The sequence below is a fragment of the Cupressus sempervirens genome, chromosome 9, assembly GCF_028749045.1.
Source record: "Cupressus sempervirens isolate cs-2001-9-10 chromosome 9, ASM2874904v1, whole genome shotgun sequence".
NCBI classification, from domain to species: domain Eukaryota; kingdom Viridiplantae; phylum Streptophyta; class Pinopsida; order Cupressales; family Cupressaceae; genus Cupressus; species Cupressus sempervirens.
This window is the reverse complement of record NC_143126.1, coordinates 416828529-416972707: the sequence shown is the minus strand read 5'-3', so window position 1 is coordinate 416972707 and position 144179 is coordinate 416828529. Positions and strand designations below refer to the sequence as shown.

The 144179-nt window shown below is 34.0% G+C and overlaps 1 pseudogene; it reads left to right on the top strand.

Annotated features, from left to right (window-relative positions):
- Positions 1 to 43441: 43441 nt before the first annotated feature.
- Positions 43442 to 118824, top strand: LOC149539066 (putative auxin efflux carrier component 1d; annotated as a pseudogene).
- The last annotated feature ends 25355 nt before the right edge of the window (positions 118825 to 144179 follow it).

Sequence of the window (144179 nt, the reverse complement as noted above, 5' to 3'; positions counted from 1 at the left end):
TCTCTTGGAGACTAACTCTGTGTTGCTATTTTGATTTTGTTTCATTTGCATTCATAGTTTAGATATTTATTCTTTGCACTAGTTTTCTGGGTTATTAATCTTTTTAGATTCTCACATCATCTTTTATATGTTTTTCTTTATGACAATGAGAACATGTAATACATTCCTTATTTTGAACTAATTTGTTTAAACCTACAACACTAGCAACATTAGATGTCTCTCTTACAAAAACCTAGGGCTTCAGATTGTGTCCACCAAATAGGTTGGATGGCCTCTTTAATATCTTTCCCATATTATCCTTATCCACTTCCTTTAAATCTGATTTTTTGCATAATATTAAAATTAATATTATTTTAAAATCATGGTAAACTCCATCAACACCTGATAATGTTTTCTTGCCTTCATTTGTGCACTCTTTCACTGATTAAGTTAACATAGATCACTTTTATCACATGCAACATCACAACCTAATTTTATTTATTTTTATTTTATTTTCCTTTTTCTAAAATTTTTGCCTTCTCTTATGAATCTTTACTAGTCTTCTCAATTCTCTCTAATTCTTCCTAGAGATTATCATTTTCACAAACATTTTGATAAATATTCTTTCTCAACTCCCTAATAGTTTCTAATTGTTTTTAATTAATATTTTTTCAAATTCATCTTTCAAACAATATTTCTCAAAGACAAAATTTTTATTTTCCTTCTTTTCTTTTTGCCTATCTTTGCCATTAAGATAAATACAATTCTAATGCAAAATTTTTTTACCTCGGTTGGTAGGCAATGCAAAAAAAAAAAAAAAAAAAACTCTTTTAATAACTATTAATTATCAATCTTCCTTAACAAAAAAAATTGCTAATATTCAATCTTCATGTTTTCCAATACTACTCATGATCTTTACTCTTACAAAAATATTACTCTTCCCTAAATCATTTTCAACAACTATTAATTTTCAATCTCCCTTTGACAAATAAAAATTACTAATCTTCAATCTTCCTTTTTTCCAATACTACTCATGATCTTTATTCATACAAAAATATTACTCTTCCCTAAATGATTTTCAATAACTATTAATTTTCAATCTTTCTTTGACAAATAAAAGTTACCAATCTTCAATCTTTCTTGTTTCCAATACTACTCATAGTCTTTACTCTTACAAAAATATTACTCTTCCCCAAATCATTTTCAACGACTATTAATTTTTGATCTTCCTTTGACAAATAAAAATTACTAATCTTCAATCTTCCTATTTTCTAATACTACTCATGATCCTTACTCTTACAAAAATATCACTCTTCCCTAAATCATTTCCAACACACTTCAACCCACATAACCTCTATCATGTCCCTTCTTATGACTTTCCTTGTCCTTTCTTATGTGGCAACCTTGTCGATATCAACTTGGTCAAACCTTGGTTTGAACTTGGATTAAATTAATGGTTAAGTTAACTACTACATTAGGATGTGTTAATTAGTGTGATTAAATAGATAATTAATGCATTGGAAAGTCTTGGTTACATCATTTTTATGTTATTATAAAGTTATTTTATGATTAATGGATTTCATTTTAAGATGATGATGTAATGCATTAAGTTACATAATGATGATGTATTTGTGGATATTGATGAATGTGTTATTACATTGATGTTATGATGTTCATGATGTTGATTTACTTATTAATTTGATGGATACTAACTTATATTTGGTTTCGAGTGTATGAGTGATGCAGGAGTTGACAAAGATGAGGGTGTGGTTGAGGTAGAGAGGGTTAGCCTCATGCAAGGGGATGGGTAGATATCCTATGTAGCCCCCCCACACCACTTAAATATTATATGAATTATTTGATGATTATTCTTTTTACACTAACCCAATCCTTGTGTGTTATATGAAAATGAGATGAATTTCATGATATATTGGAACTAAGTTAAAATGGAAGTTATTAGTATGTTAATTATTTATCAAATTGTATGAGTTGCTCATAAAAGTTAAATGTAGAAAATAACTTAAAATGTTTGCATATCAAAATTCTTAACCTGTAACATTAGCAAGTATATAATTGATTGGAAAAAGATGTTTATAGGAGGTAATGGTTACCAAATATATAATTGATGATTTTATTTTATATATAATATTTTTATTGTAAAGAAAATTGTAGGAAAACTCATTTTTTTAGGTCAATTATGGGAAAATATGATATAAAATATATATAGTGGCAAAAAGGAAGAGAAGGTAGTGGAAAGGAGAGCATCAAAAACTAGGGATTTGGGAAGACATCACTGGAGTCATTGGAGGAGGATAGGAACCAAGCAATATATCTAGATTCCTTTGTTACATTTCAATTGTATTTTGAAATAATGTTCATGGAGTTAAGCATAGGTATGGTAGACTATGCAAATTAAGTGTCAAATGGTAAAGCTAACATGTTGTTGTTATCTATTTAACAACTCAATTATTGGGGATTAATGTATGTGCTTCCTTATACTATAGAACAATTTCTTTAAAAAATTTGGGAAAAAGAAAAGTTTTATGTTATTGTGGAATGAGAATTACGCATCTTTTTAATTGTTTGAGACCAAACCCTACATGAATTCCATTGGGAAATTATCACTTGGTTACAATGTTTTAAAATTGCAAAAGAAAGGTGAACTATTGTAAGTGTCGTGTCATGGTTGGATGAATTATGATTAAAATTTTCTCCAAAAAAGAGGTGTATTACATTGAATCCATAACCTTCTAGGAAACAATGCCACATGAAAAAATATTTGTTGAAATAAGATTATTTTGTAGTGAAGAACCTATAATGGAACAATCATAATTTTGTTAATGATTTCAAACTTGCTACCTGCTAGTGAGACAATTTCTTTTTGTTCTGAAAGCTATCATTTAGCTCACTGATGAAGAGGATTTGAAAAGAGGAGATAACAATAAAACCTAGAGAAATATTGAGTTGTTTCATATGAAAAAGAAGCACTAAGACCAAGTCAGACATTGATACTATAGTGAATTGTTTATCTACTTAAAGTCTAAAATGAAAGATTACTCAAGTTAAGACTCAAAGAAGATCAAGGATGAGAAGTGTCTACCAAGCCTTGTCAAGTAGTTAGTGCAAGCCAAGCATAAATTAGTGGAAGCCAAGTGATTATTATTATATATGATGAGTAAAGTTTAGTTGATGTCAAGCATAGATGTAAACTTTAGCATTCACTGAGTGAACTAGTGTTGGCCGAGTGAAAGAATAGTATAGAAGTTGAGTGATAGTATATTCATGTCAAGTGCCAGTATTTATGTTAAATCAACTATTTTACAAATATGAGCTAACTATTTTTTTTTCTTGAATTGTGTGAAGCATGTGGAAGATGACTATGATGACTTTGTGGTACAGAATTCAAGGTAAACCATATTGGGGTAAAGTCAAGAAAGATTGAAGAAGTTTCTAGAGAAACCAAATAGAAAAGTGGGTAGAATCCTACCTAATCCTACTTAACCCTAAAATGGATGATTATGGTTAAGTAAAAAAGGATCTTAATTCTCTATTTATAGAGATAGTTGGTTAGAAGCAAAGTTTGTCATGTGCAAGAAGCTAAGGAAGACAAGAAGTCTAGGGTATTGCTTCATTCAGTGGCTGAACATAAGAGACTACAATTGGCATGTAAAGAAAGAAGACTTAAGAGTATACATTATTTAAGGGTGAACAAGCTATTAGAGCTGAAGTGTGTGAAAGCCAAGTAGAATGGAGGACTAAAACAAAGATCTATAATCTACAAGTGAGTTGTAGTTTTTTATTAGATCAAACCTTACTATTACTTTCTAATCATTGTATTAGTATAAGGTAAATCATTTGGATTAAGCTTGATCTAATAGTAATTTGTAAATCCCTTAACCTGATCACATTCTAATGGAATGGTCTAAAGTCCTCTAATAAGGCTCACTTTTGATAGGGTGATTGAAATTGTTTAACCACGTCACATTTAATAGTGTGTATTGTAACCTTTAACACGGTTGGCCTTTCATAGTGCATCACATCAAAAGAGTGAGAATTAGTAGCATGTTAATGGTGGTTTTTCAAAAATTGGGTTTCCATGTAGAATCGTTATATCAAATGTGTTATTGAATATGTTATGTTTCATATTTACATTTCTACAAAGCTGTTTTGACCTAAGAAAACAACATACAAAGTTTAAGTATTATATGATCTAATGGATGCATGCATGACAAGGTTTTAGGGATATGGGTCTACTAAGAATTGAAAAGTTTTATTTTTACATTTGGACCTTGGATAGCTCATTCACCCTCCCTCATAATTATTCTAAAGAATTCCAATAATTGGTATCAGAGCCATAGTGCTTAAGAAGACTAGGACGAAGGTACTAGAAGCAACAGATCAAGATGCTGAAAAGGGAGGTACCCAAGCTCAAAAAGGAGAAATTCCTTGAATGGAAAAGTCTAATTAATCTACACCTAGGAGGTCTTGGAGACCATGCACAATCAACCATCACCACTGACCATGTTAACCCTACTAGAGCTTTAACTATTGATGATTTGAAAAAGAAGAGAGAACATAATTAGGCAATGTTGGAGATTGCCTATGTCCTAAGTTATTCTGAGTTCAATGACATCAAGGTTTGTGATATTGCAAAGAAGATGTGGGATTCTCTTCACATTATTTATGGAGGAGACACAAAGGTTTTGAGAGCCAAATATGAAAGTTTTAGAGGAAAGTTTGATGATATGAGGATGCAATAAGGTGAAAACATTGCTCAATATTACTCTAGAATAAAAGATGTTGTTAATTCAATAAGAGGAGGTAATGGCAAGATGGATGATGGAATTGTGTTGAGAAAAGTATTGAGAACACTACTTCCCATCTATGCTATTATATTTTCTTTCATACAAAATTTAAGATGTATACCAGGATCTAATCTGACTCTTGAAGTTTTGGTAGGTAGGCTCACTACCTTTAAACTCTCTAATTTTGATAATTTCGAATCTAAGAATGTTGAATCTACTTTCAAAGCTAAACTATCATTAAAAGAACCTAAAGAGAAGAACACAAAGGTCAAATATGTTTCTAGTGATAATGATATAGATGTGAAGATGTAGAACATCTTAAAGCATTGAAAACAAGGAGATTTCATAGAAGAAAAGGAAAATTCAAAGGTAAGTTACCTATCATGTGTTTTAATTGCAATGAGGTTGGTCACATTGCTACTAGATGTCCAAAGAAGAAGAACAATAGAAGTGGAGACAAATATAGAAGTAAAAGAGAATAGGACAAAAAGATTACAAAGACAAAGGGAAGAAGTCTTACTGCATTGCAAAAGAGGAAACCAAAGATGGATCTGATGACCATGATGATGAAGTCATGTATGTTGCAATGAAGGATGATTCTAATGAGGACGAGGTAACAGTACTAGTATCTTATGTGAACAAGAATGATAGATGGATCATTAATATTTGGTGTTCACATCACATGACGTGAGATAAAAGTAAGTTCATTACACTGAATTATTATGATGGAGATAGTGTAAGGTTTGGTAATGATGCACCCTATTTGATAAAAATAAAAGGATCTATCAAACTTATAGAAAATATTATGTGTGAAAATGCTTATTATGTTGAAGGACTTAACTATAATTTTTTGAGTGTGTCACAATTGAATAGCTTAGGTTGCAAAGTTGAGTTTGAGAACAAGATAGCAAAGATCTATGACACTAATGGGAAACAAATTGGGAAAGGTGATTAGACTATAGGTAATATATTTTATCTATATAAAAATGATGCTACTTATCTTGTTGTAGAATTTGATGATGTGTGGTTATGGTACAAGAGGTTATGTCATGTTAACTTTGATAGCTTGGTCAGTATCAGTAACATGAAAAGAGTCAAAGGTTTGTCTAAATTGAAGAAATCTGACAATATAATTTGCAAACAATGTTAGTTAGGCAAGATGACAAAATCTAGTTTTTAAAGTAAGACTCACACCTCTAAAGAAATTCTCAAGATTGTTCATACTAATATATGTGGACCAATTGATGTGGAAAGCTACAAAGGTGACAAGTACATTATCCTATTTATTGATGATTATTATAGGATGATGACTCTTATGTTTCTAAAATAGAAATATGATGATTTTCAAATGTTTAAGTGGTACTTAGCTAGATTTCAAAATGAGACAGTCAAACAATTAAAATGTCTAAGATTTGACAGAGGTGGAGAATTTAAATTAAATGAGTTTGAGGTGTTATGTAATGATAGGGGAATAAAAAGATAGACATCTACACCTGGGACACCTTCACAAAATGGGATTACTGAAAGGAGGAACAAATTTATAATGGAATATGCTAGGACACTCATGATGGAGAAGAATGTTTCTTTGAAATACTAGAGAGAGGCTATAAGTACAACTATCTATACCTTGAACCATATGCAAGTCAAGAAAGTTACTCATTCAACACTTTTTGAATTATGGTATGCATACTCACCTAATGTAAAATATTTTAAGGTATTTGGAAGTAAGTGCTACATTCTTAAGGATTTAAGGAATGGTAAATTAGATGCTAAAAGTAAAGAAAGTATATTCCTTGCTTATTCCCCAAGAAGTAAAGCTTATAAGTGTTTAAATACTAACACTAACAAAGTTGTGGAAAGTGCAAATGTGAAGTTTGATGAATATAAAGAGGTACATGAAGTTGAACCTATGAAGGAACTTGAGGAGTAGAAATGATTTGTATACATCCATGTTGATGAAGATTCTATAAATCAAGTTACAAATCAACAAGTTTTAGTGACTGTCGAGTCACATACAATGGATGTTGAGCTGCATTCAAGAATTGAGTTACAGTTACGAACTGAGTTGCAGACAGAAGCTGAGACTCATTCTGATTCTGAGATAAATGTACATGAAAGAGATGTTGAATTATTACATAGAGACATGCATAGAGATTCAAAAGTTGATAGACCTAATGAGGAAAGAAGACCAGAACCAAGACTGTCAAAGTATGTCAAAAGACATCATCCTATTGTACAAATTATTGGAGATGGGGATGCTAGACTAATGACAAGAAATAGGCTAAGAAGTGATACATTCTTTTTCAGAATGCATGACCCTAAGATAGTGAAAGATTCTTTAAAAAATGAGGACTAGAGTAAAGCCATGAAAGAAGACATTGAGCAGATTGAGAAGAACAAGACATGGACTCAAGTTCCCATACTAGAGGAGAAGAATGTGATTGAAACGAAGTGGGTGTATAGAAATAAGCTAGATGAAAATGGTGAACTCACAAGGAATAAGGAAAGATTAGTTTGCAAAGGGTATGCACAAGAAGAAGGAATAGACTATGGAGAAATTTTTTCCCTTGTTGCTAGATTGGAAGGAGTAAGAATTTTTCTTGGTTACTCTACATACAAAGGTTTCAAAGTTTATCAAGTGGATGTGAAGTCAGCATTTTTGAATGACATATTAAATGAAGAGGTTTATAAAGAACAACTAGAAGGATTTGTTGATGCTAACAACAATAACATGGTATGTAGATTGCACAAAGCTTTATATGGTTTAAAGAAAGCCCCAAGAGCATGATATGCAAGGCTTCACAATTATCTCGTGAAGATTGGTTTTGAAAGGACTGATGATAACAACAATCTATACTTGAAGACAAAAGGAGGTAAAGGTATTTTACTAGCTGAAATATTTGTTAATGATGTCATATTTGGAAGTCATGATACTTTTTGTAAGTCATTTCCAAATCAAATGAAGGGTATGAGCAAGATCATGGCATACCAAACTATGGCCTTAAGTGGCAGAGAAAAATCAACAAATCAGAGTTATGTCAACTTGACACATAATTTTAAAGTGGTTATGGAATTTCTATCAAAAAGTTGTAAGAAAATAATTTGTAGGAAATCGAATGTAGTTTTTAAAATACTAGGTCTTATTAGGAGAAAAAAAAAATTGATTGGTCAAAAGATTGTATTTTAATGCAGTACTATGAAAATTTTAGGGCAAAAATAAAAAGTAGGTGTATGTCAGACCACCTTAATCAAAATCAAATGATAATATTTTTTTAATATAATTATAGATATAAAAAGTAGACTCATGCCCGGATGAGATGCATATTTTTCGGTATTTTTATTCCAAATAAATAATTAAATATGAATTTTCTACCAAAACTTTTTTAGAAAAAAAAAACTCCCATGTCTGACCACCTTAACTAATAGAAAATTTTACCAAATTTAATTTTTAAAATATTTTCTTATATTAGGCGAAGCATAGAATGTGATGCAACTTTTAGATTTAAAAAATGTTATACCGTTTGAGAGTCATAGCTATTTTTCAATCAGTATGTCAATTAGCACTTTACAATAATCTTCATTGATAATTAACTAATAAATACTTATTGAACTCAGAATTTGATAGCAATTATATTCGAGAGCGATATTAAAAAGACCTTTTCATTTCATTCAATTTCGATCAAAATAACATTGTCAGATGGCTACCCGAAGTCTGAGTGTCACTAAAACCCTCCTCAAACACGTTTTTTGGGTTAACCGGGCAGGCTTGGTAAATACCATGCCTAATCAGATATCCAATCCCAAATCGGATATCCGATATGGCTCAATGAGCCTCCATCCGCTTTTGGAGGGAAATTTCAAATCCCAAGACATTTTAGAGAGAAAACCAAGTTTGTGATTTATAGTTTATATCTTATCAATTATTTGAGTTATATTACTATGTAAAAATATATTATAATATATTATATATATAATAATGTAACGTAAAGATATAACATATAATCTATTAATATATAATAATATATTATATTATTTTTATTATAACCTATAAATATAATATATATTATTATATTATATTATTATTATTTTTCCTATATTTTTATTAAATATAATAACATAATATATTATATATATATATTTATGTAATTAATATATATTATTATTATTATGAGCTATGTTATTAATATATAACAATATATTATCTTATTAGTATTATAATCTATAAATATTATATATAATTATATATATATATGTCCCTAGGGGTCCTAAGACCCCTAAGGACATATTAGAATCATTCTTATGGGTCGAAGGGGGTCATAAGGAGACCTATGACCCTCTTCGACCTAGTACATGATGACATATGTCCCTAGGACCCCTAGAGACATATTAGAATCGTTTAGAATCATTCTTATAGGTCGAAGGGGGTCATAGGTTGACCTATGACCCCCTTCGACTCATTACATGATGACATATGTCCCTTAGGGTCCTAAGACCCCTAGGGACATACTAGAATCATTCTTATGGGTCGAAGGGGGTCATAGGGTGACCTATGACCTCCTTCAACCCATTAAATGATGACATTTGTCCCTAGGGTTCCTAGGACCCCTAAGGACATATAAGAATCATTCTTATGGGTCAAAGGGGGTCATAGGTTGACCTATGACTCCCTTCGACCCATTACATGATGACATTTATCCCTAGGGGTCCTAAGACCCCTAGGGACATATTAGAATGCTTCATATGGGTTGAAGGGGGTCGTAGGTCCCTTCAACCCATTAAATGACGACATATGTCCCTAGGGGTCCTAGGACTCCTAGGGACATATTAGAATCATTCTTATGGGTCAAAGGGGGTCATAGGTTGACCTATAACCCCCTTCGACCCATTACATGATGACATGTGTACCTAAGGGTCCTAGGAACATATTAGAATTTTCATATGTGTCAAAGGGGGGCATAGGTTGGTCTATGACTCCATTTGATCCATTACATGACAACATATGTCCCTATGGGTCCTAGGACCCCTAGGGACATATTAGAATCGTTCTTATGGGTCAAAGGGGGTCATAGGGTGACCTATGACCCCCTTCGACCTATTATATGATGACATATGTTCCTAGGGGTCCTAGGACCCATAGGGACATATTAGAAAGCTTCATATGGGTCCAAGGGGGTCATAGGTTGACCTATGACCCCCTTTGACCCATTAAATGATGACATATGTCCCTAAGGGTCCTAGGACCTCAAGGGACATATTAAAATGCTTCATATGGGTCCAAGGGGGTCGTAGGTTGACCTATGACCCCCTTCGACCCATTACATGACGACATATGTCCCTAGGGGTCCGAGGACCCTTAAGGGCATATTAGAATCATTCTTATGAGTCAAAGGGGGTCATAGGTCACCCATTACATGATGACATATGTCCTTAGGGGTCCTAGGATCCCTAGGGACATATTAAAATGTTTTATCTGGGTCAAAAGGGGTCATAGGTTGACCTATGACCCCCTTTGACCCATTACATGACAACATATGTCCCTAAGGGTCCTAGGACCCCTAGGGACATATTAGAATCGTTCATATGTGTCAAAGGGGGTCATAGGTTGACCTATAACCCCCTTCAACCCATTACATGATGACATATGTCCCTAGGGGTCCTAAGACCCCTAGGGACATATTAAAATATTTCTTATGGGTCAAAGGGGGTCATAGGGTGACCTATGACCCCTTTCGACCCATTACATGATGACATATGTCCCTAGGGGTCCTAGGTCCCCTAGGGACATATTAGAATGCGTCATATGGATCAAAGGGGGTCATAGATTGACCTATGACCCGCTTCGACACATTACATCATGACATATGTCCCTAGGGGTCCTAGGACCCCTAGGGACATATTAGAATGCTTCATATGGGTAAAAAGGGTCATAAGTTGACCTATGACCCCCTTCAACCCATTAAATGATGACATATGTCCCTAGGAGTCCTAGGAACCCTAGGGACATATTATAATGCTTCATATGGGTCAATGGGGGTCATAGGTTGACCTATGACACCCTTCGACCCATTACATAGTGACATATGTATTAGAATCATTCTTATGGGTCGAAGGGGGTCATAGGTTGACCTATGACCCCCTTTGACCCATTAAATGATGACATATGTCCCTAGGGGTCTTAGGACCCATAGGGACATATTAGAATTGTTTTTATGGGTTGAAGGGGGTTATAGGGTGACCTATGACCCCCTTCGACCCATTACATGACAACATATGTCCCTAGGGGTCCTAGGACCCCTAGGGACATATTATAATCATTCATATGTGTCAAAGGGGGTCATAGGTTGATCTATGACCTCCTTTGACCTATTACATGATGACATATGTCCCTAGGGGTCCTAGGACCCGTAGGGACATATTAGAATCATTTTTAAGGGTCTAAGGAGGTCATATGGTGACTTATGAGCCCCTTCGACCCATTACATGATGACATATGTCTCTAGGGGTCTTAGGACCCCTAGGGACATATTAGAATGCTTCATATGGGTCAAAGGGTGTCATAGGTTGACCTATGACCCCCTTCGACCCATTAAATGATGACATATGTCCCTAGGGGTCCTAGGACCCCTAGGGACATATTAGAAATGTTTATATGGGTCAAAGGGGTTCATAGGTTGACCTATGACCCCCTTCAACCCATCAAATGACAACATATGTCCGTAGGGCTCTTAGGACCCCTAGGGACATGATAGCATTGTTTTTATGGGTCAAAGGGGGTCATAGGTTGACCTATGTCCCCCTTTGACCCATTACATGACAACATATGTCCCTAGGGGTCCCAGGACCCCTAGGGACATATTAGAATCATTCATATGGGTCAAAGTGGGTCATAGGTTGACCTATGACCCCTTTCAACCAATTAAATGATGACATATGTTCCTAGGGGTCCTAGGACCCCTAGGGACATAATAGAATCGTTCTTATAGGTCAAAGGGGGTCATAGGTTAACCTATGACCCCCTTCAACCCATTACATGATGACATATGTCCCTAGGGGTCCCAGGACCCCTAGGGACATATTAGAATCGTTCATATGGGTCTCGACCCATTAAATAATGACATATGTTTCTCAGGGTCCGAGGACCCTTAGGGACATAATAGAATTGTTCTTATGGGTCAAAGAGGGGCATAGGTTGACCTATAACCCCCTTCGACCCATTACATGAGGACATATGTCCCTAGGGGTCCTAGGACCCTTAGGGACATATTAGAATCATTCAAATGAGTCAAAGGGGGTAATAGGTTGACCTTGGACCCCCTTCGACCCATTACATGATGACATATGTCCCTAGGGGTCCTAGGACCCCTAGGGACATATTAGAATGCTTCATATGGGTCAAAGGGGGTCATAGGCTGACCTATGACCCCCTCCGACCCATTAAATGATAACATATGTCCCTAGGGGTCCTAGGACCCGTAGGGACACATTAGAATGCGTCATATGGGTCAAAGGGGGTCATAGGTTGAGCTATGACCCCCTTTGACACATTAAATGATGACATATGTCCCTAGGGGTCCTAGGACCCCTAGGGACATTTTAGAATGCTTTATATGGGTCAAAGGGGTTCATAGGTTGACTTATGACCCACTTCGACCCATTAAATGATGAAATATTTCCCTAGGGGTCCTAGGACCCCTAGGGACACATTAGAATACTTCATATGAGTCAAAGGGAGTCATAGGTTGACCTATGACCCCCTTCGACCCATTACATGATGACATATGTTAGGGACATATTAGAATCGTTCTGTAGTGCCTGCCCCTAGATCGCATTTCTGTTATCATTGTCAAATTTCTTAGGCTGATTTTATTCATTGATTAGTTTTAGAGATACTGGATTTACAATATTATGATATTATTTCATGTTTTAGATTACATATATACTTGTTGATTTCATTTCATTCATGTGTCGTTAATGATGTCTTAATGATTCCTAATTAGTAAATGTGGTTTCTTTTGTAACAATGTTAACGTGATATCTTTAATGATGATTATATTGTATTGATAGAGATGCATTATTACATGTGCGCATTTGATATTAAACTTGTGATTTTTACGATACTTACCCCATACTTGCATGTGTATGGTGCGCGTGTTTATTTTATCTTTCTTTCTGAAGTGTTTGATGTGGTTAAGGGAGGGAGTCGTAGTCACCTGCTAGTCAGGATCTACACGATGAACCACTCCCCGCCATTGTCTGTTTAGTTTAGATATATTATATACATGTACATGCTCGTCTTTTATGTAGGATGCAGGTACCGGGCATCGACTTCCCTGAATTGCCAGGATGAGCGTGCCCTATTACAAATACTCAAATGGTGAGAATGGGAAGATAATGATCAGGTCCAATCCTAGCCATAAGCCTATAATACTTGTCCTGCAAGGAGGACTCGTAACAGACTGTCTACCCTTTTTAAACTCGCGAGTATTTTGTGCGTACGTTGTTTTTGTGAGTGTTTGATGTATTTTTCTGTTAATTAAGCCTAATTAAAAGATTAAATTAATGATTTAATTTAATGGAGAATTATTATGATATTATGAATATTTAATTATATTTAATTAATTGAGAAATTAATTAAATAAGAGAGAGTTAAATATTGGAGATAAAAGTTAAAGTTTAAATTTAGAACGTGATTGATTATATTTATTTAATTTAATAATAATATATTTATAGTGCATTTTTAAATAAATGCTAAATATTATTGTTATTTAAGTTAATAAATATTTTATCAATTAAGTTTCTAAAAATGAAATTAAAAGTGAAAAGATATTTAATTATCATAAAGATTATAGTTCGCATGATTTATGCATGAGTTGAAAATAAAAAAAATTAATTAAAAAGATTAAACATGTGAAATTAATAAAGATAATTTAATAATGTGCACATGAGATTAAAGTTAATAAATTAATTTAAAGTAAAGTAAAGTGGAAAGTTAAATAAAGTAATTTAACAATTCACTTAAAGTGCATGAAGGAATAATAAAAGAATATTTTAATTTAAAAAGAAAATTAATTGTGCATGAATGAATTAATTAAATAAAGTAATTATTATTTTAGAGTTGTGGAGATAGAAACCCTAAAGGGTAATTAGATTCTTTATTAGAGGGTTTTCGGGTCATTATTGGGGACAAGTTTTTCACACACAGGTTTTAGAGAACACACACAGGTTTGGAGAGCAATTCAGAGGGTTTGGAAAAGAAGGAATTGTTCGTAGCTTGAGGGACTTTGCTTGTAGTAGAAATTTTCATCCAGTTGTTAGAGTTTTAGCATCAGTACGAGGTAGGTTTTGAAATCTCGTGAATGCAATTTTAATTGGAAATATCTGTTTGCTTCATGATTGTTGGGTGATTGAAATTTTGTTTATCATCTTGATTGTCTTCAAGATCTGATTGGTTAAAATGAGTCTCTCATTATTCATAAAGAAGAATCATTGAGGAAATTAATTAAATCATGTAGGGTTTGAAGGAAAAGAAGATTTAAAATTAGAAATTCAAATGATTTGTTGTGTCTTCTCTACCAGACTATATTTGCTGATGATATTTAAAAATAAAAAAAAATTCGATTAGTTGCTCGAATTTTCTCTATCAGATTAACATTGAAAATAATTTTAAAAAAAATTAAAAAAAATTATATATATATATATATATATATATATATATATATATATTAAAGAAAGATTGTTTTATAAATTTTATATGTTTATAAAATTTATTAAAATAAAATTATTGAGAAAAAGTCTTTTGTTAAAATTAATAAATTAAATTTTTTTTTAATTAAAAATAAAATATATATATAAAATGAAATTGGGAAGTGGGGGCCACGACCTCCCCCAACTTCCCCCTGGCGTACAAATCACCGGCAGACTTGCTGACGCAGGTACTGCGCAGGCGAGCTGCCGCAGGCCCTGCGTCAGCAGGCCTGCCGCGACAGAGCCTTTATTAAGGCTTCGGCTTGCAATAGAAGCAAGCATTTATTTTAATATATGTGATTGTTAAAACTTTTCATTTAAATTTTTTATTAAGTTTTAAAAATTAAATTAAATTAATAATTTTAATCATTTATAATTTATTTTATTAATTATTAATAGTTTTATATTATTACTTATTAAATCTATTATTAAAATAATAATTATATAAATTATTAATAATTGAAATATGGTTAAGTAAAATTAATAATTGACTTAATTAAATTTGGATTTAATTAAGAATTATTAATAGATGAATAATAAGGATTAATGTATATTGTAGTAATTTAACTAATTTAATTGGATTAAGCAATATTGGAAGTTATGGATTTAAATGCTGAACTTATTATTAAGTAATGATATTAAGTTTTAATTAAATTTCAATTAAATTTATTTAAAAATCAATAATTATTATTTTAGTGTTTTAAATCAGATATTATCCTTATATCATTTGGATTATGGATTTAAAGTCTTATGAGGGTAATTAAGTAATCATTCAAATATAGTAATGGGTTAATTATGAAGGTTAATTGGAAAACTTACTTACTTAAAAACATGTATTAAACTGGAGATTTAAACCTTAATTCAAACAAATATACGGGTGTATTGTATGAGTAATGCTGAGAATCGTATACACTTGAACATACATTGAACACCAAACTGAAACTTTACTTTTGACTTAATTGGGTATTCTCAAACCAAATCCAGACTGAGAAACTGTGTTGTTTTGCTTGTATGGCTTATGCTTGTGGATTCTCGAGTTGTATAGATGTTGACCAGTCTAGGATGTACACCAGAGGTTTGTGAGATTTCTGTTATACCATTTATGTGACTGGATGTCATGATATGTCTTGTGATTCAGTTTGAAAATTATATTTATGAGGTTCACTTTATGAAGCATTTATGTGTACTTGGATGGGAGAACCATCTTGTTATCAGGTTGCTTGTTAAGGAACCGAGTTTGATCTTAATGGGTCTTGTGGTATGGGACACAACTGTATTTTTATGTGCTTAGGAGAGGTTGTCTAGGTATGTGACTTGGGAGTGGCTTGCATAGGGGTCCAGGACCCAAAGTGGTCAGTACCAGGGTAACCTAATGCAAGTTATGTAATAAGTGATAATCTAGTAATTAAAATTTATGGGGGGAAACACGCTAAAAAGATAAGTTAAGAGATTTTTGATCCACCCATGCCTTTAGTGCTTGTATAGACTAAGGATGGGAATGAGATGAGTGCCTCATCTTCTTGAGAGGGCTTTCTAGTTTTCCATATGTGTGATGTTGAGGGTCCGAGGTTCAGAGTAACCAGTCCTGGGTAACTCAACGCTTGAGGGTCCGAGGTCTATTAAGAGGTCAGTCCAGGGTAACTCAAGTAGCCATGTGATGACACTCCCTAGTATGTAGCCTGAGTCTCCTCTGTAGATCTTTGTGGATTTTTTGTACCGCTGGTGCTGTACTTATTGTTGGATGTGGTGTACTTATTATTGTCAGATGTGTTTATTATGGATATTTACTTTCATTGAGGATGATTGGTGATTCATGGATGTTTTACTTTTGACATGTGGCTTTTGACTTGAGGAGGATTATCTTTTGTTGACTTTATCTTGTGATCTTGGTATTTGGTTTATACTTGGTTCGTGTATGATGTTTGGTTATGTGGTGTCAGTATTGGATTGAGTGTTCTTACTTTTGGATTATTTTATCTTCTTGAGTAGTATGTGTTACCTTTGAGGTAGTGTTGGCTATTAGGGGTACCTTGCCTAGGAATGTTTTATGTTTGATAGTCGTATGTGGATCGTTCATTATCTACCCTGCACGGTGGGAGTGGAAGCCTGACTAGGTAACACCGCGGTCAAGAGGTAGTGTCTTCTTACCATTTGGGTCCCCCTTCACATTGCCAGCTGTTGGAGGTTCATTGCAGGAGATGTACCTTTATCATTCTTATTTCTTATCTCAGAGACTTCTTTTCAGCTGATGTATATATGTTATCATGTATTATGATGTATTGTATCTATTCTCACATACCCTGCGACATGTGTAGTGGATGTTATTAATTGGATGTACTTTCATTGTATTGTTTATACTTATGTATTTGCTTATGCGATTATGTATCTATTATTCCTTTATGATCTTGAGACATTGTACTTGGAACTTAAACTAATTAATTTAAAAATATTAAATGTGACTCAACATAAAGGAATGCTTGAGGAATTGAAACTATATCTGTAATTGCAAATGTGTATTTGTTGTGTATGTTCATATTGCTTCCACATTAATGTTATCTTGATGTTGTTTAAAATTCAAAAAAAAAGAAAAAAGTTCAGTAAACATTGTAACATGTTAGGTTTAATTCTCTTGGGTTCCCAAGCGGGGCGTTACACGTTCTTATGGGTAAAAAGGGGTCATAGGTCCCCTTCGACCCATTACATGATGACATATGTCCCTAGTGGTCCTAGGACCTTTAGGGACATATTAAAATCATTCTTATGGGTCATTACATGATGACATATGTTTCTAGGGGTCCTAGGGACATATTAGAATGCTTCATATGGGTCCAAGGGGGTCATAGGTTGACCTATAACCCCCTTTGATCCATTAAATGATGACATATGTCCTTAGGTATCCTAGGACCACTAGGGACATTTTAGAATGCTTCATATGGGTCAAAGGGGGTCATAGGTTGACCTATGACCCCCTTCGACCCATTACATGATGACATATGTCCCTAGGGGTCCTAGGACCCCTAGGGACATATTAGAATCATTCATATGGGTCAAAGGGGGTCATAGGTTGACCTATGACTCCCTTCAACTCATTAGATGATGACATATGTCCCTACGGGTCCTAGGATCCCTAGGGACACAATAGAATTGTTCTTATAGGTCAAAGGAGGTCATAGGTCCCTTCGACCAATTACATGATGACATATGTCCCTAGGGGTCCTAGGACCTCATAGGGACATATTATAATGCTTCATATGGGTCAAAGGGTGTCATAAGTTGACCTATGAGCCCCCAACCTATGACCCCCTTCGACCCATTAAATGATGAAATATGTCCGTAGGGGTCCTAGGACCCCTAGGGACATATTAGAATGCTTCATATGGGTCAACGGGGGTAATAGGTTAAACTATGACCCCCTTCGACCCATTACATGATGACATATGTCCCTAGGGGTCCTAGGACCCCTAGGGACATATTAGAATCATTCTTATGGGTCGAAGGGGGTCATAGGTTGACCTATGACTCCCTTCGACCCATTAAATGATGACATATGTCCCTAGGGGTCCTAGGACCCCTAGGGACATATTAGAATTGTTCGTATGTGTCACGACCCATTACATGATGACATATGTCCCTAGGGGTCCTAGGACCCCTAGGGACATATTAGAATCATTCTTATGGGTCAAAGCGGGTCATAGGGTGACCTATGACCCCCTTCGACCCATTACATGATGACATATGTCCCTAGGGGTCCTAGGATCCCGAGGGACATATATATTAATATATATATTATATTTATAGATTATAATACTAATAAGATAATATATTATCATATATTAATATCATAGCTCATAATAATAATAATATATTATAGATTATAATAATAATATATATTAATAACATACATATACATATACATATACATATATATATATATAATATATATATTACGTTATTATATGTAATAAAAAAATAGGAAAATAATAATAATATAAATTATATTTATAGATTATAATAAGAATAACATAATATATTATTCTATATTAATAGATTATATGTTATATATATATATATATATATATATAATACATCTTTACATAGTAATATAACTGAAATAATTTATAAATCATAAACTATAACTTTGAAACTCAGTTTTTCCTCCAAAAGTCTTTATGGGGCATATTAGATATCTGATAGTACTGGCATCAATTTCCAACATATTCCCTATCCCTGTAGACCTGACAACCTCACTTTTTGAGTTTTTTTTTTCACGGGTTTTACAAAAAGTCACATTTTGGGACCCAACCAATCAAAAAAACTTTGAAAATATAACATTAGATGTTCGATAGTGTCATCTGAATGGGGAGCAGCATTTATCCAAAGGCTAAACACAAAAGGAAGATATCCAATGAAGACATTGCGGCATATAGGGAAAGGGAAAAAATGGAACACCGAAAAAAAAAAGGTATGTTAAATATCAGACAAGTTGACAATGAATTAGTCGAAGGTGAAATCATAGAGTCAGATAATGAATATGTACAATTGGGGAATGAAAATGTACCTATTGAAAATGATAATGCCGAAATTGAAAATTTAGAGAATGAAAATTTTGAAGACGAAATGCTAACAAGTCATAATCCAAATTGCATAATTGACCATGTCGAACATGACAATGCACAAGAACCTTACATATCTCCTAATTATAATCGACATGAAGGTTCTAAAACACCAAAATGGATAATTGAAATTGATGAAATGATTATTACTAGTTTGGAAGGGAAAAAATTAGAAAGAATAATTCGGTTATGGGCTTGAAGTCTATATCAGATGTTTTTTGGCAACAAGATAGTGGTAGAGCAATGTCATCTTTTCATGCACTTATTAAAGATGCAAAAGATGAGACCTATGATTTCCAAATTGAAGATTCGTGTCAATAAAAAGTTGGAAAGAAATGCCATTATTGCGAAAAATCTTTTCAGTGCTCTCAATAGCATTGGAAAAAATAGCAGGGAGAAGGATAACAGAGCTGCTCGAAGGGTTATTACAACCTCTTTGGTAAGTCATCATTTGAGAAAGGGTAGATATATGAGACAAACTTGTATTGATTTGAATCTAAATCATACTACTTTGAGAAAAGCACTTAGTCGATGAGAGAAAATTGATGATCCTCTTCAAAATGAAACATGGGCATTTGGTAGGAGACTTCCACGTTTTGATAAGAAGCTATCCAATGATGTGAAGGAAGAAATTACACAATTTTGGCACTCTAACTCATGAGTATCACCCAATGCTAAAGATGTGTTAAAGTTGAGAATTGGCATCAGAGACCACACGCCACATGCTAAACACTATTTGGAGGTAAGTCAAACTATGTTGTTCAAACAATTTAGAGAGAGTCATCCAAGTCTTCATATATCACAAAGGGATTTTGAATCTTAGAAGTCATTTTATTGTATGCCACTCAAAATTCAAAATATATGTTGTTGCATATATCATGTTGAGTTTTCTATGCACCATGAACTACTACGCTCCATCCGTTCTACTTTTCATAGTAAAGAAATGTTGGAGGATTGTGGGGCTAGTGGGCTTCCAAAATCATCAAGAGACTTGCTAGATCAACTTTTATGTCATAGAGTTGATGGTTGTTTCTTTTATAGAAATGCTTGCTTAAATGAGAAGTGTTTAGAATGTGGTGGCTTATCTAAGTTTGACACATGTTTCCATGAGAGGTGCAAACAAGATCTTGGAAAGACAATAGTGAAAAAAAAGGTATATGAAATGGTGAAATACACATTGAAGAGTGGGGGTGAGAGCTCTAGATGTGAATTGGTTGGAAAAGATATCAGTGTGGCTAGTTTTATTTTATATTTCAAAGAAAATATTTTTTACAAGTATGCAAGACATAGTCATAGGTCTCAGTGGTTGGATCAACAATTTAGAATGTGCAAGGAGACTTTTCCCAGTGGCATTATTATATTAGTTGTTGATTTTGCTGAGAACTACACATTGCCACCTCAAAATGAGACACAATCTCAGTATTACAACTCCATTCAGATTGCTATTTTTGTTCACATAACATATAGACATGCCCCTGATAGTGCGGAAGATAATCAAAAGATTATTAGAGAGTATCACTTTTATATGAGTGATGATAGATCTCACTCTCACAAGTTTGTGCAACATTGTTTCGAGAATTATTTTGATTTCTTACATGAGCATGTAATTGCTCTGGATAGACATATCATTTGGTAAGATAACTATACAAGTCAATTCAAGAATGCTCGCATGTTTTATTGGTTGTGTAGGATGCACATAAAGAGAGGGGTGCCTCATATTTGGAGTTTTTGGAGTCCAGCCATGAAAAAGGAGAACATGATGGAGTAGGGGCATGTGTGAAGAGAGCTCTAGTTAAGGAGCAATTGAAGATTTCAGCAATAGAGCTTCTTGATGCTCGTAGCATTATTGCTTGGTGTAGTTTAGCAATATCACAGGGGGGGACTCTTGATTCAGTGGTATGCAAGTTATTTTGGTTGGTTGAGGAAGGGTCCATAGCTAATAGATTAGATTTTGCTACAGTGAGAGACTCATAAAAAATGCATTCATTCCGGAAGCCTAATTCTAGTACATGGACCATTTGGACACGACAACTAGCTTTCTTTTGTCCTAGTTATTTTTAGTGTGATTAGGATAATTGTGAGTCAAGTGAGTGGGTGGACACATGGGCTCTACATTATCTTACTCCATTGTCTATCATACCCTCTATCATAAATAATGACATGGAAAGTTCACTTGAGCATAACCATCTATCAGATCTACTTCAGCTAGGACATGTCTTTGCATTGGTTGCACCATAGGGGAATGATGAGAAATCCAATTATTGGTTAGCACGTTGTGTAAGAGGTAAACAAAAACTTGCACAATCGATCACAGATGATGATGGATTCACATATCCTACTGGTTCAATGGTTGTTGCTAAAACATGGCTGCGGACATACATGCTTAGAAGGAACAAAATTCCTGCATTCGAAGACTATCAGAAGCACAAAATAATTCTCATATATTTGCATCTTATTATAGCAACAAATGTAAAGTTGTTGAAGCATCAAGGAAGACCAAAAGTAAAAGAACTTTTTACTATTGCTAATGCTGATCATGAAGCCCTGTTGGAGACCCTAAAATAGAGAGAGAACACTATTGGAACACTCGACTAGGTATATTTAATTCTTATATTATTTTCTTCAGAATGATTCAATGAATTGATGATTATCTTGTTTAATACAATAAGCTACTAATTTTTTTATGATATTGGAATGTAGGTACATCATGAACAGTTGGAGGGGGGTGGTATTGGGGAGAATTCCTAAGATTTATGATGTAAAATGTGAACTTTTTTTGTATATGGTTTTTGTAATAATGACAAAGATAGGTTAAATTAGTTGCACATTCTAATTTGTATTTTGGTAGGTTCTTTGTAAGGAATTATAAGAGGAAGATATTGAACAAGTTCTTGCAAATCATATTTGCATGTGATACAAGGCTATAAGGACAATTTTAAGAGCATTTATAACGATATGAAAGATAATTGCTTGCGGATATCTTATTACAAGTTTGGCTTTTTCCTTATTTGACATAAAGCTGACATTATGATTATTAAAACTATTTTTATCAAACTAATCAAATAAGAAAAATCTAGAAAGTACGGATGAACAATTAGAATACTTGATTTCTTCCATTTTGCAACCAATCATGGCATTTGAAAGCATAAAGAGTCATAATATTGTATAATGTTTTGAAAGACTTTCATATTGAAAAGTTGTAAAGGACCATGAGATTTGAATTTTAGTAATGGCTAGGTTTGCATAGGGTAAGTGAGTCATTAGATAGGTCCTAATAAGGTCTCATAATAATCTCAAGTCAATTCATAAGTTGAAACATTCAATAAGTCACTTAAAATTTAGCTTATTGCTTTAGAAAATTCAAATCTTGAATGTAACGGCTACATGAGCATTTTGGAGGGAAACTCCATAATTTAAATTTTATGAAGGAATAGGAAGTGAAACTGATTGAAGGTGGTTGAGGGGGTTATTAACCATCCCCTGAAACTTATAAATAGTGTTTGTACGGACTGTAAGGGGAGTATGTATGGACTGATTCAGAATTTTGAATAAAAAAGCTTGGATTTTAATAGCAATTTGAAGGTTCTTTGGAGTTTTTGAGTTATTTATGATATTCTAATGCATTGAGGCATCTTCTAAGATCTGTAAGGAAGTTTAGGACCAAGTTTTGATTTTTTTTTTGAAGGGTTATTCATCTAACTTGCTGATTGTTACCATGCATTATTACAACCATGCCAACTCTTCCTCAATTGGTTACCATGCTTAGAATCATTGGGAAAATTGCATATACTCCAAATGTTTAGTAGCAAGGTTCTCACAAAAAACTTTTACAATACTATAAAAATAATCTTCTAAGCTTTGGTTAGCTACCATCTCCAAATGAGCTATTCATTAATATGGTGATTTAATATCATTCTAATATGTTGAGCTCTTAGGCCCACCCCTTGAAACAAGAGTAAAATCGATAAGAATTTCTTTGCATGTAGTCTCAAACCTCCCCAAATGAACTAGTCACTACCAAGGTGGTTCAACATCACCCATTAGTGTTGAACCCTTAGGCCCACCCTTCCAACTTAGAGGAAAACTAGTTCTTAGTCCAATAACATTAATGAAATATAGGGAACACTAGTGCAAAGCACCTAACTGTTTTTCTTGTCTTGATGTAATAAGGTCTAGGGATAGATCTAATGATCTCCCTATGACCATCCATATTTGTAATGGACACAAGACCCCATGGTGCAACTATAAGACTTGGCCATCAATTGGTCCAATAAAGTGGATTTTTGGTCACCCCGTTCACGACCACCCTGTACCGAGGAGTCTCCAAGGTTCTCTAAGTGCATTTTGAGGTCGATCTTTTGAGGGTCATAATTCAGAGCTCATGAGGGCTGTCAATGAACTGTCAAATGCTATAGGATGGTGATGTTGAGGCCTAAAATAACCTATCTTATTTTTGAGAGATCACATTCTATTTGGATTCGGCACAGTGATCTTGCTCGATGCCAAAATTTGTAGTGTGCCTCAGTTCATAGGTGCACCACAGTGTAACTTTGAAACCACTGATCTTGGCATTGAATCATCAACTCCATTAGCTTTGGGTGGGTAGGTGAACCCTAGTGACACCATTTTTCTAGCCACGGAGACCATCTATCATCCGTAGCCACCCTGTACCGAGGAGTCCCCAAGGTTCTCTAAGTGCATTTCGAGGTCGATCTTCCGAGGGTCATAACTCAGAGCTTGTGAGGGCTATTGATGAACTGTCAAATGCTAAAGGACAGTGATGCCGAGGCCTAAAATAACCTATCTCATTTTCAAGAGATCACATTCTGTTTGGATTTGATATAATGATCTGGAACACTAAAGGAGGCATACTAAATCGACAAATATGAGCTATCTGCTTTGGCAGATGTAAAGAAATCTTCCCGATTCCATCTGAATATCAGTAGTTGATACCATCTATACAAATGTAACTATTAAGAATAAGGGAAACTTCATGACCTCAAACATTTAATATTTACCTCGTAGAGTTAGATGGTTGTCCCATTTTCATGGCATGTATGGCTGAATCATTTTTATAGTGGAAATCTCCCATCCATTTTCTGATGGACTCGGTAGTAACTTTGTCATTTGAAGCAAACATCCAAACTGAATTTTCCCTCAATTGACTATCCAAGAAGCCAAGGAATTTAAATCTTTTGTTGCCTATTGTAATGCCTTCCTTCAAAATTGACAATATTCTATCATATACTTGTGATCTTTGTGATCTTGCATGAAAACCATATTCAGTTTTTACAGTTAAAGCAATTGAATGAAGCTTATTAAAGTCATCCACAAAAGAGACTTTGAGGAAATCATCAACATACTTTGAAAAATGCCTTGTCACTCAACTTGAAATATTCAAGTCGGGGCCCAAAAAGTAGACCCTAGTCGGAGTAACTAGGGCTCAATGGAATTTCAATGTGCCATTATGTCCAAAAATTGTTAGAGACTTCAACTAATTTTGACTAGTTTGCAACTTCTTTACTTGATTTTGAAGCCATGTTTCTGGGTCGAAACATTTCAACTTCAATTTATGTAGTTCTATTAAGGCCAGACATATGTGCAAAGCTGATTTCTTCTCATTATTTAGCAAATCAAAAAAATGACAATTCAGTGTGGGCCACTAAGTATCCCACGATGAATAAGAGAGTTGATTTGAAACAATATCTCATAAGGTAGATTAACACCCTCTGGAACATTAACAGTTGGAACCATACATGGAAAGGGAGAAAATGAATTGCCATTTTCTAGAATAAGTTGCTTTGTCATTTCTCTATGCAGAGGCAAGCTTTCAATGATTTTAGTAAGCTTGATACCATAAGGAAGTTTCAAACAAAATGCATTTGACTATCCAATTCTAGAGAATGTTGAGAAATCTAATGTCCTACACCAGATAATCTCAATGTCCTCTTTGCAAAATTTGTAAGGATCTTAGTCAACTATCAAACATGATCTCTACATTGCAACCTTCTTAAAAATTCTTGGACCAAACTGCGATAGCAACAAAAACAAATAACATCACATGTTAACTTTATTAGCATTCTACTCCAAGTCTGTAAGCACCATAATATTTGTAATAAAAAGAAAATTGCATGTGAAATAGGAGGTGAATTTAAAACCTTGCTTGAGTAGGAAAATTTGATATCCCTCAGAAATTGTATACCTTTTTTATAGTTTGTGATAACAATTTCCTTTTCCTCATTTAACAAATGCTTAGTTATCAAAGGTGGGTGTGATAGAAAGTCTGCATGTAAGTATGCTTAGAAAAGGGTTAAGCAGAAAATAATAAGTAAGAAGGCTGAGGCGCTTCTTCAAGAATCTAGCATCATGTGTTAGTATTTAATGTTACAAAATTACTTACATGTCTTCTATTCCTATTATTATCTGTATAAGTCACACATCTTTTTTATGTTATTACAATTTACATTTAAAAGACAAAATATATGTTAAAATCATTTGGTTAGCTCAACCACTTAGAATAAGACTTTTCCAATGCTAGGGATGTTGAGAATAAATATTGAATTCATATGATATTAATTTTTAAATGGGCTAGTGAACTGACTGATTTTGATCTTGAAAATTTTATGGTTAAATAGGTTTTGAGTTAGAGTAGTGCAAGGATGGAGATTTTAAAGAAGTTTTGTCATCTATATTAGCATTGCTAGAATTTAATAAGTGCTAAATAGACCATACATTCTTAAGTCATAAATCTGTACAAACCACTACTCATATAACATGAATCAATAATAAAAATTTGAACTGTAATATACCATTTATTAATATTGAACCTATCAAAATAGACTAGTGTATCCATAGAAAAAGTACTCAAATATATATCAAAATACATAGATCCATATACAAAATGTGGTTGATCATGCCATCAAAATGTGTATAATATCAATGTTTTTGTATACAATGTGGCATATGCCATCTCAAAATGTCTCATGATGCATCCTACAAAAACTATACTATCCTAGGGTGTTGGTGGATGATCAAAATGCAGCCTCTTCGTTGCATTAGGTGGATCGAATGCATCCTACATAAACAAAAATAGAAAACCCAAAATTAGACTACTAAATTTATATGATTCTTTGTATCTAACATTGAATTACTCAAATGCATAATGATCTTTTTTGTAATGAAGATTTATACTATTAAAATTTCATAATAAATACCTCTCTTGTCGACCTCCTGCGCCAGTCAGGAGTCCTCTCATATGCCCTCGGCAATGCTTCTACCTCTTTGATTGTGGGTTGTATATGTTCAAATATATTTGTCAGATGAATCTAAAATTTAAACTATAACATTATATATCATAGAATGCTAAATTTATAACATATTTAATCATGAATTCAAACTACAACTTACTATTGTAGGCTCCTCCTCAGGAAAGAGTGGTCACATCATCAAATCTACATAACTCTCCCGTCAGACCTCATGTGCACTAGGAGTCTCCTATGAGATGTACAAAATAGTAGTTGTTAATATCATGGAAATTAGTTTTGAATTTATTTATGAAGATAAGGATAATAAAAAATAAATGATACTTATACATACAATGGGGCTCTCAGTGCGAATGGAGATCCCTGATGGTCTACAACGTGGAATTTGTACATGCTCATTGCCAGTAGCCAAGCTCTATATACATTAAAGAATGTAATTAAATGAGATTACTACAAGAATGTTACAAGAATGCATCGATATTTAATCAAATAGAAAGAACCTAATTACCTTTCCTTTGTCAATGCGCACTGGCTCACCCCCTACACTTTATCCCCTCGGGACAGGTGGTACCTGCAAGATAAAAGAAAGTTTAGCAACCATATATGCTACAATATCAAATAGAAAAAAAAATGCAAACACAACATAATGTACCATAGATGTCTCAAGGCCAAATGAAATAGCTGAGAGTGTGGCATCATCAATCTGTCTGAGCTCCTCCTCATCATCAACTAAACATGAATGAAGATCACATACATATAAAAGTCAATATGGCTTAAAAACTAAAATTAATCTATCATAAAAATTAACTTTAAATCACATATGTCATAACAAAAAAATGCATACACATACCGACACCGAAGTAGTCCATGCCTCTGCATTCCCCTCCTCTCTCGCATCAGGGTCTGTAGCCTCTACGCATGTCTCTAGTGTATCCGAGTCGTCTAATACAAAATGATACTTAGGAAGATCACCTATTAGACCTAGGAAAATATTCTTACATGTAATGCAAGTGTGAGGCACACAAATGTGTGATGAGCTAGTTGATGATGAACTAGCACTAGCATCATCAACACGAGGAGGCAGTATTGACCTAGCCTGAGATATCATTAGGCTACTCAGCCTATGGATGGCTTTGATGGTCTGAGAGCTAGCCTCTATCATAATATCTGGATGTTGCACTCAAGGAGGAGGGGAGATATCAGTGGGGGGGACAAAAGTGCTAGCTTTCTTTTGCTGAGAAGAGGGTCTATCCTAAGGAGCTCCTAGTCCTAAGCCCATGTTGGGCTTCATGCTCCAATAGTTCACTTTAAGTTTGAACACAAATTTTGCATATAATTTTTTAAGGAAATAAAATGGTATGTCTAAATTGCCATGTGGAGGGATATCAAAGACCATCCACCAATGATCCCAAAAGTTTTCATGTATGGCATCATTTGTGCACCATTTAATCGATATTTTGCATTTTTTTGGGTCGACTGGTAAACCTATTTTTGAGTTCGCAAAAAGGCTACCCAAATCATCTTTGGTTATGTTGAGGGCCGCAACCTCATCATAGTCCAAAGCATCATCAAACATCTCGTGCATTTCATCACACCAATGAAGAGCGGCATTTTGTTGGTTCATAAGGGTTTCAATGTTATCCACTATGGTGTTTAACATGGATAACATAGGAGCCAATGCGGGTACATTATTATATGTTCTATGCAAACCTCTCAACTCGGTGAGATTTTCATTTATCAAATCCTTGATTCAAGAAGGGTTTTGAGGGGGTAGAGGATCATTTGGTGGACGGTTTTGTGGGGGTATTGGATCGTTTGGTGGGGGGTTATGAGGACTATTATTCCCTGCCTCAGTGTCATCATTCTGATAAGTCATCCCTATTGAATTGCAAAACATAATATATATTTTAAAAAAACCTTAATTTTAACCTTTTTTTTCAGAAAAACCCTAGACTCAACTAAAACAAACAAAATCATGCTAAAATCTATTGAATTTAGGTTAAAAATGAGTTAAAAAAACAAAAAAAACATACTTTGATATCTGATATCCGATCGCCGTGCAAATATTGGCCCCCAAATATGCGAAATAAGGGCCTGCGGGTCTTTTTTTTTTTTTAATGTAATGTCACAGATATCGGATATCCGATATTATATCAGATATTCGATATTATATCAGATATCCGATTCAATATCGGATATCCAATACGAACAACATATTATATTTTATATAAGATATAAGATATATCTTATATTATATATATATTATAATATTATATTATTATAATATAATATTATTATAATGCATTATATTATCTTATATTATTATAATTTATAATATATTATACTTTTTTATTATATATTATATTACATTACTATATATTATAATATTAAATATTATATTATATTATTATAATGTAATACATTATAATATAATATTATTATTATAGTATAATATTATACGATTACAATATAATAATAATAATATTATTATATTATACTATAATTATTATAATAATAATAATATTATATTATATAATATAAAATAATATACTATACTATTATAATATAATATTTTTATATTATTATAATATAATAATAATAATGTTATAAGCTGTTGATTATCAGATATCCAATGTCAAATCAGATATTTGATAAGGCTCAGCCTTTCCTTCCAAATTTGGTACCTAGATAGGTGGAGAAAAGTCAGAGCGGATTTTGAAACGGTTTTAGACATCTTCAAACTCTATTTTTTTCACATCGCCACTTTTTGGCACACCATGATCCTGCACATACCCTGAAGAAAGGATTTGAGATGTCTATGTTTGGAGAGATCAAGTTCTTTGTTGCTTTGCAAGTATATCAAATGCAATATGGTATATACATCACTTAGTTTAAGTATGTGAAGGAAATATTGATTTTTTTTGGATTAGATGATTTCAAACTAGTTAGTACACATATGGTGATATGATACAAATTGTCAAAGAATGATGATTCAACTAATGTGAATCAAACATTGTACAGTTCTATGATTGACAAATTGCAATATGCAGTACATAGTATACCTAACATTACACTATCTATTAGGATTGTTGCAAGATCCCCTTCTAATCCTAAGGAGAATCATTTGATGGTTGTTAAGAGAATTATGAGATATCTAAAAGGAACCAAAGACTATGGTCTATACTACAAAAAAAATAAATTTTTTGAGTTGAGAGCCTACACAGATGTTGATTGGGCTAGAAACATTCATGATAGAAAGAGTACAAGGGGTGGAGCATTTTTCTTAGGAAAGAGGTCAGTTACTTGGACTAGCAAGAAACAAAATTTCATATCTCAATCTACTGTTGAAGTTAAACATGTGGTTGTTGCAGTAATTTGTACAAACATTGTATGGATCAAGCAACTATTCAAAGGTATGATAGAGAAAATCATTGAACTTGTAATACTTTATTGTTATAATACAAGTGCTATAAATATATCAAAAAACCCTGTGATGCATACAAAGACTAAGCACATTGTAATCAAGTATCATTACTTGAGAGAGTTAGTTCAAGATAAAGAAGTGAGGATGGAATATGTCAATACAAAATATTAGATAGTTGATATCTTCACAAAAGATTTACCTAAGGATGCTCATGAGTATCTTAGAGGTAAACTAGATGTGATACCCCTATCAAAAGCTACTTAAGAAGAATAAGTAGTTCCCTGCATTAACTAAGTTGAATGTTGTATCTTACAACTTGATGCAGTGGATATTACTTTAGGAGCTACCAAAAGTAATGAAGGAGCTAAATTAGCAAATTTACACTCACATGAAAGTGATAGAGGGAGAATCTAGAATTGATTATATCTACATATAGAGATGCCAAGTATTTGGTATTGTTGTCAAAGAGGGAGAAATGACCTATTGAGGGAGAAATGACTAAAAGAAATATACATCTACCTAGCAAGAGGGAGAAAGTGCTAAGGAGATAAAAGAACAAACAAAGATAGATAGATACCTGAATATTAGAAAGAGGGAGATACAAGTCAGAGAGAGAAGATAAAGTAAATAGAAAAGGAGCTTGATAAAGCTCATATTACTCTACACAAGGGAAGGGCATATACTACACTTATAGAGGGAGAAATTTCAAAGATTTTTTTTTTCTTCTTGGTATTGTTGTTGGTATTGGTTTTCCATTAATGCCAAAGAGGGAGATTGTTGAAATAATATTGTTTTGAAGTGAAGAACCTATAATGGAACAATAATTATTTTGTCAAAGATGTCAGACCTACTACTTGCTGGTGAGTTTATTTCTTTTTGGTCTAAAAGCTATCATTTAGTTGATTGATGAAGAGGATTTGAAAAGAGGAGATAACAATAGCACCTAGAGAAAGTTTGAGTTATTTGGTATGAAAAAGAAGCACTAAGACCAAGTAAGATATTGATACTATAGTGAATTGTTTATCTACTTAAAGTCTAAAATGAAAGATTACTCAAGTTAAGACTAGAAAAAGATCAAGTATGAAAAGTGTCTGTCAAGTCTTATCGAGTAGCTAGTGCAAGCCAAACAAAAATAAATGGAACCTAAATGAAAATCAAGAGATGTCAAGAAAAGAAGAAAATTAGTTCAAGTCAAGTGATTGTCAGTGTATGATGAGTAAAGTTTAGTTGATGTCGAGCATCAGTAAACTTTAGTGTTGGCCGAGTGAATTAGTGTTGGTTGAGTGAAAGAACAATATAGAAGCTGAGTGATAACATATTCATGTTGAGTGTCAGTATTTATGTTAAATCAAAGATTTGATGTATCCGAGTCAACTATTTTATTTTTTTGTAGTGTGTGAAGTATGTGGAAGATAACTATGATGAGTTGGTGGCACAAAATTTAATGTAAACTATTTTGTGTTAAATTCAAGGAAGATTGAAGAAGAAGTTTCTAGAGGAACCAAATGGAAAAGTGTGTAGATTCATTGTATCCTACCTAATCCTACCCAACCCTAAAATGGGTGGTTGTGGTTAAGCGGAAAAAGATCTTAATTCTCTATTTATAGAGATAGCTGGTCAGAAGAAAAGGCTGTCATGTGCAAGAACTTAAGGAAGACAAGAAGTCTAGGGTATTGCTTCATTTAGTGGCTAAATAGAAGAGACTATAGTTGGCATGTAAAGTAAGAAGGCTTAAGAGTATAAATGCTTCAAGGGTGTACAATCTATCAGAGCTGAAGTGTATGAAAGCCAAGAAGAATGGAGGACTAAAACAAAGATCTGTAATATGCAAGTGAGTTGTAATTTATTATCAGATCAAACTTTACTGTTACTTTCTAATTATTGTATCAATCTAGGGTAAATCCTTTGGATTAAGGTTGACCTAATAGTCATTTGTAAATCCTTAAACTGGATGACACTCTAACGGAATGGTCTAAAGTCCTCTAACAAGGCTCACTCTTAACATGGTGATTGAAATCCTTTAACTAGGTCACATTTAATAGTGTGCATTGTAACCTTTAATAAGGTTGGCCTTTAACAGTGCACCACTTCAGAAGAGTGAGAATTAGTAGTATGTTATTGGTGGTTTTTCTCAAATTGGTTTTGCACTTAAAATCATTGTATCAAATGTGTTATTGAATCTATTATGTTTCATATTTACATTTCTGCAAAGTTGTTTTGACCTAGGACAATAACCTACAAAGTTTAAGTATTGTATGATCTAATGGATGCATGCATGAGAAGGTTTCATTGATGTGGGTCTACTAAGCATTGAAAAGTATTATTTATACATGTATGGATGTTGGATAATTGATTCACCACCCCCTCTCAGTTATTCTAAAGAATTCCAACAACATTTTGTTAAACCTTAAGTAGTATCCTCTCTAAGGAATGACATAGCTAATTTTGTAGCTATTCTATATGGTTTTTGAAAATCATTAGAGGATCACAACTTGTCCACAAAAGGAGAGAAAGTGTTGGGGGCCTGATACCTATCCATTTTACTTACTTAGCTATTGTTTTACTTACGCAACTTTCAATGTTTTATTGGACTAAACTAGGTTCCAGTTTTGTATGCTTGTTATAGCCATCATTCCAATGGAGCATGTTACCCTCAAGAATGAGAATGTAAACCATTCATACTACACTTTGATCTGAACTATTAAATTAAGCCTAGCCTATAGCCCAACAAATGATTTAAATGGTAAATTTTCATCTAAATCTAAATCTAGGTAGAACTTTGAATTTAGCATAAATACCTAGACTAAGAGAGATAAATTAAGTATGTTCAATGAATTTTTTGCTTATCTGTTGCATATACTTGTAGCGATATTATAGGGGTTCCTTACTTTAATTCATTTTCACTTCTTACTATGATGTGAGCAGCAAGTAGAATATGTTTGAATGGTAAAAGCATAAGTAACTACAATTTGAACATTAGTGTGCTACTGATGAAAATTAGAAAACTTATAAGAGAAAGAGATGTTTTTATCGATGCAGATGTTACTACTTCCGCATCTTTAAATAGAAATTGAAGGCTTACCTTACAGATGAAACCTAGTAGCTAGGCTAATGCATTTAAACTTATAAAGTATTGTTTCATTTTATGCAAAGATGGTTGTATTGTAACCATTAATGAATCGAGTTCATATTGAAACCTTTGTGTGTGACCTATAGAGTTCAATATAAATCTTGTAGAATAAACCATTGAATCTAGGTGATAAATAAATCAAGATGTGTGTTATTGAGTTAAATTTATGACTTAGATTTTTTTTTTCCCCTTTCTATCATGTGTATGATGTTCACTCCATTATGGAAGGGTGTAATGTGGAAAATGGGAGGGTGGGGATAGATGCATGGTGTTTTTCCTTCTCTCAACCTGTCAGATTCTGTAGATAGGATTCATTACATTTTGTCTTTATCTCAGAATTGTTGATGAATCTAGTGCTTGGCCAAGCCATTTATTATTTTCATTTTTAAGTATGTTGTTTCTGACATGTAGCATATGTGTGTGATATGGGTAGATATGCATTAGTTAAAAGAAACGTGCATGTGGGTAGATATGTTATAGTTTTCTTTCACTGCATATGGGTAGATGTGTAGTGTTATTTTCTTTTCCCTGCCACATTTTGTGATTAGGCTACTAGGTACACAGTTGTATGAAGAATGTTTCACGGCTGCACCAGATCCATTTGATCCATCTTGTTCAAGGAAGTTAGGCTTCTCATGCCGGATTTGAGGTATTCTTCATGTCAGGAAGAAACATAGGGGAGTAAACACTCTATGGCTAGTGAGGTAAAAGTGTCTGGGCCACACTCTCGTCTCAAATAGTAGATGGATGTCGTCCGATGGCTTTGGAGACTGGATACATTGAAAGATACTTGTCAAATTCTAGTAACATTTCTTATGGTCTTATACCTTTATCTTGACGATGAGTATGGTAACATTCAATTGACGTAATCTTTGATTATTGGATAATATAATCATAAATATGGTGATGTACAATTATTCATATATATGATGGGCATGAGATGTATATGAAATGTAAATCAGCACCTTAGTTATTATATTATTTTGTATAAATTGGCAACTAATGAATATCGTGTAATCTTAAATCTTGGATAATGAATAGTTTCAATTGACTTTTCAACTCTATTCCTATTGGTTCATTTTCTTATTTTTTCATTCTTGTGTGACATGACCTTTTTTTAGACATAGTTCTCACAACCTTACAAACAATCTTCACACCCAAGATCTTCATCAACAAATGTAAATATTGTGAGAAGAATAAAATTCTCAAAGTAAGTCTTATTGCAACTCTTGGGAAAAAAGATTATAAATTAATTTAAACAAGTAAACAATTAGATACACACGTATCTATCATATTACAACATAAAAAACAAGCTAAAAACAGTATCAAAAAAATCTCTGCTTTCTTGAGCAGCATCAATTTTCCACACATCACGTATTTAACTTCATAAAATCGATCAAATAGTATAACTCTGCTTCCATCCATGCCAATATATTCATATCAGTCTTCCTATCGAACTAGAAAATAGTTTGAGAACACACATAAGTTATGACAGAACTTAACATCTATGCAGTTTATTTCCAAGTTACTTGAAGCCCTGTTGAAATCGCCCAGCTCTCTTAAATTTAGGTATATATGCAGCGCATAGATTAAAGAAATTGGAAAAACATAGTAAAATAGCAGCAGCATTAAACGCATAAAATTCATTCAAATTAATTACAAGAAATATTTTTGAGCAGTTGAAAGGTGAAAGACACAATATATGAGTACAAAAGCTCTAATAAACATAGGTTCTATAGAAAATTAGCTAAAAACGCCCAATTCTAATTCTAATTGTAAACTTAGATTAATAGAAAACTTGATTTCTACAATTTCACAAACCAAACAGACCCTGATCAAAGGACATAAACGGATTTCCACAAAGATGCCACTGGATAGCGGACGGACCATTCCCTACCATACCAATGAGCCTTGTTTATGTCGATCTCCATACAAATATGTTGATCAGACTCCACACCCGAGTATTGCTCCCAACTATCAATCTGGATATCATCTGCCGATTGTAATTTACAGTAGCCGGACAATATAAATTTCTCGCCTGGTTCTGTTACATATGCATATTTCCGAACAGTGTCACAATATTTCCAGCGATCGCTGAATATGGAGAAGAGGTTGTACCATCCAGTTCTTTCCTTGAATATGTTTATTTTAACACATTTAGTAAATCTGTTGAAAAGGCTATCATAAAGCTTGTACAACCACCTTCTGTTTAAATCTAATAGGATAATCACAGAGCTCAATAAACATGAAAATCTTATATAGCTTTTAGCCTGGAGGAAAATGGGAATAGTACTCAAAACCCCCCACAACCGGCTGTTCAAATCAACATAATCAAACCAGGTGGGAATTATATAATAGCTGCCTCCACTGCAATGGTACTTCCCTGAGAAAATCCTTTCATAAGCTTCGGTTTGTGATAACTTCTTGCCGACTGCCAGCCGGGCAGTTACGGGCAGAAGTCTTTCAACAAAGACAATGCTTTCTCCAAACTGTTGTGAGCATTTTGCCAACTCACAGAGAGTATCCTCGCGTGTCATGTAATAATACCCGCTGTGCTCTACCATGCAATAATATTCTTCACACTCAGGAATCTGCGTCCTGGAGATTACCTTCAAATCTGGAAGTGGATGAATATTTAGATATTCCCTCTCTTCATGATATGGCATATTGTACTCCTGAGTTCTACCCAATGCGATTACTCTGTTATGCTTCTTGTGAATTCGCCAAAGGCAGAAAGGTAGATATGATAACAGAAGAAGGGTCAGTGGATTGCTGCGTACTATCTGCCACAAGGAATATATCCACTGAACCCACTGAAACTGTGTCTTTGCAAGCCAAGGCGGGAGCATTTGCTCAAAATGAGACCCCCAATGCTTCATCATGATCAGGCTAATTAGCTGCAAACCCTAATTAGCCCTACCTATACGTGAGTTTTTAAGCCCTCGGAAGGATTGACAACTGGTAATGCGAGCAAGGCATGTTAACATCTTTGTTACACCTCACCATTCGAATTTCTTTAATTATTCTATGCTTTTCTTTCACTGTCATAACTCTTGATTTATAATAATTTTCCACCTTCAACTTTGCCTTTGAATATTGTAAGGAAAAACTTACTCAAATAGCTTTCACTTTATCATTCTGTCTTTCTTTTTGAAGGTGCCCGTCATAATTCTGGACTTCAAATTATTTCTCAACTTTAACTTTAGTTGTACACAACATGGCAGCCCATCTTATGAAGAGATAGGGAACAAAATGACCAACCATTTGAGAGAGGGAAGACGAAATTAAAGGAATCAATAGCAAAGTAGTGTAAATTACTTTTCTTCTCCTACAAACTTTACCTATTCTTAAAACTTATTCTTATGCTTCTCTTCACATTTCTTTCTTATTCTTATGCTTCTTATGCTTTCTTTCTTTGGAGAATGAATAAATATAGTTTTTTTCTCATTCTTTAATTTCACATTGTTTATTTTTATCATGAATTTTTTATATTTTAATAGCTTATTAATATTCTAAACATTTTTGGGTGATGTAACATAATATTAATGATGTAGCTATCATTGCGATCACAACTTTATGTCAGCTTCTTTTTTTATTAAATGTTCCTTTGTCTATCCTATAGTTAATCAATTATTTACTTAATCTAGTATATTGTTTAGGAGTTTAATGTTGCTCTTAATTTTATCACGTGTGCCAATTTATACATTTTAGTAATGTTCAATCCATTCATTTGTAATCTTTTTTTGACAAAATGAGACATGTAGGAACCTGGTTGTGCTAAGGATATAGAGAACAAAATGGAGCATTGTGATTTTTATTTATTTATTAAAGAAGCTAAAAACAAGGTGCTGGCCCTTAAGAAAAAAACAATGAGAGACATAGAAAATTAGTTAATTCATAGCCCCCATATATAATATTAAAAATTAATCCCCACAAAGCCTAAAGAACCAATTAATATACTTATCTAGCTTAATAATAATATTATTCATAGCAGTATCCATCATGATCATAACCATAATAATAAAACTAATCCTTAAGCTATCAACAAAGTTTTCAATGCCTTAAAAGGTCATTATAGGGCTAGTTCAAAACATTCACAATAGTGTCATCCCAATAGGTCCATAACACTATAAATAAAACATAGTAGCTAAAAGAGATTTTTTTTTGGTCATATCATTCTCTAGCCTCAAAACGAGGATCCTTGTCCAATCATCTGCCAAAAATTCATAAAATTTTCTAGAATCTCCTCCATCTAGTCTCACATCCTCATTATCATGTTGTAGGAGTTCTAACACAGTGGTTGTCACATGCATAACCTTCACAACAAATTTTAGAGCATTTTGAAGCTCTCATCTAAGGAGGTAAAATTAACTTGTAGGTAGTCAATATCATTTCTAGCTTTCTTCATGGTGTTCTCCAAATCTTGGTAACCAACGCACTTTCCTTTAGGCATATCAAAATCATGGACATTCAATACAATAGGGTTAGAAAAAACCTTTTCGTTTCCTTTTTCATAGAGTATATTGGGGAAGTAGCTATTGTAGGGGAGGTATCGTTTATAGCATGGTAGCAAGGAAAAGGGAAAGTGAAGTCCGCAATGTTGATGGTAAAGCTAGCAAACACACGAGTAGAGTCAAGGCTAGGATCCTTCTTCTTCTTTACTTAACCCTCATCCAATTCTAGGGTCTCCACTTCCTCCGTATCCTCCTCAACATATTATTTCCTAAAAACTTTCTCCATCCTCCTAGATTTATTTTTATTTTCACTCACATCTGACTCCAACTCTTTTTCCTTTGTCCCCATTCTATTATTAGCCATATTTTCCACCTTAGCTTACTTTTTGCTAGTCTATCAAACCTTCTCTTTGCACCCTCATGATCATATTTAGAGTTTTTGAGGTCAACATTCACATGGGCTTCAATTTTGGGTTTCTTAACATTTACCTAGGCCCTAAGCATGTCTTTTTTCTATTTTTAGGGGTCCTAGAGGGAGGGGATGATGGGGACACACGTGGAGTGGGGGCTACAAAAAAAATTCCATCCACAACTCTCAGAGGATTAGGTAGGCCTTATGCATCATCAATAGAAACACAAGTGGGAGTGCACAAGGCAAGATGGAAGTTACAAAAGTGAGGAATAATTCCCTAGTGTAATTGTAAGAATCTGGTATAGCTCCAATACCATGAAAGAATTTGCATCTATCTTTTGTACTCAATGTAAGAATTTTCCTAAGGCAAGATTGAAATGCCAAGATCTAAAAGCTCAAGAGATAGTGCAAGAGAGACAATATATGATCAAATGAGAATGGATTAATCAAATAATTTGATGAATACATCATAGAAGTTCCTTGTATATAAAGGCAATCAAGATGACTAGGAGTCATGCAAGTGATAAGCATAATAACTAAGCATGTGTCTACCTAGAGTGGATTGTCCTCCATTGTGCATGAATGTACATGCAATAATGAGATGATAATAATACAAAGGTGTATCTTGTAAAGAGATACAATAGACAACATGTGCTCAATTGGAGTGCTAATTACTATTTTGTCTACATGACAACTCATATGAATATGTAAAGTCCTAGGTGTCTACATAATAACTAATATAAAAATGCATTAATCTTAAGTAAAGTGTAAATACTAAATACTTATTTACACCAACGATAATTTTTTGATTTTTTAATCCTTCTTTTCCCTATCCCTAACATCTCACCCTGGCCTCTAAACCATGCAAGAGGAAGAGCAAGATACAGATTTTATCATATGATTAAATTGATTTTCTAAGGGGGAGTTGTATGAATAAAAAGAACAAATTCTATGGTCAAGAGTGAGCTATTTCAGTAGCAAGAGACATGCCTTATCCCAAAGCTCTGGTACTTGCTCCTAATTAAACTCACCTTTTTTCTTGATTGGGGCTTCATCCTTATCAAAAGTATTGATGGGACTGATTTCATCTAGGACCTTGGTCACCTTATGTCATTTCCTACCCTCCAAGGATAGAAAAGAACCCATAGTTATAATCTCTTCAATGATTTGGAAAGTAATGCCATTTATTGCAACTTTCCTATTATTTTAAGAATTGACGAACTAGGTTGAGCAAGTTCCATCACAACCTTCCATCATTTTCATAAAAGAGAGAAGACCACCTTCCTTATTTATCATCCACGCCCAAGGATCTTTTAGCATGTAATCATCAATATTTGAAGGATCCACCTGAACCATGTCACTACCCAAATAAATCTCTTGTTCAAATTCCCGTGGATGCTCTAGATTAATAGAATTAAGAAAACCCTCTCTTCACAAAGCCACTATAGAGATAGAAAATCAAAGATAATTGAAAAATGTGAGTTTAGTGATTAAGAAAGGTGCACAATTATTTTGATTTTTATTAGGAATGGTAATTAATTATTTGTCCAAATGAAAAATTTGCGACACATATGGATGGCCATTACCATAATCAATTATCATTCTTAAAGTTCCCCAAAAATAATGAATATTAGTCCATGCCAAAAGCTAGTTAGGATGGAGATAAATTTGCAAACTCAACGTAATTCTTACATAATTACTAGAGATCATATTTCTAATTCTTAGAGATTGATTAATTATGGCTCCATAAATATTACAAAGAGATATCTTACATTTTTCATGTGACTCCCTCTTTTCATGATGGTACTTAAATTCAAATTTGAATTATCAAAGGCACCCCATTTAGTATTTATCACTGTCTCTGAACTCCAATGGGACTTCCAACTAAACAAGTGAATCAACATTACCTATGTATTGATTCTCCTTCCCTTTATATACAGTGTTGGCTCCTAATTTGACAGAATTTTAACTATCTTTTTATGATGTCAAAAAACCTAGGAATTAGCTAGAAACTATGGTGGGCATTCTATAAATTAATAAAAGGACCAGTGAACAAGACCTTAAGTCTTCTTCACTTTGAATTCTACAGAATTCAGGTGGGTTTACCTTCGGAATTTAACTTCATTCACTATGGAACCAATATTCTTAACATAAACTCCTGTAACAATAGATAATTGAGTCTTATTTCTTCTAATTCAATGGTCATAAAGCGATGATAACTAGCTTTTTACCGAACCCTAGACACCATGAATTAAGTACACGCTGACATTTCCCACATAGATAACAAAATTGTAAAAGATTGATTGATTATGATATTTTTTTGCATACAAGGAAAAATTATACTTGTCCGGCACATCACTTAGAAGCTTTGAGAACAAGTAGAGACATGTCACGTAGAAAACAGAGGAATGCTGTTGATAGGAGTTCCTTAGCTGCAAAGCCTAATTAGCACTGGTACTGGGCACTATCTGTACGTGAGTTTTCAAGCCCTGGGAAGGCGTGTTTCAGTCTGGCGGCCGCTATGATATTTATATAATTGTAAATTATTTTGAATATAAACAACTCGGAATGTGAGCAAAGGATGTCAATATCTTTGTTCCAACTCACTACTCAAATATCGTAGTTTAATCGTATATAAATACAGAAGGTCAAGATACAAATTTATAAGACAGCAGAATGATTTCTAGGTTTCCAAGGGCGGAAGTTATTCAAATCGTCTTTTCTTTAATTATTCTATTTATAGTTATTCTCCAACTTTAACTTTGCCTTTGAATATTGTAAGGACAAAGTTATTCTAATGGCTTTTACTTTATGATTCTTTCTTTTTGACAGTTTGTGTCATAAATCTAGACTTCAAATTATTTTTCAACTTTTATTTTAGTTCTATACAACATAGCAGACCTATCTTATCAAGAGATAGGGGAACAAAATGACAAAGCATTTGAGAGAGGGAAGACTAAAGTAAAAGAATGAATAGAAATGAATGACAAAGCATTTGAGAAAGGGAAGACGAAACTAAAAGAACGAATAGAAATGAATGACAAGTGCCTTTAGTTTAAAATTGTGGTTTCTTCCATTATTGTTCTTTCACTGCTACTCTTATAACTCTTGAGTTATACTCTTCCTTTATAATTATTCCCCACCTTTACCTTTGTATTAGGATATTGCAGGGACAAAACTACTTAAATCTCTTTAACTTTATTGATTTTCTCTTTTTTTAAAGAGTGCTTGTAATAATTCTAGATTTCAAATTATTTCCCAACTTTAAATTTATGTGCATGCAACATGGTAGACACATCTTATCAAGAATTAGGGAAACAAATTGAAGAAGCATTTGCAGGAATGAATAGTAAAGTAGTGTAAGCTATTATTCTTTATCTTTCTTAGCCTAAAAGCTTCACCTATTCTTAAAAGTTATTCTTATGCTTCTATGACCCATCAACTTTATCTATTCACATTTCCTTCTTATTCTTACACTTCTTATGCTTTCTTGCTTTGGAGGAAAGAATAGGTGTATCTTTTTTCTCATTTAATAATTTCATATTGTTTCTTTTCTTTCACTAGTTATTTTCAATAGATCCTATTATTTTTAAAACATTTTTAGTGATATATATTAATATTAATGATATAGCTATCATTGTGATTATAACTTTATGTTTGCTTTTTTCCTTTTTCCATTATGTAGCAAATTAGTGTTGGTAGAAATGGCATTGTAGATTTTTTTTGAATTATATTGGTTTGTTATATATGAAATGGACAAGTATATAATTTTATAACATTTATGAATATAAATTATTTAAAAGATTAAAATTACCACATTATTACATTTTCAAACAAGCTAATCATGTTTTACATAAAAATAGATTTTGTTCAGATGCTATTGATGTTTCCAAATAATTACCTAATTATATATTAAAATACAGTTGTTGTAGTCCTTTACACTCTTAAATATTAGTCTTTACATCTGAAATATGTCAAAGTAGAATTTTCTATGACCTTAGTAAGGTCTAAATATTCTTTTATCACATTAACTTAGAGATCTTTAACACATAGTTTTATTTAAAACAATGAGCCACTCAGTCACATGACAAAAAAAGAAAATCTTATTTAGCACGTTTAGGTTTTTAAAATGTAGGAAACAATGCCAACAATACCTATAGTCATGATGCACCTTGACATCAAAACTTCATACTTCACGTAATTTTAATTTATCAAACTATATAATCTTATTTACAGAAACTGTATAATTTAGAGTTCTACTTAGTAGTCCATCAACAAGGCACATATTTAGTAATCCATAAACATAACACATATCCCTCCATATCTTGGAGGGGAATATATCTTATTCATACTTGAATAGAAACAAGAAAAATATTGTTATTATACTCTCCTAATTTCCACAGTGCTTATAACAGAGGCAGAAATTCATTTTACAGGTTCAACAAATTACACAGAAATGCATAATACAGACTAAGGTGGATGAAGCCATGTAGTCTCCAACAATATGCACACAATATTCTTCGACATCTTCTCTGAAGGAATTCCTTCAGAGGAACTTAATCTTGCTGTCAAGGAACATATACATCCCTTCCTAATCTTGCTACAGGATAAGCATACATATAATTGAGCCTAAGCTCACAATAAGCCCTACCTTTCACTATCCCCATAAATGTTTCCAGATCTGCATGCCCTTGCTTTGATCCACGATAATCTGGCACCCAGCGAATTACCTTTAAATCTTCTGATCTTTCAAGTTTGCAATAATAAATCAACTTTATAGACTCCCCCGCTCGTGCTACATAAGCATGTTTTTAAAGCAGATCACTGTAGTTCCATCTATTGCTGAAAGTAGAGAAAAAGACATACAAGGACGTCTTTTCCTTGAAGATGTTAAGCTTAACATACATCGTACTCCTGTCAAAAAGGTTATCATAAAGCTTGTACAACCAGTGCCTATTGATATCTAATATAATAATCACAAGACTAAGTAAAGTTGAAAACTTAACATAATTCTTCGCTTGGAGCAATATAGGCACAGTGCTCAAAATTCCCCAAAACTTGGTGTTCACTTCAACATATTCAAACCATGCGGGGATGGCATAATTAGTAGCTTTGCTGCAGTGGTGTTTCTTTGTGAATATCTTTTCGAAGGCCTCTGTCTGAGACAGCTGCTTGCCTACTGAGATTGAATCAGATATCGGCATAACCCTCTCAATAAAGATTATATCCTCACCCCACGAGTCTATCACTTTAGATAACTCCTCTATAGCACAACCATGTGTGATTTAATAATATCCATTGTACTTCACCCTTCGCCAAAAGTACCCATCGATTGCTGGATCTAGTACTGCCTCAATATTAACTCTTGCTAAATTGCGAATATCTCCAGAGCAACCAAAGTCGCTGCGATTACCCAAAAGAACAACAGTTTTCTTGTGGTAGCATTGCCTGAGGCAAAAGGACAAAACTGATAAGGCAAAGATTATAATTGGATTCAAGCGGAAAAGCTGCCAGAGAGCATAAATCCACTGAACCCATTGTAGCTGTGCGTGTTCAAGCCAACCGGGCAGCATCTGCTCCCAAGAAGAGACCAAGTTCCTCATTTTCTTTAGATGTTCATGCTGCACCAGTTTCGTGTCAATTTATACCATGTTTTATGGTGTTCACTAGTTCACAAAAGTAATTGGATTCCAGGTGTGGTGTTCTAGAAGCTAGAGTGCAATTTATACGGTACACATGTTTCATATACACATACACAGCAATAATATGTGTGTGTGCCCGATATGTTGGAGTTGGAGATTCTTTATTACAAAACAATAATATCAAAATAACCATCGTCCACCTTTGACTTGGCAGTATTTTTCAAGCTGCATGTGAGATGTTATTATTGGAAATCGAAATTCAACTCTAAAATTAAAAATGCTTAACCTCTACACCACCCCTTTTGGAAAATATATAACTCAAAGCCATTCAAGAGCAAGGGATCCTATGCTTTATGCACCATAATTATAGACATTCTAGAGCTAAGAGATAACAAGGTCATTAAGCACCATAATTATAGGTAATTCTAGAGCATTTATGTATCATTTAGTATCATGTTTGAAGCAATTCAAGTTTGTTTCTTGTTAAATTACCGATTTATTTTTCATATAGTTTTTTCAAATAGTCGAGCATTATTGTTTGATCTTCATCCTATCATATTCCTATTTTAGGATTGTCACTAAGATACTATGTTTGAGAGAGATATTACTGTTGTTTTAGTTAGAAAGACATGAGACATCAATGAAAGACTTATTTGATAGTTTTTATTTGAGTTTCTTTATCATTATATTTACTATCACTTCAAAGCACTTAATCCTAAAGTTTCATGAATATACATTTTCTTGTACACAAAATGGCATCCACCATGAGGCCTTTCTAAAGCCTCATTTTCTAATCCATGTATATAGATTTTGTTTAATAATCAATTTTGTAGATTCAATCACTTGGAGGCTCACTAATCATTCAGGAAGATGAATCTCATAAATATTTTTGGACTCGTAAGAACATATATGAAAATTTCTTTTGTCATTTTAGCACTTTTACACTCTTATTTTTCACAATTTACAATATTCTGAAACACATTTGAAAGTTCCTGTACAACACTTACCAGATATTAAAATGCATTTGAAATTGTGGCCTTCTCTCTTTCCAAATCTAGCCTGAATGGAAAAAATAATTGAAATTTCAAAATTGCTACTAGGCCTATGCTCTTCTCTTTATAAGTGAATCAAAATGCCAAAAAAGCCAAATTTGCCATGAAAATAAGCTAACGAATGAAGAAATACATAGCCTAATTATAAGCATCATCTCCTCATTAGATTAAAGGCTTTAAATTTAACAAAACATGTCTATCATATTTGAAAATAAAAGGTAGTAGGGATATGCTCTCATCATTTTATGGTGATCAAAATCCTAGACCTCCTTTTGATTTTAAATCTTTTCCTTGTTTTTAAATAGGTAGATTAGAAAAGCCATAGAAGGGCATACTACTTGAGATTCTCCTTAACAGGGCTGGTGAGAGGGGAAACCCTAATTGAGATACATAACTACTTTAACAGTGGTTGATCTGACTCACTCTAAAATGAAAGACTTGCCTTCTTGATGGGGGTGGAGATAATTTTTTTCAAAACATAGCCTTCCTCTAGTAGGATTGAAAGGGATTGTGCCAAACCATTTTAGCATTGGTGGAAAGCTCTCTTTATTGGGAGGTAAAACTGAACATGGTTAAATCAATCTTCAATAAAACCTTATAGTCACCAACTAGCTTAGAGCCATTGCTAGGAATCCTTTAACTTTTTAGACTTCTGCTTGGAAATTCACTTTTTAAAGAAAAATGTTTTTTGAGTTTGAATATGCCTATATTTCACAAAATCACATCTTGAGAACTCAAAGCTTGAAATTTCAAGTCCCTGTAAAACTTGATTTTGTAACTTTTAAACTACAGGTTTCAGGTCCTTGTAAAACTTGGCGGTGCTTCATGGTTTATCTTTTGCTTTTCTGTTAAGGGTTTCAAGTCCCCTTCAAAACTTGTTTTTACCTTAATCTAAAACATCTTGAGAACTCAAAGTTTTAAATCAAGTTTGGACATATATCACAAAAAATAGAAAAATTTGGTAAAATGGAGCATTTAAAATACTGCTTAGCACTTCTTGAAATTGTAGTAACAACTTTGATGGGTTTGTCAATGCTTTGGAACTTGTAATAGTTCATTTCAAGTTCTTTTCAGTGCATCTTTTATTTATAATAACACATTTACCTATTTTCACAACACATTTGTGTTGCAAGTTTATTGGGAAAGCAAGATACTCAGAGGGGGGGGGGGGGGGGGGGGTTGTGAATCCAAATCTATATATTCTTTTATTATTTGAAATAAATATCAAACTATCACCACCAACCCTTATCTCAACAATATCATAAATTACATAAACAAGTACTAAGATGATATTTCATATCTAATCTATTGATCACAATGATAAGCTTGAAAGTATATCATGAACATATAACATATAAGATTTGGTTACCCATAAACTCTCTAAGGTGAAGGTAAAATTGGGGTGGGGATGACACCCACAAATCATCACTACTATAACAATAAAGTGTTCCTGTTAGGGCTACAATGTTTGATCACTTCTGGTGATCTACCCTATGAGGGGCTTTCCCTGTTAAGAGCTTACAAGACTTATTCAGTTTACTTTGATTAAAGGGTTTAAACTTACAAAAAAGTAAGCATTGTATTAGGATATTTACATAGGCCTATTAGGATCACTCTATTAAGAGATTTAACGTGATTCACTTGTTAGAATCTATCAGTTTTTTATCCTTTGATTAACACTTTGATGCTATATTATAGATCTCATCTTTTCAATTTTTGATCCTTTCTCTGATATGAAAAACTTTGTTATGTACTTCACTATTAAGTCGCTCTTCTTGGTCTTTGCTCCTAACATCCAAACATATCCTCTTTTGCACATACATTTCTCTCTTTGTTCTCCCTTTGTCTCATTCTAATTTAGGGTCTGGATCCTCCTTAAATAAGTAATTGGTGAAACTTCTAGATCAAGATCAATGATCTATATTCAACACTTTTTACATTTATGCATTCCCTTTTTATGATTGGTTGCCTACCTTCCCCAGGGATTAATTATTAAAACAAAATGCACATTCATCTCTTTGAATTACTCCTTGATCATTAAAACATGCATAGAAATTTGCCAAAATAATTTACATAAGTGTTTATGCCATTTCAAACTTATATACCAAAACTGGTTTACTTGGCATAAGAGCACCCTAATACTTAGTCATAACTATTATTTATTTGTTGTCGCTCAACATTCACATTGCTTGGCATAGACTAACTTCTTGGTATACACTATTACACGGTATCTATTGGAATACTTGACAACCACTAATTTTATTGATAGTAAGTATTTCTCGGTCCATACATGATATTTACATAAATCAAATACATTGTTTGGCCTTAATGGAATGGCTTGCTTACAGTGATGATTGACTAGCTATGCCTTATCAATGACTAAGTGTTTGAAACTAATTAGCAACATGACTTGGAGATCAATGATGTCCTCCTTTGACATTAGTGGCAAAAAAACTTTGTCATGAATTTAGCATTTCATTCAAAATTACAAAATATTATACTCCCTCTTAGACTATGACACAATCTTCATAAAGACTTCACAATATACATCATAATATCATATATACATGACTTCTAGCACACTCTTAGTGCAAAAATGAGTGTACATTGTCACATATCTTCTTGATTATCTCTTATTCCACCTTGTTTTTGTTACTTATGGCTCCTAGTGCACTAGGGTTAAATTATATTTATCCAAAAATGGTTTGTGAATGTGTAGAATCATGGCCAATGCATGATCCCAATTGGATCTAACATATTCCAAAATGTGAATCTTTATTTCTAGTTAAGTAGCTAGATCAACCAAATTGTTTGCAATGAAGAGCTGAGGATCTCTCTGTACTAAATCTTTTGTAGTTGTCACTTCTCTTTACATGATGTCCAAATGAGATATCAACATGAATTGAATAGAAATAAAAATTTAGCTTATGTTACTATCTTTAGCCATCAATTTGGCTAATCTCCCTTGAGCAAAAGTCAACCTATTAAAATGAATGGAGCGTGAAATTGCATCCATGCTCAATGAATGTGTTGTTTAACAATTTTTTCTCCTAATTTGATTTATACCTTGACTCTTAAATTGCCCAATGTTGGAAAATAAAAGGATGCCAACAACATGATGGATCAGTGCACACTAGTTTCACCTCCCCCTGAATTGAAAGGTACAACTACCTTATATCTGAAAATATTGCAATAAATTATATTTTTAGTAGACTGGAGGTTATGGGGGGATGCTCTTAACCTGAGAGCAATAGAGGATTACCAAGATGCCCACAACTACAAGAAAACCAGGCAATAAGAAAGATTTCGATAGTCCACAACACCCAATAGAATGACTGTTATAAGCTATCTTCCAATGTTTTACCCTACTTCTATCTTTTAATCTACCCTTAATCCTATTACTATCTCTATTGAATGTGAGGATGCAATACAAACATGGAAAATAAACATAAATACACATGAGAAAGAAAAATGGAGTTGATCCTATTGCTAACACTTCACCAAAATGGAATCCAAGAAGTAATCAATTGTTCCACATAGATTTGTCTTTCAATTCTCAAGTAAGTTAATCTGTCATGACATGAAACTATGGAAAACAAATAAAAAATTGTATGAAAAGAGCAAAATGGAGGTACTTTTAAACTACTAACACTTTACTAAAATGGAATCTAGCAAAAAATTAATAGTTTCATACATAATTTTCCTTCAATTCCACAAAAATCTAATCTAATCTAACATGCAATGAGTAGAAAAAATCTCAAGAAAACCAGGTAGATGGAACTACACAATTGATTCACAACAAAAGTTTTCCGATGCACTATTCAAATTTGAAAATTACATATATAGGCCCTCTTAGATTTGGCCAATTACATTACATGATTACATTTCAAAACATTTGAATGGGAATATCTCAAAATATGATTGACTGATAGTCATCCATTAAAAAATGTATATATGCGAGGAGAATTTCTATATTTAGCTACAATAAACAGAGGAAACAGAGAGGGAGAGAGAGAGAGAGAGAGAGAGAGAGAGAGAGAGAGAGAGAGAGAGAGAGAGAGAGAGAGAGAGAGAGAGATAAATGGAAAAATTAAGACTAGGATGTCATCATGAAAAGCATTGCAATGCTTTAGTTCTTCTTTACCACCAAAAACTTGTCTACCCTCAATACTTCTAGCATCATCCTTATCTCCTTGACACCTGGGATGTAAATGTTGTCATCTCTCACCCTTAGTAGTCGTGGTCCTCTATCAGATTCTCCACTATGATAACCTTAGACTTGAGCTTCTCTAACACTCTTTTCAGAGTTCCATTAATAGCAACCAACTCTGAAATATTTGAATCTTGAAAGTTTGCATGGCTAGTTGACTCATCTACGAATTCAAGGAACTTTACCTTCATCCTTTCAATGTTGAGCAACTGATTATTTGTATTGATGTGTGACTCTGTGTGCAAGTTTTTAAGATACACATAGACCTTCTCAATTACCTTTTTCACAAAATTCACTCTTTTCAACTCGTGTTTAGCTTTAACTAGGCTTCCATGTTTGAACTTAACTGATTTCTTCCAATGAAACAAGGTCCCTTTTCCATTTTAGAGTATGCCAAGATCAAAGGCACATCACCTTTCATGTCAATTACTTCTTGGACAAGTATCAGTTTACCTTTAAGCTTCTTAGACTTTGTCAACATTGAGACTTGATGTGAAGATATTGCCTTCCTTAATTTGTGTGCATCCAATATCAAATTGCCCAAATTCTCAATTAGAGGGGGACCCTTTAACTTAAGGTCTTCAATCCAATTTGGAGCAATCTATTCAAATTTCCTCGCCTACTGACATTTCATCAAAATCTTTAAATTTTCCTTTGCACTTGGATTAAACATGCTTGGAGAAGCACTATCCACCAGTACTATAGCCAAAGGTTCCAATATAGCTTTGATATAATCAACCAATTCCTTGTTGGAAGCCTTCAATGTATTCTTTTCTACTTTCAACTACTCCAATCTATCTTCAATCTTGTAATTGGTAGATTTCCATATTTTGACCATAGAGTCATGGATTGGGAGTCCTATATCATCCGATTTTATTCAAAAAGCACTAGGAGCTAAGCTCTCAATTATTTATTCTTTATGTGGTTTACCTACCTCTACCACCATGTGCCATCCATCCAAATCTATGGCCAAAGTAGAAAGAGTCTTCTAGTTCTTTTGTTTACATGTTGGTTGTGATGGTTGTTTTGCTTGTGAATTTAAGCTCTTTGGCAGGGTGCTATCCTCCATTCTCCTTCACTTGCTATCAATAGTCTTCTCTAGCAAAGAATAATCTTGAAGGACATTGAATGTTGACTCAAGATTTGAAGGATCAAATAGCTTTCTAGCTATGACGGGAGTCTCCTTTTTCCTGTTAGAAAATGGAAAGGACACCATTTTAGTAGTAGGATGCTCAAGAATATTGCCTTGATTTACATCTCCTTGTTGCTAAGGAGTGTCCAAGGATTGTTGATCACCACCTTGTACATCTTCTGAAGGGTTGTTTCCTAACTGGTTGTCATCTTTGTCTAAATTAATGGTGGGCACAACATATTTTTCTTCTTCCTTATCCTTTTCCTTTTCTTTCTTTGCCTTAGTTTCTTCAAAATTTATTATGTTCTTCTCAAGTGATTGATCTCCAAACCCTCCACCTATTGTTTGTGAAGGAGCCATATATATATAAAAGTGGAAGTAGCTATGGTAGAAGTAGCTATTGATGAGGTTTGGGTAGCACTTGTAGATGCTCTAGTAGAAGAACCACTGGCTCCAATCCATTTCTTCTTCTCTCTAGTCCACTCTATCAATTTGTCATTTATTTTCACAATTCCCTCCATTAGGATTTCCAATTTATTAATTACTAGGCCCTAAGGTGGGATGGACATGAAATGAACATAACATGTATAGAATGACATGTGTGTTTTGTACATCCTAAATTAAAATATGGCATTTAATAAACTTGAAATTTTTTGTACTTGATGATATTTAAGAAACTATAATTCATACAAACATGGAATTAAATAATATGTGTTTAAACATGAAATGAACATATGTTATGAACATGTACATAGAATTTTTTAGACATGAAACAAACATAACACATGTACATGTGTACATTGTGTGTGAAAAATTGTTTCAATTAAGTTGAGATAGAGTCTAGATCACATGGGTGGACTACCGGACACATAACTAGGTTAAATATAGAACTAGATTTGAACTATATAATTTAATAGGTATATTGTCATGATCATGGCTAAGATTACCAGGGAAATAAGTAGGACTATGGTTACAGTTAGATTTAGTGTTAGGTTTAGAGTTAATTTTAGGGTTAAGCTTAAAGTTAAAACATTAAGGTTAGGTTAATACTTATTATTAGGGTTATAGTTAGGTTTAGAGTTATAAAATTAGTACTACATATTGTTCTTGTTGCACATGTCTCATAGTGCATGAATTAATTTGATTAAGGTTGGCATTCAAGGTTAATGTTATATCATGGTTATGGTTTATATTATGGTTCAAGGGTTAATTTTATAGTCAAGGTTTAGTATTTTAATTGAGTTTAGGGCCATTATTACAGTTTAATCATGATAAATTTTCATTAAGTTAAGGTTGGGAAAATATTTAGGGCTAGGGTTAGGAGTGTGTGTTCAAATATGGTGTTCTATGTTGAGTAAGCTATAATGGTTCTAGAGTTAGGGTTAGTGTTGTGATTATATTTATATAATCAAATCTTTAGTGTTTAATACTAGTGTGAAACTTACGTTAGCATTACAAGTAGAATTATGATTAGGTTTAGGATTTAGTGTTAAATTTTGAGTAAGTTAATATAATTAGGGTTAGGGTTTAATATTAGGATTAAGATTTATGTTTATAGTTGCATGTTTAATCTTAGAGTTAGGACAATGTGGTTAGGATTTAGAGCTATATCATTAGAATCATGATCAATGTTAAGGTTAATATAATGTGTAGGGATCTTTAGTATTAAATTTTTAGGGTTAGTGTAGATCTAGATTAAATATTTTAGTTAGGATTCATATTAGGGTTTTTTATTATTAAGAAGTGAGGATAATGCTGTAAAAATTTATAGCTAGTCTTCACATCATGGTTAGGTTTAGGGATAACAAGGGTTAAAATGATATGACTTTAGGTTTAAAGGTTTATGTTTAGGGTCATACTAAAGTTAGATCTAAATACTTATATAATTATGGTTATGCTATATCCTACATGACTAAGATTAAACACTTGTAGGATTGTGGAACTATGATTTAGATTCTATGGTTATGGTTAGAATCAAGGTAAATTCTATGGTAAATATATAATGTTTATAGTTAAGATTAGGATTAAATTTACATGAGGGTTACCATTGTGTTAATGACATTTAGGCTTAGGATTGTGACTATATATATATTAGATTATATTTTAGTCAAGGTTTAATTAGACTTAAGATTTGGGCAAGGACCTTAAGGTGAAGTTTATATTAGGGTTCATATCATGACCTAACTCATTGGAACTAATGTTAGGGTTAGTTCATTGACATTATTATTAGGGGTAAGCTAAAGATTTAAACACACAAACATGTGCACACACACACACACATGTATATATATATGAACTTAAATTTTAATATATTACAAGTTCACATGTGTACATTAAAAATTTAAATGTACGTGTATATCCACAATATGTATGTATACATACATTTATACATACATACGTAGATGCACACACACACACACACACACACACACATCTATCTATCTATCTATCTACACACACACACACATGCATGCGCGCGCGCACACACACACACATACATGTATGTATATGTACATACATGTATGTGTGTGTGTGTGTGTATACACATGTATACATGCATATATATGCATATATATACATACATATGCACATGTGCATATACATATACATATATCCATGTATACACATGGTATATATATACACATATAAATATAATATATATTTACATACATAAATGATATATGTACATACATATACATGATATATATACATACATACAGAAAACATAAATAAAATGAAACAAAAAACATATAAAATGAAACTAAAATTGTATAAAATGAAACTAAAATCATTTAAAATGGGTGAATAAAGGGGAAAATCATACCTTTTTTGAGGTTTGATAATTTTTGGATGCCCCTCTCTGTGTTGCACTTCCAATCGAAACTCTCTATTTGAAGCCTCACTATCAAAAATGACATGTGGGGTTGCAGGAAATTCTTTACATTTCAATTTCTATTAGTTTTGATCAAAACTTTTTTTACTAGTTTTGATTGAAACTAGTAAGCCTGAGATTGAGGTTAACAAACCTCGGTCAGGCTTGGTAGTTTTGATCAGAACTACATTGAAATTTTTGATTGAAACTATTAATGTAGTTCTGATCAAAACTATGTGGCACTAATACTTTTGATAGAAACTAGTATTTTTTAAAGTTTCAAAATAGCAACTAGATAGTTTCTATCAAAACTTTATAAAAACTTTCTATCAAAACTAGTAAATTGAAAATTCGTAGTTGCACAATTTCAGAGGAATTTCTTCCTTCAAAAATGTGTAACCCACTATTGTGGGTTCACCCTAATGGTGTAGTTTTGACTATGGACTACAACAGAGAAACATGGTATAGGGTGGTTTTTGTTGGAAATGTAGATGGAGTAACTTGGGGGGGGGGGGGGGGAAGGGGGGTGGGGGGGGTGGTGAATTAGTTACCACAAAAACAAATCCACAGATCCCTTAGATGTCAAACAAGTTACTTACTTCTATTACTTAGTAAACATTCACAAAAATGTTGTAACTTGGTAAGAGTGATGAATGTTAACTTTAACAGATCTAAACATGCATGAAATGATTTGCAATCATGAAAGTAAAATGCATGAACACATGAGACACTATATTTAATGTGGAAACCCAATATGGAAAAAACCACCAAGTAACTTGCTACCAATTTTCACTCTTCTGAAGTGAGCCCTATTAGGAGCCAACCTTGTTAAAGGTTACAAAACACACTGTTAGGTGTGACCCTATTAGAGGATTTATTCACCCCGTTAGGAGTGGCCTTTTTAGAGGTCTTTGGAACAATTCAATGGAACTGTCCACCTTGTTAGAGGACTTACAAAATGGCTGTTACACCAACTCTATTAAGAGATTTAGGAATTACTATTACAATGGTTAGAAAGTAACAATGAAATGACCTGAATGAGATGCAACTAAATTTGCTGATTATAGATTTCTATTCTACAACATTAGATCCTCCTTGATCAAATATAGCTTTGTTGCTCCTTAATGATCTCTGGTCATCCTTTAGAATTCACTCTCACAATAATCAGTCCACCTTCACATTCATATCACATCAAATTCATCACACTTAAAATTCACAACTTGACCTCTCATATATACCATTCAGATTATCAAGTCAGCTTAATTCCAAGTTACAATCATCTATAATCATTACCATAGTTAGCAAGAAATAATACTTAAAACAATTAAGCATTAAATCATAAATTCAAATTTCTTTACTAGCCGACCCTACTCGGTAAACACTGCTTCAAAAACAATTTCTCGAATTAACCATCTCAACTTGGTTAACACTACAAATTCTACGAAATCCTTTGGCTGCCAAGTGAACTTGGTAAGAACTGAATTTCCTTTGTTGACCATGAGAGTTTGGTAAGAACTATTTTCTACCACATTTTCCTTTGATGACTGAGTGAGCTCAGTAGACATTGAATTTCCTTTGCTAACCTTGAAAGCTTGGTAACAACTATCTGCACAAGGTAAAGTCTGAGAATGCTCGGTAGACACTAAAAATCTTCTTGCAAACTAACTAAGCTCGGTAAGTGCTAACAGATGAATTGTATGATATTTGTATAATATTAAAGACAACATACAATTGGATAATTGTATCCAACAATCTCCCTCTTTGGCATTGATGGCAACACAACATGTCATAGCATAATGAAATTTGAGAACAATACTTTCTCTAGTAGAAGGTTTTCTCCCTCTAGAATTTTACACCTCAAACTTCAGTTATCTACAGGAAAACTCTCCCTCTTTCATAGTAATCTCTCCCTCTTGCATAAACTCTCTTGCTTGTAAATTTTAGAAAGGTATGACAATAAACTCTCCCTCTTTGACAACACATGCCAAATACAACACAACTCAAATGAATTTCAATGTACCTTAAGTACTAATTCATATGCAATGTCTTCATTACTTTGCTACATCAACTAATAGATCTTCAACTCTTTTCCTATTGATGTACCACTAAAATTGTATTTTAGTGAGCTTTAGATAGGGGAATGACCCCTAACTTACCTCTTAGATACAAGAATGAATCCTTAGGTAGTGGTTTAGTGAATATGTTAGCAATTTATTCCTTTGTATGGACATATTCCAATTTGATCTCTTATCCTAAACCAATTCTTTGACAAAGTGATTGGTTTTTGAATGCATCATTGAATTTTTGGATATGTTAATTGCACTTGTGTTATCAGAAAACATGACAATTGGTTCTTTTATTTCTTCCTTCGTAACTTCCAATAACTATTTGAACCAAACAATATTAGAATAGTTTACTACTATTACAACATACTCTGCTTCTGCTGTGGACTGGGATGTACAATTTTTCTTTTTACTTGTCTAAGAAACCAACCTCTTTCCAAGAAAGAAAGCTCCTCCACTTGTACTCTTTCTATCATCAACGTTTCTTGCCTAATCTACATCAATGAACACTTTTAAATCCAACTTTCCTCCAAGTTTATACCATAATCCATAATCTTTAGTGCCTTTCAAATATCTCATGATCCTTTTGATTGCCATCATGTGATTCTCACTTGGTTTTGTTGAAAATCTTGCTACAATACCAACTACAAGGGTAATATCAGGTCTTATATGCACTACATACTGCAACTTTCCAATCATAGATCTATACAATGTCTGATCCATTTCCTTTGATTCATCATCCTTGGTAAGTTTCAACCCAGTACACATAGGAGTCCCAATTGGTTTGCAGTCTTCCATACCAAACTTTTTTAGTATCTCCTTGATGTATTTTGATTGAGTGATGTAGATACCATTCTTATTCTGCTGAATTTGAAGACCAAAAAAGAATTTGATCTCTCCAAACATTGATATCTCAAATTCCTTGTTCATTTGTTCTGAGAATTCTTTTCAAAGATCATCATTTCCTGTGAACAAAGTATCATCCACAAATATTTTTTCCAAAATAGTCTTATTATCTGGTCCTTCCTTGATATACAAGCTATTGTTATCATTAGTTCTTTGAAAACTGATCTGAATAAAATAATTATGCAATCTCTCTTACCATTCTCTAGGGGCTTGCTTCAGACCATACAATGCTTTATGCAATTTTTAGACCATGTCCTTCTTGTTTGGATCAACAAAACCTTCAAGCTGTTCAACATAAACCTCTTCATCTAGTATACCATTGAAAAATGCTAACTTGAAATCCATCTGATTAAATTTGAATCCTTTATATACAACATATGCAAGTAAGGTCCTGACACCTTCCAATCTTGAAATAGAAGAAAAATTTTCTCCATAGTCTATTCCTTCTTCTTGAGAGTATCCTTTGCATACTAGTCTAGCTTTGTTTCTTGACATCTTACCATATTCATTTAACTTGTTTCTAAATACCCACTTAGTTCCAATCACATTTTTGTCTTTAGGCTTGGGTACAAGAGTCCATGATTTATTTTTCTCTATCTACTCTATCTCTTCATTCATAGCCTCAATCCAAATTTCATTTTCTAATGCATCTTTTACACTTCTAGGTTCAAAAATAAAAAATAAACAAGTACCTTTCAACTTACTTCTTGTCATAGTTCCTTCAGATTTATGTCCAATGATTTGATCTAGTGCATGATGCCTCCTAACATACTTAGTTAATATAGGTTCCTTGCTTTTGAATGCTTTGCATTTTCATCCTCTTGCACTTTAGCTTCAGGTTCTAATTGTTCTGTGTACTGCTTAGGTTGTTTAGACTTGATAGACATTGCCTCGATAGCATCAAAATGCGACTTGGGTTCCTATAGCTTGGTTTGAATTTCTTGCAACTTGGTTAATGAAGACTCTAGAGTAGAAGATTTTTGATAAATAGGTGTACCTGGCACTATATCAAGTTCAATGAAAACAAATCTCTTGTAGTCTTCTGGTTCTCTTTTGCTTTCTTCTTCAGTTCTTTCTACAAACTCATCAACTTTCACATGTGCACTTTCTATGACTTTGTGAGTAGGAAAATTCAAATATCTATATGCTTTACTCTTGCAAGAATACCCTAAAAATATTCCTTCATCACCTTTCACATCAAACTTACCTTTTCAAGATTCTTTCAAAATGTAACATTTTCTTCCAAATACTTTTAGGTAACTTACATTGGGTTTGTAACCATACCATAACTCATAGGGGTTTTGAATGAGTCCTTCTTTAGTTGTACTTGGTTCAAGGTATGAACTATAGTGATGATAACTTCCTTCCAATATTTGATAGCAATGCTCTTTTCAATCATTAAGGTTCTTGCATAGTCCATGATAGATCTGTTCCTTCTTTCAACTATTCCATTTTGCTCAGGAGTTCCAGGTGCTGAAACCTGCCTTTTGGTTCCTCTTTCAATACAAAAGTTATTGAACTCATGTGAAATGAATTCACCACTTCTATCTAACCTCAAGAATTTCAATCTTTTTCCTATTTCCTTCTCTACTCTAGCCAAATACCATTTGAAGTTCTCAAATGCTTCTGATTTCTCTCTTAGGTACATGACAGTCATCATTCTTGAGTAATCATCAACAAAAAGAATAAATTTTTTTTCACTAGTATAACTTTCAATTCCAATAGGTCCACACAAATCAGTATGCACAATTTCTAAAACTTCTTCAGATTGATAGTTCTTACTTTTAAAACTAGTCTTTCCCATCTTGCCAATTTGACAATTCTTGCATAGACCAACCTTAGGTTTCTTTATGTTAGGAATGCCCCTTACTTTCTTGAATTTACTTATTTTCACCAAGTTATCAAAGTTCACATGACACAACCTCCTATGCCATAACCAACTTTCTTCAACTTGAGCCATAAAGCATGAACATTCACCAATTTCAATATAAAACAAGTTACCTTTTGTTTGAGTGCATGATCCAATCAGCTTTCCTTTGCCATCCAACAATCTTCCTTTTCCATGCATGAATTCCACTTTGAATCCATTATTGAGTAGCTGTGCCACACTCAATAGATTGTGTTTAAGTCCTTTTACCCAATATGCATTACCACATACAAGTTCTTTGGTTAGTGAGATTCTTCCTCTTCCTTTTATGCAACAAGGTTAATTATTACCAAACCTCACACTGCCACCATCATAGTCTTTAAAATGTTCAAACTTAGTTTTATCACTAGTCACATGATGAGAACAACCACTATCTATAATCCATGTATTATTTTTGCTCACATGAGAAATAAGTGCCGTTTCCTCATCATTATCAGACTCATCTTTCACAACAATGTAAACAATTTCATCTTCTTCTTCATCATCAAAATCATTAGAGTCCTTAGCCATGAAAAATGTTTTCTTACTTTTGTCCTTGAATGATTTAAAGTCTTTCTTGCCATTGAACTAGTGACCTTTCTTCTCATCATTGTTCTACTTATTTGGGCACCTAGTAGCAATATGTCCAATTTCTTCACAAGAAAAATAGATTAGAGGAACCTTACCTTTGTATTTCCCTTTGCCTCTTGAATATTTCCTTACTAGTAGAGCTTCAACCACCTCAAGATCATTCTCTAAAATTTGTTCTAATTCTTCTTCACTATCTGACTAAGAATCCTTTATCTTCTTTCCTTTCTCCTTGAGTGAAAGCTTGGCTTCAAATGTTGATTCAATGTTCTTGGTAGCTGAAACATAATTATCATAGTTATTTAGCTCAAATGTAGTCAATCTTCCAACTATGGCCTCTAAATTTATCTTATGATTTGCTTCACATCTTCTTTCTTGAATTGCAGAAATTCTAATTGCATAAATGGGAAGTAGTGTTCTAAGAACTTTACTTATAACTATTTCCTCTTTGATATATCCTCTAGAAGCTTTGATTGCACTAACACTTGCTTTGACTCTTTCAACATATTTTGCAATGTTTTCATCTTCTCTCATCCTCATTTGATCAAATTGACCTCTCAAACTTTCTGCTTTGGATCTTCTCACATTATCATCACCTCCATAGATATCTTTTAGTTTGTTCCACATTTCAAAAGCAGTTTTACAATCTTTGATATCATCAAATTCTTCATAACTTAGAGTAGATGCAATATCTATCATCATGTTGTTGTGAGTCTTCTTTTCAGCTTGATCTTTAGCTTAGATCCTTGAAATCTTTTCCTACAAGCACCAAAACCTCTGATACCAATTGTTGGAAATGTAGATGGAGTAAACTGAGGGGAGGGGGGCAGTGAATCAATTAACACAAAAAAAAATCCACAGATCCCTTAGATGTCAAACAAGTTACTTACTGTTGTTACTCAGTAAACATTCACAAAAATTTTGTAACTTGGTAAGATTAATGAATTTTAACTTTAATAGATCTAAACATGTATGAAATGATTTGCAATCATGAAAGTAAAATGCATGAACACATGAGACACCAAATTTAATGTGGAAACCCAATACGGGAAAAACCACCAAGTAACTAGCTACCAATTTTCACTCTTATGAAGTGAGCCCTACTAGGATCCAACCCTGTTAAAGGTTACAAAACACACTATTAGGTGTGACCCTATTAGAGGATTTATTCACCCTGTTAGGAGTGGCCTTGCTAGAGGTCTTTAGAAAAATTCAATAGAACTATCCACCTTATTAGAGGATTTACAAAATTGCTGTTAGACCAACTCTATTAAGAGATTTAGGAATTATTGTTACAATGGTTAGAAAGTAACAATGAAATGACCTAAATGAGATGCAACTAAATTTTCTAATTACAGATCTCTATTCTACACCATTAGATCCTCCTTGATCAAATATAGCTTTGCTGCTCCTTAATGATCTCTGATCATCCTTCAAAATTCACTCTCACAATAATTAGTCCACCTTCACATTCATATCACATCAAATTCATCGCACTTAAAATTTGCAACTTGACCTCTCATATATACCATTCAGATTATCAAGTCGGCTCAATTACAAGTTACAATCACCTATAATCATAACCATAGTCAGTTGTAAATAATACTTAATATAATTAAGCATTAAATCATAAATTAACAAATTTCTTTACTGGCTGACCCTTCTCGTTAAACCCTGCTTTAGAAATAATTTCTTGAGTTAACCATCTCAACTTGGTTAACACTACAAATTCTGTGAAATCCTTTGGCTGTCGAATGAACTCGGCAAGAACTAAATTTCCTTCGCTAAACATGAGAGCTCAATAAGAATATTTTTCTGCCACATTTTCCTTTGATGACCGAGTGAGCTTAGTAGACACTGAATTTCCTTTGCTAACCTTGAAAGCTTGGTAACAACTGTCTGCACAAGATAAAGTCTAAGAACACTTGGTAGACACTGTAAATCTTCTTGCAAATCAATTGAGCTCAATAAGTGCTAACATATGACTTGTACGACATTTGTGTAACATAAAAAACAACACAAAATTGGATAATTGTATCCAATAGGTTTTGATGATGTGCATTCTGATGGTTGAAACTTCAAATTACATACCTATAGGTACTGCATTAGTACCCTTGTTAGGTCCAATAACTCGATGAGGTCTCAAAAAATTCTATAAGAACACATAAAACAATAAAACAATCAAAACAAGTCCAAAACCTTAAGAAAAATAACATATTAAGATGAAATTTTGTAAAATTATAATTACACTAATTTTTATACAAAAGGTTTACCTTCGTTGAAGAAGGGGTGAGAGCAACAACCCTAGCTCTGTTATCTAATGGATCAACCATGTCGCCTTGTGACAAAGAATATATATAAAAACATCAGCATAATGAAAGAAATAGTCAACTCAACAATTTTTTTAAAATAAAATGGTATATTGTATATTGGAGTTATTAATTGGTAGTAATTAGTTTAAATTATATATATATATATATATATATATATATATATATATATATATATATATAAAACACTTACAAGTCCCATGATAGTAACTTTCTTTGTATCTATGCAATTCAAATTGTAATCTATTGGCATCTCTTCCCTTGCACTTGTTGATTTTATCATAGATACAAAACCATGTAGATTTCTCTCAGGAACCTTCAAAATTTATAGTTGGTTTGCTTATTAGTTGACCCAAGATGCGTACTATTTATAAAACCTTCAATTTTCTCTATTTCTTTTTTCCTTCTATAAATGTAGACAAAAATTCTTTTACTATGATCATTTTCTTTTCATTGTAGATAATTTGTTGATAGTGCATACCTATGCATACTTTTTTATATTGAATTATCTACATCTAATTATTGTAATTTTAACAAGGTCCTACATACTCCATCAATTCAACAACTTTTTATAACTAACCTTTATACTATCCATGAAAAATAAGCCAAAACTATGTAATGATGATGGAGCTATGTAGTATATCCTCTTGTTAACACAAAAATCAGTGTTAATTGGAAGTAATTCCTTGGGTACCCATTCTTTCTAAAGATGTGTGTACCTCAAGGGAACCTTGATGTCACATTTTGTCTCATAATCATAACAACATGACCCCTCTTGAGTAGGGAAAAATTGAATGTGTTTATTGAATTTTCTTATAATCTTTTGACATCTAGTTCTTCTCTATTTCATAGACCTACTACATGTCTCACTATCGTCTTTTATTCTCACATTTCCCTCAGTTGAGGAAGACAAATATGATAGATACTTATTTGGTGGTACTTGTAGTCTATCAAATGAGAGATATAGTTGAAGGAGTGATATATATTGCTATAAAATGAGACAAGTATTTATGAAGTTGTCCTAAATTAATGTTGAAGGTAAAAAGAAAGAAAGCATGTAATAAACTTATACCTCTCGATCCATGTCACTGTGCAGGATCCTTGCCAAAGGGGTATAACTTGCTACATATGTAAATCATTTATCTTAAGTTTGTTACAAATTACATGATACTTATGCTACAAATTACATAGAACATAACATGAACATTATGCATACAAAAAATCATTATAAATAATCAACACCAAGAATTGAGCATCGTGACACATATTTCCAACATGTGTATCATAAATCACCAATGTTGTTATCATTAATCATTATAATATATTAATCATGATGACATATTGTTGGGAATATAAGAGGATTAATTGAGAGGTCAAGGGTGAATCAGTTACCACAAAAATAAATCCTACATCCCTTAGATTTCAATACAAAACATAAACTCTACTGAAACTATTGTTACTCAGTGAACACATAGGCACTTAGTTAACACTAACAATATGATGCAACTCAGCAAGCACTATAATATCAACTATTACTTAGTAAGTACTGAACATGCACATCTTAAGATATTAATTATGATTAACCTTAATTAACTTAGGTGCATACACATAAAAGAAACAACATGAACACAAGTGACACAAAGATTTAACATGGAATCCCAAGTTGAGAAAAGTCACCAATTGCAACTAATTATAGATTATCTTTTTTTTGAAGTGAGCCCTATTAGGAGCCAACCCTATTAAAGGTTACAAAAAACACTATTAGGTGACCCTATTAGAAGATTTTAGAGGTCTTTAGGTGACCCTGTTAGGAGTGGCCTTGTTAGAGGTCTTTAGACACTCTAATCTAGAAATGCTACCTTATTAGAGGATTTGGAAAATAGTTGTTAAGATAACTTGCTTAAGAAATTTGACACACTACTACAATGGTTAGAGAGTAACAATGATATGACCTAATTGCTGATGCAACTGTATTGCTGATTTTAGATTTAAATTTTGGCTCAAATACTTGATCTTTCTTGATTAGATTAATCTTTTCTGCCCAACAAGGATATTCTGCCTATCCTTCCATTTTACTTCCTCTTAGAATCTTCTTATCTTCCACACATTCTCACACATTGAATCCTTAACTTGACCTTATACTTATATCATAAATATTGTCAAGTCGACTTGAATATAACGTAGAATAATTAATATTCATCTCCTCATTTGGCTAGAACCAACAAAAAAATTCATTAAATTCAATATGCTAATATAGGAAAATCCTTTGTTAGTAAACCCTTCTCTATAGACACTAACACTAAAAGATCTTCCTGTGTTAACCAAGTGAACTTGTTTAACACTGCATGTTCTACAAACTTCCTTTGGTAACTGAGTGAGCTTGGTTAACACTAATTCTATCCAAATTTTCTTTGTTACAAAAGTAAGCTTGGTTAAAACTCAACTTCTGTGATCTTCACTTCAATGCCCAATTGAACTTGATAGACACTATCTTCTAGACTTGGAAAACACTAGAATGTTCAACAGACATAAGAAATTGTCTTCGTCACCCAAGTGAACTCAATATACACTGACTAGTAAAGATATGAAATTTTGTGTAACATCAAAGACAATATACAATCTCAATAGAAGCATAAATAAGAATAGTATGGATTGTGGAAATCTATTACAATTAATATACAATTGATCAATTTTTTTAAACAATCTCCCTCTTTGACATTGATGGAAATGCAACATGTCATAATACAATGAAATTTAAGAGAAAAATAAAGTAAGGAAAATATCCTTAGTTTCATTGTGATTCTTATCCATGAGAACTCCCTCTATTAGTTTGAACTCCCTCTGACTTCAGTTTCTCAATATGTTAGCAGACTCTGTCTTCAACATCTTCTTCTGATAGCAAACTCTTCCTCTTTGACATCTCATGCTAAAGATAATATACAATGAATTTCCAATGTACCTAATGTAAAGATTCATATGCAATCTACCCTTCCATTATTGCATCAACTTGACTGATCTTCAACATGCTCTAGTTGATGCATCACTAATCTTCATTTAGTGAGTTTCAGATAGGGGAATAACCCCTAACTTACCGCTTAGATACAAAAATGCATCCTTAGGTGATGTCTTAGTAAATATTTCACAATTTGTTCTTTAGTATTCACATAATCCAATCTTACCTCTTTTTCTTTTACTAATTTTTTGATAAAATGATATTTTATTGCAATGCACTTGGTCTTGGTATGCATCATAGGATTATTTTATATATTAATTGCACTTATGTTATCATAGAAGATAACCATTGGATCCTTGATTTATACCTTCATACCTGCCAACAATTGCTTGAACCAAATAATATTGGAACAATTAATTGCCACTGCAACATACTCTGCCTCTTTTGTAGATTAAAAAATGCAATTTTGCTTCTTAGTTGTCCAAAACACTAGTCTCTTACCAAGAAAGAATGTTCCACCACTTGTGCTCTTTTTTTCATCAACACTTCTTGCCCAATTTGCATTAGTGAAGGCTTTCAAATCCAAATTGCCTCCTTTCTTGTACCATAATATATAGTCTTTAGTACCCTTCAGATACCTCATCATTCTCTTTATTGCCATCATATGATTTTATTTTGGATTAGTTAAAAATCTTGCCACCATATTGACTACAAGAGCAATATCAGACCTAGTATGTACAACATACTAAAGTTTGCCAATCGTTGATTTGTATGTGGTCTGATCTACCTCCTTGGAACCATCATTTTTGGAAAGCTTATGCCAAGTAGACATAGTGTTCCAACTAGTCTTGAATCCTCCATTCCAAACTTCTTTAGTATCTCCTTGATATACTTAGATTGAGTAATGTAGATACCATCTTTATTCTATTGAATCTGCAAGCCAAAAAAGAATTTGATTTCTCCACACATTGACATCTCAAATTCCTCACTCATTTCATCTAAAAAACCTTTGCATAAATCATCATTTCCATAAAGAACGTGTCATCCACAAATATTTCTGCCAACACAATCTTCTTGTCTAATCCTTCTTTGATGTAAAGAATGATGTTATCATTTGTTCTTTGACAACCAATCTTCATCAAATAATTATGAAGTCTTTTATACCAAGCTCTAGGAGCTTACTTGAGACCATACAATATTTTGTGCAATTTACAAACCATATCCTTTTGCCTAGAATCTATTAGGTTATTCTATATAAAATTTTTCAAGAATTCCATCCAAGAATGTAGATTTCACATCCATCTAATAAAATTTAATCCTTTAAATGTAGTATAAGCAAGTAAAGTCCTAACACCTTCTAATCTTGTAATTAGAGAAAATTTTTCATCATAGTCAATACCTTCCTCTTGAGAATAAGAATAACCTTTGCATAATAACCTTTTTGTGTTTCATGAAACTTCTCCATCTTCATTTTGTATATGAGAAATGTTAGTATGCTAATAGAAACCAAGTTTAAATAAAGCTTCTACAAACTAAACAAAATTCATAAACTTCAAGATAGACTAAGATGAGCTCTCAATTGAGAATATGAGCCTATAATGGGCTCTCTCAATACGAAGCTCTCTTGTTTAGTAGCTTTGTCTAAATAGATAGGATGCATGCTCAAGCTTATGCTTCAAAAAGGGCTTCAAATGGAGTTGCAATTTGGGTGTGAGTATATGGTTTTGATGTAAAATGGCTTCTTAAAATGGCATTATGATTTTACTTCATGGATTGTGTTATTTTGCAAAGGGGAAGGATCCAATTTATAGGAAAGAGGCTTGAGGGATTGAGGGCTAAGATGCAAGGATGGGAAAAAGCTCATGGAGGGCTCAGATTGCATGAGAAGAGAGCACATGGATTATGCTTCCTTATAGCCAATCAAGGAGTGACACATGTCACAGGGTGAGAGGATGGAGGAAAGGGGAAGGATGAGTCAAGAAAGGAGGCTCAAGGGATAAAATCTTCATAAAGACCCTCATAATGGCTTGTAAGAGCAATAAAAGGGCTTGGAAGAGTCATTTATGGCCTAGTGGACTTCATAAAGTTTTATGGTTGAGATATTTTGAGGGAGATGAGAGAAATTTCAACTTGGGCTTGATTAGGAGGGTTTTAAGCTTGCTTAAGATTGTGCAAATGATTAGAGGATGGATTAGGATGGTTTAGGATTAGCTTAGGGATAGGCAAGTGGATGGCATTTAATGAGAGTGGGTGAAGGAGGAGATATTTATTAACTTTGGCTTGGGTTAGTAAGTTTTAACCCATGTTTAGAGAATGTGACAAGGTTAGGAGGGGATTAGGATTAGGTTTAAAGACATCTTCTAGAAGAGTCTAGATTTTGGATGAGGATAAAGACTTTCTAGAATAGTATAGAATTTCCTAGGATGAGGATGAAGACTTTCTAGAAGAGTCTAGAACTTCTTAGGATGAGGATAAATTAGATTTTTAGGAAATAAATAAAGTTTTATTTATTTCAAGGGTTTGGGTTGAGGAGATATTTATTAAATTTTTTTTAATAAACATGAGGATTAATATTTAATCTTAATTAAATATTTTGAGTTGGGATTAGGGGTAGGAAATGATGGGATTAGCCTTTAATCAAAATTAAAGAAGGATTAGCAGATTTTGGAAGAGGTTAGTGGTCTTAAGGAAATTGGCCAAGTTTTGGGCAAAAAATAAATTTTTTATTTATTTTGGGTTTTTTGGTCAATTTATTAATTAAATAATTAATAAATAAGGAAATAATGTTTAAATAAGATTTAAACATTTTTGGGAGGGATTCCTTAATTAAATATTTTTAATTAAGATAAAGGGATTTAATGGCATAAAAATAAATAAATAAATTAAATAATTAATTAATTAATAAATGATGATGTCATCAGGAATTTTTCAGAAAATAAAAATACTTTATTTTCTAAAGGTTTTTAGGTGTCTACATTTTGCCCCTCTTTGATGTGATGCCGCAAGTGGCATGGCATCAAAGATAAGAAAATAAGATGCCCAAGGCTAGAGCAGAAGAGGAGAGAATGTACTGCAAGATGCCCCCTCAAGAAGGCAGTGGGGAGATAAAGCGAGGCTCAACGACTTCTTGAAAAGTACAAGAATCCGAGATGAGCAAGAATTCTCAGATTGGCAAAGAGAAGGGGTTGAATTAGCTCAAACTCTCACTATGGGAGAATGATAAAGGAGAATCAGATGCATAAGAGGAAGCAAGCTTAAGACTTTAGGGAAGGTGGAGGATGAAGGAGCAGAGCGCTATAAAAAGGAATCCAGGATAGGGAGATGGATGAGGGGATCATAAAGCTGATGCAATAGGATTTCAAAGAGTCAGATTGGCAGAAGATGGGTTTCAGAGATCCCTAGGACTAGGATTGTGGATCTCAAAAGATGAGGCTTGGTGGATTGATTTGGATTGGTGGATGCCTAAGACTAGGATTGTGGATCCCTAAAGCTAAGAGTGATGATTGATTCTGAGAGATACGGTTGCACAAGATGGGGTAGGAGAGATAGATGGTGGATATGGATGGGGGATAATGGAGATGAAGGGAAACCATTGAAGCTTTTTGAGCGGGGGGATACTTCAGAGAGAAGTACCACCATGTAGTTGAGCACTAGATTTGCCATAGGACTGTTGGTTAATTGCCAAGGTTACCAAGAACATCAAGGCCTTTTCACCAACTTTCTAGAGGACTAACGAATTGACTCAAAACAAACACGCAAGGATTGCCCCAGTATCACACATGAATCCCAGAGGAAGTAGTGTGGAAACGACACTGGGTAACCCACAAGTAGAAAAGAAAACAAGAAAAAGACATGATCAAGACCTTACGCTCTGATTACCCCATTCGCAGTATACCATTATATGGAAGATCATGGCAACCTTGAGGAGGGAACAAGGATATTGCTTGGAAAAGATATTTCAAGACCCAACAGGGAAGAGTCCAAATCAAAAGAAAGCAAAAATCCAAAAGAGAACCGTTTGCCAATGAGATGGGTAGGACGAGGTACTAACGGACCAAGATCAGACATGGGGAAAGCTATATCCTGCAAGGACCTATCAGAGAGCACCTAAGCTAGTGGATTTGGATGAATGATGCGTCTGGCAAGCTGGACTAAGAAAGATAACACTTTGGTGATAGGAAATCTAGCTAAATGATGCATTGGAATAGCTAACCAAGATGTGCGATGGGTGCAAGATGCTGATCAAGGATGAACTGACATGAATGCTGGATAGATACAATGGTACTAAGCTAAAGAGAATGTACAAGCTGATGGACCAAGATATGTTAGAAATGTACAAGTTTGTTCATGTTTTGGTTTTTGTGAGATGGAAATTTTTGTGCAGGATGGGATGTCTATAATAGGTGATAGGTGGATAGGTAGATGGTTTGTGAAAAGCTTAAGTGAAAATGGGGTTTTGTGTGTGCACATGATAGTATACAAGCTAGGATACAAGATTATTTATAGGCTGGAATATGGTACAAACTTTGGACAAGATTCAGATATACAAGGTATGGTACAAGATTTACAATGTATAATACAAGCTTTGGTACAAGATTTTACAAGATGAGGTACAAGATTTTACAAGCTGTACAGGAGGTATTTACAAGCTCCATTAGATTTTGGATATTTGGTTGGAACACCAAGGGAACAAGCAGGTATTTTATGGGATGGTGGGTGAATGGATGAGGGATAGGATAGTGATAGATAATGGATTAGTCTTAGTACACAAGGTGCCTGAATTACCAGGTTTTCACCAAGGTACCTATCCAAGGAGCTTGAATTGCCAAGTTTTCACCATTGGACGCTTATTTCTCTTTACTATTTTTTTTATTTTTCAAAAGCTGGGTATACCAAGGATCTTTAAGCATAGAACTTCTTGAGATGAATGATGTTAGTAGGATCATTCAAGAGTTCTCCTTTTGGTGTAGATAGCTGATAGGCTCCAGAGTCAAAGGAAGCAGTGACAACATAAGGACCAAGCCATGTAGGTTCAAACTTGCCTTTCTTTTCTCGATTTTCTTGGACTTTCATGTTTTCTTTGAGGACCATGTCACTTGGCTGAAAGTGTCATGGAAGCACCTTCTTGTTGAAATTCCTTTTGAGATGAGTCTGATAGACTGTGAGATGATGATAGGCTTGTTGTCACTTCTCGTCTAAGAGATCTAGCTGGGTGAGCCGAGCTACTCTGTATTCTTCATTTGATATTTGTCCTTGCAAAGATATGCACAAGGAGGGAAGTTCAACCTCTATAGGTAGTACCACTTCAACACCATAGACTAGGGAGTATGGAGTTGTGCCTGTGGATGTACGGAAGGAAGTTCGATAGGCCCATAGGGCTGGATTTATTTGTAGGTGCCAATCATGGCCAGAATCATTGACAACTTGCTTTAGGATTTTGAGGAGGGTTTTTTTAGATGCCTCTGCCTGGCCATTACCTTGTGGGAAATATGGGCTAGAAAGGCGGTGATGGATGCAGAGGGAAGTGCATAATTCTTCCATGTTGAGATTTTCAAAGTTACCTCTGTGGTCAGTGAAGATGGTGGATGGGATGCCAAAGCGACAAACAATGTGGTACAAGATGAACTTGGAGACCCGAACTCTTGTAGCTGAGACTAGGGGGACTGCTTCCACCCATTTAGTGAAATAGTCTATAGTTGTTATTATCCATTTATGTCCATCAGATGAGAGGGGTGTGATAGTTCCAACTAGATCAAGGCCCCAACAAGCAAAAGGCCAAGGTGGTGCAATAGGCTGTAGATCCTGTGCTGGAGTGTGCACAAGATTTGCATGCTGCTGACATGGGAGACACTTTCTGACAAAGTCACAGGAGTCTTCTTCAATGGTAGGCCAATAGTAGCCTTCTCTAAGGATTTGTTGTGCTAGGACAATACCACTCGTGTGGGCACCACAAAGTCTAGAGTGTACTTCTTTTAACACCATCTCGGCCTCATTTTGGTCTAAACATCAAGAGAGAGTATTGTGATAACCCCGACGATATAGGGTATTGGCTATGATAACATAGCGGGAGGATTTTCAGATGAGGTTCTGGCGTTGGGTAGGTGTGAGGTGAGGGGATATGATACCATCATTAAGGTAAGCATGAATCTCATGATACCAAGGGGATTGGGGACCAACCAAGATACAAACACGGTTTGAATCCTCATTTGCATAGGCAGGTGTGAGGAGCTGCTCCACTAAAAACTCATACTATGTAGCTGCTTGGGGAATTTCCAAGAGCGAGCCTATAGTAGCCATAACATCTACTACTTTGTTCTATATTTGAGGCACTTGTGTAAACTGAAGCCTTGTAAAATGTTGGGTTAGCTGATCAACTAGCTCTTTGTAGGGTAATAGCTTTTCATCTTTGGTTTGATATTCATTTAGGGCTTGCTTGATGATGAACTGAGAATCGCCAAAGATTTGTAGCTCGACAATGTTCCATTCTGCATCTATCTTTAATCCTGCTATGAGGGCCTCATATTCAGCTATATTGTTGGTGCTAGGGAATTGTAGCTTGAACGCTTTTGGAATGTAATCTCCTTGAGGTGTGACCAACAATATTCCTGCCCCTGATCCATGAGATGTGTATGAGCCATCAAAATAAAGTTTCCATGGGGGCTATTCTTCAATTAGACAAATATGCTCATTTGGAAATTTTGTGATCAATGGATAAGCATCTATTAGAGGTGCATCAGCTAGGTGATCTGTTATAGCTTGCCCTTTGATTGCCTTTCTGTCCACATATTGGATGTCAAATTCGCTAAGGAGCATAACCCATTTGGCCAAACGGCCTATAAGTGCTATTTTGGAGAGCATATACTTGAGAGGGTCAATCTTGGAGACTAGTTGGATGGTATGACTTAGCATGTAATGGCGAAGCTTTTGAGTTGAGAAAACAACTGCCAAACAAGCTTTTTCCATAGGAGTGTAATTGAGTTCATAACCAATTAGGGTTCTACTGATGTAGTAGATGGCTCTTTCTCTGCTGTAGTCATCAAGCTGTGCTAGAAGTGCCCCTAGAGCAGTAGACATTGCTGATATGTACAAAATTAGGGGACGACCAGGAACTGGTGGAACCAAGATAGGGGGATTGGTGAAATACTGCTTGAGCTGATCGAAGTTGTGCTGACATAAAGGATCCCACTTAAAGTTCTCATCCTTCTTTAGTAAATGTGAAAATGGTGTACACTTATCTGCAAGCTGGGAGATGAAGCACCAGACGGATTGAAGCTTTCCCTGAAGAGAGCGAAGCTGTTGCAATGTCTGGGGAGGAGGCATGTCTAAGATAGCCTTGACCTTCTTGGGGTCGATCTCTATACCTCATTTAGACACTATAAAGCCTAGAAGCTTGCCAGATGTGACCCCAAAGACACACTTCTTGGGATTCAACATGAGATGATATTTGGCTAACCTATCAAAGACTTTCTCTAGGTTAGCAAGATGATCCATGAAGGTATGAGATTTGACCAAGATATCATCCACATAATCCTCCAAAATGCTATGGATGAGATCATGAAAGATGGTTGTCATAGCTCTTTGATAGGTAGCCCCAGCATTCTTTAGGCCAAAAGGCATCATGTTGTAGCAAAAGGTTCCCCAAGGGGTAGTGAATGCTATCTTATGCTGATCCTCTTCTGCAATCTTGATTTGATTATACCTAGAAAATCCATCCATGAGGGACAAAATTTCATGTCTAGCTGTAAGATCTACAATCATATCTATGTTGGGCAAGGGAAAATCATCTTTTGGACAAGCTTTGTTAAGATCTCTGAAATCAGTGCAGATTTTGATATCAACAGAAGGCTTAGTGATGGGGACCATGTTGGAGATCCACTCTGAATAGTCGATAGGTCAGATGACCTTAGTAGCTAACATTCTTTCTAACTCAGCTTTGACCAGTAATGCCACCTTGGGGTGCATTTTTCTAAGCTTTTCTCTGATGGGCTTGATCTATGGATTGATTGCAAGATGATGAACTACAAGCTTTGGATCAAGCCCTGGCATGTCTTGATATGACCATGCAAATTGGCCAATGTTCTCTCTTAAGACCTTAAAGAGGAGATCAGATTGGTCCTGTGATAGGGATGCAGCAATGTGAACAAGCCTAGGGATCTCTAAAGAACCGATGTTGACTTCCCTAGTATCCTCAATTAGAATAGAAGATATCTCTGGTTGATTATCTTGAGGAGGCAATGCTAAATCCTCATGTTCTGCTTGTGGCTCTGGATGTTCTTGCTGAGGGGTTCTCTTCGCTACCTTAGCTAGTCTCAGATTCAACTTAGTTCCAATTTTGGGTGTATCGAAACTAGGTTGGGGATTTTCTCCAAAATACCCCTTGGGATCTAACTTGTAGATATAGGCAGAATCTGGCTTTTTTTTCTTGTGAGGTGTTTCAGCTCCCATGAATCTCAAAAGTGCTTCCTCTGATGTGAACTCATCAATGTGTATGATGCTTGGTTGGTCCCAATCTATGAGTTGTGGATGGGCGAGTGGTAGGTCAATGAGGTGGATGGATAGTTCTTGGAGAACAGAGTCTCCGAGGGAGATTTGGTCTAGGATATCGTCATAGGCTCTTTTTTCAACTTCCTCAGGAATGTCTTCAATTTTGACAAGGTCGCGGTGAATGTTCAAAAAAGCGTGACCGTTCGTATTGGTGCCCTCAGTTGTGGGTATGCCAAATCCAAGACTTGACTTCGATTCCCACTTGTGTGCATCAATGGGGCACTGCATGCCTCTTTCTTCTGGTCCTAGACCACCACCTTGATAGTTCCATTTTTTAGTGATGAGCTTATGTTCTTGGGGATACTTTTGGCTAAAGTGATCAAGGCGTGCCTGATTCCTTTGAGGTGCATCCTTATGTAACCAATTGTTGATATTTGGAGTGAGCTCCTCATGAAGAGTGATTTTCGAGGATACAAAGGTTGTTGGGCCAAACTGTTTGTATCAAGGAGGTGGAATCTCCTTAGCTTTGTGATATGTCGGTCGTCCATGGGCATGTGGATCAATTGGGAGTGCCTCGACAGTAAAGGAATCTGATAGACTATACTCTCCATAGCCTTTGTTATTGATCTTCATAGTAGATAGGGTGGAGGTGAGGATGGTTTCTAGGTCATTACAAGTGTGGGATGAGCTGGCGATGGCTGTGCTGATATCAATTCCAGGGCAATGGTTTGTATATGAGGCTTCAACCGCATTGCAGTAAGCAAAGGGTTTTGGATCGGCATGGATGGTTACCTTAGTGCCTTGATGCAAAAATTTGATGCACTGATGGTAAGTGGATGGAACGGATTTCATGGCCTGAATCCATGGGTGACCGAGGAGGATGTTGAATGGTAGGTTTAGATCAATAACATGGCAGAGTGTTTCTTGGATGACTGGCCCAACCTTGATTGGTAGCAAAATAGTTCCTTCTGTGGTTCTTTCCAAGTTGTCATAAGCTTTGATGGTGATAACCTCACTGATGATATCTGCCTCATTATACCCATCTTGTTTTATGAATTTTAGGGTGCAAATATTCAAGGCTGATCCATTATCTATCATTACCCTTTTCACGGAGAAATTGGATACCATGATGGCTATGCGAAGTGGAAGGGTGTGATCTGGCTCGACCACGGGTATGTCGATGGGTTTGAAAGATAGGGCACATGAGGAGGATAGGTGTCCAACAAGATTATGAAAATTAGTAGCATTGATATTTGAAGGGATACAGGATTCTATGAGAGCATTGTCAAGGATGTTCTTGTACACAGGACTAGTGCGAAGAAGGTCTAAAATGGAGATTTGGGCTAGCATGTTCCCAAGGTGTTCCAAGATATTGTACTGGCTTTTTGATGAAGTTGATGGTGCTGGTGGAACAGGTGGGCCTGCGATGTTAAATTGTGCTCTTCGAGTGGTGACTGCACACTCATTGTTTGGTCCTTGGATATTGATAACATTGACAGAAGGCTCTTTCTCGTATATACAACCTATAAGGCTACCATAGTCTATATAGGATGAAGTGTGGTCATTGTTCTTCCCATGCTGTTGGTTTGGATGACAGTTGTTGGTGTTGTTGTTGTTGGTTTGGATAGGTGCTTTTTTAGGATTTTAGTTGTGGTGTGGAGGAAAAGCATTTTGATAGATCTGTAAGCCTACATTGGGAGAGGTTTGGGCACCAACAGTGATTTCCTTCTGATCAATGAGGTCCTACACATAGTCTTTCATTTTCATGCATCTGAGGGTAGTGTGACCTTTTACCCTATGAAATTTGCAGTACTCATTATCTTTGTACCATGCAGCTTTAGATTGGCTTGGGTCGATTTGCTGGGTAGGATGAAATTTGATGAGGTTTTCCTTGACTAATTTCTCAAAAATGACATCCAAAGGTTCACCAAGGGGTGTATAATTTCTAGGTGCAAGTTGGAATCTGGGCTTTTGTCCTGCAGCTACATTGATGGCATTAGCTTGATTGCTAGACCCTTGAAAGTTGGGTTTTGGATTGTGGTTTTGATAGCTTTGGTGATTATGCTATTGGTAATTGATAACTTGTTGATTGTTTGGTTGATATGGTGGGTTGGACAGGTTTTGAGAAGGACCAAAAATATTCACATGTCTGGTGTCAGTGACGCCATCTGTTACAACGTGCTTGTTTTTGTTCCAATACCTAGACTTGTCATTGGAATGTGATTGATTTTGGTTGGCTTCCTTGTAAATCTTGACCACACCATCTTTAATGAGTCCTTGCTCAAGGATCATTCCTTTCTCTTTGATATCTTTGTAGGTCTACAAATAGTTCATGGTCATGTGGTGAGCCAAGCTAGGATGGGCATTATCAATAAACATTTTCACCACATGGCGCTCTGGCAAGGTGCAGGATATGCGAGTGGTAAGGGTTTTCCATCTTTGCAGGTATTCAACAAGGCTTTCTCCACCTTTTTGCTTAGTGTGGACAAGGTCAACTATTTATAGCTCTTTTTCAACAAGATGGGCATATTGGGCTACGAATGCCTCAGATAATTCAAAAAAGTTTTTAATTGTGCCATAGGGGATTCTATAAAACCATTCAAGAGCTGGTCTAGCCAAGCTTTTGGGAAAAAGGTGCAAGAGGAAGACATCATTGTATGCTACATCCTGGTAGTGCATGTAAAATTCTTTGATATGTGTGACAGGGTCTCCTTTTCCTCTGAATTTGTCAAATTTGGGTACCTCAAAGTGTTTGGGAAATGGTGTCATGGTAATGGCTCTATCAAATGGGTAAGGACACACATTCTCAAACTTGAATGTCTTCGGATCATTCCCTTCTTGGGTGGCTTTCAGAGCTATCTTCATTTGCTCCCATTCTAAATTGATAGGTGATGGCTGGGGTGCCCCCAATGTAGGAGTGGCTTGAGGTAGGTATGCGCTAGATGGGGCCACTGAATACGAATGGCTGTGAGGGATTTGCTGATAGGGATTGTACATTGTTTGGGCAGCTGCATGGTGGATGACGGGTTGTTGAGGGGGAGGTGGCGCATATTGCTGCATGTGCTGTGAGGCTTGCTGTTGATATGGGATTTGAGGTTGGGATTAAAGAACATAAGCTGGCTGTGAGATAAATGAATGGCTTTGTGGAGGTAAGGTATAAGATAGCTATGAAGCTTGGGGAAAGGATCAGGGGGCTTGTGGGGTTTGACCAAGGTATGTGGGCTGTGCCCCCATTTGGGATGGTACCTGCAAATAATTGGTGGTTGGCTGGATTGGTGGATTACCTCCTAGAAGTGGCATTGAAAAGTAGTTGGTAATAGGAGGTAATGGATTAGTTGGTGGTGGAGGTGGTGGGAATTGAAAGCTTGGGAATGGAACTGATGGGGTTTGATAGCTTGGTGGCTAGATTTGAAAGCTTGGTAGAGTGGTGGCGGGAGCTGGGGTTACTTGGGAGCTTGGTAGAAAATTGGTGGTGGCTTGTGAGGTTTGATAGCTTTGTGGAGTGAGGGTAGTAGCTTGTGGATTTGTGGCTGATGGCACTGAGCTCCCAAGACCTAATGGAAATGATGGGATTGTGCTTTGGGCTATAGTGAACAAGTTGAGGGTGATGAAAGGTTGATTACTTGGACCCATGGGTGGCATCCCTATTGTATATTGCTGAGGTTGGCCAAAGATGCTAGCACTGATTTGGGAGATGGGTGGATTTGGAAGGCTAGGTTGGGGAGCAGCAACAACAATAGTGAAGGGGGTGAACGGTGAGGTGTTTTGGGTAAAGGGGGTTTGGAGCGGAGAGGTATGAACCAAGGATGGAGTGGTGGTGGCTGGGTTGGCTTGTGGCATGGAGATTTCAACTTGGGTGGATGATGGTATGTTTGGGTCTGTTGGATCATATAGATTGGTTGGAGGCTCTTCTTTTGGCATATATTGAGGATAATTTGGATCATAAGAGCCTATGGGTGGTGGTAGCTACCCAAAAAATGGGTGAGATGGATCTGATAATGGAGGGGGTCTTCCAAAGTCAAAGGTTCCTACATTGTCCCTTCGAAAATTAGCCATGATTGTCTCTTTGTTCTTGTCTATAATGGCATTTACCAATACTGCATTTCTTGGTTGGTTCATGAAAGCTTCAATGTCAGTAGATGATGGCATAGCTTTCTCTGGGCTGAAGGATGGCTGAGTACTCAAGGGGGGTGAGGCTGTTCGATCCAAATGATAGGGCTCCATTGTTTCTTTCTTCTTGGCTAAGTGAGTGACGGGTGGCATGAAAAATGGTCCTAGGGATGAGATGCAATAATGCTGATGGATGCAAAAGGGGGAAGGCTTCTCTATGCAAATGATTTCCTAGGTTAAGGCAAAGCTATATGAAAAAACCTAAGGAGAATTGGGTTGGAGATTCTAACTTCAAAGATATGTTGCCAAAGCACGAAAGGTCTGCTTTCCTATGTGCAAGCTTGGTGGTGATTGTGTCAACTTAAGGATAGACTGATGATCCTTTAGGAAGAACACAAGATTGACCACTTGTGGATCCCAACCTTTACCTCAAGGTGATGAGGGATAACAAGTGACAAAGCTGGATTACCCTAGACAAAGCTCTATCAAAGGGATAACCTTGGTGAGATTGATGGATTTGGAAGATTTTAGGAGTGGCAAACTTTTGGCAAAAGTGACAACAATTTTGAAGGCTTGGATGTGAGGTTTTGATTGCTGGCTAGATGGTTTGGTTCTAAATGAGATGAATGAGCTAATAATTCTTAAGGAGATAACCTAAAATGGCTGGCTTTTCTACAAAGATGACTCTAAAGTGAAGCTTATCCAAGAAGATGTGGAGAAACAAGGGGGTCTAATCATAGAAATCATGCCTAGTTGGTAATGCATAAGCAGGATTAACTCCTAGATTTTGGCTAAATTTGATGGTGCGCTCTAACCAGGCCTCTTGAAGTGCTTTGTCGGCAGCTTTTTCCTCTATTTTGTGGAGTTTGGCAATTTGAGGACTTGGTGTTAGTACCCTTCTCTTGGCTGAAAGTTCTTGGTATGCCTGAGATGGTTTGAGTTTAACTTTGTGAAACTTTTGTTTGGGTTTGGGTTTCTCTAACATCAATTCTTGAATCTGCTTGGCTTTAAGAGACCTCGGTTATTTTTCTTCAACTTGTTCAACTTTTGGGATAGGTAGTGACTAAACTAAGTGTGCCCTAAGCTAGGATTGACCAAGTTTGGCAAACATGCATTCAATAAGTAAAAGACCAAGCAATAGATAGAAACAACTAGATAGAAGTTTTGATTCCAAGAATGTGATACTGGCGCCAAGGAGTGTGTGTGTTCTACAAATGTTTCGATCAGTCACTTCAAACACATTAACATCCTAGATAGTTGTCTACAAGGCTGAAAGTTGGTTTAGCTAGGAAGTCTTCGATATACCCAAAGGTACGTGAGGCCCAAATTCGTAGATGAAACCAAAAATATGTCACACAGTCGAGAGGAGTGGTAACCCAATTCTCCTCTTTCACTTCTCAAGGGTATAAAGTTCCTTGACGCTTAGCCTGAGTGACAAAAATCTTGATTCCAAGAGAGGTGTCTTTGGATTCACCTCCTGATCTTTATACTCCGTCAGAACGCTGGAGTTGACATCATCCCAAGGGGTGATAAAATCCCCAAGCAGGCCTCCTAAAAAGAAACAAAGTTTTGGATCCTAATCTTATGCACCCAAGATGGCCTTGAAAGACGACAAGGGGAGAGAAGGCTTGGATGACCTTGGGCTAAAAAACATGCTTGTTCTTTTACCAACTAACTCTTATGTGTGCTGATCTAGAATTTGCAAGCACTCATGTTTAAGAGACAATGTTCAATTCCAACTTGAAGCACCAAAAAAAAAAAATTGAGCGAAGAATGAATACAAGAAGAAGAGTTAGCATCAACAAAAAAGTAAACTCGCACACCCGGAGGCCCTCCACATCAAGTATCAATTAATTTCCTTTTAAAGCATTCAAGAGTTGGTGTGATTTTGTTTTTAAATCCCAAAGCAAAGATGTGTGAGACTCAATTTGTCAAGCGCGCGCTCGGAGGCCCTCCACGTCAATAGTTGTTCAATTTTATTGCCCAAACTTGAAGTGTGATCGATTTAATCTAGATTTTTGATCATTTAAGAATTTTGATAAAGTTAAAGCAAACGTTCAAAGACCAAGTGAGTGAGTTAGATTGTGGAACATTTAACACCTTTTTCAAGTAGATCCATCCCCATAAATGGGGCTGAGATTGCAACCAATGGTTGAATTGATGGGTGATTAGAAAAGAGGTGAGTCCAAGGAACTACTCAAATTGATTTTTGAAAATTTGTATTTAACTTAACAAAGTTTCTTAAATGTCCAAAAATCAAACTTTACCTAGATTGCATGTGGAAAAGAGATTTGTTTTGTTCAATTTTAGAAGCTCCAAATGAAGTGTTTGATATTGCAATGGTTAATTGATCCTTGGCATTCAAGATTGGATTTGTTGTTTTAATCATGCATTCAAAGAAAATTTTATTTTAATCCATGGCATTCAAGAGTGTGTTTAGCACCATGCATTCAAAGTCAAGTGATTAAACATTCAAGTTTTTTATCTTTGAGCATTCAAGATTGAGATTTTGTGTGTTGTTTTAAGAAATTTGAAGTGCTTTGTTTTAACCTTAGATCATTCAAGATTGTTTTGGACTCAAAAGTGAAAATGACTCTTTGGACTTTGGTTTTCATTCAAGATTTTGTGTTCTAGTTTGCATATTTTAAGCCCAAAAATAATATTCCTAGATTGTTTTGATGCATGAAAAACCTAAGAAACATTCAAGATTTTGCAATAAGACATTTGTTTGGAAGAAATAACAAAGCTTTTAGGACAATTTTTGGCAACCATTTAGGATCCTTAGTTTTCATGAGATTTTTAAAAGAACTTTAAAATATTTGCAAATGAGGTTCATTTTATCCTTGATTGATGCTTTGAGTTTGACTTAGATTTTAGTGTGCACTTAGTGTTGATTTTGAACCTTTTGAAATGGAAACTTGAAGTTCTTTTTAAATTCCCAAAAATGAAGTGTTCCTAACTTTGCATGAATGCATCTAAAACCTTGATTTTGCAAGGATGCAAATGATTGGATTGGTTTAGTTTCACTTGTTAAAATGCTTTTTTTTTTTGTTGTTGCAAATTTTCAGTTTTTAATGGATTTAAGTATGATTTAGGGGTTCATTTTAAGCACTAAAAAGAAGTGTGTATGATTTTGCTTCCTTAAAAAAAAATGGCCAAGATCTCCCACAAGAAGAAGAAGAAGAAGTAGATGGAATAAGAAGAATATAGACAAGAAGAGGAAGAAGAATTCCAAGTGCTTTGTCCACCTATAAGCTTGAAAAATTTTCAAACACTATGAGATTGACTATGAGTTCCTTTGTCTTCTTTATGCTCATGTGGACCTACAAAACTAATTTATACAATCCTATCAATCACAAAAACAAGCAAAATTAGCCAAAATTAGCAAATGATATACAAAACTTGACTAAAAATGCTAATGAAGATGACCCATGCGGGGTCCCACCGGGTGTGCCAAAATGTATATGAGAAATGTTAGTATGCTAATAGAAACCAAGTTTAAATAAAGCTTCTACAAACTAAAAAAAATTCATAAACTTCAAGATAGACTAAGATGAGCTCTCAATTGAGAATATGAGCCATCAATGGGCTCTCTCAATAAGAAGCTCTCTTGTTGAGTAGCTTTGTCTAAATAGATAAGATGTATGCTCAAGCTTATGCTTCAAAAAGGGCTTCAAATGGAGTTGGAATTTGGGTGTGAGTGTATGGTTTTGATGTAAAATGGCTTCTTAAAATGGCATTATGACTTTACTTCATGGATTGTGCTATTTTTCAAAGGGGAAGGATCCAATTTATAGGCAAGAGGCTTGAGGGATTGAGGGCTAAGATGCAAGGATGGGAAAAAGCTCATGGAGGGCTCAGATTGCATGAGAAGAGAGCACATGGATTGTGCTTCCTTACAGCCAATCAGGGAGTGACACATGTCACAGGGTGAGAGGATGGAGGAAAGGGGAAGGATGAGTCAACAAAGGAGGCTCAAGGGATAAAATCTTCATAAAGACCCTCATAATGGCTTGTAAGAGCAATAAAAGGGCTTGGAAGAGTCATTTATGGCCTAGTGGACTTCATAAAGTTTTATGGTTGAGATATTTTGAGGGAGATGAGAGAAATTTCAACTTAGTCTTGATTAGGAGGGTTTTACGCTTGCTTAGGATTGTGCAAATGATTAGAGGATGGATTAGGATGGTTTAGGATTAGCTTAGGGATAGGCAAGTGGATGGCATTTAATGAGGGTGGGTGAAGGAGGAGATATTTGTTAACTTTGGCTTGGGTTAGTAAGTTTTAACCCATGTTTAGAGAATGTGACAAGGTTAGGAGGGGATTAGGATTAGGTTTAAAGACATCTTCTAGAAGAGTCTAGATTTTGGATGAGGATAAAGACTTTCTAGAATAGTCTAGAATTTCCTAGGATGAGGATGAAGACTTTCTAGAAGAGTCTAGAACTTCTTAGGATGAGGATAAATTAGATTTTTAGGAAATAAATAAAGTTTTATTTATTTCAAGGGTTTGGGTTGAGGAGATATTTATTAAAACTTTTTCAATAAACACGAGGATTAATATTTAATCTTAATTAAATATTTTGAGCTGGGATTAGGGGTAGGAAATGATGGGATTAGCCTTTAATCAAAATTAAAGAAGGATTAGAAGATTTTGGAAGAGGTTAGTGGTCTTAAGGAAATTGGCCAAATTTTGGGCAAAAAATAAATTTTTTATTTATTTTGATTTTTTGGGTCAATTTATTAATTAAATAATTAATAAATAAGGAAATAATGTTTAAATAAGATTTAAACATTTTTGGGAGGGATTCCTTAATTAAATATTTTTAATTAAGATAAAGGAATTTAATGGCATAAAAATAAATAAATTAATTAAATAATTAATTAATTAATAAATGATGATGTCATCAGAAATTTTTCAAAAAATAAAAATACTTTATTTTCTAAAAGTTTTTAGGTGTCTACACATTCATTTTAATCCTAAAAACCCACTTTGTGCCAATTAGATTCTTATCCTTTGGTTTAGGAACAAGAGTCCAAGTCTTATTCATTTCTATCTATTATATCTCTTCATTTATTTCTTTAATCCAACTTTCATTATCCATAGCATCTTTAATTGATCTAGGTTCAAATTTAGTAAGAAAACATATACCTTTCAATTTGTTTCTTGTCTTTGTACCATCTAACTTGTCTCCAATGATATGCTAAGGTGCATGGTTCCTTCTGGCATATCTTGTAATATAGGTACTTTAGATTTAGAAAATGTTCCACTTGCCTCACCATGATCTTCTACATTATGCTCTAGTCCCATTGTTTGTGACTCAGGTCCTTCAGATTTAGGCTTGGGTTGCACTGGCTGCAACTCGGTGGTAAGTAGGTAAAATTAAAAGTAAGTCTATAGCTGGTTTTTGAGTGTTAATAATTAGGCTTTAAATTAAATTGTTAGAGGTTATTGATAAAATTTAGTAGTAAAAAGATAGAAGGAAATAAAATGGGTAGAATTTAATTAAATTATAAGATGTAAGAGTGTAATTAAGTAGTTATTACTAGTGTGTAATTAAGGGTCAATAATCACATAGTAATATACGATCCTTAATATTATATTCCCATGGTGGTAATAATGAATTTATGTAGTTAGGGGATAATATTAAAGATGGATGCAAACACTATACATGCCAATAATGTATGCATTGCATATCTAGAAATGTAAGAGTTCATTAAAACATTTATTTTGAGATATGGAATTTGGAATGGAAAAATAATGAATTGAGTTTGCCTTATAAATGTTTGAAACATATATATGTTCTAGAACAAATATGATTATCTATCATTGATACATCGCCATGATTAAGTTGTGAACCTATATAAGGACTTGATATCCTACATTTATGAATAGAACATTACTTCCAAGTTAGGTTATGGAATTAAAAGTGGCATCACTTATCAATATGTGCACAACAAGGCCTCAGGACAAACCTATTGCTTTGAAAGAAATTAAAATCTAGCCTAGGTGTCATAACTCAAACTCCATAAATTATGTATGATCTTCCATTAAATTATCTACGTAGTGATACTAAAGTATCGAATGAGCAAATCATCTAACAGTTTCAGCAAACTAGTTGCAACATGCACACATCAATATGTGATACCTTAAGTTTAGCTTTCAAAAAAAAAATTGTAGTTGTGTTTTTGCCCTATAATTTTGGGCATGACACTAGATAACTTGGTCATCATTAACTTTCTTATTGACTTATACTATCTTCTCTTAGTCTGATTTTTCTAATACCCAGTCTTTACTTGTTCTTAGTCAACACTATATTTACTCAGCTTCTATTTCTCACTCGATCGACACTAGTAGATTAGATTATACTATAAGTTCCTTAATCTTCTTCTCTTTAACCTCGTTTAGCCTATACATTTGTCCCTTCATTGATCATCTCTTATCAAATTCAAATAAACTATCTTCTCCACTTAGTATTAATAGTAAACAACACATTATATTGTCAAAGTCCAACTAATCAAGTGCCAGTTGTAGTTTCACATAACTCAACATTTAAACTAGGTATTCTTGTTATCTCTTCTTCTCAAATCCACTTCATCCATCATTTTAATATGACACTCAAGTCAAGTGACAACTATCTTACCAATAAGGTTTGATATCAATGACAACATAACAATTGTTTTACTTATAGTTTTCAACAATATCTTTCTTTGGCACTGATGACAACACCTCTAGTTACCATGCAATCCAAAACACTTAACTTACTTCAATCAACTCCCTTTGTATTTAGTAACAGATCTTCATTAATATCCTTAGTTTCATTCTAATTTTCACTTCAGTGTCCAACAATCTCTCTGATCTCATCTTTCTAGTTTTATTTTGATTCTCATCTATGCAGGTCTGATATGCAACACCTCTAGACATAAAAACTCCCTCTCTAATTGATATCTTCTAAATTTCTTGACTTTTCACTCATATTGTATGGTAACAATACATACTCTCCCTCTTTCATGTATGATCTCTCTCATCTTTACTCATGTTTCCATGGTAACTGCGTAATCTCTCCCTCTTTGACAATAATGCTAAATACACTTCATCATTTTTATTGAACATTGTCTCATACATCTTCAACATGTAAACATATCTTTTTCATTTATTTGAAATAGATTCTCCCTCTAACATCTTGCTTATAATTATACAATCCATAATCCTCTATTCCTTTCAAATATCTTAGTATTCTTTTCACTTCCATCATGTGATTCTCCTTAGCATTTGCACAAAATCTAGCAACAATCCCAATTACTAGCACAATATTTGGTCTATTGTGAACAACATATTGCTAATTTCCAATCATTGATCTATAAAGGGTTTGATAGTTTATGTCTAGAGGCCATGGGTGTTTCAAGTGGTCTTGAGTCCTCCATACCAAAATTATTCAATATATTGTTGATGTACTTTGATTGTGTAATGTAGATACCTTTCTTATGTTGATACACTTGTAAACCAACAAATAATTTGATCTCTCCAAACATAGACATCTCAAATTCTTGCCTCATTTTATCTACAAATTATTTACACAATGCATATTTTCCTCAAAATATGATATCATCCACAAATATCTAATCTAACATTATTCATTTTTTAGATTCAATCTTCAAGTATAGATTTCTATTATTATTATTCGTCCTTATGAAACCTATCTTCACCAAATACGTGTGCAACCTTTCATATATACTATGCTCTAGGGGCCTTTTTTAATCCATATAGTGATTTGCACAACTTACATACCATATCTCTTTTGTTTGTGTGAATAAATACTTCAGGTTGTTCAATATAGACTTCTTCTTCTAGAATTTCATTCATAAATGTAGACTTGACATCCATTTGGTACACCTTAAATCCTTTGTAAGAAGCATATGCAAGTAGAGTTCTTACTCCTAATCTTGCAACTAGTTCAAATGTCTCCCCCATAATCAATACCTTCTTCTTGTTCATATCCCTTACAAACTAGTCTTTCTTTATTTCTTGTGAATTCGCCTTTCTCATTAAACTTGTTTCTAAATATCCACTTTGTGTTGGAAATATATGAGAAGTAACTAAGAGGGGAGGGGTGAATCAGTTACCACTAAAATAAATCAAAAATCCCTTAGATGTCAATACATAACATAAACTTCACTAAAAATATTGATGCTTGGTTAATAAATAGGCACTTAGTTTACACTAGTAAATGTTGTAACTCAATAAACACTGAAATAGCAATAGTAACTCTACAGATGAAGATCTAAAGATATTTTTTGTGATTAACTTTATTTAACTTAGTTGCATACACATAAAATAAATAGCATGAACACAAGTGATACCAAGATTTAACATGGAAACTCAATTTGGGAAAAACCACCAATTGTAACTAGTTACTAATTTTCACTCTTTAGAAGTGAGCTCTTTTAGCACTATTGTTTCAAGAGAAAATTGAAAAGATCACAAACATCATCATAGTTATTGTTGCAAGAACATATCTAAAGATCAGAGACAGAAACATATTCCTATATGAGGATAAAAATTACAAAACACACTATTAAGTGTGCCCTATTAGAGGATTTAATCAGCCTGTTATGAGTGGCCTTGTCAGAGGTCTTTAGACACTTCAATCTAGAAATGCCACCTTGTTAGAGGATTTACAAATAGCCATTAAGCCAACTCTATTAAGAGATTTAGATAATTGTTACAATAGTTAGAGTAACAATGTGATGACCTAATTTTTGATATAGTTGAATTGCTGATTATAGATCTCAATTCTAGCTTGAATACTTGATCCTTTTTTATTGAATGTATCTTTGCATCTCAACAAGGATATTCTGCATATCCTTCTAATTCACTTCCTCTAAGAATATTCAGGTCTTCTATTACTTGCACACATTCAATTCCTTGACCTTATATTTATATCTAACACATTATCAAGCTAGATTGAATACACTTTAGAATAATTAAAATTCATCTCCTCAATTAGCTAGAACCAACAAACAAATCAATTAACTCAATATGCTAAAACAAGAAAATCCTTTGTTAGCCAACCTTGCTTGGTAGAAACTAACTCAAAAATGATTTTCCTATGTTAACCAAGTGAACTTGGTTAACACTACATATTCACAAAGTTCTTTTGGTAACTGAGTGATCTCAATTAACACTAGTTCCATCCAACTTTTCCTTCATTAACTGAGTGATCTTGGTTAATACTCAACTTTTGTGATCTTTCCATTGTCACTTGAGTGATTGTGTTTTGAAGTTAGCAAACTCTAGAATGCTTGGTAGATATAGAAAATTATCTTCATTTCTTAAGTGAGCTCGACATACACTGGCTGGCAATGATATGCCATTTTGTGTAACATCAAAGACAATATAGAATTAACCAATTATTTTCAACAATCTCCCTCTTTGGCACTAATGGCAACACAATATGTCATAATAAAATTTAATTTTAGAGAATAAAATAAGGAACATATCCTTAGTTTCATTCTGATTCTCATCCATGAGAACTCCCTCTATTAGTGTGAACTCCCTCTGCCTTCAGTTTCACCCTCTATCAGTAAAACTATGTCTTCAACATCTTCTTCTGATAGAAAACTCTGCCTTTATGATATTAGATCAAGTTCTACCACTTTGATAACTTGAAACATAATTTTTGAGATATGATGGAAAAATCTCCCTCTCTGACATCTCATGCAAAAGACAATATTCAAAGAATAGTAGTGTACCTCATGTACTGATTCATATGCAATGTGCCTTATTCAAGACTACATCAATTGACTGATCTTCAACATGCTTTGGTTGATGCATCACTAAACTTCATTTATTGAGCTTTAGAAATGGGAATGACCCCTAACTTACCTCTTAGATACAAAAATGATTAATTATGTAATGGCTTAGTAAATATGTTTGTAATTTGTTCTTTATTATTCACATATTCCAATCTTATTTCTTTATCTTGTACCAATTCTCTCAAAAGTTGATATTTTATAACAATGTTCTTTGATACCAATTGTTGGGAATATAAGAGGAGTAACTTAGAGGGGAGGGATAAATTAGTTACCACTAAAATAAATCCTAGATCTCGTAGATGTTAATACATAACATAAAATTCACTAAAAATACTGATGCTCGGTTAACACACAAGCACTTAGTTTACACTAGTAAATGTTGTAACTCAGAAAACACTAAAATAGTAATAGTAACTTGACAGATGAAAACCTCAAGATATTTTATGTGATTAGCTTTATTTAATTTAGTTACATACACATAAAATAAATTGTATGAACACAAATCACACCAAGTTTTAACACGGAAACCCAATTTGGGAAAAACCACCAATTGTAACTAGTTACAAATTTCACTCTTTTGAAGTGAGCCCTATTAGGATCCAACCTTGGTAAAGGTTACAAAACACACTATTAGGTGTGACCCTATTAGAGGATTTAATCACTTTGTTAAGAGTCACCTTGTTAGAGGTCTTTAGACACTTTAATCTAGAAATGTCACCTTGTTAGATGATTTACAAATAACTATTAAGCCAACTCTGTTAAGAGATTTAGATCACTAATACAATGGTTAAAGAATAAAAATGAGATGACATAATTTCTTATACAATTGAATTGCTAATGATAGATCTCAATTCAGGCTTGAATACTTGATCCTTTCTGATTGAATGTATCTTTGCAACTCAAAAAGGATATTTTGCTTATCCTTCTAATTTGCTTCCTCTAAGCATCTTCAAATCTTCTATTACTTATACACATTCAATTCCTCAACTTGACCTTATATTTATATCTTACACATTGTCAAGTCAGCTTATAAAAATTAGAATACTTAATGTTCACCTGCTTAGTCGGCTAGAACCAACAAACAAATCAATTGAATTCAATATGCCAAAACAAGAAAATCCTTCATTAGCTAACCATACTCTGTAGACACTAACTCAGAAATGATTTTCCTATGTTAAACAAGTGAACTCAATTAACACTGCATATTCATGAAGTTTCTTTGGTAATAGAGTGAGATCGGTTAACACTTGTTCCATCCAACTTTTCCTTCATTAATTGAGTGAGCTTGGTTAACACTCAACTTCTAGGATCTTCCCTTTGTTGACTTAGTGAACTTAGTAAACACTATCTTCTAAACTTGACAAACTTTGAAATGCTCAAAAAATACAAGAAATTGTCTTCATTGCCCAAGTGAACTTGACATATGCTGATTGGCAATGATATGACATTTTGTGTAACATCAAAGAAAATACACAATTAACCAATTTTTTTAACACTTTATTCCCATAACATTATTTTTCTTTGCTCTATGTACTAGTGACCAAGTTTTTTTCTTCTCTATCTGCTCAATCTCTTCATTCATTGCTTGAATCTAGTGTTCAATATCCAAGAATCATTACTAACTTAGGCTCAAACTCACATAGTAAACATGTGTCACTCCTCAAACTCTTTCTTGTCATAACTCTTAAATCTTTGTTATGAATAGTTTAATATAGTGCATGATGTCTTCTCATATATTTTTCCAATTTAGGCTATGGTATCCACACTTCTTCTTCAATTAAATCTTGTAGATTGGCTTTAGGTAGTACTTCTTGTATCTCATCTTGTTCTTTTGGTTATTCAGCAATCACTTGTTGATGCTCGACATACTCTTCTTGACACTCGACACAAATTGAATGATGCTTGGCATGTTACTATTATAGATCAACATGCACTACTTACTACCCCTCGATAATTTTTTTTTTAGGTTCAAGTAAAGTTATGGGCTCTTCTTCATCAACGCATGTGAAATTTCTTTAATCTTCAAGTTCTTTCTTATAGTCAACTTCATTCTTTTCTACATATTCATCAACTTTCACATTTTTACTTTCCACATCTTTGTCAGTGTTAGAATTCAAGCACTTGTATGCTTTACTCTTAGTAAAATATAATGCAAGGTGCTCCCCTTAATACGATAAAATCATAACAGAAACAAGAAACGACAGCAAATGCAAGAACAAAATATGGAATTCTTATTTGTGTCACAAATGTGAAATTATAGAATTCATAAGTACAATATGCTAACCCACATGGGTAACTTCAATATAAAAATTTGCAAGATAGGTTGTGAACTAACACCCAGAGCTCTCCTAGACAATATTTGGGTCTTTCTTAAATATGCAGTTTTATGTCACCTGAGAAGGTTCTAGATGCTCAAACTTAATACCTAGGGCCGATAGACCCTAACAATACAAATAAAGTTGACCAAATACATCTATGACAAATTATTTTAGAAATTTTGGTAGCCCATTTTTTGAAAGCCATAACTCATGAACCATTGCTCTGATTGGCTATTATAACCACTTTTCAAAAATGCTAGCTCCTGATGTATAGGCTCAAAACTGTGCTAGTGCCCTTCCACTGAGTTTTTGGACCTCATCCAAGCACTCTAAGGCCTCCAATGGTGAGCCTGAAGATTTTTTTGCAAATTTTTCCATCAAATATCTGCAATAACTTCTTTGATACTAATGCTTGAGAAATGATATTTTATGGTAGGCTTATATCTCTAAAATGAACCTTTCTATAGAAAATGAGAACATTCTGAGCTTATATGAAAAACTTACTAAAAATATCAAGTTCCCATAGATAGTAACCACCCTATCTACTAGTCCTTATTAAAATAGAAAAGAGTAAAAATAAAATATTTTTGGTTGATGCAAGATTGCTCTTACACCTAGGATGTTCCTACATCAAATACCTAGGGTAATTTGAGAAGTGATCCCATCACATCTTAGGTGTTCAGAGGAAAACCAAGATGGTTAACTTCCTCCCTTGCTAGCCTTGATGAATCCTCTACTGGTATCCCTTTCCATTTGACCAGATATTCCTCATAAGTTTTTTTTCTAGTACTTTTGCCAACATGACTATCTAGTATCTCGTCAATCTCCTTTGTAGCCAAACTAGTTGTTGGAATGCTCCACTATGCTTCTACAACTTCATCTCCATCACCTCCTTCATAATAATCTATCAAATCTATAATATTAAATACTAGTGAAATATTCAATTCAACAAGTAACTCCACTTCATACGCATTTCCAAAATCATGCCTCTTCACTATCTTGCATGGTCCAAACTTTTTCATCTTCAACTTATTATATGTACCTACTGGAAAATGCTCCTTTCTCAAATGAACCATGACTTCATCTCCATTTTGAAATTCCTTATATCTACTTTTCACATCTACCTTAGCCTTATACTATGTATTCATCTTTATGATGTGCTTCCTCACCTCCTCATGGATGTTCTTCAAATGTTCAATAAATTCTTCTACTCCAGCACTACTTATCTCTCCTTTATCCAACTGCCTCAGTTTAGAAGCATTTTAGGAACTACTCCCATATACAATCTTGAATGGTGATTTACCAATACTCCTATTGATAGAATTATTATATGCAAATTATGCCTATGGTAAAATCATATCCCATCCTTTTGGTTTATCTCCAACCAAGCATCTCAGTAAGTTTCCCAAACTATGATTCACAGCTTTGGTCTATCCATTAGTCTATGGATGATGTGATGAACTAAAATTCAAATTTTTCTTCAACTTCTTCCATAATGTACACCAAAAATACCCAACAAATTTGGTATCTCGATCTAAAACTATACTCTTTGGCAGACCATGTAGTCTCATGACTTCTCTGAAAAATAACTCTGCTACATGAACAACATCACTAGTCTTCTTGCAAGGGATAACATGTGCCATCTTTTAAAACCTATCAAACACCACAAAAATAGAATCATGCTCACATTATGTCCTTGGTAATCCAAGAACAAAATCCATGTTGATATCCTCTCATAGTTTCTCTGGTATAGGTAATGGTCGATACAACCTTGTATTCTACTTCACTCCTTTCGCCATCTAAAATACTATACAACTTTGTATAGCCTTCATCACATCTTGTTGCAATTGTCACTAGTAGTAATTTTCAGCAACAAAAGCTATGGTTTTATCTCTACCAAAATGTTCAGCCAATCCTCCGCTATGCTTCTCCTTGATGAGATTCTCTCTCATTAAACTTCTGGGAATGCATAGTTGGCTTCCTTTGAAAAACATATTATCCTAGATCATGAAATCTAACCACTTTTTCTTGTCAAGTGTAATAGGTTCTATACATGCCTTCTATGTTTCACCATAATCAAGATCATTTGGATACAATGTACTGAATTCCTTGAACCCAACCATCTCTATTTGCATTTATGTCAGCAAAAGTTGTCTTCTACTAAGAGCATCTGCAACTTTGTTAGACTTCCCACTCATGTGTATCAAAATAAATGTATAAGTATGCAAAAACTCAATCCACTTTAAATGCCTTTGGTTCAATTTTCCTTGACTAGTCAAATATTTCAAAGCTTGATGATTAGTATATAAAATAAACTCCTTAGGAAGAAGACAATGTCTCCACTTCTTCAATGCTTGAGCTATAACATAAAATTCATTATCATAAACATAATATTTTCTTTTTGCATCATTCAAATCCTCACTGAAATAAGCAATAGGTCTACCTTGTTGACTCAAAACAACTCCTGTTGCAATATCACTAGCATCACAATCTACTTGAAACATCTTGTTAATATTAAGAAGTGCTAGAATAGGTTTCTTAGTAACTTTCTATTTCAATATTTCAATAGATTAAAACTCTTATTTTCTCCTAGAGTCCACTTAAACCCTTTCCTATCCCCTCTCATTGTTTCAATCAAGGGTCCACAAATACTACTAAACCTTGTTATGATCTTTCTGTAAAGTGTAGCTAGTCCATGAAAAAATCTTACATCTATCGCACTACTTCGAGTAGGCAATTTGAGGATAGCCTTCACTTTCTTTGGGTCCATTTTTAGACCTTCTCCTGAGACTACAAATCCTAGGTACACCAACTCTTTCTTTACAAAACTATAGTTCTTTAGGTTTATTAGCAACATTTTTCCCCTCAACTTTTCAAGCACCTTGTGAATATGAGTCAAATGCTCCTCTACTAAAGATCAATATATCATCTAGGTAAACAATGAAAAACTTACCTAGAAACTCCTTCAATACCTCATTCATGAGCCTCACGAAAGTTCTTGGTGCATTGGTTAGCCCAAAAGGCATAACTAACCACTCATATAATCCTTCCCTTGTCTTGAAAGCAGTCTTCCACTCATCACCTTCTCTAATATGAATCTAATGGTACTCACTCTTCAAATCTATCTTTGTGAAATACTTAGCTCCACTCAAACAGTCCATAATATCATCCATCCTTGGCAATGGAAATCTATACTTTATTGTGATCTAGTTGATAGCGTGAGAATTTGTGCACATCCTCCATTCTCCATTCTTATTTGGTGCTAATACTACTTGTACATCACTTTGAATCAGACTCTCTCGAATCAACCCTTTCTACAATAACTCATGAACTTTCCTATTCAACTCTTCACTTTTTGTTGGTGTCATTCTATGCACTGCCTTGTTTGGAAAACTAGCTCCTAGAACCAAATCAATCTGGTCACCAATCTTTCTCATTTAGCGCAATCCATTAGGTACATTATCTAATACAATATCAAAAAACTCTTCCAACATATCTACAAATTTTGCAGGTACCTCCTCTACTTCTTCTTTACTATCTTTAGGAATTATTGCAAAACATATATGCTCGTGTTTCATACCTTTAAGAAACTCTTTTCCATCAACAAAACATAATTCTGGTAGCACTACATACCTTTTCTTCTTTATCCTTCAATGGCTTTAGCTTATCTTTCACTCCATCCTTATTTAGAGTGTAGGTATTTTCTCACCCATCATGTACACCATGCCTATCAAACTTCCACGGTCTACCCAACAACATATGACATATGTCTACAGGTATGATATCACATAGTACCTCATCTTGGTAGCTTCTAATCTTGAACTTCACTGAACACTAATCATTGACCATGACCTTATGGTCATTTTGCACCCAAGCAATATGGTATGGATGTGGGTGTTTCTACCTTTTTTAGCTTTAAGTTGGTGACCATCATTTTTGACACTAGATTGTTGGTACTTCCACCATCAATGATCACATCACAACACTTATCTTCACATTTGTACCTTGTGCAAAACAAGTTCCTTCTTTGTTCAGGTACATTCTCACCACTCAACAAGACTCTTTAGTTAACTAGGACTTCTCCTCTTTCAGCATCTTTAGAATGTGAGGATTTGGCATCTTCATCAACATGTGCAACTCTCACCTGACCTTCTATTCTTTGAGCTATCCTTCCTTGGCATTGGTTACATTCAAATGCTCTATGCCCTTCTTCTCCATAGTGAAAACATTTTCCATAGAAGCCTCCTCTTCTAGATTCTTGTCCTCTATCTTGTCCCCACTGATCTCTATTGTTCTAATCATGGAAATGATTAAAATGGTTTCCTCTTTGGTTCTAACTACTATTTCTAGCCTCATCCTTGTTCTTTTGATCATCATTATGACCACCATAAGATTTTCCACAAGATCTTCTGCCACAACCCCTTCCACTATTCTTATTGTTAAACTTATTTCTTAGTTTCTCCTCAACTCTTAGGGAAAACTAGTATGCCTCCTCAGTACTATTCATTCAAACTAGACTCATCTCATCTTGAATTCTTGGCCTTAACCCATTAAGATAACGAGTGAATTTTTCCTTATCATCTTCTACATGGTTTGTTCTAATGAGAACTTGGTAGAACTCTTTAGTATACTCTTGAATAGATTTTCCTGCTTACTTCAACCCTTGCATTTTCTTCAACAAATCAAGCTCAAAATCCATAGGAATGAATTATCACTTTAGTTTATCTTTCATCCGATCCCATTTGGTGATTTTGTCCTTTCCCTTTCTGTTTCACTCCAACTAAACTTCCTGCCACTAGATCTTCATGCATCCCTTCAGTTTTACCTTTGTAAACTTGACCCTATTAAGATCATTAATATCTTCATACTCAAAGTACTCATGCAGTCCATTGATCCAATCAATCAACTCCTCTAGGTTAAGATTTCTTGAAATGTGGGAACTTCAAACTTAAGTCATTTTTCAATCTTGGAGGTGGCCCTAAAAGGCGTCTCTTCCTTTGGATTTATAACTACCTCTACGTCGACATTTTCTTCTACTTCATCCTCATCCTTGCTTTCATCTCTTATGGGAAGATTCATTTCTCTACAAATTTGTTCTTCTAATGCTTACATATTTCTTTGGAGGGCTCAAAAACCCTTAGGTGTAATAACTACAACTCTTCTACCATGCTCTCTTCGTGGAGGCATTTTTGCACTTCCACTAAAACCCTAGTGAAAACTACCTTACAATCGATGATTTGTCTACATGCTCAACCCAAACCATAGTGCTAGTGTGAACTACCTCACAGTCAGTGATCTATCTACACACTCAAGAATTTTAGCTCTGATACCACTTAATGCAGGGTGCTCCCCTTAATACTATAAAATCATAACAGAAACAAGAAACAATAGCAAATGCAAGAACAAAATATGGACTTCTTATTTGCACTACAAATGCAAAATTATAGAATTCAGAAGTACAATATGCTAACCTACATGGGCACCTATAATACAATAATTTGTAAGACAAGTTGCAAACTATCACCTAGAGCTCTCCTAGACAATATTTGAGCCTTTCTTAAATAGGTAGTTTTATGCCACTCGAGAAGGTTCTAGATGCTCAAACTTAATAGCTAGGGTTGATAGACCCTAACAATAAACATAGAGTTGGCCAAATACATCTTTGACAAATTATTTTAGAAATTTTGATAGCCCAACTTTTGAGGGCCATAACTCACAAACCATTGCTTCGCTTGGCTATATAACCACTTTTTAAAAATGCTAGCTCTTGATCTATAGGCTAAGAACTACACTAGTGCCCTTTTGTCAAGTTTTCAGACCTCATCTATGTACTCTAAGGCCTCTAATGGTGAGCCTGAAGATTTTTATGCAAAAATTTTCACTGAAAATCCACAATAACTTCTCTGATACTAATGCTTGAGTAATGAAATTTTTATGGTAGGCTTATATCTCTAAAATGAACCTTCCTCTAGAAAATGAGTGCATTCTCAACTCATATGACAAACTTACTAAAAATAGTAAGTTCCCATAAATAGTAACTACCTTGTCTACTAGTCCTTATTAAAATAGAAAAGACTAAAAATAAAATATTTTAGGGGATGCAAGATTGCCTTTACATCGAGGATGCTCTTGCATCAAAATATCCCTAGAATATACATTCATCACTATTTGCATCAAGTTTTCCATCTTTATTATCTTTTAGTATATAGTATTTTCTTCCAAATACTTCAACATATTTCATATTAGGTTCATACCCATACCATAACTCAAAGGGTGTAAAATTTGTACCTTTCTTGACTTTTACTTTGATCAAGGTATAAACTACAGTACTTACAACTTCTCTCTAGTACTTAGCTACAATATTCTTCTCCATCATCAATGTCCTAGAACAATCCATGATTGATCTATTCCTCCTTTCAGCTATACCATTCTATGGAGGGGTTTTGGGTGAAAAAATGGATCTCTTGATTCCTTTATCATTGCAAAATGTGTTGAATTCCTTAGATATGAATTCACCTCTCTATCAAATCTTAGACACTTCAATCTTTTACCTATTTCCTTTTTATTTCTAGCCAAATACAACTTAAACATTTGAAATGCATCAGATCTTTCTTTAAGAAACATCACAAACATCATTATAGAGTAGTCATCAAAAAATAAATTAAATTACTTGTCCCTACAATAGCTTTGCACTCTAATAGGTCCACAAAGGTCAATATGAACCAATTCTAAAATAACATTAGAAGTATAGGTCTTTCTCTTGAAACTAGGCTTTATCATTTTTCCCAATTGATATTGTTTACACATCATATTATCAAGTTTCTTCAATCTTGGTAATCCTCTTACTTTCTTTTGACTAGTCTAAAAATTCTTCTAGACCTAAGTGTCCTTATACTCCAATGGTTGATTCATATGATGTGGTTTTGAAGACCTTTTTTGCCAACACACTCACTATGCTACCTAATAACTCATGACTCTATGACCCACCTATTAGACCTAATTGGTGGAAAGATTACCATTTGTGCATCTACCATAAAAATAAGGGTCACAATACTATAATTGTTTCAAAATTAAGAATGTCATGCAAGATCTTATTGATGAGAGAAATGTTATCACTGATGGCTTAGTTCATAATTCCAATCACAAGACTTTTAAGAAACTATTTCCCAAGTATGAGAAAGGAGAAACATCCAATACCAAAAAGAAAATCAATGATCCAAAGATCAATTATAGGTATACCAACAATTATATTGTCATCAATATGCTTCAACCTATGGAAGGAAGTGTTTACATTATGGGGCAAAAATTTGATGAATAACCTAATAATGATACTGGTGATGAAAAACCTAAGGTCATTTTGAGAACATGTAACCCCTTTATATAATTTTATGATACTAGACCTATGGTTTCACTTTGGGTGGCATATCTTTCTTCTTCTCATGGTGAAACACTCAATGTTGTCACTAGGGGTAGTCTTAGGTTTTCCTTAAAGTGCACAATGATCCTAAACAAGCCTCATCCACTAAGTAAACTACTACTCCCACTATATCTAGTTACGACCTTGTGAGCTAGTTGTACCAGACTCCTACACATATTTCTATCTTTGAGTTGCTAGAGCTATCACCTTTTCAAAAGGAGATCCTAGAGAAAGCCTTAAATTCAAATAGTGTCCCCATAAATATTTATGCAAAAATGTTCCAAGCTATAGATAGCCAAATTTCCACTCCACATTACCTGACCTTTTCTGAGGAAGATGACAAAACCCTTAGCCATCCACACAATCTTGCCTTACACATTGAGGTCCAAATCCACCATATCCAAGTCAAATGAGTATTGATAGACAATGGTACAAGGTTGATTTTTTTTCTTTCAGTGTGGTTCAACATTTGGGATTACCTAAATTTTTCATCAACTCTAGGCATAAAATTACCAAAAAAGCATATGATGAGGTCAAACAATCTTCCAAAGGTCTTATTGTGTTCCCATTTTGGGTAGGTCCTTTTGAGAAAGATGTTGTGTTCAAGGTACTAAATATTCCACTTGCTTATAAATTTTTGTTGGGGAGACCATGGATTCACAAAATACAAGATATACTGTCAACCTATCATTAGTGCATAAAATTCCCCTTTAATGGTTCTAAGATTGGGATCCTAGGGGATAACTCTATGTCTAACAATGTGCTTACTGCTACTGAGTCATTAGTACTAGATAAAAAACCTACTAGTGAAATTAGACCCTTTGTTGCTAACTATGAGAAGAAGATGAAATGATGAGTATTGGTATGGGAGAGTACACCTTGGACTCCATTGTTATATTACCCATTTCTCCACATTCCTATAGAAAACCATCTCATAAAATGAAACCTTCAGCCTTGGTCATGACTATCCATGGTACATTCATTCAATCCTTAATCCCTTTAGAGGAAGAAAAAGAAGATCAAGTAGCAAGAGACTAGATATATATAGAGGAAGAAAATGTTAATGAAGTTACAATTACTACTCCTATTTCCCCTAAGAGATATGGGAAAGGCTACCAGTATTTTAGATAAATGGGTTATAGTAGCCAAGGACCTTTAAATGATAACAAGAATGCTCTACTAGAACCCATGAGTCACACTAATTGATGGAAAAGAAAAGCTGTTATAGGTTTAGGTTACAATGTTGACAATGATTTAGTAGTATTTGACCAAGAAGTTCCTATAGCTAGTGAGTCTAAATATGAATTTCAACCTATCACTACTACTTTATTGCAAGAATAAGACTTTATCGATTTTACTTCCCCTCTTTGGGGGTAAGAGATGTTGTTTAATGATAACACTATTGAAGAATATACCTCTAGAAAATCTTTATTTGATAAGTTTGGCATGAAGGATCTTAATAGAGATGGAGTTAGAAGAAACATTACTCATCTTTTAGCCTATTATCAAAGTGCTAATTCTAATGAGTATGAGTTGGACTCTCTTCTAATGCTTCTTGTGAAGTTGGGGTAGATGTTTAACATGCCTATGTTAGTCAAACCAACATAGTTTATGAGTCTCATGTAAAGTATGATGAGTTGGATTCATAACTTACCTTAGTGGATTATGTTGATGCTCCTACAACCTATCTTGATTTGGACTCCTTTGGAGATTTCTCTAGAGTTTTAACTTCTCTCATCACCATAGATGATTCATTTCACATCAAGAACCTCAAAGCTTCCACCCCGCTATCTCTTATCCATCTTGATCCCATCAACTGGTCCACACAAAATTAAAGAACCAAGCTTTCATCTTTTCAAAATGAGTATGAAATGGTCTCTTCCATTAGTGAACTAGTGATTAGCATGACTGAGATGGATATCAAGTACCTTGATTATAAATGAAAGAGAAAAATGAAAAAGAAGAGCTCATATGGAAAAAAACCACTTTATGGTAGTGTCTAAGCCAAAAAAAAGTAAAAAGAAAGACATATTTGAGGGTTAAAATCTCTTCAAGGTTCTTGATGATGAGGTACTTAGTAGTCTCCAAAATTATTTTTGGGATAGGTTATCTATTTTGATCAAACCTACATAGTCTATTAATCTTGGTATAGAATAATCTCTTAAAATTGAACATCTATCAAAGTCATTATCAATTGAAAAAAAGGAACAAATCACATAGTTCTTCTATGAGAAAGAGATTAACTTTACTTGGACCTATATTGATATGCATGGACTTGATATAAATCTCATTATGCATCATCTCTCTATAGGTCATGGTATTAAACCTGTCAAAAAAAAACTAAGAAAAATGCATCCACATGTTGCCTTGTTAGTCAAAGATGAATTAGAAAAGATCCTTAGCACAAAGATCATCAAAGCTATAGACTACGTTGAGTGGATCTCCAATATTTTCCCTATTTCTAAAGAAAAATCCATTCAAGTTTGTACTAATTTCCAAGACCTTAATAAAGCTTTCCCAAAGGATAAATTTCCACTCCAAAATATTGACATAATAGTGGATATAATTGTGGGTTATGAAATGTACTCTCTCATGGATTGTTTCTACAATTATAATTAGATAAAGATAGCTTGAGAGGATCAAGAGAAAATAATATTTACTTGTACATGGGGTACCTTCTACTAGAATGTCTTACCTTTTATTCTAAAAAATGTGGGTGGCACATATTAGAGATTTATGACTACAATTTTATATGACATGATGCATAAGAATATTGAAGACTATATGTATTACACCCCTGCTAAAGCCAAACAATGAAGCACACACCTATCTGACCTAAGTTTTATATTGGATCGTATGGAACAATTTCAACTTAGGCTTAATCCCAAAAAATGTTCTTTAGGTGTGAAATCTAAGAAATTATTGGGGTACATAATATCAACTAATGACGTAGAATTTGATCTTGAAAAAGTCCAAGTGATCAAAGAAATATTACCTCCTAAAAATATAACTCAACTAAGGAGTCTACAAGGACATTTAGAGTCTATTAGGAGGTTCATATCTCAACTAGTTGATAGATCACATATGTTCAACAAAAACTTACATTATGAATCTCCATGCATTTGGAATGAGGAATGTGAGAAGATCCTTGCCCAAACAAAGGAATACCTACTTAAGCCTTCTATTTACATGCCTCCTATTTAGAGAAAAACTTTGATATTGCATATTTATACTATAGCTAATTCTTTAGGGGAATCGTTAGCTCAACATGATGATAATGGTAATGAAAGAGCTATATATTACATCAGCCACACCTTAGTTGCTTAGGAGATCAACTACAACAATATTGAGAAAACTTTCCTTGCCATAGTATTTGCATCACAAAATCTATGACACTACATGCTTGCACATGCCACATAATTGGTTGCCAGAATTGATCCTTTGAAGCATATTTTAAGTAAAGCTATGCTTATAGGTAGAATAGCTAAAAGGATGATGATTCACTTTGAATTTGACATTCAGTACGTCAAACATAAAGCTATTAAGGTGAAAGCCATTGCTGACTAGCTCAGTGACTTCCCTATTTAGGATGATTTCCCTACAATGATATAATTTCTAGAGTCTTTCATCATGTATGTCATAAAAAGAACCTAGAAGATGTCCTTTGAGGGTTCTCACACTCAAATGGTGCTAAAGAAGGTATCTTATTTATTACACCTCATGGATACATAATCCCTAAGTCATACAAATTATTATTTACCTGCACTAAAAATATAGTTGAACATTAGGTACTCACTAATGTTATGAAGCAAGCTATCGAGTGAATGATAACATAATTCACATTTATGGAGATTCTCAACTTGTTGTAAACTAGTTTAACAATGATTATTAGACTAGGGATGACAAGTTGGTATCATATGGGAAAGTGGTTGATGCCCTAAGGAATTACTTCACCTTTGTCACATTTCAATAAATTCCTGAGGATGAGAATGAAGCTACAAATACTATGGCTACCTTGCAATCTATCTTACAACTACAAGAACCTAAATCATGCTTTGAGTTCCTAGTAGAAGAGTTGTGCTATCCCTCTTATGATCCCTTGAAAACCAAGTCATTTGCATGGTTGTTGGTCATGATTCCTCTAGTTACTCCACAATTTACTCTATCTTTGAGTTTAGATTATCCCTAAAAATAATACCCACAATGAAAAATGTTATCTTATCTATGTTGCTTCTCACTACACCCTCATGTCTAGTGACTTGTATAGGAAAAGGTTTAGATGGAACACTTAGCTATTTAGAGATAGACAAGTTTGAAAGAGAATTATCCAAAGTTTATAATGACATTTGTGGATCCCACTCTAAAATCCTCACACTTTCTCATAAACTGCTTAGGTATGGGTACTATTGGCCTACTACACTATGCCAAGTCTTGTAAGAAATGTCAGTTATATGGTAACTTGATTCAGGTTATTGGGTATGAATTTATTCCCTCTATTACACAATGGTCTTTCTAGCAATGTTCCCTTGACTTGGTTGGAAAGATGCACACTAGTTCCTCAAGTGAACACAAGTTCATCATTATGACTAAAGAGTATTTTGAAAAATGGGTTGAAATTGTGCCACTTTTTGCTACTACGAGAAAGCATGTTGCTTTGTTTATCATGAACCATATTATATTCCACCACAAAATTCCCTCCTCCATAGTCACTAATAATGGGGGGAAATTTAAGAACAAGGAAATTTGATAGATGTGTAAGAGGTTTAATATAAAACAACATTGGTCCTCCATATACTATCCCTAAGGGAATGGCCAAGATAAAGCTTCAAATAAGGTGACGCTAAAGATTTTGCATAGAATTGTGTACAAGTATAGAATATATTGTCACCTATAGATCAATCCTACATTATGGGCATACAGGAATATCATACAAACTCCCATTGGGGCTATTCCCTTTGCATTAGTCTAGGGCTCCAAATCTATTCTCCCATTAGAAGTTAAGATTCCTTCTTTGTGAGTCTCTTTAAAAGGGCTAATCACTGATGAAGATTATAGGGCTATGGATATACATGAACTTTAAATGGTAGATGAGCATTTTAAAGATTCTTTTGATCATATGAGAGCCTATCAAAAGAGAATTTCTAGCACCTAAAATAAGAATGTTCATTTTACAGAATTTCAAGTCTGTGATTTGGTCCTTAGAGAGAATCTAAAAAATCAACACAATTGAGAGAAAAAGTGAAGTTTGAACCTAATTGTCTAGGTCCTTACATTACTACTATTTCTTTTGCATTTGGTGGCTATAACCTCTCTAATCTTGAGGAAGAACAACTCCCTACACCTATCAATATTCTTCATCTAAAAATTTATATGCCTAAAGCTCTCACTACTCAGTTTATTTGTATATATTCTATGATCATGAAAAAATCTAAAAAAATCATATATGAAGGTAAAAAAAATCCTAAAAGATAGAAAATATCCTGAAAAAATGATTATCTTAGTGAAAATCTAGCAATAAGCACTTTGATATATCACCAAAGAATCAAATATCTCCAAAAAATAATATAGAGAGTCCTGAAAAAAAAAGTCAATTGGTAAAAACCTAGAAATAGGTACTACTTGAGACCCTTTCACCTATGGCTATCTATGTATTTCTTCACACTCATGAACTAGTTATTTTTTGTTCCACTTTTCCTTGACTAGCTTGGAACTCATTCTCTCATCTAGATCTAGGAAGCACACACTAATTAGCTTATCAGGGTCTCGTTGTTGCATAGGTATTTCTTTGGTAGCTCTCAAATAGTATATTTTAACACTTCCCCCTTGACATCAAGTGTTTCTCAACACTTATTGGACACTTTAGATATAGCCTAGGTTTTTGTGACATTTCTTGCTAATAGAACTTAAGTCCAAAAGAGACAGTCATGTGACTTACATACATAGACTTGAACACTAAACTTATTGAGTCTTGTTGGATTTATTTTCTTTGTGTACTATCTATGATGGTTTCTTTACTGAGTGTTCCCTCCCTTACAATCTCTAAATGATATCATGAACTAGAGGATTGGGGGCATGGGGGCATGTTTTCTCTTGTTTTCTACTTGTGGGTATACTTTGTTGGTCTTAAGTGTTGTAAGAATTCATGATTGTCCTACTTGACTTTTAGGATCTGCAATAGATCATCCTTGTCTATCATTTACAAGACCACACTCAAGGGTTATCTTGGTGCTAATACTTTGATATAGGTGTAATCTTGCTATATTAAAATAAGAAAATCTAGTTGCACTAGTCATCTTGACCTACACATATTTGATGCATAGGTTGGTTTGCCACATTTGAATCCAATATAGATCATATTCATATCCTCATAGTTATACTAGTAATTATTGTATGATCTTCTAATGTCCCTAATAAGACTTGGTGATGAAACAATAGGGCTTACTTATGCATCCCTTGAAATTGTACTACAATTTCATACTAGTTTGGATCTTAGGGTCCATTATAGAGAGAGCTCTCTTTGTCTTTTGCAAACATGTCAGCTAACTGTGTTCATCTCCTTTGTTTCTTCTAGATCATATCCTTTACTTCATAATCTATCTTATCCACTCAAACACTTCTTTTTCCTATCATTAAAAGGGGTTAGTCTCATAAATATATATAATTTATCCAAGTTCAAAGTTTTCAAATCACACATCTATATCACATTGAAACATAAATATGAGTGATGAAATAGAAATATCCATCACACAAGCATAGAAAGAGAAAAGTACACAATCAATAATCAAATCCATTATGTCATATATTGTTGGAATTCTTTAGAATAACTAAGAGGGGGCTTGAATCAATTATCCAAGGTATAGATGTAAAAATAAAACTTTTCAATACTTTATAGACCCATATCCATAAAATTTCAACATGCATGCATCCATTAGATTATACGATACTTAAACTTTGTAGGTTATTGTCCTAGGTCAAAAAAACTTTGCAAAAATATAAAAATGAAACACCACAAGAAAATTCACACAATTGGACACAAGGATTTTATGTGCAAACCCAATTTGGGAAAAATCACTAGTAACATGCTACTAATTCTCACTCTTCTGAAGTGATGCCCTAAGAAAAGCCAACCTTGTTAAAGGTTACAAAACACACTATTAAATGTGACCCGGTTAAAGGATTTCAATCACCCTATTAGGATTGAGCCTGGTTAGAGGACTTTAGACCATTCTATTAGAATGTCACACGGTTAAAGGATTTATAAATAACTATTAGGTCAACTTTAATCCAAAGGATTTTATCCACATTGTTATAGTTATTAGAAAGTAACAATAGGACTTGATTTGATAAAAACTTACAACTCAATTACAAATTACAAAACTCTACTTTAGTCCTCCATTTTTCTTGTCATTCATACTCTTTATCTTTGATAGCTTGTTCACCCTTCAAGATTTCATACTCTTTAGCTCTCATAGCTTGTTTGCCCTTCAAGAATTCATACTCTTAAGTCATCTTTCTTTGCATGGAAAATGTAGTCACCTCTGTTCAGCCACTGAATGAAGAAATACCCTAGACTTCTTGTCTTAGGTTCTCATACATGACAACCTTTACTTCCAACCAGCTATCTCTTAAAGTAGAGAATTTAGATCTTTTTCCACTTAACCACAATCATCCATTTTAGGGTTAGGTAGGATTAGGTAGGATTCAATGAATCTACCCGCTTTTCCATTTGGTTCCTCTAGAAAATTCCACTTCAATCTTCCTTGTATTCACAAAAAATTGGTTTACCTTGAATTTTGTGACACCATCTCATCATAATTATCTTCCACACACTTTACATAATTCAAGAAAATAAAATAGTTAGCTTAGATTCGTCAAATCTTTGGTTTAACATTATTTTCTGTCACTCGACATCTATACTATTTTGTCACCTGGCCAACACCAGTTCACTCAGAAAACACTAAAAATTACTAATGCTTGGCAGTAGCTAAAATTTACTCGACATATAGTAGAAATCACTCAAATTTCATTGATTTTCATCTTTGCTTGACACCTCTTATTTTTCACTCAGCTTCTATTGATTTATGCTTAGCTTGCACTAACTACTCAGCAAGGCTTGGTTGACACTTTTATTACTTGATATTCTTCCAGTCTTAACCTGTGTAATCTTTCATTTAAGAATTTGAGTTGATAAACAATACACTATAGTATCAATGTCTTACATGGTCTTAGTGCTTCTTTTATATACTAAATAATTTGACCTTTCTCTAGGTGCTATTGTTATCTTCTCTTTTCAAATCCTCTTCATTAATCAACTAAATGATAGATTTCAAACCAAAATCAATTGTCTCATGAGTAGATAGTAGGTTTGACATCATTAAAAAAATAATGATTTTTTTATTACAAGTTCTTCACTTCAAAACAATCTTATATCAACAATCTCCCTCTTTGGCATTGATGACAAACCAATACCAACAATAATATAAAAAAGAAAATATTATCTTTGAAATTTCTCCCTCTATTAGTATATGTCCTTCCTCTACATAGGGTAATGTGAGCTTTATCAATCTCCTTCAATGTATCTCTCTTATATCTCTCTCATTAGAGTATATCTCCCTCTTGCTGATATCTAAGTGTTTATCTCCACTTATCTCCCTGTGTACTGATATCTCCCTCTTTGAAAAAAATGCCAAAGTCTTGTCATCTCTTGTATTTAGATATAATCAATTCAATTTCTCCTCGTGTCTCCTTGCATGTGACTATAAGTCTTCTAGTTTACCTCCTTCATTACTTTAGGCAGCTCCTAAAGCAATATCCACTGCATCAAGTTGTAAGATACAACATTCAACTCAAGTGATGTAGGGCATTACTTATGCATCTCAAGTAGATTTAGATAGGGGTATCACCCCTAGTTTACATCTAAGATATTCATGTGCATCCTTAGGTAAATATCTTGTGAATATATCAGCTATCTATTCTTTTGTATTCACATATTCCATCCTCGCTTCGTTGTCTTGAGCCAACTCTCTCAAGTAATGATACTTGATTGCAATGTGCTTTGTCTTTGTGTACATTATAGGGTTCTTTGATATGTTTATAGCACTTGTATTATCACAATAAAGTACCATAGGTTTGATTTTGTCCTTCATACCTTTGAGTATCTATTTGATCCATACCACATTTGTACAATTTACTGCAATAGCCACATATTTAGCTTTAACAATAGATTGAGATATACAATTTTGTTTCTTGCTGGTCCAATTGTCCAATATCTTCCCTAAGAAAAATGGTCCACCACTTGTGCTCTTTTTATCATCAATGTTTCTAGCCCAATCAACATTTGCATAGGCTCTTAACTCAAGTTTTTCATTTTTATTGTAGTATAGACCATAGTCTTTTGTTCCTTTTAGATATCTCATAATATTTTAACAACCATCAAATGATTCCCCTTAAAATTTGTAGAAAATCTTGCAACAATCCCAATAGCTAATGCAATGTTAGGTCTTCTATGTACTACATATTGCAACTTCACAATCATAGACTTGTACAATCTTTTATTCACATAAGCAGAATCATCATCCTTTAACATTTTGTGTCATGTCACTATAGGAGTGCTAACTGGTTTTGAATCCTCCAATAAAAAAGGTTTTAATATTTATTTTACATGTTTAGACTAGGTGAAGCATTTACCATATTTCATCCGATATATTTGCAAACCAACAAAGAACTTGATCTCTCCAAACATAGACATATCAAATTCTTTCTTCATTTCATTTGCAAATGTCTTACATAATGCATCTTGACCTCCAAATATGATATCATCAACACAAATTTCAGCTAGTAAAATACCTTTACCTCCTTCTATCTTTAAGTATAGATTGTTATTATTCTCAAAACCAATTGTCATAAGATAATTGTGAAGCCTTTCATACCATGCTCTTGGGGCTTTCTTTAAACCATATAAAACTTTTTGTAGTCTACATACCATGTTCTTATTGTTTGGATTAACAAATCCTTCAGTTTGTTCTATGTAAACCTCTTCTTCTAATATACCATTTAGAAATGTTGACTTCACATCCATTTGATAAACTTTGAGACCTTTGTATGTAGAGTAAGAAAGTAGAGTTCTCACTCATTCCAATCTTGCAAATTCTTAAAATGTTTCTCCATAGTCTATTCCTTCTTCTTGTGCATACCCCTTAAAAACTAATCTTGCCTTATTTCTTGTGACTTCACCATTCTCATCTAACTTTTTTTGTACACCCACTTGGTTCCAATCACATTAGTTTCCTATGGTCTAGGTACTAGAGTCCATGATTTGTTCTTCTTAATCTAATCAATCTTTTCTTTTATGGATTTACTCCAATCTTCATTCTATAAGGCATCTTTCACTATCTTAGGCTCATGCATGATTAATAAACACATATCACTTATCAACCTATACCTTGTCATTGGTCTTGCTTCTTTAACTCCAATAATTTTCCCAGTAGGGTGATGTCTTTTGACATACTTTGACAATCTTGGTTCTACTCTTCTATCTTCAATAGGTTTGTCAACTTCAGAATCAATGCATACTTCTCTATTAGGTATATTGACATTCCTTGCATGTACACTAATATTAGAATTAGAATACACATCAACTTATGTCTATAACTTGGCTCTTGAAGGCAACTAGGCTCTTGAATGCAACTCAACATTCATTGTATGTGACTCGAAAATCACTAAAACTTGTTGATTTTCAACTTGGTTTATAACACTTTCATTAGTAGACATACCTTCATAAAATTATATAAAGGATTTGTACTCTTCAATTTCCTTCATAGTTTTAGCTTTATGTACCTTTGTATATTCATCAAACTTCACATTTGCACTTTCCACAATAGTGTTAGCATTCAAACACTTATAAGCTTTACTTCTTGTGAAATAACCAAGGAATATACCATCTTCACTTTTAGTATCTAATTTACCATTCCTAAAATCCTTAAGAATGTAGCACTTGCTTCCAAATACCAAAATATTTTACATTGGGTGAGTATCCATAACATAGTTCAAAAGGTGTTGAATGAGTACCTTTCTTGACTTGTACACAATTCAAGGTATAGACATCTTTACTTATAGCTTCTCTTTGATATTCCAAAGTAACATTCCTATCCATCATGAGTGTTCTAGCATAGTCCATTATAGATTTTTTCCTCCTTTTAGCAATCCCATTTTGTGGAGGGGTCCTAGGTGTAGAAGTCTGTCTCTTAAGTCCTCTATCATTATATAACATCTCAAACTCATTTGATGTAAATTCTCCACCCGTGTCAAATCTTAGAAATTTCAGTATTTTGCATGTCTCCTTTTCAACTCTAGCAAAGTACCACTAAAACATTTGGAAAGCATCAGATTTTTATTTCAGAAGCATAATTGTCATCATCCTAGAATAATCATCAATAAATAGGACAATGTATTTGTTACCTTTGTAGCATTGCAAATCAATTGATGTACACAAATTAGTATGAACTAATTCTAGAATTTCTTTAAAGGCATGTGTCTTACTTTTAAAACTAGATTTTGTCATCTCACCTAACTGACATTGTTTGCAAATCATATTGCTAGGTTTGTTCAGTTTAGGAAAACCTCTGACTCTTTTCATTTACTAATACTGACTAAGTTATGAAATTTAACATGATATTACCTCTTATGTCATTGCCACACATCATCAAATTCTACAAGACAAGTAGCATCATTCATGTCAAGATAAAATAAATTACCTCTAGTTTGATAACCTTTCCCAATTAGTTTCCCATTAGTGTCATAGATCTTTACTATCTTGTTCTCAAACTCAACCTTGCAACCTAAACTATTCAGTTGTGACACACTCAACAAGTTATAGTTAAGTCCTTCTACATAATAAGCATTTTCATACATAATCTTTTTTGTGAGTTTGATTGATGCTTTTCATTTTATCAAATAGGGTGCATCATTACCAAACCTTACACTATTTCTATCATAATAATAAAGGGTAATGAACTTACTTTTATTTCTAGTCATGTGATGTGAACACCCACTATCAATGATCCATCTATCACTCTTGTTCACATAAGATACTAGTGCAGTTGTGTCATCCTCACTGGAATAATCCTTTATTGCAACATACACCACTTCATCATCATGGTCATTAGATCCATCTTTGGTTTCCTCCTGAGCAATGTAGCAAGACTTATTTCCTTTATGTTTGTAATCTTTGTTTTCATTGTATCTTTTTCTTATGTATATGTCTCCACTTCTATTGTTCTTCTTCTCTAGACATCTAGCAACAACATGGTCCACCTCATTGTAATTAAAGCACATGATAGGTAGCTTACCTTTGAATTTCCCTTTGCCTCTATGAAATCTCCTTTCCAACAATGCTTCAGGATATTCTGTATCCTCCTCATCTATATCACTATTACTAGAAACATATTTTACCTTTTTCTTTTTCTCTTTAGGTTCCTTTAATGATAGTTTAGCTTTGAAAGTGGTTTCAACATTTTTAGTTTTAAAACTATCAAAATTAGAGTGTTCAAAGGCAGTGAGCTTACCCACCAAACCTTCAAGGGACATATTAGTACTAGGTATACATCTTAGTTCTTGTATGAAAGAAAATATAATAGAATAGATAAGTAGTAGTGTTATTAATACTTTTTTCATTACAACATCATCATCAATGATACCATTAGCTCCTCTAATAGCACTAACAACATCTTTTATTCTAGAGAAATATTGGACAATTTTCTCACCTTCTTGCATTCTCATGTTATCAAACTTCCCTCTTAGACTTTTAGATTTGGCTCTCAAAAGATTTTTATCACCTCCATAAATTATGTGTAAAGAATCCCACATCTTCTTTGCACTATCACAATCTTAGATGCCATCAAACTCAGAGTAACATAGGGTAGAGGAAATCTTCAACATTACCTAATTGTGTTCTTTCTGCTTTTTTAGATCATCAACAGTTAGAGCTCCAACAAGATCGACATGCTTAGTGGTGATGGTAGATTGTGCATGGTCTCCAAGACCTCCTAGGTGTAACTTCATCAAACTTTTCCATGCAGGAAAGTTTTCCTTGTTAAGCTTGGGTACCCTCTCTTTTAGACAACTTTGATCTTTTTCTTTCTATACTTGCAAATTGATCCTTTCAAGAACTATGGCTTTGATACCAATTGTTGGAATTCTTTAGAATAATTGAGAGGTAGGGTTGAATTAATTATCCAAGGTCTAGATGTACAAATAAAATTTTTTAGTACTTACTAGACCCAAATTCATAAAGTTTCAACATGCATGCATCCATTAGATCATACAATACTTAAACTTTTTAGGTTATTGTCCTAGGTCAAAATAACTTTGCAAAAATGTAAACATGAAACACTGTAAGAACATTTACATAATTTGACACAAGGATTTTACATGGAAACCCAATTTGGGAAAAACTACCAATAACACTCTACTAATTCTCACTCTTTTGAAAAGATGCCCTGTGAAAGGCCAACCCTATTGAAGGTTACAATACACACTATTAAATGTGACCCAGTTAAAGGATTTCAATCACCCTGTTAGGAGTGAGCCATGTTAGAGGACTTTATACCATCTCATTAGAATGTCATTCGGTTAAAGGATTTACAAATGATTGTTAGGTCAACCTTAATCCAAAGGATTTTATCCAAACTAGTACAGTTATTAGAAAGTAATAGTAGGACTTGATCTAATAAAAACTTACAACTCAATTGCATATTACAAATCTCTTTTTCAGTCCTCCATTCTACTTGGTATTCATACTCTTTAGTTCTAATATCTTGTTCATCTCTTTTCAACCACTAAATGAAGCAATACCTTAGACTCCTTGTCTTTCCTTAGGTTCTCGCACATGACTACCTTTTCTTTTAACCAACCATCTCTATAATAGATAATTTAGATCTTTTACCACTTAATCACAATCATCCATTTTAGGGTTAGGTAGGATTAGGTAGGATTAGGCAGGATTCAATGAATCTAACCACTTTTCCATTTGGTTCCTTTAGAAATTTACTCTTCAATATTCATTATATTTTCCACAAAATGGTTTGCCTTGAATTCTTTACCACCAACTCATCATAGTTATCTTCCATGTGCTTCACTTAATTTAACTAAAAAAAATAGTCATCTTATATTCATCAAATGTTTGATTTAACACTATTTGTTATCACTCAAAATCTATATTGTTCTGTCACTCAACAAATACTAAAGTTTATTGATGCTTGAAACCAATCAAACTTTACTCGGCATATACTAACAACCACTCAGCTTGCACTGATTTTCATCTTTGATCAACACCTCTTATTTTTCCCTTGGCTTCTACTAATTTTTGCTTGAGTTACACTGACTGCTTGGCAAGCTTGGCAGACACTTTTCTTACTTGATCTTTCTTCCAGTCTTAACTTGAGCAATCTTTCATTTCAAACTTTAAGTAGATAAAAAATACACTATAGTATCGATGTATTACTTGGTCTTAGTGCTTGTTTTACATACCAAATAACTCAACCTTTCTCTAGGTGCTATTGTTATCTCCTCTTTTCAAATCCTCTTCATATGTCAACTAAATGATAGCTTTTAGACCAAAAATAAATTGTCCTACAAGTAGGTAGCAGGTTTGACATCAATGAAAAACTAATGATTGTTCCATTATAGGTTCTTCACTTCAAAAGAATCTTATATCAACAATATATATCATGATAAATAAGTACATATACAATGTCTGATCAAAATCTAGACAATGTCTATTAACATATACATCAAAATTTCACAAGAAAATAAAAAAAAGACTTGACCTAGACATAGGAATAGATCCCTCCCTCCTTTGTAGAATGTGGCTATGGAGGGGGTGACTTCATCTTGTTTGGTAGTTGTAACACTCACTTTGACCTCTCAACTCTATTGGAGTATTTAGGAAATCCCTTTCCTAGAGGAACATTGCCTCTATTCACTACATAATAATAGGATTCTCTAGCCCCATGATGCTCTGCCTCTTATCTAGCCGCATATCTCTCCACCCTTATCTCCTCACTACGAAAATTCTCATCTATAAGTTTTTGGTATTGCAAGACAATAATATTTTTTTCCTACTATAACTCTACCTCCAACACCCTAATCCATTGATCATTGGGGTTGTGTCCCTTCCTAGTGGGTGTAGGTTCCTCCTAACTCTTCTCCTACCTCTACTACTATCTCCCCACTTGAGGTTTTTTGGCTAGCCTCTCATCCTCTATTAACTTTTTCCCCTCCTCCTCCTCTACTCTGTGATCCCTATTCTATGATCCTATCTAGCTACTAAACATGCCCTAGAGCCACAAGCTCTCTCACCCTCTCCCATCTCTCCTTCCATCTCCATCTTTTTCATCTCCTTCATCATAACCACCCTAGACATCATCACCTAGGAGTGTCTCTAGCATTGTAAACTGAGGAAACAATTGTCTCCTCATCTCCTGTACATGATTAGGAGAAACTATTTCATTTCTCTATGTCAAGAGATAAGTTGATACACATGTCTGCAATCGCTTTGTCTCCTAGAGATGTACCATATAGTACAACATGGAAAACCAACCCATATCCTCCTCCTCTAAGATTCGAGCATATGTTGTAGTCTCAATAGGTGCCTTCTATCTCTGATCAAACTACCTAAATATGTGGCTAATAACAAACCACTCTACTATCTACACATACCTCCCTATAAGAGGTAAACTTTAAAACATGTACCCAACCTCATCTTGAGCCTCCCACCACCCCTTGCAAGCCACTTAGGGTCTCTACTCAAATCCAAATACCTCATCAAAAATTTATCTGTAGTAGGTAACATCTCTCCTATGAGGTTGTGCTATGAATCCCAACTATTTGCAAATATAAGGATATCTCCTCTCCCTCAATAACACCCTCGGTTAGATCATTGTGTTGTGATCACATGCCCACACCTATTCCATAATCGCTCCAAATGCCCAAGTCTTCCCCTCCCTATACACCACCTCATGAAGCTCATGGTACATGTCTTCTAGGATGGTTGCTCCCCATGCCATCTGTCTTGACCTCCCAACTAAGTACATCACCAACATACCAAACCTATATAGGAAGCCCTTATGACTTCTATCTATGATAACTTCTTACACTATCAAGGAGTGCACTATGAACTCCATTGGTTACTAATCTTGGTAATATTTGATCAATCACTCCCATCTAATATGACTATAAAAAATGGTAACATCATGGAATAATTGCTTTAGTGTGTCTCTGCCCTCTCTAGGGACCTAATCATAATAAACCTATGACACACAAATATATATCAATACTCACATCAAGAGAGTTAAGGAAACTATAACCAATGACCATGTTCATCACACTCACCAAGTCTCAATGACATGACACTCAAAGGATGTGATACACATCCTCAAGTGTGATAGTGGCCTCTCTGGTGGGCAAGTGACAGGTGTTATTCTCACTATGCCATCACTCTACTAATGTTATCAAAAGGCCATGGCTTACCCAATTATGGGGCATCCGCAAAAACCATCTAAATACCATGGTCTCTAGTATCCCTTTATAATCATCATCAAGATATGGTACAAGTCTCAAACTAACCACCATAAGCACCCTAATATTAAGGGTCAAGAACAAATCTTGCATAGTCAAAATGTGTAAAAAAATCAATAGTTGTCAAATTTTAATCAAAGTGACAATAAACACATCATAACTCAGCTGATCAAAAAGGAAAATAGCATGCAAACATGACAAACAACACAAAAATAACATAAAACTCATGAAGTGTTTGAACAATTATCATTTGATACTTTTCCCTATACCCTTGCAATACAATATTCTTGTGCAATACATCACACACTATCATGCGATAAATGGGTGGGGCCAATATGATACTTGATACACTACGTGTGTGATATTTCTTTCATGCGAGAAGTATTGCATGATATTTTACATAGCTATGGTGCAATACTCTATAAAGTATTGCATGACTTTTTTTTCAAAAAATATATTTTTCCCTAGAAAATTGTGCTAAAATACTCATAAAAACACTTAAAATATTCAAAATGTTGAAAAATTATTTGTGGTTTATACTATGGAGGCTAGTTATGTAGATCACTTTTGTCAAATCATTGTCTGTGGGTTGGAGCTCCTTGCTAGGCCATTGTATTCTCTCTCTAAATCTCTAAACTTTCAAAAATCAAATAATACAAGTGATTTGAAAATGACCCCTTATACCCCTTTTATACCTTTTAACTCAATTTTGACCTAGTTTATGAACTACTCAAATTTGTGCAAAAATTGTGCCCCTAGATAATTTAGACATCCCATATCCATTTTTTAGATCAAAATTGAAATATTGGTTCATCTTGATGATCAAAATCACATTCTAAAATTCTTCCTTCTTCTACACAGTTGGCTGACGATTTGAGATGTAATCTTTGAATCTCGTTGGGGTATCATCATTTCTTCATTTCTTCATCATTTCTACCCTCTTCCTCTCTTCTTATTCATTTCATTTCACCCTCTCTTCTTGCTTTGACCTAATTCTAACACTTTATCTCTCTTGGTCACACTTAGTGAAACTAGGACATATATTCACTAGTTTGTGATCACTCTTTGGTCTTAATCACTTATCTATCATCATAGAATTTTTTTTACCTCAATTTGATCAAATCTAGTTTTTTTTGCATCTCTTCTATCCCATTTCAATTTTAATATCAAGGGGGAGGAATAATCTATCATTACTACAAATTGCTTTTTTGTTATGGCTATCTATTCCTAGGGAGAATATGCTTGACCTTTATGATTTCTCTTGATCTATCAACTTTCTTTGACTGAAATATTAGTACTCATATCGTGTTATTATTCTCTCTCTCTCTCTCTCTCTCTCTCTCTCTCTCTCTCTCTCTCTCTCTCTCTCTCTCTCTCTCTCTCTCTCTCTCATGCTCAATAGTGCCACTAATCAGGATCTTCTATCTCTCTATAGTTCATTCTTTAGAGTCAAAACCCTTTGTTGCTTGCTTGACTTCTTCATTCCTTGACTTAGTGTATTCCTAGATTGATCACACAGTTGTCAAAATGGGGAAAATTTAAATATCCAAGAAAGGTCATCTAGAGTAGTAGCCCCCTTTCTAGTAATTCTACATAATTTATTAATCATTCACTGTTGATCAAATCTTCAAAATAGTAATTTATTTGATTATATCCTATAGTTTGACCACTATATCCTAAGTCATTATTTAATTAAAAGGAACTTCCCCCCCTTTAATTAAATAAAAAGATCCCACTTTCCACTTAGCCTAAGTTGTGCACACATCAAGTATTATTCTCACTTTAAAACTAAAAGAAATCCTTTTTTGTCTCATATGGGGCACACAAGTCAACTCTTAATTGTGATTGGAAGAAACACTTATGCACATGGATTACTCAACACTCATTCTACATCATTGAGTAGACTTCTCTTTCCCTATGATCTCCATCATCCATTCTTCTTTAAAAGGGAGATCTCTCTCCTTGTCTCAAGAACCCTCATGCTTTACACTAATGCTATGTTGTAGGAGTTTTGGGTACTCTTTAGAGTTTCTTAGAGATCTTGTGGCCTCATTCTTTCATTTTTATTCCCTATTAGCTTAATAGCATACTTTCATTAGTGTAGCTTTTATTTTATGTTTTTTATTTAGCTCATCTAGCTTAATAGGAGGAATATAAAACTCTCATTCTTGTTAGCTAGTTTACATTTTGCATTCTATTTAGCTTAGTTCATACTTGCATTGCATTTCATAGGTTCTTGGACACTAGCATTATTTCTCTTGTGTTTCAATCTCTCATTTTATGGTGCACCTTGTAAGAGGATGAATACCTAAGCTCATTTGAGAGCCACAAAACCTCGTTTTGTACCCTTTGCACATCATGACTAGGGATCTCTAAGTCACCATTTAAGGTTCTCAAGTCAATGAGATCCCTTGGATAGAAGGGCTTAGAGAAGCATAATTTTTTTAGATAGATGTAACTCTACCTCCAAGGTCCTAATCCTCTAATCCTGTAGATCCTATCCCATGCTACCTAGTGTAGGTGCCTCCTACCTCTACTACTGCCTCTCTACCCAAGGTTGTCTAACCAGCCTCGCCTCCTTTACCAACTCTACCAACTCCTCCTCCTCTACCCTCTAAGCCCTATTAGAAATAGATAATACTAAGAGGTGGGGTGAATCAATATTTTATAGACTTTTTTTGACTTCTGGATATTGTTACTTACTTTATAACTTGCATATGAATGTCAACCAACAATGTTGAATAGTAAATATAACCATGCACATACACTACTACATTTGACCTCATTTTTCTACCAAAATTTTTGACCATCAATTAAAAAGGTTTAGGTTGGTTAGATTGTAGAAGGAAATTTTTCTCTTTTTTAAAAATCTAACTTGTGTTGGTCAAAATTTTGACCAACATGGGCTTTAACTTTAAAATGAAAAATCATTTGATTGGGTGCATAAAGGAGTTGGAGGATGGTTAAGGGTTTAAGTTTTAATTTATGAATGGATTCCCTAAAATTTTCCATGAAATTGAAATTGAGATTGAAGGAACTAGTTAAAGTGTTGCTGAAGAGGTGAAAATGGTTGCACAATTTGATGTTTCTTGGTTTAGGATTACTATTGGTGTTAGTCATGGCATTGGAATTTATTTGTATCCACATTGTAGAGGGGCATAAATTGATGGAGAAGCAAAAATGAGGAGCTAAATCGATAAGTCTAAGAGCTATCTAAGAAAGGTTTGGTTTGAGAGTGTTGAGGGTAGCCTCACTTTGAGGCTGCCCCTGCATATTTTGTAATATAGTTATTGTTAGCTCTTGAGTACTACCAAATGATGTAGTCACAACTTTTTATCTAAATTGGGGAGACATTTATAGAAGTTATATTTTCATTATCAAGATATGTTATAGACTAAAATTTGATTCCCAATTCTGAAACTAACCTATGAAGTTTAGAAAACTTATAAGATTGTGCATAGAAACTTAACCATTCTGCAATTTTTGTTCATTGTAAGGTTGATAGATTTGAGTGAAACATCTTTAGCTTGATAGATGATTTGGTTATGGAGGTTTGCACGAGGCCTGCCAAATATATGAAGAACATATATCCTAACATTTTAATTTTGGGCACAAAGGAATAGCTCAAGAGGAAATCAATCACAAGGAAGCTCCTCCTCCCCTTGCGAACATCTCCAAGTTTAGTTCCAGTTCAATAGCTAAGCTTAATACCAAAGGCCACTATGACTCCAAATTCACAAATATGCCTCGTGCTAGCATCATGACTAGACTTATTCTTATCATTGCGTGGAGAAAGCTCATTCACAATCCTAATACTTATTCTAGTCTTATAGGTCTCACTTGGGCTCTCATCACCTTCAGGTTTGTTTCTTGCTTCTACTACTACTGTGTTGTATCAAATTGTTCTAAAGTGAGTCATGAATATATCAGAGTTCTTTGTTTCCCACTATTTATTAACCATTATTCTAGCCATAACCTATTGCTCTGTACAATTTTTGTAACAATTTCTTATTGTTGCTAAGGTTACCATTGTTTATGGTTTATGTTATATAGTTCTATCTATAGGGGAAGAGACCCAGTAGCCACCCAAGCTAACTTTGTACATCTAGATCTCCTAAATCATAAGTTGAATTATGCCAAATTTTTTAGTAGACCTCCTTAGGTGACTGAAGAGCTTAAAGCTAAGGTTTCAACATTTGGGCATTTATGGATCTCTCTATAGAGGCCATGGAATGAAAAGTGGTAAAAAAGTGCCATCACCTATATGAAACCCATTATGTTCACCCCTCAATAGTTGCTCACTTAAAAAATAGTACTTGTGTCACAAATGGACCAATCAGCAACCAAGAAAGTATAAGATGATCAACATTAGTACATATGTGATCAGCTATTACTACACGAATTATCATTTTTTTAAGACTTTTTAAAAGTGATAATTGTAGAGTATCTATTAGAAAACCCTCATAGTAATTAGACCCCTAATGATTACTGGGTCTCTTCCCCTACTGCCATATGGCCTTTTGTATAGGATTAAGTTGATGAGGAAAAATATTACTTTTGAGGATTGTACAAAAAACAATGAATTCTTTTAGTTAACAAAATAAAATCTATAGGCTACTATGATGGAGCACATGACCTTATACTTGTGAATATTAGGATCCATGTTAATCAAATGTCATCTTTATGTGAATTGCTTTTGAGTAAGTGAAAGGGAATATAATTTTTCAAAGTGTGCAAGGATTTTTAGGACATATAGGTGTATGAATAAATGAATCTATGTTGTTTTGTATCAATATCAAACATCTCTAATATATTTTCAAGTTTTTATAATCATTTTTGTAGATGGAAAGTTGAAATGCCTACCATCCTAGAGAAGTCAATAAGAATATTGTCTGATGCTAGTCTTGGTATGGCCATGTTCAGTTTGGGTATGTTTTGAATCCTTCTCTATCTCTCTTTTTGAGGAGTTATTCTACACATCCTAGAGCATGGCTTAGCTAAGCCCTGTAAACATCTAAGACTATATTAAGATTTTAGTGAGTTTGTCACATAGAAATAACTTTTAAGTTATTGTAATGGATTCACTAATATTGTGCTTCAAATTTCCTATTTGGGTCACATAATTGTTCATGGCATTGCAACCCAGAATCATAGCATGTGGGAATTCAATTGTAGCATTTGCAATGGTAGTCAATTTCTTATTGGGCCAGCTATAATGGCTACAATTTCTATTGCTGTTGGTCTAAGGGGAGTATTGCTACATGTTGCTATTGTCCAGGTATGTAGCTAAGTCATAGGATATGTTGAATTTCATCCATGAAGTTCAAATTTCAGCAGATTTTTATCCTTTCCAAACTTCATCTGAATTATATGAATTTCAAAGCTTGTGACTTAGGCATCTAGTAATGTTGCAAACCTTTTGAGTGGTACTTATTGCCAAAACTAGCTTAAATTAGGAACCTTTTTTCTCTCTAAATCTATTTGCTATTATTTTCCTCAAAAGTCATAGATGCTCGATTGTTAGGTTTTTAACTTAGAATTTAAGGGGTGATAGTAGAGATGTTCTTGTATAGTAGTCTTATTCATCAACCATCTAGAGATCTCTAGGCTCTATTGATTTTTGGGACTCAATATATGCATGTGATCTTTTCCTTTTTGATGTTTGTAAAGCTCTTTTTGTTTTAAATACAACTGTATTACAACTATATTAGTTTCATTATTCTCTCCCAAAGTCACTCTTTTTTTTCTTTTTTCCTTTGAGTGACTGGACTGGTCACCTTCATCTTCTTTTATAGTTATAATTGTCTACAAATGTTCCATTCATATGAGCATCAATATAAGACCAATACAATTTCAAGCACAACAAGAGACTAGTACTAGCTTCTTTCAAGCAACTACACTAGAAACTACATATGGGAGACCAAGAGTCACAAATCTAATTGGAAATTATCATGAATCACAACTTAGAATTCCATGTTAGATGTCCCTTTGGGTTTTGAACTTAGATATCTACAATGAAAACTCCTTCAAACAATAAAGTTGAACCCCTTGGAGGCTATCTTATTGTTTTTGAAAGTTGGTCTCTTATTTATTTTTTCAGTTGTCTTTGGTGCTATTGATGTAATCTTTGTATTTCCATTCAAAATTTGTTTCCTTGATTCTTTATCTTTTCTTTTTTGGGCATGGGAAACCATCCTTATTTATTTCACTTAGGAAACTATAAGACCTTCGGAGACTTTCAACCAACTATGTCAGAAGTCAAACTCTTCCTTTTCTAAGTAGTTTGGAACTCCTAAACAGCTAGGTTTTGAACCTAGCCCTTGTGTGAGGCAATGCCCATCTCTACCAATAAAATATTTCCAATTCCAACCAACTTCTTCTCAATTTATTCTAAATGAAGATTCTATTATCATCCACAAGTTATTTAACACCATATTAATTATTTTCATTGTTTTTCTAAGGCAAAGTTGGATTCTTAGGTCTTCTAACATGTTTTATTTGCATGGCATAGGTAGCACTCCCTTAGGGAATTATTCCCTTTCTATTTGCTAAGGAGTACAATGTGCATCCACTCCTTCCACCCTCTCCCAAATTTGTTCTACATCTTTTGAGGTTGTTTTCCGATTTCTGATGGAAAATCATGTGTAAAAGTGGGTGATAGTGTTATTTGTACTTGTGTCAGTCTGGAATCACTATTCCACTTTGCAAAAGTGTACAATTGTAGAGAAGAGTCTCCCAAACCCCCCCTCCCTTATCTCTCAAGCATCTCTTTGTAATCATTTGGAAAAAATTCACTTTGAAATTCCACCTATTTCTAGTCTATTTGCATTCAAACTCTTAATTGAAAAATACATGTATGTAAAGACTATATCGCATACCTTGACTCAGGTTAAAGTAGACTATAGAGAGAAAATGCAAACAATTGTCTTGTTCTACTGTCTATTGGCATGCAAGCACAACTGTAGTTGAGTAGAAGCTTCTAAAGAGTTTGGCGGATATGCTCTTCACTCTTGTCCAATGAGTCCCCTACCTCTACATACACTATCTAAAAATTTCACCTACCATGGTTTTCCTCCATCCCCCTTTCTAGTTCCTTCCTCACTACTTGTAAAACATGCTTGTTGCAATCTAAAGAAAGATTGCACATTGTCATCAACACACTCACTTTCACTTCTTCTTTCTTTGCAAAATAAGACAAAGACCAATCTACCAATTGTTATTTCTTTTGACCTTGTTTTCCAATTTCTTATGGAAAATCATGTGTAAAAGTAGGTAATAGTGTTATTTGTACTAGTTTCAATCTCGAATCACTGTTCCACTTTGCAAAAGTGTAGAATTTTATAGAAGAGTCTCCCAAACCCCCCTCTCTTATCTCTCAACATCTCTTTGTAATCATTTGGAAAACATTCACTTTGAAATTCCACCTATTTCTAGTCTATTTGCATTCAAACTCTTAATTGAAAAATACATGTATGTAAAGATTGTATTGCATACCTCGACTTAAGTTCAAGTACACTATAGAGAGAAAATGCAAATAGTTCTCTTGTTCTACTATCTGTTGGCATGCAAGCACAATTGCAGTTGGGTAGAAGCTTCCAAAGGGTTTGGTGGATACACTCTTTACTCTTGTCCAATGAATCCCCTACCTATACATTAACTATTTAAATTTTTTGCATACCATGGCTTTCCTCCATCTTTCTTTCTAGTTCCTTCCTCACTACTTGTAAAACATGCTTGTTGCAATCTAAAGAAAGATTGCACATTGTCATCAACACACTCACTTCCACTTCTTCTTTCTCTACAAAATAAGACCAAGACTAGTCTACCAATTATCCATTATCATGCTCCATACCCACAAATTTTCTTCCACCATGAAATAGTGTATGCTCAATAGTTTGTAGGAACTCATCATCAATCTAAGACATGCAAGGCTAGAAGATAAGAATAACAAATATAATTGCAAAGAATGTCTTCCAAGCTAAGCTCTTCAATAATCAAGCTTTCACTAAACAAAAAAGTGAAATATTTTCCTAACATAAACTCTAGTCAAGTTTAAATGACACACTTTAAGAACTGACTTGTTTAGAGGGTTCATGTGAAGCATGTTTCTGGATTAGATTGTTTCATGTGAAACAAGTTTTTGTATTAGCTATTGTGAATGAGTTTTACATCAATGTTCAAATCACACTATGTGATCTATCATTAGGATGCAAGAACACAAAGGAGAATCCATCATCAGGATGCAAGAACACAAAGGAGAAATAATCACACTACATGATCCATCATTAGGATGTAAGAACACAAAGGAGGATCCATCATTAGGATGCATCATCAGGTTGCCTTGCATCCTGATGATGGATCCTCCTTTGTGTTCTTGCATCTTGCATCTTGATGATGAATCCTCCATTGTGAGCTTACATCCTAATAATGAACACAAAGGAGGATCCATCATTAGGATGCATCATCAAGATGTCTTGCATCTTGAAGATGGATCCTCCTTTGTGTTCTTCCATCCTAATGATGGATCATGTAGTGTGATTCAAAACATTGATGTAAATATTATTCACACAGTCTAATCCAAAAACTTGCTCGACTTATTAATGGATTTGTAGAAATCTAATAGATTAGATGGTTCATCTAATCCTAAACAAACCAAAAATTAGATCATGATGTTCAAGCCAAACCATTAGAACCTTATCTTTATACTCACTCCAGTGCCAAAGAAAATGAAAGGGTAGTTCTGTCCTATTTCTTCCTACCTTTGAATTAGTGACTGTGATCCATCCATTTATAGAAATAGTAAACTTTTTATCTCAACTAAGATGTCTACTACCTCTTCATCCAATGATTCAAAATCTGATGCTCTTAATGCCATAAGTGAAGTTAAGGATCTAAACCCACCATTGAGTGCCTTCAAGTTGTTGCAACTTTTGATGGTGAGAAATTTCAATGATTTGAGCTCTCCAAAATTATCAGGAAGACTATTTAGGTGCTCACATGCATCCATAAACAATGATTTCAAACAACTCAGCTGCCGAAATGATTGTGGAAGGCTCTATAAGTTTGAATAGTCACTCAAATTGAGAAGCTTCAAACCACATAGATTGCCAAAGCTCTCAGGTAATACATCTAGTTCTTTGCATTCAGTTAAAGACAAAAATTGCAAATAGGATAGATTTCCAAAGTTTTGTGGAAAAAAAGAAAATGCCCTACATTCAGCCATATTTAAAAATAGCAACGATTTAAGTTATCCAAAGATGGGCCTTTCCAATGGCCACACTGACTTCTCTTGTTGGCGTATTATCAAAAAAGAAAAAAAGGTCTAAAAAGGCCTCCTTTATAAGATTGTCCAAACTTCTATATATTTCATCCATGACAAGTCCAATGTCTCCAACAACTAGTATGGATTCCATGAAGAATTCCTTGAGAGACCTAACTTCAAAGGCACTAGAAAGGTACTTTTTAAATTTGTGTCCAATTAGTTCTATAACTAGAGGAATACTGCTGCACATATTCACAATCTCATCTATGCTCAAGGGAAGTGATGCATTGGTACTGCCTAAAGCTATTGAACATAAAAGTTTTTTAGAGTCTGAGGGGGAAAGCAAGTTGACTTTATATGGAATGTGCTGAAAGTCCATTTGTGAAAACATGTTAGTCTGACCAAGCCTTTTGGTGGTTAGAAGAATCCCCATTCCACTAGGAAGGCAAGATAGATTAGTTGGAAAATGCTTAGAGAGGTTATTTGCTTCAAGGGCATTGTTAATAAAGATGAATATTCGACCACACTCTTCTTTAAAAGCCTTGGCTAATTTCTTCTAACCTTGGACATAACCATTCAACATGACATTCCTATGCCCAAATAACTCATGCAATATCTTTTGTTGAAGCTCCTTGATATCATCATCTAAACAATTTGCATTAATGTTGACTCTGCAATATTTGTGGGCCTTAAGGTCCAAATTCTTGATGATAGCTGAAGCCAAAATTTTTTTTCCAACTCCTCCAAACCCATAAATTACAATAGCTCTTTTTGAGTCATCAGTTGGATCCATTCTTAGAAGCCTAATCAAACTATCTTTTGCCACTTCTCTCCCACCTAAGAATTCCACCTAAGAAAACCCCACATGCCATGTTTTAGATTAATAGTAGGATAAACCTAAATGCCATGTTTTAGATATAACAATATATGCAATATGATAAAGAACTATAATAGTCTAAATTGTCATCCATAACCATTATGTCCTATTAGTTGCATTCTACAAATTTAAATAGTATATTTTAAGTTTCAATTTGTTTATGGGGTTTATCTAAAATTACACTCATTTTTCTCAACATAATATACCTGTTAGTATGATCTCAAATGAATTATCCCAGCAAATCAAAGCTTACAATATATCCTCACAATCAAAATTGTTGAATCTAATATTAAAATACATTTGTCTCTTCTAGCCTTCTAGGTGCCAATAAGGCTAATTTTTTAGAAATAGGAAGCATGAGTACCATATGGTTGACTTATAAACATGTAACTAAGAAAATTGAATTTTCTCTAAAGCCCTAATGGATATGTGTAAATAATAAGTACCTGGTTCAGCATTATTGCTAGCATTTTTCTTTAGATGGAAACTATTGTTGAACAAAGAGATGACATTATGTGTAGGAGTATTGACTGCTTCTTTTTTAATCTAATGAAAATCATGTTACAAAATTTGGTTACTTATAGGATTAGATTTTATTGAATTAAGTTAGCTTTCCTCCAAGCCTTAACATAGGATGAATTCAACATTGATATTTCTCCAAGTCTTAACAATATTTGCATTATAGCTATCTGAGTAGCAAATATCTTTCTTGAGAATAACTTGGCAAGACAAATGGTTTTGTTTTTTCAAATAATGGGAAAACACCAAGTTAGTGTTAATTTTGGGGAAGAAAATTGGTCAGGTTTAGGTTAAGGAAAAATAAAAAACAATTGGTGCAAAAATTATTGAAGTCCAAAAATCATAATTTTTTAATGAAAAAATTGTCAGAGATTGCCAAAAAATCATAGTTTTCCTAATTTTCTCATAATTTTCCACTCTAAAAACATTAGTAACAATCCACATCTTACAAGATATTGCAATCTCAACAACTACTAGCTATCATTAGTTTGATAGATCGAGTGCAAACCCTTCTTTCATTCTGATTGCATTTAAAATTCGTTATGATCTATGTCTTGTCCTAGTTGTGATAATTGAATGTCACTATTGATAAACTTCAGGCATCAATAAGAAAAATATTATAGTGCTTTATATTTCACACATTGAAGGTCTTTGGATGATGTCATGTAGAATTTTGTTGTATCACAACCACATTAATAGCAGGTTGTAGGAGTATTATGTGTACGTTTTTATGAGGAAACTCAAGGGATATAAGACAATGCAAATTTATTTTTATTGTGGTTCCAAATTAATTAATTCTACAATTTGTAATATAATAATATTAAGTACATTTTTAAATTAATTCTATAATTTGCAGGCCTTGGGCATTCTCAAACAACTCCTAGCAGATTTCATCACTGTGATGGTCAACTAGATAAGAACAACAATCTCAATCTAGGTAGGTCTAAGATAGAGAAAAAGGAGAGTTAGAAGCATAATACAAAACCATCTGGCATGCAATTGGACAAGCTATCTGAGTGTGAAAAGGTATAGTGCTTGACTAAATTTTTTTATATCAAAGCTACATATTTAATATTGATGTTCAGCAACAAAGAAAAGTTCCCTAGAAGGATCGTTATTTATTGGTTTAGTAGTTTTCATTGAACATTGCTGCATTGGTCCTAAGGCTATTCTTTAAGCTCATAATTTTATCCACTTTCTTTCTTTCACATTTTATTGATTTAACAATCTATACATGACTCGAGAGAACCTTCACAGAAAGCAGAAAAATGATGCATAGTAGTTAACAAACATTTTTTAATACTCATTATTTTGTAGTGGAATAAGAGTCCACTTAAAGATGCTAGGCACAGACATAGGTTTTGGGTGTAAAGATTAGAATTGGCCATGAAAACCAATTATGGATCATGTTTTGCTCCATATTTTTCACTTCTATGCTCATTATGATAGTAATTGTATCATAGCTAAGCTAGCTTATTTTAGGTCCACAATTTGACAAATAAGAGGATTGGTAGGTCAAGTGGCAATTTAAAAAAAAATTTAAGTTTAATCTGGAAAAGTTTCAAAATACAAAAATTTTATTGAGTATTACACACTATATTGTGTAGAAACTAATCAACTTTCGAATGGGTATATTACTATTTTTGTTAGTGAACTGGTAAATGTTTCACTAATTATTGGTTTTTGTCAAACAATGTGGCCAATATGTGGGTTGGCTTGTGGTTGTATGAGTGTGCCTCTTTTATAAGTACATGTATTGCTATTCTCTTTAGAACAACTCAATATTTGAAAAATAGTGTGTTATTTTGTTTCTTTTAGTAACATGTCTCTGTTGATAGTCCCTCATGGATGGAAGACACTGAATTCATATGTCATACTTTGATAGATAGTTTGGGATAGCTGAGCTTATTGTGTATGCATTAATATCTATGTATATGTGAATATTTATTAATGCAGACCATACAAAGAGAGTCTTTTTAGGCTGTCTTTGTGTGTAGCTATGCAACTATACACATCTGGAATTCATAATGTGAATGACAATCTTCAAACTTTATTTTACTTTCAAAACATAAATCTCTTACATGATCCATTTATTTACAATTTTTTATGGTGCAACTTACACACATTCTACCAATCCTGGCAATAAAAAATGTACAGATATTTGTAATAAAATTCTTTGGTTTATGACAGAACAAAAAGAGGCAAAATTATAATATTTATCCCGAGCTAACAGAGTCATATGCCCTACATTCACATATAATTTATAAAAGTAGCTATACATTATACACTCTCTTTTTATTGATACTTCCCACAGGTAGCCATACATTCTACTATTATTACATCATTCTTTCTTTGATTTAATTCTAAACTTCCAAGTGATGAAAGTCTTCTGTTATAGATTATATGACTTTTGTGTCTGGACTCCAACAATATTCATATTAAGTCTTGAAAAATAGTAGTTTGTACTTGTTCCCTTGCAATTTTTCTTTCAACACATTGGGTCTATTGGGAATTTGTTATTTATTGATAATAAACCTTCATTGAAGTTTATCAACAAGTCAATATGTTGTAGGCATTATATTTAGCAAATGTTGTATATTTGTGTGTGCTCTAAATCACATTGAATATATCAAACTTTGGGTATGTTTTTGTATTGGATGATCTTGAGAGAAAAGTATTACAATATTGCATTCTAGTCATTTAATATCAATGGTTTTAAACCATTTACTTGTCATTGAAGTTTTTATGTCTTTTGTAAATTCAGGGTGGTGGACCTTATTACCTTATTGGCAGAGCACTAGGTCCAGAGGTTGGAGTAAGCATAGGCTTATATTTCTTCCTTGGCAATGCAATCACAACTGCACTATAAGCAATTTATATCCATTTATTTCCTTTCTTCTAATAGCAATTATAATTGTTTATTTAATTCAAGTAATCAATCTGGTCTAATCTAAATTCGATGCATAAAATCTGTTCCCTGTGATAGTTGAAGGGTAAGCTTACCTCACATTATCAACAATCATTGATAGAAGGGTAAGCTTACTTCTCTTAAATAAATCTAGAAATCTAAGAGTTTTTGTGGTGTCCACAACACACACCCCATTCCTCACTAGGAATGGGGACCCCCTACTTTTTTGACTCTTGGACTCACAGTTTAAGAGTTGGGAGTAAAACATTTTATTAGAATTAGAGTTCTAGAGTCGTAAAAAATAAAATAAAAATAAAAAAATCAAATAATAATAATAATAAATAAATAAATAAATAAATAAATTTTAAAAAATATAAAATAAAATAAAATAATAATATTCACGCATGTGGGCAGAGTGCACGCCACACACCTAGCTTGACGTGGGGTTATAAAACCCCAAACTCTTTGTTTATTTTTTCATTTGTGTTGCATCAAAGTTTGGCATGGTGATTAAGTACCATGTAGGCAAGACCATACGTGACATCACTTCCTTAGTGCACTTGCGCGCAACCAAGCGTAATAGTGCCCTTTGCATGCCTATGCCTACTTATGCATAGTGGCAGCTCTTTGTGCGTGCCCATGGCCAACCATGCATGGTGACGGTACCTTTTGCACATTACATCCACTCATTTGTGGTGCGACACCCTTTGTGTACTCACACAAATTGATTCTCATGGTGCCCTTTGTGCACCCACATTAACTCATTCTCATGGCATCCTTTGCATGCCCGTGCTAATTCATCTGTGGGAGCACCTTTTTGCATGCTATGACCACTCATTCATGGAGGTACCCTTTGTGCACCCACACTAACTTATGAATGGCGACATTTTCTTGTATGCTTGTGCCCACAGTCTTATGTTAATGCGCATTGGCACTTTGCACCCACACTCAATGCTTCAAAACCCTTGCTTTGGCACCATGCACCACCTCTGGCACTTCCACCACTTGAAACCCTAGCCATGCCACGTGCCGATATGCATGATGTGTGCACCCCACACTTTTTTTTTTGGGTTTTAATTTTTTAAGAATTTTTTTTAAAAAATATAAATTTTTTAAAAAATTAAAAAAAGGATAAAAAATAATTTTAAATTTTAAAAAATAAAATAAAATAATAATAATAATATATAAATAAAAAGTAAATAAAAGGCCCAAAGGAGATGTTTTTTTAATGTTTTTTCAATTCACTACTTTTACAATTTATCCTTGACTAATAAATTTTTTCTCACAATGTGCAGGTGATCAAATGATGTCCACATCCAGAGCAACACCCAAACATGTCATGTTCAAGTTCTAGGGTGTACCTTCAAAGTTGAGATTCCACAATGATTATGCTAAGATCAGAGATACCGACCTCAAACACACAAATCTAGGAGAATTCCTAAGGGTTTGCAATAGGCCAATAGAGAGATCAGCCATGATGTCTACTCTGATGTGTTTAGGATTGGTAAATGCAACATCATATTTGGTGTCTATACAATTAGTTGAATTAATCATGACCCTGTCCCAGCATTTCGTTCCTAATGAAAGGGTAGTTAAGAGTGTTATCAGAGAAGTGGTGTTGGATCTGTGACCTGAAAACATTGAGAGGGTGTTTCATCTTCCTAGAGCAGACCAGTTCATCTAATTCTCCTATGAAGTAGCTGAAAGGTGGTGCAAGGAGCATCAACAAGAAGCCATTGATATCATATAATCTTTATACCTCATTAAGAAGCCTCCTCGGGGAAGGATAACATGAAAAGTTGATATGACTTAGGGATACATGAAGGAAGACATTAATGGATACTCTATCATTCTCCTTAGCAAAGTCATGGGCTTATCCATAGTAGGTCACCTTAGTACATTCATGATCAACTTCATTGAGACCATCAAATAGGCAAAGACACTGTTGGAGTAGGCCACCACACTAAGTGAAAACTTGTGTGAGTAACTAAGGATGGTGAAGAACAAGAAGTTTTACATGACTTCTTACATGGTGTACCTACTTGCATCATGGGCAATGAACTATCCCAAGTTTTAAAAGATAGGTAGTATGTAGGACACCAATGCCTAGCCATACATAGTATATCTGTAACTAGTGAAGAAGAAGCTCTCAACATAGAGAAAAGAGTACAAAATTGTGAATTATGTTTTTATCTTTTCAATAATTTGATTCATTGAGGGAGACTATGGGAAGATGTTATTTGATGAAGCCAAAGCATATATCATAGCTCTCAAAGCCTACTTCATCTAGTTCAAGACATTCACGTATCTTCAGGTAGCTGGTGCCTCAATCAATCCTAAGAAGCTCCCTAGATATCCTAGAGACAAATAAGTGCTATTGGATATTTCTCGATAGATTGAGTCGACATATGAGAAAATCAAGGGACAATAGAGACCCTATTAGACATGGCCATTGGTCATAGGAGCATATTAGGTGAAGAGGAAACAAGATATTTTGTCCTTCAAATGGGAGTGGGAGAACTATCCTCTTGAATAATACAAATCTCCTTGACCATATTTTGATAATGTTGGGAAAGTGGAGAGTCTGGCAAGAAGAGACTTCCATCATGAGGATGTTGTTGAAGATCACTAGATGAATGCCACAAATGACTATGATGTCTACATTAGGGACTATTGTAGGATGACTTTGTATCTAGTAAAGAAGGCTCTCCAGTTGAATATCCCTAATGAGATAAGGCAACAAGATTCTCAAGAATTAATAGACTCCTTGTTCAACATGGATAAAATTGGTGAAAGACCTATTTTGAATGTAGAGGTTGATAGGGAGGAAGGAGAAAATATTAATTATTGAGCAAGACATGTCATTAGAATGACAAGGAGTTGGATTAAGAAACCTTTTCCACTTGATCCAATTCTTGACACAATGATCTTTCATTCACATGCTCGCCTAGAAAGAGGTAGAGGAAGGAAAGTAACCATTCCTACCTTTGTGCTCCAATCTCCTATCAGGCCAGAGACAGTCTACTAGCTTGATCACCCAGTTGGATATTATCATCCTCCTAAGAGGAGGGGATAGAATAAAAGAAAGAGGAGATCTCCTTAGAGGATTCAGATAGAACAAGTGCCTCCCTAGTGGCAGGAACAGAGTCCATAAGGATCCTAGGATACTGGAGCTACTTAAATCTAGGATGAACCACAATTGCCTCTTTTTGTGTCTACTCAACTAGAAGAGGGAGAGATTCCACAAGTCTCCATTCCTCCTATGAAAGATGAGCTAGCTTCTCCTTCGACCTCTAAGAAATAGAAGAAAAGAATTAAGATTTAGATGAAGGAAAGGAAAAGGATCAGTAGAAGATTAGTGCCTAATCCATCTATACCTGAAAGTATTCCAAAGGGAGATGAAGAGTAGGAAAAAGAAGAATCAGAAGAGGAAGAGGAACAAGTGCCCCTATAGGGAATAACTCAATTAGCTAGGGCCATAGAGTTGCAAAGGAGAAAGAGTTCCAATGGTACCCCACCATCCACTCAAATAGAAACATTAGAGCTCTCTTCTTTAGAAGATGAAGTACAATAGTGGGTAGATGTGTAGAGTGAAGAGAGTGATGATATTTTCTCAATGTCAAATTTTGATTTCAAGTCCATTGGTATAGAGTTGATTGGGGATAATATTAGAGACTATCTTACAGGTGAACTTCAACAAGAAGATTGGACATAGATGCTGCCAGATACACAGGGTCTTGATCTCACTCCATCTCCACCACAAATTATGGTGGTAGATAAGGGTTAAGTAACTCCTCCACCTTAGAGTTTAGAAGAGGAGCAGGTTCAAAAGGAACCATCATCAGAAGAGCAACCAAAACAAAGGGCTACCAATGAAGTGTCAAAGTAGAGAAAAATGGTAGAATATGCACAACAACCTTCCCAGGATGTTGAGGAGCAAGGAACAGGATCCACAAGGATTGAAGCTAGAAAAATGGAGTCTTCACAACATGAAATGAATCCTAGTAAGAGTGATAAAGGGAAGGAGGTAGCTAAACAAACCCCTTTGTCATCAAGAGCTAAGGCTGCAAAGAAATGCATCTGAAGATGGTTTCAAAAGGAAATAATGAGGAGCTCTAAGCCTCAGTTCTATGCATCAAAGAATGACATTTGTGATATTATAGAGATTTTGAACAAACCTGAGTCTCCACCATGTGAGGTGATACCATTAACATTTGTCACCACCATGCAAAACCAAGATTCATTTGCACAAGTGGCTCTCCCCCTTGAAGATATAGATGGAGAAGGCATTAGGTTTGAAGATTATGAGATGAAGGATGTTATGTTTGGAAGGCCTACATGGGATTTAGCCCAAGAAATGATGACTATGGGAGTCAAAGAGGTCCTTAGGCACATGGAGCAAGATGAGATTGAACTTTGAACACTTCAAAGGAAAGTTGAGATCCTAAAGGGATATCTAGCTGAAGTCATTGGTCCTCTTGATTCTAAACACCCTGAGTGAAGTCTAAATTCTATCCTTAAAGAAGGGGGATGTGTATGATTGGATCCATTTTTGAAAGCTTTTTAGGAATGAAGAGAAAGACTTGAGGATAGGGGTGTTATTATAATCACAAGGAATTTGAAGTTACTACATTCTACACAAGAGAATGTGAATAAGATTGTGGCAATTTTGAGGCAAGACTTCAGTATCATGGATGAGGTACGGGCCTAAAGCAAGGATTTGTAGACTCTACAAGCCATAAAAGGGAAAAGGTACCAAGTTTTGATTGATGTATATACTAGAGAGGAACTCAACATGATTGATGATTGGATAGAGAAGATAGTGGATGGGAATAAAGTGATGGAGACATTACATGATGAGATACATCTGCTCAAGGATCAAGCTAGAGAGTGAATTTTTGGAAGTAGAAAGACATTACAGTGATGCCCACTTGGATATTTTTGAAGATGATGAACATGAGAAGTTATTGCCTATTGAGGTTGTGGTAGAAAAATTAAGAAGACTTTAGAGGAAGCATTTATGATGAAGATATTAGACAAGCCTTCAGAACAAAAGAAGCCCTTCTAGAGTTGGAGACCAAACTCAGAGATTTTGTAGAAACTCGAATTGAGGTGGACAACTAAAAATAGAAGGTCAAGGATAAATATGAGGCTCTAGATCTTCCAAATGCAACTAAAATTATTGAGATGATAGAGAAATTCAAGGGCAAACATCCAAACATGGCTTTGGGATGAAGAAGAACAAAACCTAGATGCCAAAAGTTCAATTTTGACACTCAGTAAAATTTTGAGATTTTTACCCAGTTGAGGTGCGTAGGTATACAGGTCCATAGCTTTGAAATTTAGAAGTGCACTAACAGTTAATTGCTAGTTCCAAAAATAGCACCTTCTATGTATTAGGAATGCATTCTGATAGTAGTTTAACTTTGACATACACCTAGTGAAGGACCAACTTCCATTTTTGATGCTTCCATGCACTTTCACTTTGGTTGAAGGCTTCCTCCTACTTTCTCTCTCATGTTTTCTTTGTTTTTGACATGTAAAGGGCTCATGCATCCAATTAATGAATAAAATATGGATGGAGTCCCTATAAGCACTAGATTAATTGACAATCTTGATATATTTAGTTTGTTTTTATTTAAAAGCATTTTATTGCATGAAGAATATCTCTCATTCTCAACACAAATTGAGGAGACAATTTCTTATAAATACTCCATTGTAAAATGTAGCAAGGGATACCATTATTATGCAATAAAATTATGCTTTTGGTACTCACATTTGGAGTGTAGTGATTCTTACCTAAATGTGTCATTATTTTGTGAATTTTGTTCATGAAATTGTGATTGAGCCAAAGGTTTATTGCATTATTTTTGGTTATGCAATCTTTTAGTTCTGGTGTTTGCTATAGATTTACAAATTTCGCTGATATAATGAGCTTGAGAAGAGATCACCAAATTGTGTCTACATAGTCTTTTGTCTTGCATAAGCACACTTTCTATGGCCTTGTGATTTGATGAGAGGTGAAATATCATATGATTGTTAAAGTTTCTCATTGAAAATTGCATCAGTGGATTCTAGGAAACCCTACTCCTATTTTCATTGGTTTCCTACTAATTTATTCAAAAGTTTAACTCACAACGTGTTCTGCTCTGTAGCTTATGTCCATTTAGGATTTTCAATTTCACATTATTTCAATTTCATGTTATTTTCTTTTAGTTTCATTATTTTCTTTGCTAACCCCTTGTTAGAATAGGAACTCATTTTAGTTGCATTGTTAGAATTGCATTGATTGAAAAATAGAAAATAGAAAATACATTGTTCTTTTGTGTGTTATTTTGAGACATTGAATAGATTTTACTTCATTTTGAGATCAAAATAGAACCAACAAAGGCCTCCTCATGAACAATCACACTTATCTTCAACTAAGTAGATTTTGATACATTGCAAGACAAATACTGAACCTTGGAGTTGATCCCAAAAGATTAGTTTTTCAAGAGAGGAATTGCACAATAGATTCCTACTTGACCTCATGCATAAAAACTACCTCAAAAAGTGTCAAGAATTTATTGTACTAGTATGTGTTGAAAACATATATTTGTAATCTATTGGTGGTTTTATAATTATCAATAATATCACATAGTCTATTACGGTTTATGCAAATGCATAGATTTTGTGTATGTTTGATCTTCCAAAATGACTGGAGGTTGTTGTGTATAAATGTGAAGTAGAATAGTTGTGTTTCTTGAACTTAATCTCATTTCATTGGATATTAAAAGTAGGTCCTTTGTGTCCATGGAGGACTTTCACCTGGCACACGGGCAATTGATTAGGTCAGTTGCAAGATTTTTCAGACAAGCATCTGTGATTTAAAATTTGAAAGATTTTAACTTAAGGCAAATTTTATGATTTGATATATCTGTGTTCTTATATCTAGATTAGAGTCATTGATAGGCATTATGAAATACCACATGAAGGGCCCTTTTGTGATTTAATGTGGAGTGACCCAGAAGATATCAAGACATGGGCAATTAGTCCTTGTGGTGCTGGATGGCTTTTTGGGTCTAGAGTAACATCTAAGGTAAGAAAAGCCATCATTTTTTTTGGACGAGTGTAGGATAAGGCTCAAGATATTGGTCTAATCACAACTTAAACATATATATAATCTCATCAAATCTATTTTGATGCATTTCTAGCAATCATGGCATGCCATGACCACATTTTGTTCGTGAATTCTGTCAAAAAATTCTCATGCCTTTTCTATGCTTCCATTTTTCAAACTTGTCTACCATGGTAATTGTGACTACAACATCTAAAAAAAATTCTTTATGCTTTAATGTATGTCCATAGCATATTCCAAAGCTCTTGTTTTGCCACAAGCATCAATAATGCTAGCAAAGGTTGTGTGATTTAGCTTTATACCTACCAATTGCATTTGCTTGAATATAAACACACATGTTATATATGTGTTTAAACATATATACATATATGTACATATCTACATATATATTTATGTATGTGTGTGTATGTTGTCCACACATAATGAAGTCCACATTTAATTGGAGCCTGACAACAACAGTTAATTTGATGATAGTGTTTGGTTTCTTGATTGGATTCATGTTGAGCCTTGAGCCTTTGGCTCTATTTTTTATGGCTTATGTTGCAAGTAATAGCATCTTCCTCTTTTTATATATCAAAGACATCCTTTATCTTCATTTCTTCTTATGGTGACCTAATCATAAATTGAGAATTTATTTGAAAAATGCATTTTTGCTTCTTGGATTAAACATTGCATTAATTATGTTAATAACCTTTCAATGTTCCTTATGTGTGGGTATTGTATACTATTCAACTCTAAATTTAATGGCAACAGAGGACCAAATTTTTTTTATATTAGAATAATTTCATTTCAATATTTTACCAACAAGTTTTATGATTTTCTAATTGGCCTTATAATGCATCAGATGCTACTTGGTGTCTCTACAAATTGATATTAGCTTCATATTTCTATCTATGTGGCACACTTTTTTTAATAACAAATGATACATTCAAAGCATTGTGCCCACTGTCTAGCTTATGGGATATATATGTATAGAGATTTATATATGTATATATAAATGTATGTTTCCATATATGTATACATGTATGTATGTCTAAATAAATATAAACTATCTCCCATAAGTATATATACCTATATATGTATACATATGTAGATATGAATCATTCATACACTCTATATATATGTATATTTAAATTCACATTGCAGGGTATATGGCATTGGAAAGGAAGATAGTCCTTTGTGTGATGTCCCTGGATTTGAAAATGCATGCATGAAGCTTTTATGATATGTTTCATTTGTTGATTGCCTGGTGTGTATAATAGTAACTTAGTTTAGTGATTTGTAATTTGTTTATGCAAATCTTTAGCATGCTATTATTCTATAAAACAAAATTGACTTGATTTAGGAGAGTGTATCAAACAACCAGCACGAGGCAATTCATAAATTTATTTAGGTAAGCTGAAATTCATTCTATGCATTTTAAATATATTTAATCTCAATGCTAAATACATTGATGATTGTTACCAATTTTGATATTAGTATTTGTTTTTCCTTGTGACTCTAAGGTGTTGTAAATGTTTTGGTTCTATTATGGTACCATTGCTAATGGAGCTCTAGTTGTACCAATATCTACACAATTGAAGTACAACATTAATGTTGTATGTGAATACATAACAAAGAAGATTCCTATTCTTGAGCATAATTTAGGTTTCTTTTTCATCAATAGGTTCGCTAATCTTTTCCTATTGTTTTTAATCTCAAGAATTCCTAATTCAATTTTCCAATCTTTTCTATCCTCTAATCATAAGGATATTTATGTTTGTATTCTTCTTCCATGATAAGACATGAGTGTTCATCTAAGCTCTTGACAATTGCCACATTTTCATCACCCAAGACATCCAAACCAACAAACTCCCCACTTTCTTCAGTAAACTTTCCATTATCATCTACAGGAGACAATACTGGAAGCTTATATTTTATGCTAGTCAAAAAATCTTCTTGGCCATGGCCTGGGGTAGTATGAACCAACCTTATTCTAGATTCTTTCAATATGTAATCTCCACCCATAATAATAGGGCATTCCCTATTTCTAAGGGATGGTTATAACTACAATTTTCAAGATTTGAACCACAAAATGTTCCCAACACATCAATCTCAAGTACCCCCACTTCAATTGTAGAGTAGTAACTAAATCTGCTGCAACAACAAGATGTTGGCTACTTTCAAAAATGGGCTTTTTAATACCTTTTGTAGTAATATCTACATATGATTTTTTTCTTACCTAGACCATTACATAAAGAAGCTGACCATTGACTACAACAATAGCATTTGTAGGAATTGTCTATGGTGTTGTAGTCCAAATAGCCAAACCAAACTAGGTAGAAGTCCTTTGAGAAAATTAGGAGTTGTGTTTGCTATGTTAACCACTTTTAAAATAAAATAAAAACTTCTTGATGTGTCCCTCTGGATACTCCAACTAAGCCTCAGCCAAAGCTGTGCTAGATGAGGGACTCCAATTTTCCCAAATACTTCAATCTATGGTGCAAGTTAATCAGTGAGGAGGAGGAGTTCTTAATCCATTTTTTTCTATATCCTATAATCATGGCTTGCAAAGAGATCACATTTCTTTGAGGCATTCTATAAAATAATTCACATGCCTTACCTATGATTTGACATTTTGGATGCATCCTGCACTCTCTCATCCTAATGATGGATTACAAAAAGTGATCTGAAAGGATGATGCTAAAAAACACATAATCAAATCCAAAACAAACTTGCATTACAAATGGATTGTGGAAATCTAATATTGTTAATTTTGCATGCATGTCTACCAGGACAATCACAACTTAAAAAAATATATAATAAATTTGATGAGATTATATATATGTTTAAGTTGTGGTTGTCTTGGGAGACATGCATGCAAAATTAACAATATCAGATTCCCACAATCCATTTGTAATGCAAGTTCATTTTGGATTTGATTGTGTGCATTTTTTAGCATCATCATTTCAAATCACTCTCTATAATCCATCATCGAATGAGAGAGTGCAGGATGCATGCAAAATGTCAAATCATAGGCAAGGCATATGAATTGTTTTATAGAATGCCTCAAAAAAATTCAACCAAGCATTGGTCAAAATTTTGACCAATGCTTGGAAGTTTTTGACTAAGCATTGTTCAAAATTTTGAACAATTCATGGTAGTTGTCGACCAAGCATTGGTCAAAATTTTGACCAATGCTTGGTAGAAATTGCACCAGGGCTCTAAAAAGTTTTTGACCAATGTATTGGTCAAAATTTCAACCAACCAGTAAGTTGGTCAAAATTTTTATGAGAAAAAGTTTGATCAATTGGTTGGTTGAAATTTTGACCAACCTTGGTCAAAATTTCAACCAATATTGGTCAAAAAATGAGGTCAAATATACTAGTGATAGATAACTAATAACACCATTATTTGTTAACTAAGAAAAACTTGGCCAAGGGAAAACCCCGATGGGGATGATACCCACTAAATGATTCACTAAATAATAGGATCTTGTTAAGGGAATTGACCCTCTTATGAGTCTATGAAATACATATAGTGTCTCAAGTCCCTATTAGGAGACTAGGCCTTGTTAGAAGCCTCAATCCTGTTAGGAGCTGGTAGAAAAAATACAATGTATGCAAGAAGAGCCCATTGCCCTAACATGAATAATACAATTCAGTTCTTCACAAGATAAGTATACATACAATACTTGCTTTTCTATTGTAACTTGCACTTTCTCTGATCAAACATCATAGCTTACATCACGTAAGGCTTGCATACTAGTTTGCATCACAATTGCATCTCATGACTTTACGTTACTTTTCATATTTCTCACATTAATTGCACAATATAAGATCTTTACTTATGCCTTACACATTCAAAAAACTCTTCTTAGTCTGCCTTCATGTGTTCAAATGCTTGACATAATATAAAATAACTTATTGATTAATATCCACATAGTTGGCTCATCATAACTTAGTAATTATTTTGTATCCAAAATAATTTCTCAATTCATACAACTTTGTTTACTGATATTCTCTATTCTACTCTGTTAAATACCTACACTGGTATTTTAATCATATCTTGTGTCATATTTTTTGTACACATATGTGCACCAAGCCACATCATTATGATAGTGTCATGAATATTTCCTTAATTATGCATAAGATAAATCTCAATGAGTCATCCATACTCTTAAGATATGTTCTTTGTATGCTACAAATTATTTAACACTTAGACAATTTTCTAATACTAAATGCATAAATAAAATACTGAATACATGTTGCGATAAATGACAACCATCAAGAAATATTATCTAACCATATTGCCAACAATCTCCCACTTTGGCATTGATGGAAACATTTGGGAAATTTTTCTAAGTCCCAAAATGATGTCATATGTAAGAAAAATAAAAATAGTAAGTACGAAAAAATGCCTTCAAAACATAACAATTTTATTCATGTTTTGATGGATCATACATTCCTTATCACTTTGTTACACTGATACATACATGAGCTCCCCCTTAAATATACATTTACATCTATACAATTTTCTTTGCATAATACTCCTCCTTCGACATCAATTATAAATGTGTCAAAAACTCTATTACAAAACTTGTTGTGTGTTGATAATCAACTCGTCATTTTGGATATACAATCTGCAAAATCAAGCTTTAGCCTAAGTCCTTCTAATTGCCTTGGACTGTGTTGATATATTGATGAGTGCACAAAGTGCATAAAATGTTTCTTCAACTACACTAAATTTAGTATAAGCAAATTTGTCATAGAATATCTTTGTTGTAAGACATTCCACCAACTACCTCTGCAAAATGACAAGTTTGGGTGTCAAATATTCTCTAAGAATAGAGAATCTCCTTATTACCTTGTCCTTTTTAGACTCAATGTCTTTGATAGCATTGCGAATTTTCTCAATTTTAATTTTAGAATCTTTAGTTCTAACCTCTGGTTGTTACAATCTAGTAGTGAGTGTCTGAAGCTCACTCATATGGACTTTCGTCTTTGCATCAAAATCTAATAAGTAATTGTAAGATACTATGCACTGTCCATAGAAATTATTATCATCATCTAAGCTCTTCCTTAGCTCCTTTATACATACATCTAAGGTTTTCATGTCATTCCTAACATTTGTGCATACTATGTCAACATAGTGATGCATCATACTATGTATGTGCTTGCGTTGTTACTACTTCAACTAAAGTTGTGAAATCCTTATCAAAGGTCTTCACCAAATTTTTTGCCTTAACCTACAAGTATGGATTTAATACGACTGTGGAAATTGTCTTTTGCATCTACTCCAAGACTTCAGCAATAATCTCTACAAAGACTTGATAGATTTATTTTTTTCAAACAATTTGCTCAAAGTGCCCATCAATTCTTTCTGATCTTCATCATTAGAAGGAATAAGTACTATTGCTGATGTTCCAACTATTGATACTACTGAAGATACAATAGCTTTTCTTTCCTCTACCTTGTTCTTTTCCCCAACAGCTTTCCTTGCATCCTCTTCTTTCTTCCTCTTTTCATCCCCTTTCTTCTTTCATTCTTCCTCTTCTTTCTTCTTCCTTTCTTTTTTTTTCTTTTTCTCCTCCTCTTCTTCTTTCCTTTCCTTTTCTTCTACTTTTCTCTTCTTTTACTCTTCTTCTTTCTTCTTCTCTTCTTCTTCCTCATCATTTGAGCTACTATATGTAGTGATATCACCAACAATAGATTGGCCAAATACCACAACATGATTTTCTTTGACATCTACTATTATGTGCATACCATCCACTTACATGGATTTAGTTCCCATTATAATGTGAGGTGGTGAAAGTTTTTGTTGTGTCTCCTCTTCATCTTCTTTTATCTCTACATATACTGGACTATCAACTTTGGTCTGCACACTCACCTTGGGTATGAAAACATATGTTTTATTATAGCCCCTTTGTCTCTTGCCTAACATCCTCATAATTGCCTCCCATCAGAAGAATTTCTCCTCTTTTTTTCCTTAACAATGGCTCAATACCCTTCAAAACTCTATCTAATTCTTCTTTTGGTCCAACATCACATAGCTTATTTATTGATGTGATCCTCATGTTCAAATCTTCTTCTAGTACCCTTTTCTTCCTATTTACCAACCTATTGTATAGGTCTTCAGAAATCTTATTTTTTATACTCTCAAACCTTTTATTCATCAAAATCATATTTCTTAAAACAACATTCTCTAACTATCTTCTATTCATAGTACCATACACTCTATGAAATCTATTTAACTGAACAAAATTATCATCATTAATAATTCGCATATTCAAATTTTCTATCTTAGGTTTCCATGTTTTCTTGCTTGTTGGTGTCCTTACTTCCTGCACATCTTGTTCAACAAGTTTATGTTTAGCATCATCCTCTAAAATCTCGGAACTGCTTATTTGCATGGTGTTTCTCCTCTTTCCTAGTTCGCTGGCACTCTTCTTGACCCTTTTCTTTGGTTGTGGTGTAGGTTCTTGCTTAACCTTCACCAATCTACTAGACTTCCTCTATGCAAAAGGTGCATCCACATTTGGCTATCAAATCACTCTTCAATTCACTCAAGACACTTTAGATAAACAAATGGCACACTCTATTTTTCTTTCGATCCTTTAATTATTTCAAATCTTACTACACATTAAATGTGTATCTGTCACAAATTTAAAATATTGTCTCTATGTACTAGTAATCTTGTTTTCACAATTCCCTCTCACTGTGATTATATCAAAACTTTCACACTCAACCATAGAATCCTCTCTAAGTCTTTTACGTTTTGTTAACTGTGCAATTTCTAACTTTCTCTCTAACATCAGTTCTGACCAACTAATGCTCTATCTCTACTAGAACTTCTTAATTCAAGTGGGATGAGCCACAAACAATCTATGACTTCAACTTTCCATCAGATGCATCAAAGTATTGTTCTTTAAATATTGTATGTGAACCCTTTGGATTACAAGCTTTCACAAATAATTCCTTGAACTTATTAACATTTTCCTTAACTGCTTCTTTTTTACTGTTATCATTTCCATTCTCATTCCTTTTGTTATCTTTTTTGTTGTTCCTTTTGTGATTTGAATTATTGTTAAGGTTCCTTCTATCCATTCTATAGAATTTTGTTGTGTGTCCAAAGTTATTGCATAACTAACATATAGGTGCATTGCTCCTTTAATTGTTTTCATTCTAATTCTTAGGTGCTCTATAATTCTTTGCAATGTGTCTAGGGTTGTTACACTTGTAACACAAGAACTGTTTCTTTTCCTCATTAGATGTCTCTCCATTATTGGATCTATCTTGTGATCTCACTCTTCATGACCTATGGGGTTAGTATTCCTAGACATTCTACTATTTGCATTATTATCATTAAACTTAGGTTTCTTACATTCTATTGCTTTATATCCATAACTATGAAAATTATAATAATATAAATTAGTAATGGGTTTAAAAGACTTACCTGTGCAATCTTTCTTCATATGTCCAACTTCATTACAAATGAAGCATCTACCTCTAAATTCATGTCTTACTTCCTTGGGTGGTTAATGTTTCTTAGATTTATTACCTTGCTCCATTTTCTTATGTTCACCAGGTTTAAATATCAAATCAATTAACTCAACTTCCTTTGATACTTAAATAGATGTGCTTGATTCTACCTTGCTTAGATTAGATTCCTTTGGGGATTCAATAATTGGATCTAGTTCTCTCCTAATTTCAACTTTCTTGGTTGATTTCTCTCTAATTAGATATCCAAGTCATGTCTTACCATAAGAAGGTCTCTGATGAAATAATTGTTGATCTTTCTTCTCAATACTGGAATAAAGTTTCTATAATAATTGTTTAGCTTGTGTCAATTCTCCTTTCACAATAATGTTGTATTTCTCCAACTCAACATGTTCAATCTTGATAGTATCTAGTTTAGATGTAACTTGACTTAATTGGGATCTAAGATCTATATTCTCAATTTTTAGTCTTTGTTCACTAATGCCATCATTTTTCTTAAGACTTAACTTAAGCTCAACTATTTTTAGTTCATGTTTCAAGATTTCATTTTCCTTCTGAAGATCTCCTACTTCATCATTTTCACTAGTCTACACAATTGATTCCTTACCAGATTTTAGATCATCAATCTCATTTTTTAGTTTGCCATTGTAGACTTTTACATCTTTGTTTCTATCTTTCAAGGTGTCTCTTTCTTCTATAAGAAGGTCAATCCACTTAAGAGCTTCTTCGAGATTCTTCTTCAATTATTCCATATTCACTAGGATCTTACTTAAGTTATTAAGCCTCTTCAAAGTAATTGTGCTATGATACTAATTGTTAGAAATAGATAATACTAAGGGGGGGGGGGGGGGGGTGGGCAGGGTGGTGGGGGCAGGGGCGGGGGGGCTGGGGATGTGTTGTGAATCAATATTCTAAAAACTTTTTCCCACTTCTAAATATTGTTACTTACTTTATAACTTGCATATGAAAGTAAAACAATAATGCTTAATATTAATTATAACCATGAACATAGATAACTCATAACACCATTATGTGTTAACTAGGGAAATCCTAGTAAGGGGAAGACCCTAGTGGGGATAATACCCACTAGATGATTCACTAAACAATAGGATCTTGTTAGGGATATTGACCCTATTAGGAGTCTATAAAATACATATAGTGTCTCGAGTCCCTGTTAGGAGACTAGGCCTTGTTCGAAGCCTCAACCCTATTAGGAGTTGGTAGAACAAATACAATGTATGTAAGAAGAGCCCACTGCCCTAACATGCAATAATATGATTCAGTTCTTCACAAGATAGGTATACATACAATACTTGCTTTGCTATTGTAACTCATAGTTTCTCTAATCAAACACTAGATCTCGCATCACATAAGACTTGCATAATATTTGCATCACAATTACAACATCTCATGACTTCATTATTTCACATATTTCTCACACTAACTATGCAATATAAGATCTTTACTTATACCTTGCACATTCATAATACTCTACTCAGTTGGCCTTCATGTGTTCACACACTTGACATAATATAAAATAACTTATGTATTAATATCTACACAGTCAGTTCATCATAACTTAGTAATTATTTTGTAACCAAAATAATTCATCAAGTCGTATAGCTATATTTACTGATATGCTCTATTCTACTCTATTAAATACCCACACTAGTATTTTAATCATATCTTGTATTGTACTATCCATACACATATGCACACTTAACCACATCAGTATGAAAGTGTCACAAATCTTTCCTTAATTGTGCATAAGCTAACTCTCGATTAATCATCTATGCTCTTAATATCTATTCTTTGTATGCTACAAATTGTCTACCATTTAGACAATTTTCTAATACTAAATGTATAAATGAAATATTGAATACATGTTTCCATAAATGACAATGATCAAGACATCTTATCTGACCATATTTCCAATAAGCCCTTCTCTACGATCTCGTCTAGCTACTGGATGGACTCCTAGAGCCACTAGCTCTCTCTCCCCCTCTCCCAACTATCCCTCCATCTCCATCTCCCCCATCTCTTTCATCATCACTTCCTTGACCATTATAGCATAGGAGTGCATCTATCTTTATAAACTAAGGAAATGGTCATCTTCTCATCTCATGTGCATAATTTGGAGAAGCTCCCATGTCTATCTATGTTGAGAGCTAATCTCAAACCTGACTCTATAATCTATGTATCTCTTGGAGATATGTTATATAGTTTAATATTGACAACCAACACATATCCTCCTCTTAGAATTGAGCATAAGTCATGGTATTGACAGGCACCTTTTGTCTGTGACCAAACTTCCTTTGTACATGGCTAATAACAAATCACTCTACTATCCCTGAATACTTGCTTACTAGAGGTTAGCTCAAAAATATGTTCCTAAGCTCATCCTATGCCTACTTCCACCTCTTCCATCCCACATAGTGTCTCCACTCAAATCTAGACAACTCATCAAATATCTACTGATAGTAGGTCATATCCCCACAATGAGGTTGTGCTATGAATCTTGAATATATGTAGATATAGGGATATCTCCTCTCCCTCTTTTGCACCCTTTGTTGGATCACTATGATGTGATCACATGCCCACACCTATGCCAAAATTTCTCCACATGCCCATGTCTTTCCCTCCTTGTACACCACCTTATGTAGCTTATGGTACATGTATACTAGGATGGATCATCCCTTTACCATCTATCTCAACCTCCCAAAAAAGTCCATCATTAGTTTGCCAAACTGGCATAGGAAGCCCTTCTAGATTTTGTCCATGATCAATGCATATATTGTCAAGAAGCACACTATGCACTCCATTAGATACTGATCTCCATAATCTATGATTAGTCACTCCAATCCAATGTGTCTGTCTAAAATGGCAACATCATGGAAAAAATCTTATAGTGCAACTTTTCCCTCTTTAGGGGCCCAATCATTATAAAACTATGACACATAAACACATAACAACACTCACAACAAGAGAATTAAGTAAAGTATAACCAATGACCATGCTCATCACACTTATTAGGTCTCCATAACATCACTCGAAGGATGTGATAGACATCCTATAGTATGATAGTCACCTCTCTGATAGATAAGTGAAAGGTGTTATGATCACTATGCCACCACTCTACTAATGCTTTCAAAAGGCTATCATTTTCTTGAATATGGGGCATCTATAGTATCCATCCAAATCCCATGGTCTCTAGACTCCCTCTATTAACATCATCGAGATGTGATACAATTCCCAAACCAACCACCACATTTTCCCTAATATAAAGGTTTGAGAACACCTTATACATAGTCAAAATGAGTAAAAATGTTAGTATCAATAAAATGTGAATCAAAGCGATACTAAACACATCATAACTCAGTTGATCAAGAAAGAAAATAACACTCAAACATGACTAACAACACAAAAATGACATAAAACTCATGAAGTGGTTGAAAAAGTATCTTGGGATAATTTTCCCATACACCCATGCGATAGAATCTTGATGTGTGATACATCACATGCTATCATGCGATAAATGGGTGGGGCCAATATGATACTTGATGGGCTGTGTGTAGGATACCTTTTTCATGGTAGAAGTATTACATGATATTTTACTAACTATAGTGTGATACTTTATAAATTATTGCATGATTTTTTTTTCAAAAACCTATTTAACCCTAGAAAACATGCTAAAATTCTCATAAAAATACTTAAAATGCTCAAAATGTTGAAAAATTACTTGTGGTTCATACTATGGAGGTTTTTTGTGTCGTCGATTCTGCTCAAGTCAATTTATGTGGGTCAGAACTCCTTGTTGGGCCATTA